General features: G+C 37.2%; 5 protein-coding genes, 1 long non-coding RNA gene, 2 other non-coding genes and 2 pseudogenes across 22 annotated transcripts; 6 read left to right on the top strand and 4 right to left on the bottom strand.

The window, feature by feature from the left end:
- Window positions 1-10,956: 10,956 nt before the first annotated feature.
- LOC148579811 (uncharacterized) lies at window positions 10,957-11,937 on the top strand. The gene is made up of 2 exons (XR_015881006.1): window positions 10,957-11,418; window positions 11,504-11,937. It is a non-coding gene; the product is annotated as an uncharacterized LOC148579811 (long non-coding RNA).
- A 39,382-nt stretch (window positions 11,938-51,319) lies between these two features.
- On the top strand, window positions 51,320-53,965 carry LOC148579809 (uncharacterized). The gene is made up of 3 exons (XM_088491069.1): window positions 51,320-52,459; window positions 52,937-53,438; window positions 53,619-53,965. The coding sequence occupies exons 1-3, from the start codon at window positions 51,320-51,322 to the stop codon at window positions 53,963-53,965; spliced, it is 1,989 nt and encodes a 662-aa protein (XP_088347195.1).
- On the bottom strand, window positions 51,942-52,047 carry LOC148579810 (small nucleolar RNA R71). The gene has a single exon (XR_015899053.1). It is a non-coding gene; the product is annotated as a small nucleolar RNA R71 (small nucleolar RNA).
- A 14,369-nt stretch (window positions 53,966-68,334) lies between the features above and the next one.
- LOC148579808 (small nucleolar RNA R71) lies at window positions 68,335-68,442 on the top strand. Its single transcript, XR_015894173.1, has one exon. It is a non-coding gene; the product is annotated as a small nucleolar RNA R71 (small nucleolar RNA).
- Window positions 68,443-78,231: 9,789 nt separating this feature from the next.
- LOC107622997 (pentatricopeptide repeat-containing protein At2g22070 pseudogene) lies at window positions 78,232-88,735 on the bottom strand (annotated as a pseudogene). 8 transcript variants are annotated; one of them, XR_015907098.1, is made up of 8 exons: window positions 88,289-88,731; window positions 87,640-87,783; window positions 87,174-87,233; window positions 82,890-83,104; window positions 79,747-82,350; window positions 79,152-79,380; window positions 78,976-79,081; window positions 78,232-78,861 (listed from the first exon to the last, which is right to left on the bottom strand). The product of XR_015907098.1 is annotated as a pentatricopeptide repeat-containing protein At2g22070 pseudogene, transcript variant X2 (transcript). The 8 variants fall into 8 exon arrangements; XR_015907097.1 differs by having other exon boundaries at window positions 78,976-79,380; XR_002356298.2 differs by lacking the exon at window positions 82,890-83,104 and having other exon boundaries at window positions 78,976-79,380.
- Window positions 88,736-90,518: 1,783 nt separating this feature from the next.
- Window positions 90,519-91,920, top strand: LOC148579807 (uncharacterized; annotated as a pseudogene).
- A 4,775-nt stretch (window positions 91,921-96,695) lies between these two features.
- Window positions 96,696-100,995, bottom strand: LOC107623586 (Leucine-rich repeat (LRR) family protein). 4 transcript variants are annotated; one of them, XR_002356302.2, is made up of 7 exons: window positions 100,473-100,995; window positions 100,103-100,333; window positions 99,869-100,015; window positions 99,594-99,736; window positions 99,382-99,496; window positions 97,093-97,240; window positions 96,696-97,000 (listed from the first exon to the last, which is right to left on the bottom strand). XR_002356302.2 is itself a non-coding variant. In XM_088507728.1 (7 exons), the coding sequence occupies exons 1-6, from the start codon at window positions 100,764-100,766 to the stop codon at window positions 97,160-97,162; spliced, it is 1,011 nt and encodes a 336-aa protein (XP_088363854.1). In that variant the 5' UTR covers window positions 100,767-100,948; the 3' UTR covers window positions 96,696-97,048; window positions 97,127-97,159. The 4 variants fall into 4 exon arrangements, 3 of the variants coding, with proteins under 3 accessions (XP_088363854.1, XP_088363857.1, XP_020969729.1); XM_088507728.1 differs by having other exon boundaries at window positions 96,696-97,048; window positions 97,127-97,240; window positions 100,473-100,948; XM_088507731.1 differs by having other exon boundaries at window positions 96,696-97,041; window positions 97,127-97,240; window positions 100,473-100,948.
- A 5,152-nt stretch (window positions 100,996-106,147) lies between these two features.
- Window positions 106,148-107,987, top strand: LOC107621750 (Tetratricopeptide repeat (TPR)-like superfamily protein). Its single transcript, XM_016323755.3, has one exon. The coding sequence runs from the start codon at window positions 106,305-106,307 to the stop codon at window positions 107,655-107,657; it is 1,353 nt and encodes a 450-aa protein (XP_016179241.1). The 5' UTR covers window positions 106,148-106,304; the 3' UTR covers window positions 107,658-107,987.
- LOC107622809 (coronatine-insensitive protein 1) lies at window positions 106,218-114,387 on the bottom strand. Of its 4 annotated transcripts, none has more exons than XM_021114067.2 (4): window positions 113,400-114,387; window positions 111,928-112,399; window positions 110,833-111,636; window positions 106,218-108,575 (listed from the first exon to the last, which is right to left on the bottom strand). In XM_021114067.2, exons 1-4 carry the CDS (start codon window positions 113,873-113,875, stop codon window positions 108,450-108,452), a joined length of 1,878 nt encoding a protein of 625 aa, XP_020969726.1. In that variant the 5' UTR covers window positions 113,876-114,387; the 3' UTR covers window positions 106,218-108,449. The 4 variants fall into 4 exon arrangements, with proteins under 4 accessions (XP_020969726.1, XP_016180335.2, XP_020969727.1 ...); XM_016324849.3 differs by lacking the exon at window positions 106,218-108,575 and adding an exon at window positions 109,568-109,934; XM_021114068.2 differs by lacking the exon at window positions 106,218-108,575 and adding an exon at window positions 109,568-109,913.
- A 6,606-nt stretch (window positions 114,388-120,993) lies between these two features.
- Window positions 120,994-123,490, top strand: LOC148579806 (uncharacterized). The gene is made up of 4 exons (XM_088491046.1): window positions 120,994-121,179; window positions 121,408-121,656; window positions 122,359-122,588; window positions 123,097-123,490. The coding sequence occupies exons 1-4, from the start codon at window positions 120,994-120,996 to the stop codon at window positions 123,488-123,490; spliced, it is 1,059 nt and encodes a 352-aa protein (XP_088347172.1).
- The last annotated feature ends 20,689 nt before the right edge of the window (window positions 123,491-144,179 follow it).

Below are 144,179 nucleotides of genomic sequence, written 5' to 3'. Positions count from 1 at the left end.
AATTCCAATTATTTGATCTATTGGGTCATCAGTAATTCTTTTGTCACAAATTGCTAAGCTTATTGGTGAATTAATTCCTTTCATATATGTAGATTTGATTAAGACTTGTATAGTACTAATATGAATCCATCCAATTTTAGATCTTTTTTGTTGATCCTTAATTTTCTCAATCTGTTTACCCAATTCTTCATCATTTATCAAAGCTATTTCAAGTTCTCCATTGGCGGATTTTATCTTTATAGGGGCTTCAAGTTGAATTTTTCCATAGTATATTATATTTTTTCTATTAAAAACTTCTTTTAAAAGATTTTGTTTATTAAAATTTTCATTTGATTTGAGATTTAATTCTGTTTTTAGAACAGCCTGTTTTTCATTATCTAATAAAGCAGTTAATCTATAGTAATCAGATTCTTCTGTTAATTCTAAACTTTCTAAATAATTTATAATTGAAAGACTAGGATGAAGATGTACCTTTCTGGAGGAAAACTTCCTTTATTTAGTATATTTTACATAAGGTGTTCTTATCTCCAGAGGGGAGATTGTAGATACTAACTCCAGAGGAGAGTTTAGAATTTTTTTTCCCTAAGGGAATTCTTCGTCAGATTACAGAATCGCCTCGGCCGCTTCCTCCTTGCTCTCCTAGCATATGAGTACTCTTAGCCTCCTGCTTTCTATTGTCTGATGCCTCTACAATTGCCTGAGCAACCTATTTATAATAGTTGGGTTTGATGGACAATTCCCATCCTTACCCTTCTTATGACGTCATTGCTTACGTCATTGTTTGTTATCTTGCACCAGCTACATTGTTAGTGCTTTATGACCTAAGTGCTTACGTCACTATGCAATAATGTTGAGAGATGCTTCAGATGCACTGTCCTCCTCTTTTATCATGTGACCCTCAGATGCGTTGTCTTCTTCCTTCATCATGTGGGTTGATTCTGTTTCATTATTGCTTTCTTCAGATATCTCTGAGGCACATAGCTGGCACTTGTGGTCTTCTCTGTCTTTTATCAAATAGCAGAGATTCCTCTTTATCCCTTCAGGGAGCTTTTCTAAAAGTCCAGATAAGTTGTAGAATGCTGATTCAAATTCTACCAAGAGTCTCATCTCTCTTTCTTCAATTTCATTTCTTTTACTGGACACAAGTAGAGTATTTCTACTTTTATAATTAATCCTTGTGTGAGATTCCTTCGTTATTTTTTGAGTTCTTTCAAAGACCCTTGCTAATGTGCTGGCTAGCCTTCCTTCATGACTGTAGATTGTTAAATCTTGAATCTGATCAATTGGTTGAAAATTTTCTGGGAAGACGGACATGAATATTACTTGGTGTGCTGGAACTAAGCATTCTTCTTCTTCATTAAAATTAGGTTGACTGTTTGTAAATTTTAGGGATATATCCCTTGGATTTACATTGTCAATCATATTTTTAAATCTCTTTACTGCATCAACGAATCCTGCAGGAAACTCACTAATAATTTTTAGATCATTAAAAATTAAAATTGTATCAATTAATCCATACTAGAAAAACTGATAGGTGTCAGATGGGGAAGCATCTGGAAATATAACCAGCTTTGTTAGCTGTTCTTTGGCAATAGGATAATATCCCAAAATTGCCCTTTTTTCTTCAGTCCAATTTAGGACTATGTTAAGAGTTTCTCTGAGATTTGATCTACAGACCCTTTTCTTTTCCTTAATTTCAGCCCTTGTAGGAATGTTTCTTATTATCCCTGTTCTCTGGGTTTGAATTGGAGCTTTATCTGCTCTTTTTAGGGTTTGCTCTGGATGGAGAGCTTCATATTCCCTGAAGGATTCCTTTGCCTCTTCCAGTGTTAAAAACCCTCCTTTATGAATTATCCTTGATTGATGTGTGAATGGTGCTGCTTTTTCCCAGGCATCATATACTCCTTTCATGGGGCCATTATAAATTACATAATATTTTTTATCTTGGGTGGATTTTTTAATAATTTCAGCAATTATTTTATTTTCTGAAATTTTTTCTTCACCTGATTTGTCCACCATGTTTAGCTGGCTGAACTCTGATGGTTTTACTTGTTGTGTTGATTTCATTGCTTCAATGGCCTTCTTGAGGGATTGGATCTGTGTCCTTATTTGCTGACAATGCTTGCATTTTTCGAGCTCTTGCTCATATTTTTGAATTTCTTGATCTAATGCGTTATAGACGAACTCCATTCTCTTGTTAATGTATCTGCAATAACATTTTTGTCACCCTTAATATATTCAATTTTTATTGGATATTGTAACAAAAATAATTGCCATCTTACCAATCGTCCATGATTATAATCAACTTTTAAATTATATCGTATGAAACCTGTTAGGTAACTTGAATCTGTCCTTAATGTAAATTCTCTGGGTAGTAAATCAATTTTCCATTTCTTAAGAGATTTAATTGCTGCTAGAGTTTCCTTTTCATGAGTGGTATATCTCTGTTCTGTTGGAATAAAAGTCCCTGAAGTATACCTACAAAGTAATTCCTTTGGGAAATATTTAGAATCTAGTGATTCTTTTTCTTGTTCTAAACCTTTTATAGTTTTCTTAGCTTTTAGACATCCTGACCAGGTTATGTCTGAAGCATCTGTTTCCACTATTAAGTAGTCGTTTTCTTCTGGAATATAAAGTTCTGGAAGTTTTTCACATAACTCTTTAACTCTTTGAATTTGCATACTATCTTTTTCTTCCCATTTCCATTCTTTTTTAGTACTTATTTTTGGAAATAAGCTTTTAGTGTATTCTGTTATATTCTTTAAAAATCCTTGATCAGAAATATAATTTATACACCCTAAAAATCTTTGTAACTGTTTTCTATCTTCTATTTTATTAGGAAATAAATTTATCTTTTCTAAAACATTTGGTTGAAGTTTTAGCTTTCCTTGAGTGGATAGAATTAATCCAAGAAACTCTATTTCTTGTTTTGCTATTCTTGCTTTCTTTTTGCTAAGAACTAATCCTTTTTCTTTACATCTTTCTAAAACTATTAGTAATTTTTGAAGATGATCTTCTTTATCCTGTTTTGTAAAAATTAGTATATCATCAATGTATACTAAAACAAATTCATTTAATTCTTTTAGATTTTCTTTCATAAATCTTTGATAAATACCTGGGGCTTGTTTTAATCCGAATGGTAATACATTCCATTTATAGAGCAACACACTTGTTGATTCTTTTGTTGGGCAAGTAAAAGCAGTTAATTTCTTTGTTTCTTCGTCTAAACGAAGTTGCCAATATCCTGATTTTGCATCAAGAGATGAAAACCAAGTTGCTCCTTTGATCTTTTCTAAAATAGAATCTTTTCTTGGAAGTTTATGAGTATCACCAATGGTTGCTTCATTTATTTTCTTATAATTAATTACCATTCTTCATTTTTCCCTTTTAATTTCATTATTGTTTTCGACATAAAAGGCTGGAGCCGCATGAGGACTTTTACTTATTCTTATAATTCCTTTTTCTAAAAGATCTTTACATTCTAATGAGAACTCTTCTCTATCTCTTGCAGAATAAGGAATTTTATTTGGAACATTTATCTCTTTTGTAGGAGCTTTTAATTTAATGCTTACTAATTCTTTATTTGTATTTTTAATATCTAAAGGATTTTCAGCACAAATTTTATCTAAAAGTTCTTCTATCTTTATTTCAAGATTATTTTTTGGAATATTTATCTGAAAGTATAAATTTAAATAACATGTTTCTAAAATAGAAAATATTTTAAATTTTAAGATCTTATCTATAGTAGTAGTTGGTATTTTTATACGTTTTGATTTTTGATTTATTGAAGAATCGTGTGGAGCTTTTAAAACTATATATGTTAATTCTTGAATGAATGGATGATATAGCTTTAAAAAGTTATTTCCTATGATAAAATCCATTCCAGAATCTAACATATATATAGATGGAATAATGAACCTATAATTTTGAATAAAAATTTCAGCCATCTCTGCTTTTTGGTCAATTTTATGTATTGATTTGTCAGCTATTCTAACTCTTAATGGTTTCTTTAATTTTTTCCAATCAAGTTTTATATTTGTACTAGCAAAGCATTGTGTTGCTCCAGTATCTATGAAAGCATTTATAAACTTTTCTGTTATTTTTATAGTAATAAATGTGGCATTATTACTCAGTCTCTGAGTCTGTTTCTGAGACATATTCAAAAATATAGTCTAAGTTATCATCGGATTCTTCTAATGGTTCCATGAAACAAGACTTAGCAATTTCTATTTGTTTGGTAAGATCCTTTTTATCCTTCTTTTTTGGACATTCATTTGCACAGTGTCCTTCTTCTTGGCAATACCAACACTTACAATTTTCTTTTTTATTTGGGCAATAGTCATTTTTTTGTCTTTTATTTTTATTGTTATCTGTAACACCCTAACTATCAAAGCTCACGCTTCCGGCTGCGCGACTCTGATATGTCGGACATTACGACGACACTTATCTTATTTAATACTAAAATATGAGCCTGTTTGAAACTTTAAACCGCAATACCGCTCCCAAAAATACCTTCGTTCGATAACGTACATCCAAGATACCATACATCTTACAAAAACTCATAAAGAGTACATCCATATATATACATAAAGATATATAAATAATATTAATAACATAATACAATACAATTCCTATCCCTCTTACAGATTATATCAAGATAAAGACGAGGGTACAATAAACCATAACTAAAACAATACAGAGCATCACAACAACAATTAAATAAGCTCTTCATAACTTCTGCGCCCATATCCTGAAAGGGGAAAAATGTAGGGGGGTGAGAACATCACCCTCGAAAGGGTTCTCAGTAGAGGGTTTTTGGGAATTACTGTAATAGGATACATGAAGATAACCGCACCAGTGATTGATAACCGTCTCATGCCTCTTTTCAAAAACAACAGTTTACAATGAAAGTAAAGTCGGAAATCTTTTCGGAAAGAGAACGGTTCAATTTTCAAAAAACTCAAAAGCCTTTCAAAACGGTTTATCTATGCGGAACCAAAATAGTCTTTCATAATTTATTCCAAACCAGAAACACAAAAGTGAAATCAACCATCGGTTCACCTCATTCCAACCACGGCCCTAGGCCCAAACAATCCAACCAGCAACCAATCACCACAGTCCAACAGAGTCCCAGTAGCAAACACAAATAGAAGGATGCAAGCACAAACAAACAGTTATTACAAGTAGAGCAGTTAGCAATTAATCACATAGGCAAACCAAGTATAATATGCACACCCAACCAATGTCACACAAATGCATATGATGCATGCCTGTCCCTAGTGGCTGATGATATCATCTGTCGGTTATAGAGCCAACCCGACAAGTCCTGGTAGCTAACCATTGGACTGTCCCTCTGTCGTGCATCCCCAACTCGAGTTATACTCATCATAAACTTGATCATAATCATGATCCATATCCATCACCCTCACTGGTGAATATTTACGGGGGCGAGCTCATCCGGGACTTTCACAGTGCCCGGCCACACTTACGACATAGGGTCAACAGAGTATCAAGTCTCAACCTGGAGCACGTGGTGGCTAGCCACTGCTACTACCCAGGGAAACTCGTATCTCAGATAGTGGAAGTGCAACATTTACATTTATCAATGATTCAGCATAAACATGCATTCAATCTCATCCATGGATCAACATCCATCTCAGCCATCCGGCTCACGGTTCAGTCCAGAACCAGCCAATACTCATATCATACACAGCCATTCCGGCTCACGGTTCAATCCAGAACCAACCAATATGTATAATCATACACAGCCATTCCGGCTCACAACAAAACAGCACTTCCACCATTCAACATCATTAAATTCATAAAGTCGGCATTTAAGCCATAAATCATTTTCTCAATTCATTTCACTTTGAAATCAAGTTTCAACTCTTTTCAGCCCTGGCTTTAGAAATCTCATTTCTCAAATCATCTCGGGCTCATAAGCCGAATTTACTCAAAGTGAGTTCCCTTTTTAAAACAAAGCCACTATCGGCATTCTCTTTCCAAAACTTCCAAAACCATGGCAAGTTAAGGATTTGTTTCACAGTATTCAAAATCATCCATCCAACGATGGGATTTTATAACAAAAGTTTTTCGGCAGAGTCCCAAGTCTTTAGGGAAGGTCATCTTACATCAATTCTTTAAAATTCATTGAAACTCTTAAAATCATAGATTCTCGGTTCAAGTAAATAAAACTGAATTTATTATGAAACTGAACCATACGAAATCACAAGTTCCAACCCGGTCCAAAAATCAACTCATTTGAAACGGAACCAGTTTATTTGAATCAAACCGCTTTCAGATTTCTTTTTGGAACCCATTTTTCCAACTCTTTTAAAATGCCTCAAACTTGATTACTCAATCAAAAATCTAGGTTCCTTTAAAATCACTAAAAAAAAAAACTCCTTTTTATATTGAAATCGATATTATAGCATCATTCTTTCCTTCAGTGATTCAAACGGTAAACATAGTTCAGTTCTAAATAAACCGAACTCGACGTATAAGGTTCATCAAATAAATTAAGCTGGAAAGCATAATTATCCTCTTAATAAATCAAATAATACAATTTCTCAAATCCAAATCTTTTAAATAACCTTTCAAACAAGACTTAGATTTTATAGAAATTTCGGCAGCACCTCCCCTAAAACTTGGACTTTTGCCACCCGGTTCGGGTCCCAACTAAACCGTTTTCTCATTCCTTTTCAACAGCTCAAACCAGAAATCAATTCAACAGCAAGCTAAATCCAACAGTTGCCTCAGTGGCATATCTCAAGGCAACCATTTCAAAATCAACTCAATATCAACCAATTTAACTCATTTCCAAATCTTTAAAGAATCGGTTCACTAACAAATCATTTATCAAAACCAAATTAATTAAAGTAACCCAGGCTGGATTTCAAGAGTATTCTATCTTTCACATCATCAAATAATTGACTCAATTCAAACCAATCCTCAACGGATTAAACTCATTTCAAATATTTAAAGAATCAACTCCAAACATTACATTTCACAAGCCACACAACAATTCAGCCAAGCCAACATCCATAATCGTTCGAGTCAATCAAATAATACATAAGGCAGATACAATCACTAATTACACCATATCTCACATCAGTACCCATATGTAATAATTCCAACAATAAACTGTAGTTTTTGGAAAGCGCCCCTACCTCAAAACGCAAATCCATAATCCAAACGCCTCACAGGGTCCTTTCCGCCTCAACCCGAAATCATTGGCAGCTTGAACCACAACGTTGCTCACTTTTGCAGTAACCACATCAACTCTAATCGCAACACGTAACAAACGAGATCAACCCTCATAACAACGAATGCTACAACACCTCAACGTTTAACAGGGCAGCGACTAAAGGGGCTACCGGAACGTAAACGCTTACCGCAAATAAGAAGTGATTGAACCATGAAGCGGCAGCCCTGGTAGTGATTCCGGCAACGGCAACTTGCAGCAACTCCTAGCACACAGCCGCATCACAACTCTCATGGTAAGGATGAACTTTAATGGAGAAGGAAACTGAAGACGAGTTAAAGCTTACCAAACGACACCGATTCCAGTGGCAGTTTCCAGTGGCAGCAGTGGTGGCGTTTCTCGGCGACCAGAGGCACAGCGGCCATGGCTGACGGCGATGCGAGCTCCATCACTAGTGATCGAGAAACACAGCAGAGGCGTTTACCCCACCCATGAGCTCTTCTCTCGGCGGGCAAGAGAAACAGAAGCGGAGCGCCACCGTGACTTTCTCTCGGAAGCTGGTGAGGACGACGACAGCCCTAATAGCAGCGACGGCGGGAGCGACTTCATCAGTAGCAACCAGGAGCGGCAACGGTATGGTGGTGACGCAGCAGAGACACGCGATGGTGACAGGCGGCAATGGCTTCCCCTGTCGTGCTCCCTCTGCCCTCGATCCCCTGTTCCTGCCCGATCTCTTTCTCCCTCTCTCTTTGTGCTCGCCGACGGTGGCACAAGTGGCGGCGACAAAACCCTTGTGGTGGTGGCGGCGGTTCAACAGGGACGAGCTTCTCCGGCTCGTGTGCAGCAGTGCCGTCGGGGAACACAGAAACAGCGGCGGCGCCAAGTCCTTCTCCCTCTCTTCCTCTTCTCCGCGGTCCCTTCCCTTGTTTCCCCCTTTCTGCCCGATCGCTTCCTCTGGCGGCACGGCTGGCAACGACGCCAGTGATGGCATCGACGGTGATCAGCTGGCGGCGACAACAACCCTCCTGGCCGGCGCACTCTCCTCTGTGGGTGTGTGTTTGCGTTTTAGGGGGAGAAAGGGGTTGGAGGCTTCTGCTGCAGCTCGAGTGTGTTGCTAGGCTGAGGGAGGATGAGGCTGCTGCCTCATTTGGGGGAATGGGCTGCGACGGCTAGGTTTGGGGAAGGCTTAGGGTTTTCTTTTTTCAAAAATTAGGGTTAGGGGCATTTTAGTAATTTTACATAAAATTGGGAATAATATAGTAATTGAAACCCCAAATTAAATCCAACACTATTTGTACATAGAAAATACTATTTGCTAATCAATTTCACAAATTATTTTCAATAAAATGCCCAAATCTAAAAATTAGAAATAGTATACTTAATTTCTTCATTTTCCAAAATAGCAGTAATAATATTTAAAATATTATTTATCTAATCCAAATCATATAAAATCCTTATTATTTTCATAACTATCAACCTTATACTTTAAATATAGAAAATAATCTAATAGTTATAAAATTGGATAATAATCATAACTTATCTCAAGTTCAATAAATCAAACTTGCCTTAATTGTCCTTAATAAAATAATCTCTGAAATTAAGGCTATAAATAACTATATGATTTGAGACTTGATCATAAAAAGACTTTTCAAAGATTCTGGGTCTTACATTATCTCTTTTTCTAAAATACCTCTTTTTTCTCCAGTTTGGATAGTATTTTTTTTTCCTAAATTGATATTTTCTTTTTCTTTGAAAATTTTTATTAAGACCATATTTTTGAGGTATCTCTTCATTATCCTGACAGCAAATTCTAATTATATTTGCAAATCTTTTTTGAGTCGCTTCTTGCATACAACGTTCTTTTATTTCCTCTCTTATTGCAGAGGTTACTCCACCAAAATTATTTTCAATTGTCCCTCTATTTATTTCTCTTATAAATCTTCCCATTATAAATTCATTAGCAGGATATGGAAGTTTTGTTATATACATACTAAGATAATGATTTTTATCTTCTTCTTTTAATTTGTAATAATGTATTCTATATTCACATATATATGACTCCACATTACATAAATCATATATCTGAATATTAGCTAAATGATTTTTTTCTTCTTGATATTCTTTATTATAGACTTCTTGTCTATGATCTATAATATTTTTTCCAAAAAATTCTTTATATAGAATCATCATTATATGTAATATCTTATCATAAGCTGTTGTTTTTGTTGCTAATTCTTCTATTATTTGGTTTTCTATTGATGTCATATAATCTCTTATAGTTCCTTTAGTATGAAATCCTATGTAATTCCAAATATCTCTTCCAGACAATTCACTAAGTTTTGGATTAGTAAAGGCTTCTAATAAGAAGGAATTTAACCAGTTTTTGAAAATTTCTTTTTCATTCTTTTTACAGTCTAAATCGAGCATTCTTTCTCCTTCCATTTCCTGGATTTTAGGAACATATTTTGATGGTATTTTTGTATATTTTGAATCTTTATTTATAAACCCCTTTTTAAAAGCATAATTATCAAAACCTGTTTCCCATTTAAATTGAGATTGATTATCCTTAGATGTTCCAGCTTCATTTTTTACTTGTATTGGAATTGCTGGTTCTTCGTCACTTGAATAATCTAGGATGTGTTCTTCATTTTCTATGTTTTCAAAATTTACTAATTCTTCTTCTATTTGAAATCCCTGTTCCATAATATTATTTTCTTGAGTCATTTTTAATTGTTTAAAAAGCATTGTAACTTCTTCTAATTTTTCTTCAATATTCATAATTTCAATGGTGGTTTTACTTTTAAATCTGTTATGTTGATTATATTTTGAAATTTTTCTTCTTTGGGATTCTCTTTTTCCTTATTTCTTTGAAATTTTATGGATACTAATATTTCTTCAAGCATATCTACTATAGAATTTAATTGTGGGTTAAAAGTATGATAAAGATGCGGGGAATCATTTCCATGGTAACATTTTTTAGAAATTCCGTGTGAAAAATAAGTTTTTTCAGGTTTTTGAAGTCCTTCAATAAAACTTATAGTAAAATCATTTTGTATTGATTTTAAGAATTCGGTATCATTACAGTTAACATTAGTTAAAATCATTAATTTTTGATCTATTAATTTTGATAATTTAATTATTTCTTCTCTTAAATCTTCTAATTTACTTTTTTCCATTAGGTGACGCTTTTCTTTGTGAAGAGTTACGGTTTCAAGTGAAAAATGTGGCTTTAGAATATGTGGATCAAAACTTGCTACGTAGGCATCTTTATCATAAAGTTATTTTTGGAAACTTTATATAAGTGGTGCCCTAGATATATACATAAACGTTAATACAGTCACATATTTGGTCTATGCATTGGCCCCTAATTTAAAAAAAAAATCATAGTTTCTTAAGGGGAATACGAAGAAGGTTTATCCTAAACTGTTGTTTTTGTTTTTGGAGCTTCCATGAGAAGGTTTATCTTAAACTGTTGTTTTTGTTTTTGGAGCTTCCATGAGAGGGATCACGTGAGGTTCAGTTTACTTAAAGAGGAATGCTAGGGAGCCAGCAATATTTGGGATTTATAGCCATCAAATAGCCATTAACGAGGCTTTTAATGGTGTGAGATTAATGTGAGATTTCATCCAATAGCTTACTCTTCTTTGATGGTTACATGCTGGCCAGAATCTGATAAAATTGCTGGCCCCCTAGACTTTTCCCTACTTAAATCCTCTATCTACTTCAATTATCACCAGATCTTACTAGAAGCTTTGAGAGTAAATTGTTAGTGCAGTTCCAGGAAAGTGCTACACACACAGCAATGGCACTGCGACCAGAAGGTGATTGTTATGTGGTGTTCAGGAGAAGGACGCTGGGAATATACTCCACCTAGGAAGCCGCTTCGGCTCATGTGGAGGGCTTCTCCTGAAATCTCCATCACCGGTACCGGAATTACGAAAAGGCATTGAACTTCCAAAGGGCTGCAACAGCCATTCCTGCTCGAGAGAGCGAATTACAGCTTCTTCCATCTCCAAACACGGCGGCAATCAGTGCGCATTTGATAAGTTCCTCATCTGGTACCACCTCTCGCCTTGACGACCCGCATCAACCTCCAATTGTGGAACAACGACGCAGAGAACTCTCACCGGCTAGTTGGTTCCATCAAGTGGTTCAAATCGGAACCCATGAATCCATGGCAACACAGACTAATTTGGAAGGGCACGGTGAACAAAGTAAATTGAAAAATTATATTTTTAAGTGAAACATCTTTCGTGAATTTGGTTTTTTAGTGGGCCTCTAATTTTGTGTTTGTCGCAGTTGGTACATCAATTCATCAGCTATAGGAGGTCGTGACGTCCTTGCAAGGCTATGTATCCCTAGCTTGAGATGGAGAAATGGGAGCTCACGATTCAGATAGGAGATATTATGTAACAATTGGCCAATATTTTTCAAGAGCCGAAGATCCCTAAATAAGCGGCAGTACTCTATGTTGAAGAAGACACTTTTGGGAGAGATCTACTTTTAGTTGTTAACATGGTTTGTTGTGGCTGTTTTGTTGTCTAATACAATTTGTGTCTGGTATTATTAGTTCGTAATGGGTCTCTCAGTTGTAGACTGTTCACACTAGGTTGTTGCAATTAGTTGTTGTTCTTTAACTTGGTTCGATCCTAGTTAAGCAATAAGTATCCCACAAAATATGTATCATTGAATGGTAACCTCCCCAATTAATGTAACTCGAAACCTTTCGTGTTCATGTGCTAGTAAAGTTTAAATTATTATTTTTGAATAATGTAACGATCAAATTCTAACTGATGACATGTTTATGAATATTTTTTAATTTTCATCTTGAAGATAACAAAATTTGAAATCTCTCTCCTTCCCTCCTATTTTGAACTGTGTGATGCCACTCACTTTAGGTGACCCTATGCCTTGTGAAAATATTTAACTTTTAGGAAGCATTTCAGGTGAGGGAGGTTATTGTGCTAGAAGTTCAGTACGCCATGCTTCTAAACCATTGAAATTTAATATAAAATATATGAAAGGATGAGCTAAAGAGAAAGAGGAATGATGTGATGCTGAATCAAATAAAGTGGGTGTATGGTAGTCAGGTAACTTATTTATCCGTTGTGGAGCGAGGTGTTTAAGATGTCCATAATGCCCAATACAGTGTGATGATGTGGATTGGCTTTTGTGATGGTCTCATGTAGCTGGCTTAGAATGAAATGGTGAGCCAAGCAAAAATAATGATGGACCTGTTGTGAAAGTTTGAGTGTTTATGATGGAAATTGGGCCCAGTATATATGCATTATATATCAACACTGTATATCAAATAAAGACAATTAAGTTAGGTTGGTCTAGTGGTTAGCTCACTAATCCGCTTAAATAAGTGTCGGAAATTCGAATCTCGCCTTGTGCATGCAGCAACTTATTGGCCAGCGACAAACCCTTAAATAGAACCCAGTACCGTGGCGGATTAATCCTTGGCCTGTCGGACTGGGAGATACCGTGGAAAAAAAAAAACTATATATTAAATGAATATAAGTAAATATATTAAAATATATTTATACTATTATAAAATAAAAAAATATTATATTTAATATTTTAAAAGTCAATTCCAAAATGAAATATATAGTCTTTGAATATTTAAAATTATACAATAGTAGAAGTGTAGAACACTAGATGAGGTTTTAATAAATAAATAAATATTATAATAAAGCTGCCATAACATTAAAATAATATAATAAATAATTTAAATATTAAACAATAAAATATTTTCGTTGCTAATCCCACGGCTAGCAAACAGTGAATTAGTGAATATTGTTGAAGGAATTGAAGTGGGACATTGAGCTTTATTTTTTTTATCATGGGCCGAGTCAAAAGACTCGAACCAGAAATAGTCCATAGTGATTAGCCAGTCTGCTTACACTGCCAAGCTTGGAAGAAGGTTGGGAATCCCACAGGTTCAGCTGTCCGATTAGCCTTAGCTCGCAAAATGTCCCCCTCCCCTGCCACCGGTCAAGCCTCTATACCACTTCGCCATGAACGTTGGCGCTATTATCGGTCCAATGCTCCGTTGACCTGCCGCACATATTTACACAACTCGTCCACCTCTTTACCAACCCCTCCATGTGGCTTGATCTTTATCAATCCAGATAACGACCCTCTCTCGATCCACATTACTCAGAAACACATCACGCACTAAAGCCGACCTGCATATACCCCCTGTAAAAGTAGCTCAACTCTGTTACTTTTATATTCTCCCTTCTTTTAGCTGCCCCTTATAGTCTTTTTCTTTCTTATCTCAAGGATACAATTGTCATTGCAAGCTTGAGTGTAGACAAATCTTTTCAAGCTACCGTTTCGTACATGGTATACCAATACTCCAATGAAGTACACTCGAGTAGTACCTGAAATGTATCCTAACTTTTATATTGAAGATGTCATTTAAATCCAAAATTTGCACCTCAAGCCTTCCTTTCTCTTTTGAACTGTGTGTTGCCACTCACTTTAGATAATCCGGAGCTTCTACATCTTTGTGAAAATATTTAACTTTTATATTGAAAATGCCATTGAAATCCAAAAAATTTGCACCTCAAGCCTTCTCTCGTCTTTTGAACTATGTGTTGTCATTCACTTTAGGTGACCCTAAGCTTCTGCATCTGTATTTAATTTTTATTTTGAAGACGTCATTTAAATCTAAATATGCACCATTATCCTTTCTTCTTCTTTTGAACTGTATGTTGCCACTCACTTTAGGGTACCTTAAGCTTCTGAGCGGAGAGACATGATGTAATCAATTTTGTTGTGGGCAAAGACAAAAGTTGTTGTAGTGGCATGGTAAAGTAAATCTATTAAATTTTATTTTCTTAATGACTTTTATATTTTGTTTTATTTTCCAGTCACAAAATGTGTATCCTTTAAGTAAGAAAGTAGATAGCATCAAGCCATCTTTAGGCATCCATAGGTGTTGCTGTAGGATTATCATTATTCATCCTACCTAATCAGGTCACTCTCCTTTACACTCAAAGGATGTAGGTAATCTTTTCCAAGAAAAAATCTTTTGAAGGTTGTAGAAGGTTTAGAGAAGGGGGTTGAATCTATGACCTTCTTTTCAGTTACAGTATTAACCCTTTTAAAACAAACTTGCTGTCTGAAACTGTTTGAACTAAGTAGCGAAAAATTTATGAGACAATTCCATTTTGTCTCATGAATATCATAAAACAGGACAGAGCAGAGAAGAGAAAAGCTAACACCACCATGTATCCTGGTTCGGTTGCCTTGTGCTATGCAACCTACGTCCAGTCTCCTCCACAACAATGGAGGAATTTCCATTATAGTCAAAGTATTACATACACCAATTCCACAGGATTAACACAATCCTTTCACTCTCAAGTTCTAACCTAACTTGACATTGGCTATGCTAATATCTAACTCTTCACTCTTAGTGCTCACCCAACTAAGAAAGGGGTACCTCACTGGTACTGGATACAAGACACAAACTTACCTAAAGAAATCTGAAAATAACTCTAGGCTTTTCTCTCAAGTGTATCACTCAGCCTCTTTCCACTCATGGCTTTTACTTGAGCTCTCTCATTATGCGTTTTCACTCAAAAAATTACAGAAAGATAAACATTGAAAAGTAAATTACAATCTGTAAAATATGAAGGAGATTGATGCTTCAACAGCCTCTTTGCTATGTGATAAACCATATTAGCAAGCCTCTGATTCAGTTCTTCATTCTGGCGAAATGCTCCTTTTACTAGGAAACACTGTCCAGTTAGATGAACTTCTTCAAAGAACACTTCTCAGAACAAAACCTCTATGCTCTGGTTATCTCTCCTTGCTTTCAAAATGAACAAAAATCTTCTTTTTATCTCCCTGCCTGTTGCTTGGTTGCTCTTCCTAGGTCAACTTCTTGAGCTTTGTGCTTCACCAACCCAGCCGTTCACTTTCTTCCATTTTTACTCAAATTAGGGACTTTTCTTCTGACCTTCTCTTATTGACCGAAATCCATAGGAAAGCAGAAAACAGATATCCTCAATGGTAAACCCAGATCTTAGCCATTGAGAAACTACTTGTTCCCCAAGACTCATTTGTGACCGTAGATACACAGCAGAGTTGAACAGAAATCAACTTTTCCATGAATACCATTTTTGGACTAGCAGAGAGTTGGGAAGAAGAGAAGAAAATGAGATGCATGTAGAAGGAAATGAAAATCACCTTTAGCTTCTGACTTTTTCTTGACACAGATTGATGTGGGTGATTAGACTTCACTCTTTCTTGCTTAATCTTTCTCTTTCTTGCTTCTTTGGTGATTAGCTTAGGGAAGAAGCTCTATCTCTCTCTCTCTCTCTCTATCTCTCTCTCTCTCACTTTTCTGATTTTTGACCAAAACACAAAAGTGAATGTTGCTTTTGGTGTGAGAGTAAATTGGAGGGATTTTCTTGCTGAAACCAAATCGGGCTTGGGTTGGTTATCACTCAAGTTCAGCCCGTTAGATTTCTTTGTCTCAGCTGGTTTCAATTGTTTGAATCCTTTTGGGCTTGTTTAATGATTTGTAGCCCACCAGATTTGTTTCTTATTTTCCATCCTCTTGGGCTACTGCAATGATGAATTTTGGCCTGCAACAATAAATAATCAACCTCATATAATCATAAACAATCAACACTAATTATTTACTTTGCCCAATAAAATCATGTTTGTCATCATTAATTAATTTAGTTAATTTCTTAACTTAACATCCTTCATTACCAATGTGTTGTCACTTCAAGAAGCTTTTATGGAGGGTCACTTCCTTAATATATTTATGAGGAAGCCAAATCTCATTATCAAGGGTTCTAATTTTTTTTGAGATAAAGCTGCTGATGAGCGGATATTTTATACGCTTTTTGGTGATATTTTCATGTAGTTTTTAGTATGTTTTAGTTACTTTTTATTATATTTTTATTAGTTTTTATGCAAAAATCACATTTCTAGACTTTACTATGAGTTTGTGTGTTTTTTTTGTAATTTCAGGTATTTTCTGGCTGAAATTGAGGGACCTAAGCAAAAATCTGATTCAGAGGCTGAGAAAGGACTGTAGATGTTGTTGGATTCTGACCTCCCTGCACTCAAAATAGATTTTCTGGAGTTATAGAAATCCAATTGACGCGCTCTCAATTGCGTTGGAAAGTAGACATCTTGGGCTTTCCAGAAATATATAATAGTCCATACTTGGCCCGAGTTTTGGTAGCGCAAACTGGTGTTTAAACGCCAGCTCCTTACCCTTTTCTGGCGTTAAACGCCAGAACTGGCATAAAAGTTGGAGTTAAATGCCCAAACTGGCACAAAAGCTGGAGTTCAACGCCAGGAATAGCCTATGCACGTGAAAGCTTCAGTGCTCAGCCCAAACACACACCAAGTGGGCCCCGGAAGTGGATTTCTGCACTATCTATCTTAGCTTACTCATTTTCTGTAAACCTAGGTTACTAGTTGAGTATAAAAACTACTTTTAGAGATTTATTTTGAACATCATGACATTTTCACATCTGAATTTTGTATCTTCTACGGCATGAGTCTCTAAACTCCATGGTTGGGGGTGAGGAGCTCTGCTGTGTCTCGATGGATTAATGCAATTACTACTGTTTCCCATTCAATCACGCTTATTTCTATTCTAAGATATTCACTCGCACTTCAACATGATAAATGTGATGATCCGTGACACTCATCACCATTCTCAACCTATGAATGCGTGCCTGACAACCACTTTCGTTCTACCTTAGATTGAGTGTGTATCTCTTTGGTTCCTGGTTCACGAGTTTGATTGCCTCTCCTGACAACAGAGCATTCAAATCTGTGAGATCAGAGTCTTCGTGGTATAAGCTAGAATCAATTGGCAGCATTCTTAAGATCCGGAAAGTCTAAACCTTGTCTGTGGTATTTCGAGTAGGATCCGGGAAGGGATGGCTGTGACGAGCTTCAAACTTAAAAATGTTGGGCGCAGTGACAGTGTGCAAAAGGATCAATGGATCTTATTCCAACACTAGTGAGAACCAACAGATGATTAGCCCTACGAAACCCGTAGCTGGACCATTTTCACTGAGAGGACGGATGGTAGCCATTGACAACGGTGATCCACCAACATACAGCTTGCCATGGAAGGAGCCTTACGTGCGTGAAGAAGAAGACAGTAGGAAAGCAGAGATTTAGAAGACAAAGCATCTCCAAAACCTCAACCCGTTCTGCATTACTGCATAATAAGTATTATTTAATCCATGTTCTTTTACTCATTCCAATTAAAACTGAGAATTATTATTGATATCCTGACTAAGAGTTACAAGATAACCATAGCTTGCTTCAAGCCGACAATCTCCGTGGGATCGACCCTTACTCACGTAAGGTATTACTTGGACGACCCAGTGCACTTGCTGGTTAGTTGTGCGGAATTGCAAAAGTGTGATTGTGATTTCGTGCACCAAGTTTTTGGCGCCTTTGCCGGGGATTGTTCGAGTTTGGACAACTGACGGTTTATTTTGTTGCTTAGATTAGGAAAAATTTCTTTTTTTGGTTTAGAGTCTTCTATTATTGTTTTTGGTTAAAATTTTAAAATCCTTATTTTATTTTTCTAAATTATTTTCGACAATTTTCAAAACCAATAACTTCATAATTTAGTCTTCTATTTGAGTTTAGTTTCATATTTTAAGTTTGGTGTCAATTGCATAAGTTTATTTTTCTTTCATTTTTTTCGAACTATTAGTGCTCAGAGTATAAAAATTTTTTAAGTTTGGTGTCCTTTGTGTTTCTATTTTCTAAAAATTTTTTTTCCAAAAGTTACTCTTAGTGTTCATCTTGATATTCAAAGTTTTCCTGTTTGTTTTCTTTGTTTTGATAAAAAAAATTCTAAGTTTGGTGTCTTTTTATTGTTTTTCTCTTTCCTCATTAAATTCAAAATCCCTTTCTATCCAAGGTTTTTCTAATCTTCTTAATTAAGTAATTATTTTAGTTTTCGAATTTATTTTTTTCCTTTTTCTCTTATTTTTTGAAATTTATATTTTAATTTCTAGTTATTTTATTTTATCTTATTCCTTTTTTTATTTATTCGGTTTGTTTTTAATTAAATAAAATAAAAATAAAAATATTTTTTACTTGCAATTCACATCAATTTCCTTTTATCCATCATGGACCTAAGTGGAAATGAACAGTCCAGAAGGACTCTGGGGTCATATGCTAACCCCATTACGGCTGCATATGGGAGTAGCATCTGTATAACTTCCATCAAAGCAAGCAGTTTTGAGCTAAATCCTCAGCTCATTATCATGGTGCAGCAAAATTGCCAGTATTCCGGTCTTCCATAGGAAGAACCTACTGAGTTTCTGGCACAGTTCTTACAAATTGTTGACACAGTACATGATAAAGAAGTGGATCAGAATGTCTACAGATTATTACTGTTTTCATTTGCTGTAAAAGATCAGCTAAGAGGTGGTTAAATAACCAACCCACAGCAAGTATAAGAACATGGAAACAGTTGTCAGACAAATTCCTGAATCAATATTTCCCTCCAAAAAGGATGACACAACTAAGGCTGGACATCCAAGGCTTTAAACAAGAGGACAGTGAATCTCTTTACAATGCCTGGGAGAGGTACAGGGGGATGCTAAGGAAATGCCCCTCTGAAATGTTTTCAGAGTGGGTGTAGTTAGACATCTTTTACTATGGGCTTACAGAAAAAGCACAAATATCTCTAGATCACTCAGCTGGTGGATCTATACACATGAGAAAGACAATTAAAGAGGCTCAAGAGCTCATTGATACAGTTGCTAGAAATCATCATTTGTACTTAAGCAGTGAGTCCTCCCTGAAAGAAGAGGCTAAAGCAGTATCCACTGAACTTAGTCCTCAAGAACAAGTTGCTAAACTCAATCAGCAATTGCTTATTATAACAAAATAATTCGTCGAATTCAAGGAGATGCTCCAAGACACTAAAAATGCTAACCAGAATATGGAAGCACAATTGGATCAGACAAGACAGCAGCTATCTAAACAGATAACAGAAGAATGCCAAGTTGTTCAATTAAGGAGTGGGAAGATATTAAATGTCTCAACTCAAGGCAACAGAAAGTCAAAAAAGGAATAACTGACAGAGGATGAGCAGACCAATGCCCAAAATCCCTCTGAGGACAATAAGAGCCCAGAGAGGAATAATTCTGGCATTAAAACGCCAGAAAAGGGTGAAAAACTGGCGTTAAGTGCCCAATCCATGTCCAGTTCTAGTGTTCAAATGCCAGAAAAGGATAGGAATCTGGTGTTAAATTCCCAATCCATGTCCAGTTCTGGCGTTCAAACGCCAGAAAAGGGTAGGAATCTGGCGTTAAACGCCCATCCATCTCCCTATCCTGGCGTTCAAACGCCAATGAGGGATCAGACACTTGCAAGTACTGATAATAACTCCCTCAAGAAGGCTTCTCAGCCTGCTTCTGTAGGAAATAAACCTGCAGCAACTAAGGTTGAAGAATATAAAGCCAAAATGCCTTATCCTCAGAAACTCCGCCAAGCAAAACAGGATAAACAATCTGCCCGCTTTGCAGACTATCTCAGGACTCTTGAAATAAAGATTTCGTTTGTAGAGGCACTTGAGCAAATACCCTCTTATGATAAGTTCATGAAAGAGATCTTAAGTCATAAGAAGGATTGGAGAGAAACTGAAAAAGTTTTTCTCACTGAAGAATGCAGTGTAGTCATTCTAACAAGCTTACCAGAGAAGCTTAAGGATCCCGGAAGCTTTATGATACCATGCACATTAGAGGGTACTTGTACCAAGACAGCTCTATGTGACCTTGGGGCAAGTATCAACCTAATCCCTGCATCCACTATTAGAAAGCTTGGCTTGACTGAAGAGGTCAAACCAACCCGGATATGTCTTCAACTTGCTGATGGCTCCATTAAATACCCATCAGGCATAATTGAGGACATGATTGTCAAGGTTGGGCCATTTGCCTTTCTCACTGACTTTGTAGTGCTGGAAATGGAGGAGCACAAGAGTACAACTCTCATTCTAGGAAGACCCTTCCTAGCAACTGCACGAACTCTCATTGATGTCCAAAAAGGGAAAGTGACCATGAGAGTCAATGAGGATGAGTTCAAGTTAAATGCTGTCAAAGCTATGCAGCATCCAGACACATCAAATGACTGCATGAGCGTTGATATTATTGACTCCTTGGTGGAAGAGATCAATATGACTGAGAGTCTCGAATCAGAGTTAGAGGACATCTTTAAATATGTTCAACCTGATCTGGAGGAACCAGAGGAAACAGAAAAGCCTCTGAAAACTCTTCAGGAAGAGGATAAGCCTCCTAAACCCAAGCTCAAACTACTACCACCATCCCTGAAATATGCATTTCTGGGAGAAGATGACACTTTTCCTGTGATTATAAGCTCTGCCTTAGAGCCACAGGAAGAGAAAGCACTACTTTAGGTGCTAAGGACACACAAGACAGCTCTTGGATGGTCCATAAGTGACCTTAAGTGAATCAGCCCAGCCAGATGCATACACAAGATCCTATTAGAGGATGATGCTAAGCCAGTGGTCCAACCACAAAGGCGGCTGAATCCAGCCATGAAGGAGGTGGTATAGAAAGAGGTCACTAAATTACTAGAGGCTAGGATTATTTATCCTATTTCTGATAGCCCTTGGGTGAGCCCTGTCCAAGTTGTACCCAAAAAGGGAGGCATGACAGTGGTTCACAATGAAAAGAATGAACTGGTTCCTACAAGAACAGTTATAGGGTGGCGTATGTGTATTGACTACAGAAGGCTCAATACAGCCACGAGAAAGGATTATTTTCCTTTACCATTCATAGACCAGATGCTAGAAAGACTAGCAGGTCATGACTATTACTGCTTTTTGGATGGCTATTCAGGCTATAACCAAATTGCAGTAGATCCTTAGGATCAAGAAAAAACAGCATTCACATGTCCATCTGGAGTATTTGCCTACAGAAGGATGCCTTTTGGTTTGTGCAATGCACCTGCAACCTTTCAGAGATGCATACTCTCTATTTTCTCTGATATGGTAGAAATTTTTCTGGAAGTCTTCATGGATGACTTCTCAGTATTTGGAGACTCATTCAGCTCCTGCCTTGATCATCTAGCACTTGTTCTGAAAAGGTGCCAAGAGACTAACCTGGTTTTAAACTGGAAAAAATGTCACTTTATGGTGACTGAAGGAATTGTTCTTGGGCATAAAATTTCGAACAAAGGAATAGAAGTGGATCAAGCTAAGTTTGAAGTAATTGAAAAATTACCACCTCCCACCAATGTTAAGGCAATCAGAAGCTTTCTGGGACATGCAGGATTCTACAGGAAGTTTATAAAGAATTTTTCAAGAATCGCAAAACCTCTGAGTAATCTGCTAGCTGCTGATACACCATTTGTCTTTGACACAGAGTGTTTGCAGGCCTTTGAGACTCTGAAGGCTAAGTTGGTCACAACACCTATCATTTCTGCACCAGACTGGATATTACCATTCGAATTAATGTGTGATGCCAGTGACCATGCTATTAGTGCAGTATTGGGACAAAGGCATAACAAGCTTCTGCACGTCATTTACTATGCTAGCCGTGTTCTAAATGACGCACAGAAGAATTACACAACCACAGAAAAAGAGCTGCTTGCAGTGGTTTATGCCATTGACAAGTTTAGATCCTATTTAGTAGGATCAAAAGTGATTTTGTACACTGACCATGCTGCTCTTAAATATCTACTCACAAAGCAGGATTCAAAACCCAAGCTCATAAGATGGATGTTGCTTCTGCAAGAGTTTGATATAGAAATAAGAGACAGAAAAGGGACAGAAAATCAGGTAGCTGATCACCTGTCCCAGATAGAACCAGCAGCAGGGGCGTCTCTTCCCCTCACTGAGATCTCTAAAATATTTCTGGATGAGCAACTCTTTGCCATTCAGAAAATACCATGGTTTGCAGACATTGCAAACTATAAGGCTGTGAGATTCATACCCAAAGAGTATAGTAGACAGCAAACGAAAAAATTAATTTCTGATGCAAAGTACTACTTGTGGGATGAACCATATCTCTTTAAGAGATGTGCAGATGGAATGATCCGCAGATGTGTGCTAGAGAAGAGGCACAGAAGATCCTATGGCATTTCCATGGATCACAATATAGAGGACATTTCAGAGGTGAGCGAATAACCACAAAAGTTCTACAATGTGGCTTCTACTGGCCTACCCTCTATAGAGACTCTCGAGAGTTTGTACGTAACTGTGACAGTTGCAAGAGAGCTGGTAATCTGCCTCATGGTTATGCCATACCTCAGCAAGGGATCTTAGAGATTGAGTTGTTTGATGTATGAGGTATTGACTTCATGGGGCCTTTCCCACCATCATACTCAAACACTTATATTCTGGTGGCAGTAGACTATGTATCTAAATGGGTAGAAGCAATTTCCACACCCACTAATGATACTAAGACAGTGATGAAGTTCCTCCAGAAGCATATCTTCAGCAGATTTGGTGTCCCTAGAATACTAATCAGTGATGGGGGGACTCATTTCTGCAATAAACAGTTTGACTCTGCTCTGATTCGATATGGAATTAACCACAAAGTGGCAACTCCATATCATCCACAGACAAATGGGCAGGCTGAAGTCTCAAATAGAGAACTAAAACGAATCCTGGAATGGACTGTAAGTACCCGTAGAAAGGATTGGGCACGGAGTCTGGATGATGCTCTATGGGCATACAGAACTGTATTCAAAACTCCTATAGGGACATCTCCATACCAGCTTGTGTATGGAAAATCCTATCACCTGCCAGTGGAACTAGAACACAAGGCCTACTAGGCAACCAGATTCCTAAACCTTGATACTAAGTTAGCTGGAGAGAAAAGATTGTTCCAGTTGAATGAGCTAGAGGAATTCAGACCCAATGCTTTCGAAAATGAAAAAATTTACAAGGAAAAAGCAAAAAGGTAGCATGATAAGAAACTGTCATCCAGAGTCTTTGAGTCGGGACAGAAGGTTCTGCTGTTTAACTCTAGGCTCAGATTATTCCCTGGGAAATTAAAATTCCGGTGGAGGGGACCATATGTGATTACAAGTGTGTCACCATATGGATATGTAGAGCTTCAGGATATTGACTCTGACAAAAAAGTTCATTGTTAATGGACAGAGAGTCAAACATTATCTTGAAAACAATGTTGAGCAAGAATGCTCAAAACTGAGACTAGACTAAAGCTCAGTAAAGGTCCAGCTAAAGACAATAAAGAAGCGCTTGCTCGGAGGAAACCCAATCATTAGCAAAGGTTCTTATTATTTAAATAATAATTATAGGAGTTTGATATCAATTATCTTTAAGGTTATTTGTCCAAATGCAGAAGTTTACAGAGTTACAGAAAGTTTCAAAGCACAAAGCAGAGAAAAAGATCTCACTGGTTCGCAAACGCCAGTAAGAGGTATTTTGGGCGTTAAACGCCAGAATGGGTATCATTCTGAGCGTTTAACGCCAGAGTTGCAGCATCCTGGGTGTTTAGAAAAACGTCCAGTGATAAAAGATTTCTGGCGTTTAATGCCAGCTAGGGTACCTGGCTGGGCGTTAAACGCCCACAATGGCCAACATATGGGTGTTAAATGCCAGAATGGATACCATTCTGGGCGTTTAACGCCAGAAAAGGCAGGGGGAGGAGATTTCGTTTCCACTTCAAATTTTTTCAAACTTTCATATTTTAATTCATAATTTTCTGCATAAACATGTTACAAATTTTCATCACTCATACTCAATCTTCAAAAATTTAATAATCTTCTAAATCCCTTTTCAATTTTCTTTCAAATCCTTTCCAAATCTTTTTCAAAAACTCATTTATCTTTTCAATTCCTTTCCAAATCTTTTCCAACTCATCATATCTTCTTTTAATTCTTAGATGCATCAACAAATTTTTAGATTAAACTTCTTTATATCTTTTTCATATCTTTTGAATTTTAAAATCTCATCTTTTTCATATCATGATTCAATTTTTACCAATCATATCTTTCTATCATATCTTTTTCAAAATTTTCGAAACCCCACCCCTCCACTTTTAAATACACGTTCGGCCACCCCCTCTCCTCCACAACTCGAATTTGACTCTCCTCCTATTCCTCTCCTTTCCTTTCTTTTGCTTGAGGACAAGAAAACCTCTAAGTTTGGTGTGTTTTTCTGTGATCACCAAGCTAAGACTCATTAAGATCATGGCTCCTAAGGGAAAACAAACCACTTCAAGAGGCAAGAAAGAGAATACTCCAAAGCCACTTTAGAATCAATAGAGGTTCTTAACCAAAGAACATGCAGATCATTACCATAAAATAATGGGTCTGGGGTCAGTGATCCTGGAAGTTAAATTCGATCTGAAAGAAGATGAATATCCGGAGATCCAAGAGCAGATTCGAAACAGAGGCTGGGAAATTCTAGCTAATCCTGAGACAAAGGTGAGAAGAAACATGGTTCAGGAATTCTATTCAAATCTGTGGCTGATAGATAAGCAGAGAATGACTGGAACTGCCTTCCATACCTTTCGAACTATGGTCAGAGGGAAGATTATTTACTTCCACCTTGACAAAATAAGAGAGGTCTTCAAACTGCCTCAACTACAAGATGATCCAGAATCCTTTAATAGGAGAATGGTGAGAGAAGATAAGCGTTTGGACCAAGTTCTAGAGAACATATGCCTCCCTGGAACTAAGTGGATAACCAACTCAAAAGGTGTCCCAAACCAACTCAAGAGAGGAGATCTCAAACCAGTTGCTAGGGGCTGATTGGACTTCATTGGGCATTCTATACTGCCCACTAGCAACCGCTCTGAGATCACTGTCAAAAGAGCAGTGATGATTCATTGCATTATGCTGGGAAACGAAGTGGAGATTCATCATCTGATTTCTTGTGAGATCTACACAATTGCAAATAAGAACTCCACTGAAGCCAAATTGTCTTACCCAAGCTTAATCTCTCTGCTATGTAAAGATGCTGGGGTAAAGATGGGAGTGGATGAGTTCATCCCAATCGAGCACCCAATCACCAAGAAGTCAATGGAAGGACAACAAGTGCAAGATAACTCCATCAAAAGGAGGGCGCAGGAGTTCCTCCCAGAAATCCTACAGATTGAAGGAGCATCCATCTCCCAAAATAAAGGTTGTTGAGTCCTAATCTTAATTCTGTGATAACTTTTATTATTAGAAACCTATCTTAAGAATTATATGAATATTAGTAATTAGGGTCTTTATTTTTAATTTTATTTTTATCTCCAAGTAAGCTATAATTTATTTTTCTCTTCATCATTAAACATGAATAAAATAGTAGATTCTTTGAGTAAAGATGCAATTATTTCAAGTTTTTAAGAGAAGAATTCAAAATTATTTATTTGTGGTGGCAATACTTTTTGTTTTCTGAATGAATGCTTGAACAGTGCATATTTTTTATAGTGAAGTTTATGAATGTTAAAATTGTTGGCTCTTGAAAGAATGATGAAAAAAGAGAAATATTATTGATAATCTAAAAAAATCATGAAATTGATTCTTGAAGCAAGAAAAAGCAGTGAAGAACAAAGCTTACGAAAAAAAAAACAAAAAAAAAGGCGAAAAAGAAAAAAATAAAAGAAAAAGAAAAAGCCAATAGCCCTTTAAACCAAAAGGCAAGGGTAAAAAGGATCCAAGGCTTTGAGCATTAATGGATAGGAGAGCCTAAAGGCATAAAATCCTGGCCTAAGCGGCTGAATCAAGCTGTCCCTAACCATGTGCTTGTGGCATGCAGGTCCAAGTGAAAAGCTTGAGACTGAGTGGTTAAAGTCGTGATCCAAAGCAAAAGAGTGTGCTTAAGAACTCTGGACACCTCTAACTGGGGACTTTAGCAAAGCTGAGTCACAATCTGAAAAGGTTCATCCAGTTATGTGTCTGTGGCATTTATGTATCCTGTAGTATTACTGGAAAACAAGATGCTTAGGGTCACAGCTAAGATTCATAAAGTAGCTGTGTTCAAGAATCAACATATTAAACTAGGAGAATCAATAACACTATCTGAATTCTGAGTTCCTATAGATGCCAATCATTCTGAACTTCAAAGGATAAAGTGAGATGCCAAAACTGTTCAGAAGCAAAAAGCTACTAGCCCCGCTCATCTTATTAGAATTTGAGCTTCACTTAAAACACTGGGATTCTATTGCAACTTGATCCTCTTTTTATCCTATTTTATTTGTCTAGTTGCTTGAGGACAAGCAACAGTTTAACTTTGGTGTTGTGATGAGCGAATATTTTATACGCTTTTTGGTGATATTTTCATGTAGTTTTTAGTATGTTTTAGTTACTTTTTATTATATTTTTATTATTTTTTTATGCAAAAATCACATTTCTGGACTTTACTATGAGTTTGTGTATTTTTCTGTAATTTCAGGTATTTTCTGGCTGAAGAATTGAGGGACCTGAGCAAAAATCTGATTCAGAGGCTGAGAAAGGACTGCAGATGCTGTTGGATTCTGACCTCCCTGCACTTGAAATAGATTTTATGGAGCTACAGAAATCCAATTGACACGCTCTCAATTGTGTTGGAAAGTAGACATCTTGGGATTTCCAGAAATATATAATAGTCCATACTTGGCCCGAGATTTGGAAGCGCAAACTGGCGTTTAAACGCCAGCTCCTTACCCTTTTCTGGCGTTAAACGCCAGAACTGGCATAAAAGTTGGAGTTAAACACTCAAACTGGCACAAAAGCTGGAGTTCAATGCCAGGAATAGCCTATTCACGTGAAAGCTTCAGTGCTCAGCCCAAACACACACCAAGTGGGTCTCGGAAGTGGATTTCTGCACTATCTATCTTAGCTTACTCATTTTCTGTAAACCTAGGTTGCTAGTTGAGTATAAAAACTACTTTTAGAGATTTATTTTGAACATCATGACATTTTCACATCTAAATTTTGTATCTTCAATGGCATGAGTCTTTAAACTCCATGGTTGGGGGTGAGGAGCTCTGCTGTGTCTTGATGGATTAATGCAATTACTACTATTTCCCATTCAATCACGCTTGTTTCTATTCTAAGATATTCACTCGCACTTCAACATGATGAATGTGATGATCCGTGACACTCATCACCATTCTCAACCTATGAACGCGTGCCTGACAACCACTTACGTTCTACCTTAGATTGAGTGTGTATCTCTTTGGTTCCTGGTTCACGAGTTTGATTGCCTCTCCTGACAACAGAGCATTCAAATCTGTGAGATCAGAGTCTTCGTGATATAAGCTAGAATCAATTGGTAGCATTCTTGAGATTCGGAAAGTCTAAACCTTGTCTGTGGTATTCCGAGTAGGATTCGGGAAGGGATGACTGGGACAAGCTTCAAACTCACAAATGTTGGGCGCAGTGATAGTGTGCAAAAGGATCAATGGATCTCATTCCAACACTAGTGAGAACCGACAAATGATTAGCCCTACGAAACCCGTAGCTGGACCATTTTCACTGAGAGAACGGATGGTAGCCATTGACAACGGTGATCCACCAACATACAGGCAGAGATTCAGAAGACAAAGCATCTCCAAAACCTCAACCTGTTCTCCATTACTGCATAACAAGTATTATTTAATCCATGTTCTTTTACTCATTCCAATTAAAACTGAGAATTATTATTGATATCCTGACTAAGAGTACAAGATAACCATAGCTTGCTTCAAGCCGACAATCTCCGTGGGATCGACCCTTACTCACGTAAGGTATTACTTGGACGACCCAGTGCACTTGCTGGTTAGTTGTGCGGAATTACAAAAGTGTGATTGTGATTTCGTGCACCAGCTGCCACAGAGATTGATTCATTCTGCTTATTCAGAACCCCCTTTCACCAAGATTCACAACAAAACCATTCTCAATAGATGAAGGGGAAGACCAAAGACAAAATGAGGAGGTATGCCAAACTTACTAAACCTGTATTTCCTAATGTTAAGTTTTTAATGGATTTATAAGACCAATGTTTTGTTACTGTAGGAGGGTTTGGTAGCAGCAGTACTATTAAAGCTGAACGGCACAATAAATGCTCTAAGTAAGAACGTTGTCAAGTTGGTGAAGGTATGTGTATGTCTTCCAAGTTCATGGTAGCTTTATATACCCACGTCTCGTTCAGTCTTCATTCCTATTTACCTCACTATCTCCTTGTCTTCTAAGGTTCATGATGAGCGAATAATTTATACCCTTTTTGGCATTGTTTTTAGATAGTTTTTAGTATGTTTTAGTTACTTTTTATTATATTTTTATTAGTTTTTATGCAAAAATCACATTTCTGGACTTTACTATGAGTTTGTGTGTTTTTCTGTAATTTCAGGTATTTTCTGGCTGAAATTGAGGGTCTTGAGCAAAAATCTTATTCAGAGGCTGAAAAAGGACTGCAGATGCTGTTGGATTCTGACCCTCCTGCACTCGAAGTGGATTTTCTGGAGCTACAGAAACCCAACTAGCACGCTCTCAATTGCGTTGAAAAGTAGACATCTTGGGATTTCCAGCAATATATAATAGTCCATACTTTGCCTGAGATTTGATGGACCAAGCTGGCATTAAACGCTAGCCAGAGACCCTTTTCTGGAGTAAAACGCCAGAACTGGCACCAAAACTGGAGTTAAACGCCCAAACTGACACCCAAGCTGGCGTTTAACTCCAAGAATGGCCTATGCACGTGAAAGCTTCAATGCTCAGCCCTAGCACACACGAAGTGGGTCCCGGATGTGGATTTCTACACTATCTACACTTAGTTACTCATTTTCTGAAAACCTAAGTTACTAGTTTAGTATAAAAACTACTTTTAGAGATTCATTTTGGAACTCATGACATTTTACATTTCATATTGTAACCTTGACGACATGAGTCTCTAAACCCCATAGATGGGGGTGAGGAGCTCTGCTGTGTTTCAATGGATTAATATAATTATTACTGTTTTCTATTCAATCACGCTTGATTCTATTCTAAGATACTCACTCGTACTTCAATATAGAGAATGTGATGATCCGTGACACTCATCATTATTCTCAATTCTATGAATGCGTGCCTGACAACCACTCCCGTTCTATCCGAGCTCAACGTAGTCATTGGGCGACAGCTTGAGTGCGTATCTCTTGGGTCTCTGATCGACGGACTGAGTCCGTGAGATTAGAACCTTCGTGGTAGAGGCTAGAACCAATTGGCAGCATTCCTGGGATCCGGAAAGTCTAAACCTTGTCTGTAGTATTCCGAGTAGGATCTAGGAGGGGATGACTGTGACGAGCTTCAAACATGCGAATGTTGGGCGCAGTGATAGTGCGCAAAAGGATAGAGAGATCCTATTCCGACGCTAGTGAGAACCGACAGATGATTAGCCGTGCGGTGGCTGTACCTGATATTTTTCATCCGAGACGATAAATCCGATAGTTGATTAGCCGTGCAGACATCGTACCTGGTATTTTTCATTCGAGAGGATCATACAGGTTGCCATTGAAGGAAGCCATGCGTGTTTGGAGAAGAAGACAGTAAGAAAGCAGAGATTCAGACGGCAGAGCATCTCCAGAACTTCAACCTGTTCATCATTACTGAATCACAAGTACCATTTATTTCATGTTATTTACTTTTCATAAACAAAAATCATTTTTATCATTATCTCCTGACTAAGAATTACAAGATAACCATAGCTTGCTTCAACCCAACAATCTCCGTGGGATCGACCCTTACTCACGTAAGGTATTACTTGGACGACCCAGTGCACTTGCTGGTTAGTTGTGCGGAGTTGTGAAAAGTGTGATCACAATTTTGTGCACCAGTTCACAAGAAGGAGTCTACTCAGGTTGACCTTTTTACTGCTGTCCTTCAAAAAAGCCTAAGTTTCATTGACGAATGTTTGAATATGTATGTCCGGAAGGGAGTGAAAAAGAGGCTGAAAACCATCGTTGCAAGGTCTGACGTGACGACTGCACAAGCAAAAACCAAATGGCACGTCAGGCGGAGAGCGGACATCGTTTGCGAAGGCCAACATGGTTGACTTAACTGGAGAGACATACACTCCACACAATATTCATTTTGGCAGCGAAACTGGTTCTAAGTTGCTTCCTACACTGATGGGCCACTGAAATGACAACACCATCATGTGCAGGCTCCACGCTCTACCAAGATCTGGGTATGGCATCTCAAGTGTCGTCCCAAACGAATAACACCATGGCTCGTTGTGGCTTATCACACAACATTTCTCCTCACATCCACAATACTGTAGCTACAAAGTCAGCATAAGTGTGCCTCCATGTTCAACAATTGCCTCGACATGAACTTGCACCTGCACGATTAAGTTTGTAATGTTTTGTGTTCGGAACTGACAAGGAGGTACCATGCTTCCTTATAAGTACCTAAAACTTGGTGAAGTCCCATTTCATATGAAAATATCGTCTAGGATGCGCAGAGCCCCACGGCAACCACTTATCCAGATGAGTGGCTCATGAGTGGCTCTTATTTAGGCATTCGTTCCCAACGGTAACTAACCTTTGCTGTGTTGTATTGTACTGTTAGGTTCTAGTTGCATCCAACAACTATATGTTCCCTACATACTAACTTTGTCATTTTGTCTTCACAGTTCATATGTGCAGGTTTCAAGATCACGTGACAAATGGGTTTCCCATTGGAAGTGGCCCAGGTAATAGCATATATCTTTGCTGAATCCACACACCTTGGTGAGAAACTATTCGTCGTGGGGATCGTGAGTTGGACAAGGAGTACATTTTTCTTGTCAGTGCTTCTAGAAAATGAACCATCTGGCTACATCTTGGAACTTCTTGCGTTAAAGACTACATGGACACAGGCACGGCTCCAACAATGTACAGTGTGGTCCCTATCCCTCCTGTTCTCAGTAATATTCCAGACCCTTGCATACACACAATTTTGCTCAAGTACACCGTTGTTGGTTAACTTGAATATTTAAAACGCACTATTTTTTGATGACCTGACATGTTGAGGTACACAGAAATTTGTACTCAGTGGGGACATTGACGATGAGCAACTAATGGATTACTTTCATGGGAAGTGGCTACCAAGGCCAAACGGACTAAAATACGTAAGCATTATTGCCAACACTAGATACGAAGAATGTCTTTCTCAAATTGATTTATGCAGAAACTAATCATGTTCTCCATCTCAGATCTATGTTCAAATGAAGGAGGTCATCCAGTCAGCTAAGGTGATTCACTATTATCTCATGGCTGTCGGCATTTTTAGTGGTCGCATTTGGATATTCAATAGCTTCTCAACATTTGAGACTCGCATCGGAAGGAAGTACGCTCTGAAATCCGTCGTATGCATGCAAAGATAATCCAACTTTTTTTTGTCAACTATACTCTTCTTTTTTCACACATTCACTCTTTCTCTTATTTCTGCTTCTATTTTCAGTTAAATCGTCAATTTTTCTTTTCTTCATTAAAATATAATTTTTTTATGTTTGGGTATGATGTAATTTTGTATGTAGATGTAGTGATTTCTGGGTTCTTTTATTTTTTCATGTCAGTTATGTTTCTTTATGCCTTATTTATTATGAAAATATATTCCTTATTTCTTATGCTGTTTATAAAACAAAAGGGTCCAAACAAAAAGAAAATTTTAAGGAAAAAAATTATTTTTATTTAATATAAACTGAAAGGGGTAACTGAATTTGAAGAACTAATGTAATGTGTAGGCTTGGGGTGAATTTAATTCAAATTCAGTTTGCTAAGTGTGCTAGTTACTGCCAATGGTTTTTTTTAGATAGAGTCAATGGTTTTTAATTATTTTTTATTGCTAAGTGTGTTAGGCCTATTTTTTTACACCATTGGGCCTATTTATTGAGTGAGCTAGTTGCATAGGCCTACAATCGAAAAGGGTAACTAAATTTGAAGAATTGATGTACTAAATTATTTTGGGATAAATTTAATTCACATTCAACTTGCTAAGTGTGCTGGGTTACTGCCAATATTTTTTTTTGTTTGGACCACTGGTTTTTAATTATATTCTATTGCTAAGTGTCTTGGACCTATTTACTTTTTTGGACACCATTGAGCCTATTTATTGAGTGAAGTAGTTGCATGGGCCTATGACCAAAACGTATCATGGTGCTAAAATTTAATAGATTTTTGACTGAGTAACTTTAATATTGGGCCTTTAAATCTAAATGTTTTCTTTTTCATTTACTACATCTTCATACAAATGTAATGTACACCCCTTAACGAAGACTATAGGACCTTTCATCTTATTTCTTGAACTTCCATGTCTTTTATCTATAATGTTTTATTTACAGGCTAGAGTTTTTGACAAGATATTTATCACTATGTTTCCAGACATGGACGTGTTAGGAAAGAAGCTACCGCTGTTTGGGTGGAATCCAGTCTTTGTTCTGGGAGTACCAAATCAGAACAACTAGTAAATTTATTACTAATGTGAATATTATATGTGTTAAACTCAAAGTACGCATAACCCATTGTATTTTCTGTTTGTACCCTCTAATTTGACATAGCTACAATGACAAATTGTGGATGATGTTGTGGTTTCAAATGGAACAAATGTTCACTATCAACCCTGCTGGCCAGAAGAAGGTAAATTCATAGCTTCTGATTTTATATTTACAGTAAATATTCCGAACTCGTATAAAATTCACTGATGAGGTCCATGTTAAGATATTGTTTCATGAAATTAAATAACATAGACCAATTATCAGACAAGATACGGATTGATACTGCCATGTGCATTGTGAACGAGCACTTCAATGAGCTGAGGGACAAAATCTAGGAGCGGGCTGAGGTCGATTGGAAGAGCCGTCAGGCCATGACAGCTACATTCCCATGACCAGCTACACCATAATCACAACACCCTTTGTGTCCACTTATTTCCTTTAAGTACTTTGCTTTAAAACATGTTTTAATTATGGTTAAAGTTATGTCTTGCTTGTGTCCTATATTTTGAACATCTTGCACCCATTTGCACCTTTTGTTAAAGCCACAGGATCAACCATCACTTTGAAGTGATCTCAACTCAACCTTTGACAAAACTCCACTTCTACGTTGAGGCTATCCAACTATGCTTTTTTGTACTTATTCATATATGTCAATTCGGCCATGTTGCAACTTAATGTATATTTGCTAAATATTTTACACCACATGCAGGGAAATACGATATTCATATGTACTTTGACTTTGTTTAATGTACTTCTATTATCATAATGATGCTTTAAATCTGTTGATGTCCAACGGTACCTCCTTTTTATTGGGTTTAATTTTTGATGGGCCTTTTTAATGTTTATGTGTAGTGTATCCCCAATTTTATGGGTCTACTATCATTACAAATTTTCCACGAATAATGCATATCACTTTACACTTCGACATGCACCATTTCTTTCACACAAGTACACAACATGTGTATGAAAAATAAGGAAATTTCACATAACAATTCCATATAATCGTGTACCATTTGTATTGTCAGTAATCGCTGGTAACTAAGTTTTGTAAAACAATTCCGATTATAGCCATACTCATTATGCTCATTGATGAGAGATTTTATGTTGGTATAGAATAGGGATGGCAACGGGTCCCCATGGGGGCGGGTAGCGGGGACTCCATATCCGCCGGGGACTTGGGTCTCCGCGGATATCCGCGGATTTTTATAAAAAGTAATAAAAATTGAAAAAAATGAAAAAAAGGTAGAAAATATTAAAAAAAAACAAAGATAATCTTCAATTGTCATTACAAACATAATTTTTATTGTCTTTAAAGATTTAAATAGCAATAACCAACAAACATAAACATTCAAACATATTTATAAAACAACCAAATATTCCATAAACAACTAAACATATCTATAAACAACCAAACAAAGTTAATCACATTGTAAAAACATAATTCTAAATCCTCCTTTCATTCTTAGTGAATTGTGAGTTGTTAGTGCGGCTAGGGTTTTCAGTTTCCCTCATAATATATATATATATATATATTAAGGGTATTATAGTCTTTTTACATATTTGGGGAATAAACAGGTCTCCACGGGGCGGGTACCTCTATCCCCGCCTGATGATCGGATTTTTGACGGTTTAGAATTTCACAAATGAATTCTCGTTGTAAAGTATAGTTTCTAAACCAAGCACTAATCCTTTCATACAAAAAGTTGTTTGTCACTAGTACAAACCCCTAAAATTTATAAACCGAAGTATTGGACCTCGGGTCGTTCTCCCTAGGAATTACAATAAAGTGTCTTGTTATTGGTTATGAGTTATTTTGGGGTTTTGGATAAGAAGCATGAAAAGTAAATGGCAATGAAAATAAACTAACAACTATAAAAGGCTCTTGGCAAGATGTGAGAACTAGAAGTCCTATCCTAGTTATCCTTCTCAATTGTGATGAGAATTGTTCATTGCTACCACTTAGTTAACCCTTACTAATTAAAGGAAAGTCAAGTGGATGAATTGACTTGAGCCACAAGTCATAGCCAACTCCCAAGGAAAGACTAGCTTTAGTGCACTCCAAACCAATTAGCAATCTCTCCAATTATCAATCAACAAAGGAATTAGATAACTCAAGTGTCACTAATTACTCTACCTAGGCCAAGAGGAACAAAATCTACACTAAAACTAAAAGAGGCATTTCAACAAACACATAGAGTGCAATAGAAGTAAACATTATTAACTGCAAGGATTAAAGGAATCTACAACTACAAAGGTAAGAGATCAACAATAGAAAAGCAAAGAAGAACAATTATTATGAATTACCTCTTATTGAATTGAAAGAAAATGGAATGAACAATACTAGATCTACAACAAAGTATAAGAACAACATAAAGGAAATTACAATCAAAGGAATAGAAGAAGATTGAAGGTAACTACAAGGAATTGAGATGTAGAAGTGGAAGAAAGCAAAGATTAAAAACCTAGATTCAAGAACTAAACCTAATCCTAATCCCAATTCTAGAAAGAAGTGAGAGCTTCTCTCTCTAAAACTCTAAACTAAAAGTGATTAGTTAGTTGGGAATGATGATGATCATTCTCCTTATGCCTTCCCCTTAATCCTTCATCCTTTTATTCCTTTCCCTTAGCAATTTGGCGCCAAAAATGGGTTCAGAAAACCTCTCAAATCGCCAGGCACGTGTTGCATTAATGAGGTCATGTGCCATCATCGGCGTGTGCGCGCATAGTACGCGTGCGCGTCCCTGGTCGCTTCTGCCATGTGCGCGCGAGCGCCTTGTGCGCGTGCGCGTGCATGGCTGACTTTGCTTCTTTGACTTTTTATGCTTCTCTCCACTTGTATGCTTCCTTCCTTGCTTCCTTTGATCCATGCCTAGCCTATTTCAATCCTGGAATTACTAGCAAACACCTCAAGGCATCTTATGGAATCAAAGAAGAACTAGAATTCATCAAAATAAGGCTTAAAAAGCATGTTTTTACACTTAAGCACAAATATGGGAGAGATAACAAAATCATGCTAATTCCTAGGCTAAATGTGACAAAGGTTATCAAAATACTCTAAATTCAATGCAAAACAAACCGTCAAATTGGGGTTTGTCAACCTCCCCACACTTAAGCCTTAGCATGTCCTCATGCTAAAATAAGAAGGAACTAAGGGTTATGACATTTATTGAATGCAACTAAACTATATGAGTCCTATCTAAATGCAACTATCTAAAGCAATTGGAAATGCTTAGTTCAAACAAATCAATTCCCAAGAGAGCATGTGTAAGCACAAGAGCTAAGTAATAAGGACTAAGTCCAAACCACAATTGTATTGAATTGTCAAAAGAGTTCAAACTTGCAAGATTATAGATAATATGGGTGAACACATGTGATTGAACTTTTGAACCCTCACCGGATGTGTATCCGCTCTATTCACTCAAGTGTTTAAGGGTTAATTCACTCAATTCTCTTCTAATCGTGCTTTCCAAAATTTGATTTTCTTCTAACAATCAACATTTATTCAATGCATGCATACATTCATCATGAGGTCTTTCATTTAGGTTGTAATGGGGTTAGGGTCAAGGTAGGATCATTTATGGTCAAGTGGGCTAGGATTTGAATCTTTGATTAGCATAGACTTTCCCACCTAACCTATTTAATGACCTATACAAATGCGAGCTATTCTAACTACCCATTCTTCACTTTTTCTTACATATTCATGCATTTTTTTATTTGATTCATAACACCTATGCATTGATTCCTTTTTATTGACTTCACTTTGGGGCATTTTGTCCCCTTTTATTATTTTTTTTTCTCTTTTTTTTTCTTTCATTTTATTTTTCTTTTCATCACTTTTTTTTTTCTTTCCTTTATATATATATTTTTTTTCTTTTTCTTCTTTCAAACTAAATACAAGAACATCAATGCATAAGGTCTCTACATTTGATCAATACATGAATATGTGCCCAATTCCTAAACATAAAAGTGTATTGCCCCTTTTTATCCCATCCAATGTTCCCAAGCCTCACCAACTTGAATAATACACACTCTCACTAGCCTAGGCTAATCAAAGATCCAAACAAGGACTTTTCATTGGTTTTCCGCCTTGGGCTTGTAATGAGCTAAAATAAGAATGAGTTGGTTAAGCATAGGCTCAAAATTGGCTAACAATGGAGAGTAAAAGGTTGGCTATTTGGGTAAGTGGCAAATGAAATAATGGCCTCAATCATATAAATGCACAAACACAAGAAATAAACGGATATATAGAATCAAGCAAATCAAGGATCACAATCATGGGAAGAGAACAAATTCACACAAGAATGGAAAATAAGTGGTTATAAAATGTAACCACATCAATAGGCTCAAGTCTCACAAGCTTGTGTTCTCAATTCAATACATGCTTCACAAGGTATGAAATTCAAGCAAGTTTCAAAAATTCTTTTTCAATCAATTGGGTTAATGCCCTATATTTAAACTCCTTGAAAAACCTCAATGTTTGACTAAGCATTGTTGTGATTGAAAAGTTCAAAAATTTTCTTAGTTCACTCTTTCCTTTTTCACTTAGAACCAATATATTATGCAAAAAGGGTGCCTAAGTTTCACTTAAAACATGATTTCTAATCACAACCGCAAACTAAAAACAAAGATAATCAAAATGTATAAAGAAGAATCCAACTAAAAGTACGGAATCTATCATCCAAAAGATCTAAAAATATCCAAAAGCATCAAAATATCTAAGATCCAAAATAAGCAATAAAAGTATCCAAAGCAAACTAGAAATGGCATCAAAATATATACAAAGATGTGCAAAATAGGATAACTAGGCTGAAAAGTTCACCGGTTCCCAGATAATGCTACCGGTGCCCTCCCCACACTTAAAATCAAGCATCGTCCTCGATGCTAAACCGGAGGATCAGTGGGAGGTACAACGATAGGCTCTGGCTCTGACTGTGGCTGTGGGACCGGCTGAGTCTCCTGTGTCTGAGGTGGCTCTGTAGTGTCAGGGGCATCCTGCTGAACCGGCGCCTCCGCGTCCTCTTCCTGATGATCCTGCTCATCGGAGGCCGGAGAATCGGGAAGCGGAGGTAACTCAGCGCCAAGGGAGATGAGCGCCTGATCCATCCGATCCAGTCGGCATCTGACATGAAGCCTCTCGCGCTCCAAGAACCGGAAGAGACGCTGGACCAGGAGATAGGTAGGCTCAGGTGCTGCTGGAGGGCCTGTAGATGGTGAAGGAGCTGCGGGTGTAGAAGATGATGGACCAGCTGCAGGGGAAGGTGGTGAAGGTGTCCCTATGACAGCTCTAGCCCGAGAGCGGCGTCTAGCAGGTGGCTTCTCGTGCACCCAAACACCCCAGGGGATAGTAACCTCCCTGTCATCTACATCAACTGGTGGTGGTCGCACATCATCATCTGACCACGGGACATCAGCTAAGGCTGCCATACTCGTGACCAATGTAGGAAATGGAAGTAGGCCACGAATATGCGCCCGCCACATGCACTGTCGGATAAGTCTAGGGAAGGAGACATCCTTCCCCTCCATAACACACCCGATCAGCAGAAGCATCTCCATGGGGACCTCAGAAAAGTGGGTGGTAGGCAGGACGTAGTGGGCGAAGATCATCTGCCAAGTCCTGGCCTCCCTAGTCAAATGAGTGAATAACATCCCCTTCGGCTTGGTGTTGCCTGTGTCCATAACCCATGAAGCATCCGGTATCCCAATCACACGCCGAAGCGCCTCATAATCAAAAGTCATGGTATGGATGGCTATCTCAGCCTGATGATGGGCACACAGGTCATGCGAAATGTGTCGGCAATGTAATGCCTCCCCAATGGCGGTCTCGGTGACCATAATCTCTCTACCCCGCACCTGAACTGAATCCAAGGTCGGACGGAAGAAGTTGCAGTAGAATTACTTTACCCAAGATATATTTATGTCACCCAAATCCCGGTCAACAAAGTCAATACCTAACTCAAGGATCCGACCGGTAATGCGCCGTCTCACATCATTAGGTAGGAGCAACTTCTTCTCAATATTTAGCTTCGTTGTTCGATATCGAGAGAACCGAAGCTCACAGTAGAGATTGGGGAATTTGTCAGGATTGGTAGAAGGCAACTGCTGATTCTCTTTATCCTCGTCATGCAATGGATTCTTAGCATAGTTCTTGTAGATGGAAGGAATGGAGGGGGTAGAGTGTTTTCTCTTCTTAGAGGCGGTGGCTATGGCTTTGCCTTTATCCGACATCCTGAAAAATATGATAGAATATATAAAACATTTAGCATGTAACAAAGAAGGCATGTTCAGGATACAATTATCAAAGAGCAATCATGATGTTGCACTGAATATGTAAAAGTGAACAAGTAAGCATAAGTGAATGAACCAAGACTGTACTCTTCATTAAAGGCAACATCTCATATTCAAAAGGCAATAATATCATCATATTTTTGAAAGAATTGTTAAAGAGGGTTAAAGGTGAGTGGAAGTGAAACGGTTAAGGGATTAGTAAGTTAGAAAAGTGGATTAGTGATATGATGATATATAGGCTCAATTGAACGAGAAGTTGCGGTTCATGTTCACAATGATTGTGCAAATCCGGGAAGTCAAAAAGGAAACAGAAATGTGCCCAAAACTGAAATAAAGATCAAGATGAAACTAATTTCCTTGAAAATCGGACAGCATTCCAGCTTAAAATTGGACGTTCCCGGATAGCAAAGCACAGCAGCAAACAGATACTATTTGGCAACACATATTGCATGGAATATCAACCCAAAACCAACATACCGTACCCAAGGAAGCAAGCAGCAGATATGCACATACGGAGCAATTATCAGGCCTAGAATCATCTATCCAGCCCTAGCTACCTAATAGCAATTATATCTATCTAACCTAACATACAAAATTCTAAGCCTAACTAACTAACATGCAATAGACTAACGAACAGAAACAGATGATAAAAAGGAAGACAGAAAGGTGTAAGTTGCGTAGGAACCTGGGGGCAGAAGGGAACTAAGAATGGAAAGGGAATTCGGGAGCAGGGGGCCACAGAATCAGAAATTGCGCCGCCGTCAACGGTGGCGGTTATGGCAGAGGAGCGGCGGCGAGAGTTGCTGCGGCGGCGGAGATGGAATGGGTGGGTGAGAGAGAGAGAGAGAGGTTGAGGCCGAGTTGCCGGCGGTGATGATGGCGCGGCGGCGGAGATGGTGGCGCGGTGACGGTGAGAAACTGAGGGGAAAAGGGACGGTGAGAGGGGTGAGAGGGAGAGGAGGTCAGAGGGAGAGAGAGGACGGGTGGGTGGTGGTGAGAAGGGAAAAGGAAGTGAATGGATGAGAGAGAGAGGATTTATGGTGAACGGTGGTGGTCGGCGGCCGTTACTGCTGCTGCGACGGCAGTTGGGGGAGAGAAGAAGAAGAAGATGGACGTTGGGGAAATGGGGTGCGCGACTGCGCAGTGTGCGTCGCGTGCTAGGGTTATCCCTATTTTTGAATCGGCGCGCGCGCGCAACTTGCGCGTCCGTGTCCATTGAGAGAACGTGGGTCCTACGCGTGCGCGTACAACGCGCTTAAGCGGGGGTGAGCAAAATAGGAAAGGACGCGTGCGCGTACCGTGTGCGCACGCGTGCATGGGGTTGGGCTAGGGGCTTAGAGTTGGCCCAACTCAGGCCTAACTCTCTGGAGAATGGCCTGGGAGTCGCGCCACTAGATTTGCGCGCACACGGCAAGTACGCGTCCGCGTGCATTGAAGGGAATGGAGAACCACGCGTGAGCGTACAGTGCGCGCTAACGTGGGGTGGCATATTAGGCAGGGGCGCGTGCGCATACCTTATGCGCACGCGTACATGAGATTGGGCCTGAGGCTTAGAATGGGCTTGAGGCACGCCCAACTCTCTGGTCCATGGCCTAGTTTGGTGGCACCACGCAAGGATGCGCGCGCGGCAAGTGCGCGTCCGCGTACATTGACGAGTTGTGAAATGGCGCGCTGGCGCGATGCATACGCTCGCGCAGATCGGGTTGGGCCTGGGGCCTAGAGCTAGCCCAGAAATGGCTTAACTCTCTGGGGTTTGGCTCAATCAATTGCAGCAAAAAAAATCGGCGCGGACGCGGCAGGTGCGCGTCCGCGTGGGTCAATGTTGGGCTCAAGGCACAATGTTTGCCCAAGGGAGGCCCAACTCTCTGGAGTGTGGCTCGTGGTGGTCAATGTTGTGTTTTTTTTTTTTTTTTTTTTCAGAAGAAAAAAACTTGCTGGGTGCTCCCCTTAGTGTTCACAACTCTTATTCACTCAACCATCATACAATTCACAAAAATGCAATTTTTGACATTATTCATCTACTACTAAACGCAACATGCATGTGACTAAGCTAACAAATTATGTGAAATATCTACCTACAATGGTAACTCAAATCACTTATTAGGCAAATTCAAAAGAGAATGGAAAGAGTTTACCATGGTGGGGTGTCTCCCACCTAGCACTTTTAGTTTAAGTCCTTAAGTTGGACATTTTGAGATGCTTATTGTCATGGTGGCTTATGTTTGTACTCATCCTTGAATCTCCAAGGATCTTTGCTCCTCAATTGGTTGACAGAATTTCCAACCCTTTTCATCAAGCTTGGGCAAAGTTCTACCCAGGATATGAGTCCCCATAGTTGGTCTTCACGTAGCGAACCGGGATCCCATATCTTGTCTTCACACCCATCCGTTAGTTGAATTTCATGGTTTTGTCGGATGAGCGGTTGACATAAAGGTGATTGACACAGAGAATTCTCTTTACTCCACCAATGCTTCCTCCTAGATCCATATAAAGCAATCCTTGTCCCAACATCATCCCTATACCTTGAGGCCTTGGCCTTGATAAGCTTAACACCTATTTTCCAACCACTACACAACTCGTTTTTACGTTTAATTCCACAAAGAGTTCTAAGTTGACCATTATTTTCAAGCAAACCATATTCAAGCGAGAAAGTAAAGCCTATGGATAAGAATTTTACCCACTTGAAAGTTGTATTGGATGGTAATTTGGGGAGAGAGGCTTCCCCACACTTAGACCATGCAAGGTCTACTTCCTTGTGCTCTTCTTTGTGTATTTCCACCTCTTTGCGAGCTTCCTTGATTCCAACCTTTTCCCTTTTATCACATAGCTTGGTGTTGTCTTCAAGAACTTTGATTTCTTGCCTAATGGGAGGTGATTCAATTTTGGATAGGAACTCATTGATGAATAAATCCATTTCTTGGTCAACCTCTTCATATTCTTCAATTTCGATATACACCATGCTAATGGTATCCTCTTGGTAGCTCTCTTTCTCATTGCTCACCAAGGGTATGGGAGGTTGTGCACACTCTTTTATACTTTCAACTCCATGTCCAATGGGAGAGGATTCCATTGTAGAGATCAATTCATCTATGATTGAATCCATTTCTTGATAAACCCCTTCCAAGTCTCCAACGATGATATGTCTTGGAGATTGTGCACCTTCTTCAACTTCAATATCAAGCTCCTTGGAAGAGTGCTCCATGAGACTACATTCCCTTGGACTTTCAACATCTCCTAAATCTTCAACCACCTCTTCCTTTTCTTCAATGATCATAGGCTCTTCCAATTGTTCCAACACAAAATTTGACTTCTCCTTTTTCACCAAATTTTCCAATCTCTCCTTCATGCTTTGCTCTTCTTTTGACTTTTCCCATGTGGTCGCGGAAGTACCTTGAATATTCAAGCATTGGTGGGCTAAAGTGTGCACCACCTTGGTCAAATTGGTCACGAATTCAAGTGTATCCCGTTTCATGGCCTCTTGTTCTTGAAGTAACAAAGTGAGAGAATCGTCTATTGGGGCTTGTGGTGGGTAGGAAGGTTCGTTGTTTTGGAGAGAGAGTTCATAATAGGAAGGTGGTTCTTTTTGGTAAGGTTGTGGAGATTGTGTGTATTGAGGTGGTTCTTGGTAGTGATCTTGATATGGTTGTGGTGATTTTAGAGGTTCTTGCTCATAATGGCCATAAAAATATGGTATGGATGATTGGTTATATGATGGATATGGATCATAGGGTGGTGCTTGGTGATGAGAGGCTTGTGAGAATGGTTGAGGGTCATGTTGAGGATGAGATTCATAGGCATATGGTGGCGGTGCTTGGAAGTCGCAAGATGATTCACCATAGCCATTGGATTGGTATGCATCATAGAATGGCTCTTCTTCATAGTGCATTGGTGGAGGTTGTTGCCAAGAGGATTGATCATAAGCATATGGCTCCTCCCACCTTTGGTTATCCCATCCTTGACACACATCTTCATTGTAGCTCCCCTCACCTACAACATAGTTGTAATCACACTCATAGCCAAAATGAGAATTCATGGTGAAAAGATAAAATAAAAACAAAAGCTAATAGAAAACAAAAGAAACAAAATTCTACAACTAGCAAATAAAGCAAAAAGCAAGATATTCACACTATTCACATATGTACAATAACCAATAACATAACACCATTGCACTCCCCGGCAACGGCGCCATTTTGATGATCGGATTTTTGACGGTTTAAAATTTCACAAATGAATTCTCGTTGTAAAGTATAGTTTCTAAACCAAGCACTAATCCTTTCATACAAAAAGTTGTTTGTCACTAGTACAAACCCCTAAAATTTATAAACCGAAGTATTGGACCTCGGATCGTTCTCCCTAGGAATTACAATAAAGTGTCTTGTTATTGGTTATGAGTTATTTTGGGGTTTTGGATAAGAAGCATGAAAAGTAAATGGCAATGAAAATAAACTAACAACTATAAAAGGCTTTTGGCAAGATGTGAGAACTAGAAGTCCTATCCTAGTTATCCTTCTCAATTGTGATGAGAATTGTTCATTGCTACCACTTAGTTAACCCTTACTAATTAAAGGAAAGTCAAGTGGATGAATTGACTTGAGCCACAAGTCATAGCCAACTCCCAAGGAAAGACTAGCTTTAGTGCACTCCAAACCAATTAGCAATCTCTCCAATTATCAATCAACAAAGGAATTAGATAACTCAAGTGTCACTAATTACTCTACCTAGGCCAAGAGGAACAAAATCTACACTAAAACTAAAAGAGGCATTTCAACAAATACATAGAGTGCAATAGAAGTAAACATTATTAACTGTAAGGATTAAAGGAATCTACAACTACAAAGGTAAGAGATCAACAATAGAAAAGCAAAGAAGAACAATTATTATGAATTACCTCTTATTGAATTGAAAGAAAATGGAATGAACAATACTAGATCTACAACAAAGTATAAGAACAACATAAAGGAAATTACAATCAAAGGAATAGAAGAAGATTGAAGGTAACTACAAGGAATTGAGATGTAGAAGTGGAAGAAAGCAAAGATTAAAAACCTAGATTCAAGAACTAAACCTAATCCTAATCCCAATTCTAGAGAGAAGTGAGAGCTTCTCTCTCTAAAACTCTAAACTAAAAGTGATTAGTTAGTTGGGAATGATGATGATTATTCTCCTTATGCCTTCCCCTTAATCCTTCATCCTTTTATTCCTTTCCCTTAGCAATTTGGCGCCAAAAATGGGTTCAGAAAACCTCTCAAATCGCCAGGCACGTGTTGCATTAATGAGGTCATGTGCCATCATCGGCGCGTGCGCGCATAGTACGCGTGCGCGTCCCTGGTCGCTTCTGCCATGTGCGCGCGAGCGCCTTGTGCGCGTGCGCGTGCATGGCTGACTTTGCTTCTTTGACTTTTTATGCTTCTCTCCACTTGTATGCTTCCTTCCTTGCTTCCTTTGATCCATGCCTAGCCTATTTCAATCCTGGAATTACTAGCAAACACCTCAAGGCATCTTATGGAATCAAAGAAGAACTAGAATTCATCAAAATAAGGCTTAAAAAGCATGTTTTTACACTTAAGCACAAATATGGGAGAGATAACAAAATCATGCTAATTCCTAGGCTAAATGTGACAAAAGTTATCAAAATACTCTAAATTCAATGCAAAACAAACCGTCAAGGAAGAGTACAAGTTAATGGATCTTGAAATTGAAGAAGCTTGCAAAGAGGTAGAAGTTATCAAGGAAGAGTACAAGTTAATGGATCTTGAAATCACCTTGCCAAAGTTGTTGGAGACCTCTCCCCAAAGCCATTACTATCCAATACAACATTCAAGTGGGTAAAATTCTTATCCTTGACCTTTACATTCCCATTTGAATATGGTTTACTTGAGACAGATGGTCAACTTAGAGCTCTTTGTGGTATTAAGAGTAAAAGGGAGATGGGTAGTGGTTGGCAACACCATCCTAGGTTCGTTATGGTTGGAAGCTCAAGGCTTGATTGCAAGGGTTGGCATAATTCTCAATTAATTGGGTCTAGGAGGATGCTTGGGTGCCTAAATGAGAATTCTAAGGCTGAACCACCCAGATGGAATCATCATGATCCACTTGAAGACGGGTGTAGAAACAAGATTTGGGATCCGGGAATATATGAGGATCAAATTTGGGAGCACAAAGCTTGTGAAGAACTCCATCAAAGCTTGAGAAATTTACTTGGTATTGATAGAGCTTATTGGAAGTCCAAGCATTGGTGGAAGTTTCAAGACGAGTTCAAGCACAAGCCACCATGACAAGGAGCTCACCAAATGTCCAACTTATGGACTTTAACTAAAAGTGCTAGGTGGGAGACAACCCACCATGATATGATCGTTCTTTCTTTTCTCTCCTTAGTTTTATTTTAGTGACTCTTCTCATTAGTATTGCATATAGTCTGCATTTTCATCTGCATAAAAAAAATGAACAGAAAGTTGCGTGGGAACAGTGTAGAAAGTGTGCCAATCGCACAAGTATCACCACACGTACGCGTCCCTCACGCGTACGCGTCATCTGAGAATTTGGCACTTCACGTGTACGCGTCAATGATGCACACACGTGACCTTGCGAATTTGACGTAAAAGGTGTATTGGCCGAAAGTTATGCTGGCTTGGTGCTGGAATTGTGCTAGAAGCACAAACCCACCCACGCGTATGCATCGTTAACGTGTGCGCGTCATTTTCCACTTTTGCACTTCCACGCGTGCGCGTGCTTGACGCGCACGCGTCATATGACATTTTGGGACATATCCCAAAATGAACAGAGGGTTGTGCAAGTGCCACAATGCCCTCGCACGAATAGCACAAACATGGTCACGCGTACGCGTGAACCTTCCAATGTTAGATTTGATTTTATATTTAATGCAACTTGAGGTATTTCAGATTTATGATTTTAATTTAGCTTTTTACATTCTTAGCTTGAATTGATTAATTGGTGACGCTTGAGTTATCAAACTCTTTTGTTGATTGACAATTGGAATTTGCTGGTTGATTTGGATCCCTCTAAAGCTAGTCTTTCCTTAGGAGTTGACTAGGACTTGAGGAATCAAATTAATTAGTCCACTTGACTTTCCTTTATTTAGTAAGGGTTAACTAAGTGAGAGTAATGAACAATTCTAATCACAATTGATAAGGGTAACTAGGATAGGATTTCCAGTTTTCATACCCTGCTAAGAATTTTATTAGTTATTATTTAAATTTCTTGCAATTTACTTTTCTTGTTAATTATTCAAAAATCCCAAAAAAGATAATCTTCCATAACCAATAATAAATCACACCTCCCTGCAATTTCTTGAGAGACGACCCGAGGTTTGAATACTTCGGTTATCAATTTTATTAGGGGTTTGTTACTTGTGACAACCAAATTTTTGTACGAAAGGATTCTTTGCTGGTTTAGAAACTATACTTGCAACGAGATCTTATTTGTGAATTTCTTTACTAGAAGAAAATCCGTTCGTCAGTATGCGTAAGGCACGCGTACACGTCGCCGCTCAAGCTCCAAAGCTCCATTTTTTCCATGCTCCTTCAATTTATGCATGCTTCCTTCCTCTCTTCTAAGCCATCCTTGCCCTATAACTCCGAAATCACTTAGCAAATAGATCACGGCATCGAATGGTAATAGAAGAGGATTAAAATGTGGCATATTTAGTGTAAAAGAAGCATGTTTTCAACTATGAAGTAAAATTGGGAAAGAAACACAAAACCATGAATTATGCATGAATAAGTGTGAAAGAATATTGATAAAACCCCCCAAAATCCATACAAGATAAACCCTAAAAATGGGGTTTATCTCTCATTTTAAATTGAATAGAACAAACTAAGTGCTTTTTATGATACATGAAAATAAGACAAATTTACTGCATCACATAACAAGTTAATAAAAAGGTCACTAATTTAATACAATGGCAAAAGTCTTATACTTGAGACACAAACACCAAATGCTTCTTCACAATTTCAGCTATTTCATCACCATTGACTATTTTAAAATGTAGCATATCAGTATCATCAATAACCCAAAGAATGTCATCATCTTCAGCCCAAGCTCCCACACTAAATGTACCAATGCAACGACCTAACAACCCAAATCCATATCTGAAGAAAGTTTTTAAAGACAACAGACAAGTAATCAGGTATAAGTTAATTTCTACCATTATTTATCCAGAGGAATTTATTTATTAAAAAATAAATAAACATATCTAGAAATGCTATCAAAACTCTATAAGACAATCATGGCATTACAAAAGGTACAAATATCAAATTTTGGGTGTTAATTACTATAGAAGCCTCAACATTCCAATGCAAAACTTAATCATTGTTAATTACTATATAAGCCTCAATATTCTATCACTTATTAGTTTTTTTTAAATACATAAAGCTCACATACATCTACAACAAAAGTCTTATACTTGAGAGACACACACCACAAAACTGCCCCTAAACACAAGCTAAAATAAAGGTTCAATATACCCACACAATAACTAATTCAAGTCAACTTAATTAAAGATTCCTTCATAGTACATATATATACCAAATTTTCAGAGAAAGGCATTATTAAGTAACTAAAGAAAGACATTGTTACATGGTCACACCTAATGGTGAATTACCTCTGGGAATTGAGCTTTAAGCAATCGAACCTACATCAAAGTAGTCGTCACTTTCTTCTTCTACAACCATATTTTCATAAGCAGGAACTACCTTAGAATCCTCCATGTTCTCCTCCAATTGTAATTTAGGACACTTTCGTGCATTATGCACAGCCTTTTCGCACTTCTGGCACCTCTTAACATAGCGGAACTTACCCCTTGTCGTGACAACTCTACGGCTGCATCCTTTGTATCTTGCTCGTAATGGATCTCGAACAAAAAGCCTACTTCTTTCTTCAACATTGCCTAACCTTTGGCGATATTTCTCCCTCAGGGATAGCCGCTCCTTGGCTAATATTTTTTTCATGTCGAAGTAATCCTCAAAGAACCGGCAAGACAAGTTCACCAATTCCCTGCAATCATCCAACATTGTCGCATGCATACTCATGTATGCTGCGTCAGGAATCTCCCCAACACGGATGTCATCGTTGCTCACACCTGCTTATTTTTCCCTCTTTGTCTAGCGATCAAGAATGAGACTTCTGGGGATAATAGTCATGTTCAAATATACCAACACCCCTACGTTGTGTACACAAGGAAGCCCAAACGGCTACATACGCTGACAAGAGAAACTGAATTCTTCGTCTTCCTCAGCCCATGCCACAACCCATGCTCTCTGCTTGTAGTACATCGCAACCTCAAACAATGTACAAGCACCAATCTTCTTGCTGGACACAAATCTGACATTGCTAGCTAGCATTAGTATTTCCAAAAACAATTTAAAAACCTCTTTCATATAAACTACCCTTGTGAACTGCTTAATGGCTTCAGTTTTTGTTTTTACTACAGGATCCCCATATGTAGACTTATAATCTGCCACCATTTGTCTTCTTATTATGAACTCAAGATAGTGTTGAAAGTGCTCCACAAATTCTCTCAAATTGTAACGCCTCGCACCTCGACATTGTCTTCAGTCTTGCAAAGAATTCCCCTGATATGCATATTAGACTACGAATGTTTTCTTGCATGCATGTCAGCTACCCATGGATGGTGCTCTAACCCAAACTTTGCCACACTATCCTTCCATATTCTCTCAAATTCATCAACCTCAAGATCTCCCATCAAGCATAAATAGAATTTTCAAATAAAATCAGACCGTCCAACCTTAGCAGTGTCATTCCTTAACGAATGCCAGCTGCATAACCTATGATGTACGCCAGGAAAAGTTGTACTAATTGCACTCTTCATTGCAAGATCCCCGTCCTTCATAACAGACTTCAGTGCTTTTCTTTTCAGTGCCTCAAGAAATGACCATAATAACCACACATAGCTATCTTCGCTTTCATTGTTCAAAATCGTGTAACCGAACACCATGGTCCTCGTATGATGATCCACCCCTGAGAATATTACCAACGGGCATCTAAATTTATGTTGCATCAAACCCCAGACATCCCCGAAGACACTGTAGTCATAATGACTTGCGCCGTCGCACCAAAAAAGATTTTGAAGCCTTTTCTCACTATCGAGCGAGTACTTCTAAAACATTCCATAATTATTACTCCTTAAACCAAACAAAACCTTCAATGTGTCCTTAGCATTTATCGCACCAGCCCGCTTTTGCTTCTCTATTGCATTATAGATATCTTTTATTTCAATCCCAACCGTCTCAAAACCGCCTGACTGATTGGCAAAAGCGCGGAATATTGTTGGCACTCACAACCCAACTTTCCTTATCGAGTTGATTTGGCTCAAATCACCTTTCTTGACTGATCCGTTTGACCACATCAGTCCCCAAAACCTCGCATCCATCATGGTATGATTGTGGTTATCACAAAATTTTTCAACATACCATTACCAACTAGTATCATTGATGAAACCATATTTGATGATGATTTTTGGTTGAAATTGAATGAATTTCATCATATAAACTTGCACTTATTCTATTAAATAGCATGCTTTTGAGCTTTCTTCCTAATTTGTGCTTGATTATGAAAACATGCTCTTTTGTGCCTAATTTGATTAATTTTATACGATTTTCCTTCCATGATGCCTTGATGTTGTTTGTGAGTGATTTCAGATGTATAAGGTACGAATGGCTAGGAGGAAATGGAATAGGAGCATGCAAAGAGGAGGAAGCATGAAGAATCAAAGGAGAAGAGCACAACGATGTGTGTGTACGCACAGACCTACGTGCGTACGCACAGACCTACATGCGTATGCACAGGAATCAAAGTAGAGCGAGGCGTGCGCGTGAGCTGCATCGTACGCGTCGCGCGACCATTCAGAGCATCGCCTAGTGTGCGTGCGCACAGCTACTTGTGCATACGCACAGATAGAGATTTTGGCAGAGTGTGCATGCACACATGTCTGTGCGTACGCATAGGTACCCGCACATGCCTTCATTAAAATTGCACGTGACTCGCGATTTTGGTGGATTGGAGGCCCATTTCTGAAGCCAATAGCTCATAATGAAGGGAAAAATAAAGACCATACCATAGCATAACATGAGGGTAGCTTAGGAGTAGTAGTAGGAAGCTTTAGAGTAGTTTTTCTCTAAGTTTTTCATCATCTCCATTAGGGTTTATATTAGAGTTTTACATTCAAGTGCCATTTTCATTTTTGATCTTGGATTTTGCTAGCTTCCATTGTAAGTATCTCTTTGTTACTACTCTTTATAGCTACATTGTTCACACTCTTTCTTGTAATTGAAGTCATAGTTCATATATACATTTACTTTTTGCAATTTCAATTTCTTGTTGATGAATTTGATGATTGATGATTGCTATATGCTTAATTGAGTTATTATTGTTGATTGAGCTCATTTATTGCATTTAGTCTCAAGCATTTTCTCATTTTTCCTATGTCTAGTGTTTTTGCCCACCAAGTATTTGACAAAATGTCAATTATGGTTATGGGCTAATTTTCTACATCTTGGCTTGGGAAAAATGAGCAATTGGATTTCTAGAGTTGGAATGTCCAACATTTAGTGGCAATTCTTGGATTGTTAATTGTTCTTGTTTCCACTAACGTTAATTTGTTGCTAAGGTAATTAGCAAACAATTTAGGATTTATGGGTTAAGAACACTTATGCTCATTTGACTTACTCTCCAATGTGAGGGTTAATCAAGTGAGATTAATCCATTCTAATTGTCATAGTTGTGGTTTCAACAAGGAAAGGACCCTTAGCTCATTCCAAGCTAAGATCCCATTTATGCTTTGAATCTTTCACACACATTTACATTAATCTGTTTCATACCTTACTTGTCTATATTACATAGTTAGTTTCTTTAATTCCTTCATTAGTTCATTTATTATAATTTTGAATGTTCTTTTATTTCTTTATATGTTCATCTCTTCATTGAAAACCCCTTGAGCATCACAACCGGAATTGTACACTCATTGGTCTCAAGTGTCCTTGGGAGACGACCCAGGAACTAAACACTCTCGGAATTGAATTGGTTTTGAATAGTGATATCTTTGAATTCAAACTTTGATGTTGGTTGATTATGGGTTTGGGACTATCCTTGAAACGCCAATTCTATTTTGAGGAAAATTTCTAACCCATTTTCGGTCATCGTCAAGTTTTTGGCGCCGTTGCCGGGGAATCACTTTAAGTGCAATGAGTGCTATAATTTTGGTTGTTGTAAATATGTGAATAATGTGAATACTTGATTTTCGTTTGTTACTTGGCACTAATTGTAGATAGCGCTTCTATCTAGCTAGTCTTAGTAGTTATTAATTATTAAGTTGGTTTTCGTTTATTTGCCTATTCTTGTTTTTCTTTTCTGTAATTGCATGCTTTCATTGCTTCTTCAGTTGAATGACACGGTTGCTTCCAGACCCGAGCTTGTTCCCTTTTGATCTAGAAATAGAAAGAACTTTAACTCATATTAGGCAAGCTTGGCGCCAGCTAGCATTTGTGAATAGTGAATCGGGCTCTCTTGAAGAGCACACCAATTCACTATCACTATCAACCCGTGACCATCATTCTTCAAATAATGAGGAAACCTTATATTCATCTGTGGGGAGTGCTGAAATCTCTTTGAGTGAATCAGGTGACAGCATCATGGCGGAGCCACCACATAGAATCATCTTAAGGGAAGCCGGAGCTCCTGATATCAACTTAAAACCGATACAAATTTGGTATCCGGATTTGGATCCAAACTTTGAGCTCAAGACTGGCATGATAAACTTACTCACCAAGTACAATGGACTACCTGGAGAAGACCCTCTTAAGCATCTAAAGGACTTTCAAGTTGTATGCTTCACTGCCAGGAGACATGGGTCGGATGAAGTAGCGGTAATGGTTTTCACTTTTTCTTTCTCTTTGGAGGGAAAAGCGAAAGAATGGTTTTATACTCAACCAGAAGATGTGATTTTCAATTGGGACTTGATGCGTAAGGAATTTCTGGAAAAGTTCTATCCACCTCAGAAAACAGATCGGATGCGAAAGGAAATCTCTTGCATTATGCAAAGAGATGGGGAGACTCTTTATGAGTACTGGGAGAGATTCAAAAAGTTGTTGGAAGCTTGCCCCCACCACCATATTGACAAGTTGGTGTTTATCAGTTACTTTTGTCAAGGGATGAACCCCCAAGACAAGCTTCTTTTAGATGCCTCAAGTGGAGGATCCCTCACCAAAAACAAGACCGCTGAGGAAGCTTGGAAAGTCATAGCGGACTTGGCAGAATCAACTCAATACTCAAGGGAAAGAAATCCACAACCAAAAGCTATAAGCGAAGTTTCTCCTTCCGGAGATGCCATTTTGACCAAGACCCTCGGTGAGATGACAATTTTGTTGAGACAAATCACCCAAGGACAGCAAATTCTCCAAGCTTTGCTATCTCCTCCACCTCAACCTCCAAGAATCGAAGGACCACCAAGATCATGTGGTATTTGTGCGTGTAACGGCCATTACACTGATGAGTGCCCTCAACTTCAAGAGGACACAACATTGTCAGTAGCCAATCCATACCCACAAAGGTCCAACTACAATCAAGGGGCTCCTCAACATGGAGGAAATCAAAACCAAGGATGGAGGGATAATTCTAATCAAAGGTAGAACCAAGCCTCTCAAGCTCAACCATACCCAAACGCGCAAGCCTACTATCATCAACATCCCCAAGGTCAACCACAATACCAACAACTCTACCAACAACCACCACACTCTCAACCTCAAGGGAGGTATCAACACCCGAATAGTAGATCTAACCCTCCTCAAGGCAATCAAGCCCCTTCTCCAAATCAACCTTACATGAATGACACACTTCAAGCCTTTATGCAAGAGCAACGGGAGTTTCACAAGAAGCAAGAAACATATATGGCTACTATTGCCGAAACTCTCTCCCGTTTGACTCTTTCTCCTCTGACTATACGAAATGCCCAGCAAGCCTCAACTTCTAGTGGTCTAACTTTTCAACCCTAACTAAATCCAAAGGGGAGCATCAATGCTATCACCCTTAGGAGTGGCACCAAGTTGGATGAAATTGGTGTTGTGCCTACAAATTTGAGCGAGGAAACCCAGAATGAAGAGATAGAGGATGATGTGGAAGTGATGAAAGATGAGGAGAAAAATATTGCAAGAGGTGAAGAGGAACCACTCAAGGTCAAGGAGCTAAAAAGGAAGAATCCTCTTGAAGAGCCTATGCCAATTCCCTTTCCAACTTTAGCTAAGAAGGCTAATAAGCAAGAAGAACTTGACCCCAACATGGTGAAAATTTTTAAGAATGTGGAAGTCACCGTCCCTCTCTTTCAAGCTATTCAACAAGTACCCAAGTATGCCAAGTTTCTCAAAGAAGTTTTCACACATAAGGACAAAATTGGCAAACTCAACAAAAGGCCGGTGGATGATTCTATCTCCTCTCTAATCTCGAAAAAGTACAATGATCCCGGTCCATATTTGGTTACTTGTGTGATGGGTGGGATGAAGTTCATGGATTGTATGTGCGACTTGGGGGCGTGCGTAAGCATTATGCCACTCCCCATTTATGAGAGATTGAGCTTGTCACCACTAAAGAGATCCGGGGCGAGATTTGTGTTGGCAGATAAGAGCATTGTATGAGTTGTAGGGATTGTGGAAAATGTCCTAGTTGACATCCGATGATTACTCTTCCCGATAGATTTTCACATCCTGGAGACCCCTCCCATTGACTCAGACAAGCCATCATCTATTCTCCTTGGATGGCCATTTTTGAAGACATCCCGGTTCAAGCTGGATGCATATTCGGGAGTCTACTCTTTTGAATCCGATGGCAAGGTGGTAAAATTTACTTTGGAGGAATCCAAGAAGCCCGTTCGCGAAGCCTATTCCATCTTTGGGTGCGATATAATTGAAGATCAAGTGATTAAGGTTAGCAAGGAGCAAGAAGAAGAGAATGTTGCCAAGAAGTCTAGTTCAATGGATCACACTCAATCCAAAATAGCCAAGGAGTTGGAGATTTTCCTCCTTGGAGAGGTTTCAAATTGATCATGAAGTCATGCAAGTCCAACTTAGACTCTAAACCAAAGTGCTTGGTGGGAGATACCCCACTGTGGTAACATTGTTCCAACTTTCCCTTTTGTTTATAGCTTTTTGATTTAGTTACTTTCTTTTGATATAATGATTAGCTTAGGATTGGTTTGATGTTTTGAGTTAGATAAGTTGAATTGCTTGTGGATCATGAATTTATGAATGTTTGTATGATTTGGGGTTGATGTGCTAAGGTTTGGTACCTTAGTTTGAAAAGAAATTTTTTTTGTGGAACAGGGCATCTATGCATACGCACGTTGCTGTGCGTGCGCACACAACGGCGATTTTCACTATCTGTGCACGCGCACAAGCCTATGCGCCCGCACACGCCTTATAGTGCCCTCTGCTCGCAGCGCCAGCACGGTCTGTGCGTGGGCGCTGCCCTATTTTCCATGATCTGTACGCGCGCACCACCTTGTGCGCACGCACGCTTACCTCTTATCGCGCTCTTTGTGCGGTCGCACAAGCCTGTGCGTCCGCACACCAATATGCAGCCCCTTTTGTGGGAGCGTTGGCATGGCTTGTGCGCGTGAATACACCTTGTCTTTGCTTCTGTGCGTGCGCACGGACCTGTGTGCGCATGCACACATGATTTTCTTCCTCAAGCAATTTCTTTTCGTAAAAAAAAAGGAGAGAGAACCCATCTGCGTGAGCGCATGACCTTGTGCGTCCGCACACTCTGATGCAGTCCCTCTGTTGGGAGCAATCGCACGCTTTGTGCGCTCGCATCCCTCTCTTTTTCGCGTCTTGTGGGTGCGCACCCGCTTGTGCGTATGCACAAACCCCTCTTTCTAGCGACCCCTGTGCGCGCGCTCACATCTATGCTCCCGCACACCCCTTTTCACACCCTCTGTTTGCAGCGATCGGATGCTGTGTGCGTTCGCACCCCTCTATTTTTCGCCTTCTGTTGCATCCGCACAGATCTTTGTGCGTATGCACGCGACTCGATTTGGGCGTTAACAGGGCAAATTCCCCTGTTGAGATAGCAGCTTCTTCACTTCTTCTCTCCATTGTTGCTACTCACTTCCCAGCTCCCTCAAGCGACTCTACCGCCACCATCAGCCACCACATTCACTCTCTCTCTCTCTCTCTCTCTCTCTCTCTCTCTCTCTCTCTCTCTCTCTCTCTCTCACATACTCTCTTTTACTTATCTTTTCTTTCATTCTTTCTTTTCTTTCTCTTTCTTTCTTCACCACCAGTGAATTTTCCTACTCCGGTGCATCTCCGGCGAAGCTAATCGCCGCAAGCTCGCAGTGGCTATAAGAAGTGCCATTGTTTCCCCCCCAATTGTTGCTTTTCTTCAACCTTCAATTTTCAGGTTCTTACTTTATTTTTATGTTGATTTTTGAAGTTGTTCTTATTTTCTTTTCATGTTGCTTAGATTAAGTTTATTGCTTTCTTTGTTTCTCTTTGTATTGCAAGTATTGATACTTGATTATTGGGTTGATTATGATTAAATATGAGCTTCATTGTGATAAGTTTGCACATTGCATACCATATGTTTGATAAAATGCCTCAATGAACATTTTGTTTGATTCATATGACATGGCCATCATATGCGTTCAACTTATCTCTTGTTAGGCATATTATATGAATTGTGCAACTTTAATTATGACTTTTGATGATAATCAAGTTGAATTTACCAATACATTTCCTTGTTCGTATGCTTTAAGTTCCAAACACCCACATCTTTCATGACTTGTGTATTTTGTTGATGGGTGATTTTGGTTGCAAATGCATTGTGCTTGGTGGAATTCAAATTTCATTGTTCATCTTGGAATTTGATTAAGTAATCACTTTACAAATGTTCAATCTTTGATGATGTCTTGATCAAACATCTTTTGGATTTAAATCAAGAACATTGTACATGTGATTACAACTTCTTGAGGATGAACAATTGACATTTCACTTTGAGTGAATGGTTATTGTTGTTGTACGACCTTTTCACTAATGACTTTCACACCGACAACCTCAGTGACCATTCCATTCAAAGAATTCATATGAATCATTTGGTGCTTGCTTGAAGTTGCTTTCATATCCATGCTTTAGATTTGCAACTTAAGCACTTAATTGTGAAGCATTGAGCTTTGATTGGTTAAGAGTGTGATTGCTGTTGTATCCGACCGGTGTGTGTATTCTAACTGCGCGCACCCTTGGAATATACACACTGTCTTTCTTGTAAATCACACTATTTTAAAAGCTTCTAATTAAGAATTTTTTTTTTAAAATTTTCTTGACTTTATTTGTGCTTCCTCGTTACTTTTATTTTATTGTTGCCCTATGATCTCGAAAATCTTTTGTTCTCATTTTTTTTAGGATGCGAAAGAAAGGTAAAGCCCCGGTCACTCCACCGGTTCTGCAACCTACAATCCGCCCACCTAGACCTTACTTCATGGATCGCCCGAGTGAAAGACCAAATGTCTTGGTTAACCAAAGAGCCGACTTTCGATATGAAAAATTTGAGACGAGGTCAATCCATTGGGAGAGGACGCTAAAGGTTCCAAGCAAATACAAGGCGGTCATCCATGAACGGATTGCCTCGCTTCATTGGGAATTTCCTGAGCAAGACCCAATTGAAGTTAATGAATCCATGGTGCGGAAATTCTATGCCAACTACCAAGCTTGGGAAGCGGAGTCAGTATTCTTCCGGGGAAAAAGGTTGGACACTTCCAACCGAGCTCTAGAAGCTATTCTGAAGATCCCCCACATTCTGCCTGAGAAAAATGATTATCTAAGAATCAAAGCGAATGTGTTCAAGGGGAGGATGCCTTTGGCTCCTATTCTTGAGAAAATTGGCCGTCCCGGTGCGTCTTAAGAGTTTAGCAAAGGGAGAAAATATGTTCCCACTAGTATTGCTTACTCCAATTTAAATGTCGAGGCTCGTACTTGGCATCAAATTATGGTGGACTACGTCATTCCTAGCACCCATGCTACCCATGTCAGATTCAAAACTGCTTTGCTACTTTGGGCTATTATGGAAGGAAAGAACATAGCCATTGTGCTTTTGATACGCACATCGATTTTGAAACTCGTTGAGAAGAAGAAGATCAACATTCCTTTTCCATCGATGGTGATGCGTTTAGCAATAGCAGTGGGGGTAGAGAGGCAACCGACGAACATTATGTTCGAGATTCTAAGAAGCAACAAGTTCATTCCGAGGGAAGAATTGGAAGGATCAACAAAGACAACACCCTCCAAGAGGAAGGCACCCACAGCATCACCATCAAGTCTACCAACTTCATCAACTCCTTTACCATTTCTCTGGTCTCTTCCGAATTTATTCCAAGATATCTTGCACGATATCCACCACATGGAGCAACTGGAGCACAAGCGTTTCGAGTGGATAGCGGCAAAGCTAGAAGGAAGAGACCCCGGCCCAACTCTTAAGGCTTCATCCAAGCTAGTTGGGAAGGAGCATGATGAAGGTGACCAACCCACGTCCGAGACCACCGGCTAAAGGTGGACCCCTGAAGTTATCTTTCTCCCAGATTATAAGCATGCACGGAGGACCGTGCAGAACTAAGTGTGGGGGAGGATCGACGACTTCGAGGGGGTAAAAAACTCTTTTATCAAAACACTTTGTAATACCTTTTTAGTTCTTTTCTTTATTTTTAGTAGCTTTATTTCTATTGCACCTTGTCTAGTTTGTTTGTATATATCTCTTTATTGTTTATAGTTATATGGTAGTTAATGTTTGCATGTTGCATGATAGAGTGAATAAGTTTGGTGAAACACCAAGAAATTTCCATGAAATCTTCTTAGGGCGAGCCATTGATTGAATTGAAGAAAAATTTTGTATTTTTCAACTTGCTTGGAGTATTCTGTTTATAGAGCATAGAAAAAAGAGCTAGAACAACATACCTTGTGAGATTTGAGCTCTAATGGATGGTTGCATTTTTCAACCATAATGTTTGTTCTTGTATGATTATACTCCTTTTTTATTGTGATCTTGGATTTGCATGATTCTTTATGTCCTGTATTTGTTGTTTGGATGCATTTAGCGTGATTGAGGCCATCTTTGATGTTTAACTCACCAACCTATATGGCCAACCCTTGCATTCACCTTTGTGAACCCCTTTTGAGCCTGTAATCCCCTTTTGTTCTGATGTTAAGTACATTATTCTCCCTTAAGCGAAAAACCATTGATGTCCCTGAATTACTCTTTGATTAGCTTGGGTGAATTAGTGTGTATATTCTAAGTGTGGGAGAAATTGTTGGGAAGCATTGGTCATAAAGGCATGGAACTCATTGTGAAAAATGGGCAATTGGATAATGTTCATGCATTCATTGTTTAAGTCATATGCATCTCTTGTGCTAACAAAGACAAGAAATAAAAAAAAACTTGTGCATAATAGAATATGAAATAAAAAAAAAGTTAAATAAGGATGCATATGCTTGTATTTTAGAAGGAAAATGCATGAGTAAGGTGAGATAGGAGAAAAAATGGGTAGATAGGTTGTATTGTTATGTGTGTATAGGTGATATAGGATTAGGTGGACACTTAAGCTAATCAAAGAACTAATTCTTTAAGTCCACTTAACCATATTTATCCTACATAAACCTTAGCCCCATTACAACCCTCCAAAGACCTCATGATATTTGTTCTTCATGCATCAAATACTAGTTGATTGTTAGATGACTTGCAAATCTTTGAAAAGCATGATTAAAGGAGAATTGAGTGATTAAGTCTTAAACACTGATCGAATTGAGTGAATACACATCCGGTGAGGGGTTCGATCGCTCAATTCTATGTTCTTAAATCTCATATTGTATCTTCTTGCAAGTTGTTTGATTGGATAGTTTTGAAAATTTCAATTCAACTCTTTGAACATTGATCTTAGTGCATGTACTCTTTGCATTGGCCCTAAAGCTTTCTTGTGATAGATTGGAACTTCATGGTTTGTTTTACCAACTTTCAGCATAGTACATATTAGTAAGTAGCCTCTAGGATAGTTGCATGTATTTAGGTAGTACATAGAATAAATTGTTGTCCCTTTCATCTATCTCCTTTGAGTGTGATTAGCATGAGGACATGCTAGTGTTTAAGTGTGGGGGAATTGATGAAACCATATTTGATGATGATTTTTGGTTGAAATTGAATGGATTTCATCATATAAACTTGCACTTATTCCCTTAAATAGCATGCTTTTGAGCTTTTCTCCTAATTTGTGCTTGATTATGAAAACATGCTCTTTTGTGCCTAATTTGATCAATTTTATCCCATTTGCCTTCCATTCGATGCCTTGATGTTGTTTGTGAGTGATTTCAGATGTATAAGGTAGAAATGGCTAGGAGGGAATGGAAAAAGAGCATGCAAAGAGGAGGAAGCATGAAAAATCAAAGGAGAAGAGCACAGCGATGTGTGCGTACGCACAGACCTGCGTGCGTACGCACAGGAATCAAAGCAGAGTGAGGCGTGCGCGTGAGCTGCATCGTATGTGTCACGCGACCATTCAAAGCATCGCCTAGTGTGCGTGCACACAGCTACTTGTGCGTACGCACAGATAGAGATTTTGGCAGAGTGTGCGTGCGCACACGTCTATGCGTACGCACAGGTACCCGCACATGCCTTCATTAAAATTACACGTGACTCACAATTTTGGTGGATTAGAGGCCCATTTCTGAAGCCAATAGATCATAATGAAGGGGAAAATGAAGACCATACCATAGCATAACATGAGGGTAGCTTAGGAGTAGTAGTAGGAAGCTTTAGAGTAGTTTTTCTCTAAGTTTTTCATCATCTCCATTAGGGTTTATATTAGGGTTTTACATTCAAGTGCCATTTCCATTTTTGATCTTGGATTTTGCTAGCTTCCATTGTGAGTATCTCTTTGTTACTACTCTTTATAGCTACATTGTTCACACTCTTTCTTGTAATTGAAGTCATAGTTCATATATACATTTACTTTTTGCAATTTCAATTTCTTGTTGATGAATTTGATGATTGATGATTTCTATATGCTTGATTGAGTTATTATTGTTGATTGAGATCATTTATTGCTTATAGTCTCAAGCATTTCTCATTTTTCCTATGTCTAGTGTTTTTGCCCACCAAGTGTTTGACAAAATGTCAATTATAGTTATGGGCTAATTTTCTACCTCTTGGCTTGGAAAAATGAGCAAGTGGGTTCCTATAGTTGGAATGTCCAACATTTAGTGTCAATTCTTGGATTGTTAATTGTTCTTGTTTCCACTAACGCTAATTTGTTGCTAAGGTAATTAGCAAGCAATTTAGGATTTGTGGGTTAAGAACACTTATGCTCATTTAACTTACTCTCCGATGTGAGGGTTAATCAAGTGAGATTAATCCATTCTAATTGTCATAGTTGTGGTTTCAACAAGGAAAAGAACCTTAGCTCATTCCAAGCTAAGATCCCATTTATGCTTTGAATCTTTCACACACATTTACATTAATCCTTTTCATACCTTACATGTCTATATTACATAGTTAGTTTCTTTAATTCCTTCATTAGTTCATTTATTACAATTTTGAATGTTCTTTTATTTCTTTAGATGTTCATCTCTTCATTGAAAATCCCTTGAGCATCACAACCGGAATTGTACACTTGTTGGTCTCAAATGTCCTTGGGAGATGACTCGGGATTTAAACACTCACGGAATTGAATTGGTTTTGAATAGTGACATCTTTGAATTCAAACTTTGATGTTGGTTGATTGTGGGTTTGGGACTATGCATGCAACGCCAATTCTATTTTAAGGAAAATTTCTAACCCATTTTCGGTCACGGATGAAAAATCAATTGCATCGAACAACCCAATTCCGTCAACAATCATCGCTGATTCTTCTACTTCTATCTCTACAGCTCCTTCTGACAACTTCATCGCTTTTGTTTCCTCCATAGGAATGGTATCACCACTCATCCCATCTTTTCCAACCTAACACACAACATTGGCCATGAGTTATACCAAGCTATGGACCAACACATTGTCACAACAACATACTTTGGACAATAACATATACTTGCGGTGCATGGACTCGGCAAAAATTAGAGGACACCTTATAGCTTTGTTCTACAAAGCCATTTGCATGAAAATGTTTAGATATAACAATAAATGAAACTTGGCATTATCAATCAATCACAATCAAAACCTAGCATTATTGCACTAATGATCCAAAAAATAATACCCAATGAAGCCTAACTCAAAACCCCCGTGATGGACAACAAATGAAACTTGTCATTGATCTTTTCTGCTTCCACAATGATATCACGCACATAAGTAAAGACCTCGTATATATAGCAGATCCATCTCCAGTTCATAAATAAAAACACAGCAATTTGAATACATCTTTTAATAATTTTAAATTCGTGTGTATAAGACATGGGGCAACAATAACAACATATGATGGAAGCTTAAGAAAGTTAAAACCTTAGTCATCATAATCATATAAATTAGAGACAGCGTACTGTGTGGAGAAGTAAAGAAAAATGAAGACAAATGTATTCGTTATTTAATTGATTAATTGATATGAGAGAAAAGTTTCAAAGCTAAACACATTTTATTAATTTTCTGTCAATTTCTCTTTTTTGTTTTTAATATTAATCTCAACAAATTAAAAATAGCAATTACATTACATACATAACAAATCAGACATTTAAACCCCAAAGCTTCCTACCTACAACGCACACCATAAACATTGCAACATAAAAATTGTCGTCCCTGCAGAACCACTGTCAAGGCACGATTCCCCCCTCCCAATTGAAACCATTTTTGGGAGTATACCTTCACCGTGGTTCCGGACACATTAGTGCTAATGTGACCCTAAACAACTAAAGATGATCGACACAATATACTTACGACGCTAGTTGCCCCATGTCATCCATTGTCTCCCTTGTAGTGAACCTCAACACGAATGGTGCACGAAATTGTGATTATCAACAATGGCGCCAAAGGTCTTGGAGCTCTTAAACGTGAATCACACTTTGTCACAATTTCGCACAACTAACCAGCAAGTGCACTGGGTCGTCCAAGTAATACCTTACGTGAGTAAGGGTCGATCCCACAGAGACTGTCGGCTTGAAGCAAGCTATGGTCACCTTGTAAATCTCAGTCAGGCGAATTCAGATGGTGATGGAGAATTGATAATTAAAAGATAAATAAAACATAAAATAAAGATAGAGATACTTATGTAATTCTTTGGTTGAAATTTCAGATAAGTGTATGAAGATGCTTTGTTCCCCCTGAACCTCTGCTTTCCTATTGCCTTCTTCCAATCATTTATACTCCTATCCATGGCAAGCTTTATGTTGGGCATCACCGTTGTCAATGGCTACTTCCCGTCCTCTCAGTGAAAACGTTCCAAATGCGCTGTCACCGCACGGCTAATCATCTGTCGGTTCTCGATCATGTCGGAATAGGATCCATTGATCCTTTTGCGTCTGTCACACGCCCCACAATCGCGAGTTTGAAGCTCGTCACAGTCATCCCTTCCCAGGTCCTACTCAGAATACCACAGACAATGTTTAGACGTTCCGGATCTCAGGGATGGCCGCCAATAATTCTAGCCTATACCACGAAGGTTCCAATCTTAAATTAGAAATCCAAGAGATACGCATTCAAGCCATTGCTAGTAGAACAGAGGTGGTTGTCAGGCACATGTTCATAGGTGAGAATGATGATGAGTGTCACAGATCATCACATTCATCAAGTTGAAGAACGAATGAATATCTTGGAGAAGAAATAGACTTGAGTTGAATAGAAAAATAATAGTACTTTGTATTAATTCATGAAGAACAGCAGAGCTCCACACCTTAATCTATGGTGTGTAGAAACTCCACCGTTGAAAATACATAAGAACAAGGTCTAGGCATGGCCGAATGGCCAGCCTCCAAACGTGTCTAAGATAGCATAAGACTTATCAAAGATCCCCCAAGTACAATAGTATAAGGTTCTATTTATAGAGAACTAGTAGCCTAGGGTTTACAGAAATCAGTAATTAATGCAGAAATCTTCTTCCGGGCCCACTTGGTGTGTGCTTAGACTGAGCATTGAAGCTTCCATATATAGAGACTTTTCTTGGAGTTAAACGCCAGCTTTTGTGCCAGTTTGGGCGTTTAACTCCAGCTTTTGTGCCAGTTTTGGAGTTAAACGCCAAAATTCTTGAGCTGACTTGGAACACCTATTTGGGCCATCAAATCTTGGGCAAAGTATGGACTATTATATATTTCTGGAAAGCCCAGGATGTCTAATTTCCAACGCAATTAAGAGCGTGCCAATTGGACTTTTGTAGTTCTAGAAAATCCACTTTGAGTGCAGGGAGGTCAGAATCCAATAGCATCTGCAGTCCTTTTTCAGCCTCTGAATCAGATTTTTGCTCAGGTCCCTCAATTTCAGCCAGAAAATACCTGAAATCACAGAAAAATACACAAACTCATAGTAAAGTCCAGAAGAGTGATTTTTATTTAAAAACTAATAAAAATATAATAAAAACTAATTAAAATATACTAAAAACATACTAAAAACAATGCCAAAAAGCGTATAAATTATCCGCTCATCACAACACCAAACTTAAATTGTTGCTTGTCCCCAAGAAACTGAAAATCAAATAGGATCAAAAGAAGAGAATATACAATGAATTCCAAAAACATCTATGAAGATCAGTATTAATTAGATGAGCGGGGCTTTTAGCTTTTTGCTTCTGAACAGTTTTGGCATCTCACTTTATTCCTTGAAGTTTAGAATGATTGGCGTCTATAGGAACTCAGAATCCAGATAGTGTTATTGATTCTCCTAGTTAAGTATGTTGATTCTTGAATACAACTACTTTATGAGTCTTAGTCGTGGCCCTAAGCACTTTGTTTTCCAGTATTACCACCGGATACATAAATGCCACAGACACATAACTGGGTGAACCTTTTCAGATTGTGACTCAGCTTTGCTAGAGTCCCCAATTAGAGGTGTCCAGGGTTCTTAAGCACACTCTTCTTTTTGCTTTGGACCTCGACTTTAACCGCTCAATCTCAAGTTTTCACTTGACACCTTCACGCCACAAGCACATGGTTAGGGACAGCTTGGTTTAGCCGCTTAGGCCAGGATTTTATTCCTGTGGGCCCTCCTATCCACTGATGCTCAAAGCCTTGGATCCTTTTTATCACCCTTGCCTTTTGGTTTAAAGGGGTATTGGCTTTTTCTGCTTGCTTTTCTTTTTTCTTTCTTTTTCTTTTCTTCTCTTTTTTTTCGCATATATCCTTTTTCTGCAAGCTTTTCACTGCTTTTTCTTGCTTCAAGAATCAATTTTATGATTTTTCAGATCATCAGATAACATTTCTCCTTTTCCCATCATTCTTTCAAGAGCCAACAATTTTAACATTCTTTAAACAACAAATTCAAAAAAATATGCACTGTTCAAGCATTCATTCAGAAAAACAATAGTATTGCCACTACATCAAAATAATTAAACTGTTTTAAAATTTGAAATTCATGCACTTCTTTTTCTTTTTCAATTAAAAACATTTTTCATTTAAGAAGGTTGATAGATTCGTTTTCATAGCTTTAAGGCATAGACACTAAGACACTAATGATCATGACAAAAACATGAATAAACATAAAGCATAAAAATTCGAAAAACAGAAAATAAAGAACAAGGAAGTTAAAGAACCGGTCCACCTTAGAGATGGCGGCTTGTTCTTCCTCTTGAAGATCTTATGGAGTGCTTGAGCTCCTCAATGTCTCTTCCTTGCCTTTGTTGCTCCTCTCTCATGGTTATTTGGTCTTCTCTAATTTCATGGAGGAGGATGGAATGCTCTTGGTGCTCCACCCTTAGTTGTCCCATGTTGGAACTTAATTCTCCTAGGGAAGTGTTGATTTGCTCCCAATAGTTTTGTGGAGGAAAATGCATCCCTTGAGGCATCTCAGGGATTTCATGATGAGGAGTTTCCTCATGCTCTTGGTGAGGTTCTCTCATTTGCTCCATCCTTTTCTTAGTGATGGGCTTGTCCTCATCAATGAGGATGTCTTCCTCTATGTCAATTCCAGCTGAATTGCAGAGGTGACAAATGAGATGATGGAAGGCTAACCTTGCCACAGTGGAGGACTTGTCCGCCACCTTGTAGAGTTCTTGGGATATAACCTCATGAACTTCTACTTCCTCTCTAATCATGATGCTATGAATCATGATAGCCCGGTCTATAGTAACTTCAGACCGGTTGCTAGTAGGAATGATTGAGCGTTGGATGAACTCCAACCATCCCCTAGCCACGGGCTTGAGGTCATGCCTTCTCAGTTGAACCGGCTTCCCTCTTGAATCTCTCTTCCATTGAGAGCCCTCTTCACAGATGTTTATGAGGACTTGGTCCAACCTTTGATCAAAGTTGACCCTTCTAGTGTATGGGTGTGCATCTCCTTGCATCATAGGCAAATTGAATGCCAACCTTACATTTTCCGGACTAAAGTCCAAGTATTTCCCTCGGACCATTGTAAGCCAATTCTTAGGGTCTGGGTTCACACTTTGATCATGGTTCTTGGTGATCCATGCATTGGCATAGAACTCTTGAACCATTAAGATTCCGACTTGTTGAATGGGGTTGATGAGAACTTCCCAACCTCTTCTTCGGATTTCATGTCGGATCTCCAGATATTCTCCCTTCTTGAGCTTAAAAGGGACCTCGGGGATCACCTTCTTCTTGGCCACAACTTCATAGAAGTGGTCTTGATGCACCCTTGAGAGGAATCTCTCCATCTCCCATGACTCGGAGGTGGAAGCTTTTGCCTTCCCTTTCCTCTTTCTAGAGGTTTCTCCGGCCTTTGGTGCATAAATGGTTATGGAAAAACAAAAAAGCTTTAGCTTTTACCACACCAAACTTAGAAGGTTGCTCGTCCTCGAGCAAAAGAAGAAAGAAGAGAGTAGAAGAAGAAGAAGTAGAGGAGATGGAGGGGGCTATGTGTGTCGGCCAAGGGGGATGGGTGGTGTGTATGTTGTGTGAAAATGAAGGAGTGAAGATGGGTTTATATAGGAAAGGAAAGGGGGTTTGGGTTCGGCCATATAGGGTGGGTTTGGGAGGGAAAGTGGTTTGAATTTGAATGGTGAGGTAGGTGGGGTTTTATGAAGGATGGATGTGAGTGGTGAAGAGAATGGTGGGATTTGATAGGTGAGGGTTTTTTGGGAAAGAGGTATTGAGGTGATTGGTGAATGGGTGAAGAAGAGAGAGAGAGAGAGGTGGGGTAGGTGGGGATCCTGTGGGGTCTACAGATCCTGAGGTGTCAAGGATTTCTCATCCCTGCATCATGTGGCATGTAAAACGCCCCTTTATGCCAATCCTGGCATTAAACGCCAGGCTGCTGTCCATTTCTGGCGTTTGACGCCAGCTTCTTGCCCATTCCTGGCGTTAAACGCCAGTCTGGTGCCCATTTCTGGCGTTAAACGCCCAGAATGGTGCCAGACTGGGCGTTTAACGCCCATTCTGCTACTCTTACTGGCGTTTAAACGCCAGTAAGTTTCTCCTCCAGGGTGTTCTGTTTTTCATTCTATTTTTCCTTCTGTTTTTGCTTTTTCAATTGTTTTTGTGACTTCACATGATCATCAACCTATAGAAAACATAAAATAACAAAAGAAAAGAGAAATTTAGCATAGATAAGTAAAAATTGGGTTGCCTCCCAACAAGCGCTTCTTTAATGTCAATAGCTTGACAGTAGGCTCTCATGGAGCCTCACAAATGTTTAGAGCAATGTTGGAACCTCCCAACACCAAACTTAAAGTTTGGTTGTGGCCTCCCAACACCAAACTTAGAGTTTGACTGTGGGGGCTCTGTTTGACTCTGTATTGAGAGAAGCTCTTCATGCTTCCTCTCCATGGTGACAGAGGGATATCCTTGAGCTTTAAACACAAGGGAGTCTTCATTCACTTGAATGATTAATTCTCTCTGTCAACATCAATCACAGCTTTTGCTGTGACTAGGAAGGGTCTGCCCAAGATGATGGATTCATCCATACACTTCCCAGTCTCTAGGATTATGAAGTCAGTAGGGATGTAGTGGCCTTCAACCTTTACCAAGACATCCTCTACAAGTCCATAAGCCTGTTTCTTTGAATTGTCTGCCATCTCCAGTGAGATTCTTGCAGCTTGTACCTCAATGATCCCTAGCTTCTCCATTACAGAGAGAGGCATAAGGTTTATACTTGATCCCAGGTCACACAGAGCCTTCTCAAAGGTCATGGTGCCTATGGTACAAGGTATTGAGAACTTTTCAGGATCTTGTCTCTTCAGAGGTAATCTCTGCCTAGTCAAGTCATCCAGTTCTTTGGTGAGCAATGGAGGTTCATCCTCCCAAGTCTCATTACCAAACAACTTGGCATTTAGCTTCATGATTGCTCCAAGGTACTTAGCAACTTGCTCTTCAGTAACATCTTCACCCTCTTCAGGGGAAGAATACTCATCAGAGCTCATGAATGGCAGAAGTAAATTCACTGGAATCTCTATGGTCTCAGTGTGAGCCTCAGATTCCCATGGTTCCTCTTTAGGGAACTCCATGGAGGTCAGTGGACGTCCATTGAGGTCTTCCTCAGTGGAGATCACTGCCTCTTCCTCCTCTCCAGGTTCGGCCGTGTGGGTTGTGGTTATGGCCTTGCACTCTCTTTTTGGATTCTCTTCTGTGTTGCTTGGGAGAGTGCTAGGAGGGAGTTCAGTAATTTTCTTACTCAGTTGACCCACTTTTGCCTCCAAATTTCTAATGGAGGACCTTGTTTCAGTCATGAAACTTTGAGTGGTTTTGATTAGATCAGAGACAATGGTTGCTAAGTCAGAGTGGCTCTGCTTAGAATTCTCTATTTGTTGCTGAGAAGATGATGGAAAAGGCTTGCTATTGCTAAACCTGTTTCTTCCACCATTATTGTTGTTGAAACCTTGTTGAGGCCTCTGTTGATCCTTCCATGAGAGATTTGGATGATTTCTCCATGAAGGGTTATAGGTGTTTCCATAGGGTTCTCCCCTGTAATTCACCTCTTCCATTGCTAGGTTCTCAGGATCATAAGCTTCTTCTTCAAAGGAAGCTTCCTTAGTACTGCCTGGTGCAGCTTGCATTCCAGACAGACTCTAAAAAATCATATTGACTTGTTGGGTCAATATTTTATTCTGAGCCAATATGGCATTCAGAGTATCAATCTCAAGAACTCCTTTCTTCTGAGCTATCCCATTATTCACAGGATTCCTTTCAGAGGTGTACATGAATTGGTTATTTGCAACTATTTCAATGAGTTCCTGAGCTTCTGCAAGCGTCTTCTTCAGATGAAGAGATCCTCCAGCAGAGCTATCCAATGACATCTTGGATAGTTCAGATAGACCATCATAGAAAATACCTATGATGCTCCATTCTGAAAGCATGTCAAAAGGGCATCTTCTGATTAATTGCTTGTATCTTTCCCAAGCTTCATAGAGGGATTCTCCTTCCTTCTGTCTGAAGATTTGGACTTCCACTCTAAGCTTGCTCAATTTTTGAGGTGGAAAGAACTTTGCCAAGAAGGCATTAACTAGCTTTTCCCAAGAGTTCAGGCTTTTTTTAGGTTGTGAATCCAACCATGTCCTAGCTCTGTCTCTTACAGCAAAAGGAAAAAGCCTAAGTCTGTAGACTTCAGGGTCAACCCCATTGGTTTTGACAGTGTCACAGATTTGCAAGAATTCAGCTAAGAACTGATGAGGATCTTCCTATGGAAGTCCATGAAACTTCCTATTCTGTTGCATTAGAGAAACTAATTGAGGCTTAAGCTCAAAGTTGTTTGCTCCAATGGCAGGGATTGAGATGCTTCTCCCATAGAAATCGGGAGTAGGTGCAGTAAAGTCACCAAGCACCTTCCTTGCATTGTTGGCATTGTTGTTTTTGGCTTCCATGGTTTCTTCTTCCTTGAAAAGCTCTGTTAGGCCCTCTAAAGAGAATTGTTCTTTAGCTTCTCTTAGCTTTCTCTTCAAGGTCCTTTCAGGTTCAGGATCAACTTGAACAAGTATGCCTTTATCTTTGTTCCTGCTCATATGAAAGAGAAGAGAACAAGAAAGTAGGGAATCCTCTATGTCACAGTATAGAGATTCCTGGAGGTGTCAGAGGAAAAGAAGAATAGAAGGAAGAGGTGGATAGAAGAGAATTCGAACATACAAAGAAGGAGGGAGTTCGAATTGTACCTTGAAGAGGAGTGTTAGTCCTTTAAATAGAAGGATGTGAGAAGAGGGGAAGAATTTTCGAAAATTAAAGTAAAATATTTTGAAATAATTAAAAGAAAATTTTGAAAATTTGATTGATGATTTTCGAAAACTAAGATTGGGAAAGAAATTAAGTGATTTTTGAAAAAGATTTTGAAATTAGAAATCAAAAAGATATGATTGAGAGTTAATTTTGAAAAAGATGTGATTGAGAAGATATGATTGAGAAGATATGATTGAAAATCAATTTAAAAAGAGAAAGTTTTAAAAGTAAAGTTGATTACTTGACTAACAAGAAATTAAAAGATATGATTCTTAAAATTTAAAATCTGATCATTTCTTAATAGGCAAGTAACAACTTGAAAATTTTGAAGTAAATCATTAATTTTTTAGCAAGGATTTCCGAAAATAGTAATAAATAAAAAAATGGAAAGAAATTGATTTTGAAGAGATATGATTGAAAAGATATAATTTGAAAAAGATTTGTTGAAAAATTATGAAGATTTGAAAAAAATCTAAATTAAAAACAAAATCTTCCCTCTAGTGTCATCCTGGCGTTAAACGCCCAGAATGGCATCCATTCTGGCGTTTAACGCCCACAATCCTACCTTTTTGGGCGTTAAATGCCCAGCCAGGTACCCTGGCTGGCGTTTAAACGCCAGTTTTCCTTCTTCACTGGGCGTTTTGAACGCCCAGCTTTTTCTGTTTGATTCCTCTGCTGACTGTTCTGAATCTTCAATTCTCTATATTATTGACTTGAAAAGACACAATTTTGAAAATATTTTTGGATTTTTAATGATGAGAAACAATAAAAATTTTAACTATAAACAATGCATGCAAGACACCAAACTTAAATATTTTCATATAAGAGACATTAACAGATTGAGAATGCATATGAGAAACAATAAAACACACAAAACAAGAGAATTTAAAGATCAGAGCAATGAAATCATCAAGAACAACTTGAAGATTAATGAAGAACATATTGCATGTTTTCGAAAAATGCAAGAAGAATGCAATTGACACCAAACTTAAAAATTGATACTAGACTCAAACAAGAAACATAAAATATTTTTTGGTTTTTTTTATGGTTTTATAAAATTTTTTTGTGATTTTCGAAACTTATATGGAAAAGAAAATAAAGAGATTCAAAACTTTTAATGAGAATTCCAGGAATCATGCAATGTTAGTCTAAAGCTTCAGTCTAAAAAGATTAGACATGTTTGGCCAAGCTTCAGCAGGACATTACATTCAGCAGCTAAATTGATGAGAATCAATCAGCTTTTGTGATGATAAGAACATCACCTTGAAACTCTAAATCCATTCTTAAAAATTCTGAAAAGTACCTAATCTAAGCAACAAGATGAACCGCCAGTTGTCCAAACTTGAACAATCCCCGGCAACGGCGCCAAAAACTTGGTGCACGAAATTGTGATTATCAACAATGGCGCCAAAAGACTTGGAGCTCTTAAACGTGAATCACACTTTGTCACAATTCCACACAACTAACCAGCAAGTGCACTGGGTCATCCAAGTAATACCTTACGTGAGTAAGGGTCGATCCCACGGAGACTGTCGGCTTGAAGCAAGCTATGGTCACCTTGTAAATCTCAGTCAGGCGAATTCAGATGGTGATGGAGAATTGATAATTAAAAGATAAATAAAACATAAAATAAAGATAGAGATACTTATGTAATTCTTTGGTTGGAATTTCAGATAAGCGTATGAAGATGCTTTGTTCCCCCTGAACCTCTGCTTTCATATTGCCTTCTTCCAATCATTCATACTCCTTTCCATAGCAAGCTTTATGTTGGGCATCACCGTTGTCAATGGCTACTTCCCGTCCTCTCAATGAAAACGTTCCAAATGCGCTGTCACCGCATGGCTAATCATCTGTCGGTTCTCGATCATGTCGGAATAGGATCCATTGATCCTTTTGCGTCTGTCACACGCCCCACAATCGTGAGTTTGAAGCTCGTCACAGTCATCCCTTCCCAGGTCCTACTCAGAATACCACAGACAAGGTTTAGACGTTCCGGATCTCAGGGATGGCCGCCAATAATTCTAGCCTATACCACGAAGGTTCCAATCTTAAATTAGAAACCCAAGAGATACGCATTCAAGCCATTGCTAGTAGAACAGAGGTGATTGTCAGGCACATGTTCATAGGTGAGAATGATGATGAATGTCACGGATCATCACATTCATCAAGTTGAAGAACGAATGAATATCTTGGAGAAGAAATAGACTTGAGTTGAATAGAAAAACAATAGTACTTTGTATTAATTCATGAAGAACAGCAGAGCTCCACACCTTAATCTATGTTGTGTAGAAACTCTACCGTTGAAAATACATAAGAACAAGGTCTAGGCATGGCCGAATGGCCAGCCTCCAAACGTGTCTAAGATAGCATAAGACTTATCAAAGATCCCCCAAGTACAATAGTATAAGGTTCTATTTATAGAGAACTAGTAGCCTAGGGTTTACAGAAATCAGTAATTAATGCAGAAATCTTCTTCCAGGTCCACTTGGTCTGTGCTTGGGCTGAGCATTGAAGCTTCCATGTGTAGAGACTTTTCTTGGAGTTAAACACCAGCTTTTGTGCTAGTTTGGGCGTTTAACTCCGGCTTTTGTGCCAGTTTTGGAGTTAAACGCCAGAATTCTTGAGCTGACTTGAAACGCCTGTTTGGGCCATCAAATCTTGGACGAAGTATAGACTATTATATATTGCTGAAAAGCCCAAGATGTCTACTTTCCAACGCAATTGAGAGCGCGCCAATTTGGCTTCTATAGCTCCAGAAAATCCACTTTGAGCGCAGGGAGGTCAGAATCCAATAGCATATGCAGTCCTTTTTCAGCCTCTGAATCAGATTTTTGGTCAGGTCCCTCAATTTCAGCCAGAAAATACCTGAAATCACAGAAAAACACACAAACTCATAGTAAAGTCCAGAAGAGTGATTTTTATTTAAAAACTAATAAAAATATAATAAAAACTAATTAAAATATACTAAAAACATACTAAAAATAATGCCAAAAAGCGTATAAATTATCCGCTCATCAACGAACAAGGCTCGATTTACACCTCTACTTCGGCGGCTTTCAACCCCTCGCTTTCCTTCGTTGTGCAACACCGTCTGCTTCTCAATGGTCCAAACGAAGCTTCCCCCTCCCCCAACCTAAGTTAACCCTACCTATTAATGAGCTTCTATTTAGAATGTTGATCCAATGAAATTGAGTTCATTAACTGTAAAAATTTTTGACTGATAAATAACTTAGTATTTTTATATCCAAATTGTCCAAATTGCTACAATTCCTTATTTGTGAATTGAACCCGGTGTTTCTGATTATTTTTATTTACTACTTGGTCCTTCAAGGTCCAAATTATACTTTTTTCTTTATCGAAAAAAACTCCTTCTAACAATAGCACAATACTACTATTACTAAATATACTACTACTACTACTAATCTGCTATTACAGTACTACTACTGCTGCTAATAATAGTAACACAGTTGCTAACAATATAAACAAAATTAAGGATTATAAATACTCAATAATAATAATAATAATAATAATAATTTAAAGACCAACAAAATTTATTTAGTATTTTTAGTCATAAATCCAATTATTTTAGTCTAATAATCTCTAACAATATATTTTTAATTCATATTTTTAAACATTGAGCTAACTGCTGCCTAAAAATAATAAATCCTCTTGGTTTTCTAGTATTTCTCTAATAATAATAAGAATTTTTTATAAACAAATAAAATAAATATAAAAAATGACATATTTAAAAGATAAGAATTAATATAATTTATTACGATTTGAATTATGTTACTTTATTTTTAATCTACAGTTTAATTTAGTCTCATTAAAAAATTAAAATTTTATTGTATTAATTTGAATTTATTTTTTAAGTTGACGTGAGTTGATACAACGTTAATCAATAAAATTTAATATTTAAATTTTCTCACAATTTCTACATTACCTAAAGCCACAATTTCTATTTATCAACACTACAATCTTATTAATTAGCACTACAATCTCTATCCTCTTCTTAAAAAATTTAAAATTTAAATGATAAGTACTCTTTTAGTCTCTAAAATTTGGGTCAAAATCAAAATCATTCCTAACCTTTTTTTATTCAAAATAGTCCTTAACATTAAATTATTTTTGAAATCATCCTGTTCCGGCCCAGCCTGCTAAGAACTTGGGTTCGATCACGAGCCACCAACCTGACGGTTCCTCTGACCCGAACCAAGAGGAGACCCGCGCGTCACCTCCTTTTCCCCCAGGAACTTGGACAGTTGGCCGAAGCTTCTAAGCGAGTGGGCTTGCTCACAAGGGCCCTACCCAAGTACAAAGTATAAAAGGGAGGGGACCTACCCCTTCCAGAGGTACGTCATTATTCCTACCTTAATTAATTGTCTTTGTACGGACACTGATTTAAACTTCGGAGTGTCCTTACAGGTGGCTCCCACCCCCCATCCAGTCGACGTCCTAACCAGACTCCATCGTCCAAGCTCGCGCTCAGGTCCCAACTCTAACTCACACCTGCTCCGCAACTGCTTTAACATGATTCGTGAAGAACCCGAGCAGACGAACATTGATGCCGTCTGTGGGAACTGAGGAGCGAGGATGGACGACTTTCTCCTTGGTGAAGGAGGAGGGGAGGAAGGGGGACCCCGCCTGAGAAGCAGGATAGGCTCCGCAGCCTCCTCTCATGAACCATCAGAACCGCGTTCCCGTCGAACCCCCCTCCAAATCTATCGAGAGACACCCATTCGGCGGAATTGGAGATAGCAACGCAAGGATCATGCAAGAACTCTGCCACCGAGTACAACATTTGGAAAGAGAGCTAGCGGCAAGGGACCGTTACCACCCTGAACACAGTAAGGACCCTCGCCCCAGCCTGTCCCGCACCCGATCCCCCTCCAGGAGATCGGAAGACCGAGGAGAAGTCCCAGGAGGGACAATAAGAGAAAGCGAACCGACGCTCGGTCTCGTTCTACCCGTAACAAGTCGAAAGGCCACGGGGAGACCAGGAGAGATAGACCGAGGAGATGACGTGACCCCATCATCATGGGTGCCACCCCTTTTCATCCCTCGATCCTCAAGGTCCAGCTGTCAAAGAACTTTGACAAGCCCACGAACATGAGGTATAATAGGACGAAGGACCCCTAGGAACATCTGACGGCCTTCGAAGCCAGGTTGTACTTGAAGGGAGTTGGCGATGCAGTCAGGTGCCGAGCTTTCCTGGTAACTCTGGAAGGCCCTGCGATACGTTTGTTCAATGCGCTCCCGCAGGAGTCCATCACCACCTTCGTGGATATCTCTCACAGCTTTTTGGCACAGTTCACTACCTGCATACCCAAGGCTAAGCACCCAATCAATCTGTTGGGGATTATCCAGTAGGCCGACGAGTTGACGAGAAAATTTCTCGACCGATTCAATGATGAATGTCTAGAGGTCGACGGCCTGACGAACTCTGTGGCGAGCCTGTGCCTGACGAACGGCCTATTGAACGAATACTTCAGGAAACACCTCACTACCAAGCCCATTTGGACCATGTAGGAAATCCAAAATGTAGCAAGAGAATACATCGATGAGGAGGGAGTCAAGAGGTGGCAGCCAATAAGCGGCAGCCACCCAACCCGCCTACACGTCAGCCCAGATCCACCGGGAGACCAAAGGAGACTCCCAAGGAAGGGACCTCGGGGAAACAGTTCAAGCTGTTTCCCCAGGTAGGCAAGTTCACTAACTATACCCCCCTCACAGCACCCATAGTAGGAGTCTACCAACAGATCGCGGACAAAGGCATCCTATCGAAGCCTTGTCAATTGAAAGACAGGGAAGGCAGAAATAAAAGCCTCTACTGTGATTATTACAAGGGCTTTAGCCACAAAACTCAGAACTGTTTGGACCTGAAGGATGCTCTTGAACAAGCCATTCGTGAGGGCAAGCTAACTGAGTTCTCATAGTTTATATGATAACCAAGGAGGAGAGAGCGAAAGTGATCTGATGAAGACCGTAGCTGAACAGTGAAGCTGAGGCAGGGCGCCCCCGAAGGCGCCGACAACGCTCCCACCGTAGTCATTAATGTCGTGATAGGGTGAGACACCCCCCAAATCAAAGTCGGCAGCAAAGCAGGACGCTAAAGTCCTTGTCGTTTCATCAGGAAACCCTAAAGCTCAGTCCAAAGAACCCCCCAAGATATCGTTTGGCCCAGAGGATCAATGGTGCCACGATCTCCCTGAAAACCCACCCATGGTGATTACAGCAATGATTAGGACTGGCCTAGTCAAATGGATTCTCGTTGATACCGGAGTTGATTCCAATATCATATTTAGAAACGTGTTTGACACCTTGGGGCTCAGAGAAACCGACCTCAAAACCCACCAACACGGGGATGTTGGTCTTAGTGATAACTACATAAAACCCAACGAATTAATCATACTACCAATCTGTGTGGGAACCGGGGAGAGCAAGAGGTCAGAAATGGCCGAGTTTGTTGTTTTAAGGGATTCCATGGCCTACAAGGTTATCCTGGGGAGGAAGATCATCAATGAATTCTTAGCTATCGTACACACAAAGTACCTGACAATGAAGTTTGTGTCAGACGACGAAACCGTTGGTACCATTAGAGGATATTTAGAAATGGAAGTCACTTGCGACAATGCCAGTCTCTCATTAAAGAAGAGGTCGAAAGAGGCATCCGGAGTGTTTCTGGCTGACTTAGACGCAAGGATAGATGACAAGCCGAGGCCAAAACCTCAGAGGGACCTAGAGAAGTTCAGAATAGGAAACACGGAGGATAAGTTCACCTTCGTGGACCAAAATCTCCCCCATGAGTTAAAGGAACCCCTCATGGAGGCCGTCAAAGCAAACAACAACTTGTTCGCCAGCCAGTACCTACTATTACATGGTTATGCCGTTCGGATTAAAGAATGCAGGAGCCACATATCAAAGGCTAATGAGTAATGTCTTCAAAGATCTTATCGGCAAGTTGGTGGAGGTCTACGTTGATGATGTGTTAGTAAAGATAGCCGAGCCACGCAACCTAGTTGCGGACCTAGAGGCTGTCTTCGGGTCGCTCTAGAAGCACAACATGAGGCTCAACCCGCTCAAGTGCGCATTTGCCATAGAAGCTGGGAAGTTCTTAGGATTCATGATCACGTAAAGAGTGGAAGCCAACTCAGATAAATGCGAGGCCGTCATGTGGATGACGAGCCCTGGTGGTGTTAAAGATATGCAAAGGTTGGCCGAAAGACTCACGGTTTTGTCTCACTTCCTCGGAGCTTCAGCTATAAAGGCCCTTCTTTATTTTAACTTAATGAAAAAAGGAATTGCTTTCGAATGGACTCTGGCTTGCGAGGAGGCTTTTAACCATTTCAAGAGGATTCTATCAAAATCCCCAGTCCTCAGGAAACCAAAAGAAGGGGAGACCTTATACCTCTATCTGTCCGTAACGGAGGAAGCCATGGCAGCCGTCCTCATTCGGGAAGAGGATAAGGCCCAACAACCGGTGTATTTCATTAGCAAGATTTTCGAAGGTGCGGAGCTAAGGTGCACCAAGTTGGAGAAAATGGCCTACGCTTTGTTAGTCTCATCTCGGAGATTAAGGCAGTACTTCCAGTGGCACCCGATCACTTTAAGAACCAACCAAGCGATCCTCCAAATCCTGCAAAAACCTGACTTGGCAGGATGCATGATGACCTAGGTGATAGAGTTATCTCAGTACGACATACAATACGAGCCCAAACATGTAATCAAGTCCCAGGCAATGGCGGACTTCCTGGTAGAAGTAACAGGGGACTCCTTTGAAAACTTGAAAATATGATGGAAGCTCCATGTGGATGAATCCTCCAACCAAGTGTTTGGGGGAGCAAGTATAATCCTTGAGAGCTCAGAGGATATAACATATGAGCAGTCAATAAAGTTCAAGTTTCCGATTTTTAACAACCAGGAAGAGTATGAAGCTTTGATAAGGGGCTTAACCTTAGCTAAAGAGGTCAGAGCATTGTAAATTTGAATCTAATATAATCTTAAAGAAAAAATAATAATCTAATACAAATTTGAATTAGACTGAATTAAAAAATAAATTTAAATTGATAACGTACGAATTATATTTTTTTTAATAAAATTAAAGTGATACGATCCAAACTAAATTTTAAAAAAATCAAAATCAAAACAATACCATCTAAATTGTAACATTATATCAATTTTTTATTTTTTAAATCGATTCAAACTGTACCGTAGAATATAAACTTATTGTTAGCACCGAAAACAAGATAATTATGAAAGTATCTCATTTACCTACCAACAAAATATGTTTAAAAAAAATTAGAGCCATTATTATTATTATTTATCCTTAAAGTTTGTCAAAAGTTTAAAAATACCCCAAAATTTTATTGTCTAAAAAATTTTCGATTTGTATCAAATATACCTCTAACAACTAAATTTTCAAAAGAATTAGGACTTCCAGCAATAATACATTACAACTATCTCTAATTTGCTTGTGTTGGGTTATTCTTATAAAATTGTTGCTAAATTGGTCCTAAATTTTTTGAAAAAATTAGCCGTTAAGGGATATATTTAATGCAAATCGAAAATTTATAGGACAAATTTGAAAGAAAATAAATCTTAGGAATATTTTTAGAACTTTTAGCAAATTTCAAAACAAAAAATATACTTTACCCTTATTATTATTAAGTAGTAATAGTAGTAGTATATTTTTTTTTAATCCATGGTATCCCCCAACCTAATAGACTAGAGACTAATCTGTCGCACATCTGAGCTCCATTTACGAGTATGCCGCTGGCTAATGAGTTGCTGCATGCACAGGGCAGAATTTAAACTCCCGGCACTTGTTTAAGCGGACGAGTAAGCTGACCACTCAACCAATCCAAATTAATTATAGTAGTAGTATATTTAGTAGTAGCATTGTTTATAAACACTGCACTAAAAATGCACCTGATATGGCCATTTCGTGGGCATTTGGCTTGAGACAAAATTTAAATTCATTTTGTGGAAGGAGACTGCGAAATGAAATTGTACAAATTTAAAAATCTTTTCAGCCGAACGTATTCTGATAATAAATCATTTTTTGTTATTTATTAAAAAAAGGAGAATAAATTGTCGAGTTCGTAGAACCCTAATACTACAACCTTATTACAAACAAGAACACAACAGAACCCTGATTTACCATACGAAGTAAGAACATAACCTTGTTAAAAAGACACTACTGTCTAGGAATTGCATTGAAAAGTCAAAAATGAGAACCCTGATACTACAAATACAGCAAAAATTTACAAGACAGAAAAAGTAAGGGGAAGTTTGAGGGGAAAAAAAGGTTTATGCACATATGGTGAATTCCAAAGGTATACTAACAATGGTATCCGAAAAATCATCTGTTTGTTCTTCAAGAGAGTAATATGCAAGAACATGAACTGGATGCTTCATGCTTCATTACTAGAAGGAATCAACTCAACAGCCAAAAGACCGCATCTAGAAGAAGAGACACCATGACCTTGCACCCAAAAGTACCTAAGCCAGGAACATCGCAGCAATGGCTAGGGCGCGCTCGGTAAAAGAGAAACTTTATTAAAGAAGCATTGTTATAAGTTAAACTCCGATCCAAAGGAACATACTAACATAATATTAGAGCTGATCGAATGTGTTGATCATTTATTTCTTCACTACACGAATTTTGTGCCCTGTAGTTTCATTAAGGGTACTGGTTAGTATAGGCCATGTAACTATGAGTGGCTAATATGGCATTTAATTATATAACAATATGTTAAGTATCTAAGGAAAGTGGGAAATCACACCTTAAAAGCTAGCTGATAAGGGAAAAGAATCACTCTCCTTGTATACAACATCAAACATCCCATACTACCCATGTGGGACTTTGAGCACTCCATAATACCCAAGTCCCTAACACAATATGATAGAATATGAGGTTTGAGTTTCAGAATTGAAACTGATGCATTAGTGTATTACTTACTCAACATTGGAACCATCTCGTAGTTGATTAGACCCATTGCAGGAGTTAAATGCCTGAAACACTTGGTAGGGGAGATCAAGAATCTAGATTTGTCAGTGAATTAAGGCATTGGTACTGCAGATGAACATTGAGGAGTTAAGGTTCAATAATGCTCAGGTCATCATCGGGTGTTGCATCTTCATCTCTGATAAAGTTATCGACAAATTATCCTTTCATTTTTCCTTTACCACTGCAAGAGGCAAAGGAAATATTCCCATATAGAACATGTTAGTAATTTACTTCAAGTATCTATGCAATGTAACAAAGTACAGGATGTTACCCTCTTGGCATATTCTGAAAAATTTGACACCGTAAAGGATGTTACAGGAAACCAATAACCAAATGGCTCATACATGAATAACAATATTCTCATAAATTGCATGATGTATGGTCACTATCAACTATAAAATATGAAAAATAATGAAGAATAAAGTTCTATATCAATAATGTCTAACAGCAACTGTAATTGAGCTACCTCGAAAGAAAAAAGCAGCAAAATTAACTTGATCTTTCACACTATGCTTTTGGTGTATCCATGAACATAATTCAAATTTACCTTAAGAGGCAAGCAATTAACACTGCCACAAGATTGAGTTACATGTAGACACAGTACATGTCACAAGGAACCTCTAGTCTGAATCGAGCAGGTTCTACATGTGACAAAGACCTCTAGTCTGGATCAAGTTATGGGGATTTGATAGTTTTCTTGACTCTCTTTCTTCAAGGTCCATTCTTGATTAATGGATTCAAAGAGTATACTTGCTTCCTAGCCCAACACATTGTGTCATCCCAAGAAATTTTCTAAAGGCATTCCCGTGCTATACAGCTGCTCCAATCTATTGAGTCCACGTTTACATATAGATTTAATTTTCCCTTCTATTGCCAGCACCATTCCTTTTCAAAACAATTAAAAATGCACAGGATATCATTATCTGGATTAAGACTTTACCAATGGTCCTTGCAAGAGCACTTCCCACCAAAGAAATGATGGAATTTGTTTGAATCTCTCAGAATGATTGTCCTTCCAATATGGACTGATGCAAATTTCATAAACACATGGCAGTCATCACAGACACGTATATTTTTTATGATCCTGATAGGTGCAATTCCATTGGGCTTTCTGATTAAAGCAAAAGCAAGAGCAAGTTTCTCACTGTGGTATGAGATGGATTTAAATTTTTCCTCCTGTCCCACATTATGCAGAACAATGTTTGTATCTGGATTATACCCAATTCGTTGCAATATTGAAATCAATCTATTCAATTCATCATAGATTTTTTCCACTGCTGGATGAGTACGATCTTCTGAAACAAATTTGTGGACTTCACTCTCAACCTCAACCAAACTATAAGCAGCAAACTTTTTTGCATTGTTTTTATTCATGAGAGATCGTACATCACCTACTTCTTCCCATCTCCCGCAAGCAGCGTATAAGTTGGAAAGCATGATATAAGGTCCTGCATTACGTGGATCCAACTTGAAGAGATGACCAGCTGCCAATTCTGCATTCTTGATATCACCCTTCTTTGCACAAATAGAGAGTAGAGTGGACCAAATCAGGTAATCTGGTTCATGAGGCATGCATTTGATCAAATCCACAGCTTTATCAACACTACTAGAGCGACCAATGAGAGTGACCATACATGCATAGTGATCCAATGTTGGTGTCATCCCATGTTCACTTATTGAATTAAAATATTCCTGTCCCTTTGCGACCATGTCAGCACTGATACAAGCAGATAATACGCCCACAAAACTAATGCTATCAGGTTTGATATTTTCCTGAAGCATCCTTTCATAAAGAGCCAGTGCTTCATGTGGTTGACCATTTTGTGCATAACCATGGATCATAGAATTCCAAGTAATCACATTCCGAATAGGCATTATCCAAAAAATGCTCCAAGCATCCAAAGTAACTCCACACTTGCAGTACATATCAACAAGAGCACTTGACACAAGCATGCTATGATCAACACCCATTACTATTACTTTTCCATGGACAACCTGACCATGACACAAAGAAGCTAGCTTGGCGCAGGAGCTGACCACACTTGAAATGGTGTAACTGTCAGGTCTAACGTCTCCACGCAGCATGTCGCCAAACAACATCAATGCATCCTCTTCTCTTCCATTATGTGCATAACCAACTATCATTGTTGTCCAACAAATCTCATCCTTTCTAGGTATTTCACTGAACATCCTCCTTGCATCATCCACATGTCCACACTGAAAGTAAGCATTGATAACAATTGATGCTGTAACTTGGTCAGGTTTCAAACCCAATAACTTCATCTTATTAAACAATCGAATGCACTCATCATGATGCCCCAATTTGACATATCCATAGATCATAAGATTCCAGGAAACAACATTCTTATGTGTCATTCGATCAAAGAACCACCGTGCCCTGTGAATATCACCACACTTTGCATAGACACCAGTGATAGCATTCCATACAAAAGTGTTATCCCCACAACCACTAATAACAACTCTCCCGTGAATCTGCTTACCAAGCTTCAAATCCAAGAGCGTAGAACATGCTTGCAATGCATTCACATAGGAGTACTGGGTGGGCTGAAACCCATCTTCTTGCATCCTCACTAAAATCTTCAATGCCTTGCCTGAATGCCCAGTAGTTGCAAAACACGCAATCAAGGTGTTATAAGAAACGGAATCACGAGAAGGCATTTGATCAAAGACAGTGCACAAATCCTCAACCAAACCCAACTTAGCATAAGCAGAAAGCAACGCATTCCAAGAATAAACATCTCTGTGGGTCATATTATCAAACAGGTCTTGTGCATTGGAGAGTTTGCCGCATTTGGCATACAAATGGAGGAGCTGGTTGTGGATGAAGGAGTCTTTGGGTTGGAAAAGGTGAAGTTGCATGTGAGACTGCAATCTCTTGGCTTGAACAAAGTCATTTGCTCGAACGCAGTGAAGGACATGGCGCGTATAGGAATCAGCAGTAGCAAGGCCCCGAGAATACAAAAAATCAATGGCTTGCCTAAGATTTTGTTTAGCCATTGAAGAAGAAAGTGCAATGCCCAACCTTTCAAAATGCGACTAGCTTCAAGATGCTGATGTCATTTTGGGGGTTGACTCCTTGAATGGCTTCCCAGTGCATGCTCCTATTGCTCCTGCATCAATGCCCTTCTTGCTGAAAAGTTTGAAAAAAAATCCAAAACGAATTCAAAGAGCAGTAGGTGCAATGATATCTGTCATGCTCAAAATTAACATGTTCTGGCTTTTGTTTGGACATATATGTGACATGTTATGTTCTCCAATCAAATACATGGCTGCCAATTGGCAATGAAAGCTATAGCATCTTAATAGGTTGCAATGCAGCAGCATTGGTTCATGTTGAAGGTATGTACAGTATTTTACAATGCATCAAGTATTTTACAATGCTAGCTTTATACTGCTGTTTATAAAAGACTAATAAAAAAATGGCTTCATTGTTTACTTTTACAGAAAGTAGTTCACACCTATGGTTGCATTACATTATAATTATATTACCTGCCACTTGCCAACATATCTCACCGACAAAACAAACCAACTTCAAAATTTGAAAACTCGAAACTAATAATTTATATGTTCATAATCATTATACTGACATGACTTAATTACTCAACAACTTTTAACTTTTAAAAACAAAATCAAACATGTATGTTTGCTTTAGGGAAAAAATGGCTTCACCCCCTTCATTTACTCTATCTCATTCTCCTTCATTGTGAACCCAAGGCCAGCTCCATTGGCTGTGACATCTTAGCTTCAGACTTGGCAACCTCCACAAGTACGTCGAAAGAAGCACATTGCCACCAAATGGCTCATTGGCTCGGCATCATCACTGGCTTTGAGGAGAAGAGGGAAAAGATGATGTAGAAACACGAAAGCTGGCCAGGTGAGCTTACCTGTGTTTCAAAGCAAAACCCCATTGAATGTTATGAACGTAAAGATTATCTCATATCTCTCTATCTATCCATATCCACATAAGGATTATCTATCTACCTTCGATCTTCTTTCTTTCTATCTAATATGTATCTATCTATCTAATTATCTATGCAAGGTAATGTTTACTTCCGCCGCAGGAAGAACAATTAGAGATAAAGTGTATGGCATCACGAAATGGTAGCCTAATTCCTTGCAATTCTTCACCAATAGACTACACTACCAACACTAAAAGTAAGCCTCACTTGGACTCTAATTTATTACAATTTTTATATTTATAGTATGTACATTTTTCAGTTCAAAACAAGGTGTTATACTTTAAGCCCTTTTGGTTCAGTTATTTATTCATAACAGTATAATGTTATGATCCTTTCAACTCCAAATTTATTTGTGGCATAGCAGTATTTTACTTTTCTATTTCACTTTAAATATAATACTCAAGAAAACTGTATATACATCAAAACAAAAATGTCTTCAACAAGTTCTAAGATGAGATGCATGAAAGAAACTAAATTGTGTAAGATAATAACATAAAGAATAGGACATCTGTGAACTCAACATTATTAAAGCAAGGAGAGTAATCCATCAACTAGAAAATAAAATAACAAAATGACGAAATTTAATTTTTATTAAATTTTAATATTGTATCATTTGAATAAGTTTTTTTTTGGATTAAAGTTTAATAAAAATAGATCCATATCGCACACTCTTTAAGAATTGTTTTCATTTTATACGTACAAATTATAAACATTTCAATTTTCCAAGAAATAACTAGCCAAAAAAGTATGTAAAGGAGAAGGGTGTTCATGGAATATAGAGGAATTTTATGACAATTACTAGAAAGAAACAAAAGCAATATTGCATGAAATATACAAAGGGGCATCAAAAAACCCTCCCCTTCCCTGCAACGGGTAAGGGGGACCCTGCATCCGAGGATCGTTAAAAAATTAAAGAAAAAATCGAAAAAAAAAAAAAAGATTAAAAAAAGATAATCCTCAAGGTAATATATGTTCTTTAATATTAAATCCAATCTTGCTGATTAAATTGTATTAAGAATCAGGGTAATATATGTTCTCTTTATCAATTATAACAACATTAGTACTGGTCTTTTTTAAAAGAACCAATTTAAAAAAGAAAATATAACACTTAAAATAAAGATATTAAAATAAGTCAAGGGAACACCAAAATCATATGAATTGCTGCAAGTTCTTCTTTAATATCTACATTGCATATACAAAACACACCTACACACATACGTATGTCACGAGAGGCACAAGTTAGTTGTTTACACAGCAGCTCACTAATTTTGTAATTTAAATTCAACAATGGCACAAGAGGTGCACACACTGAGCAATTTTATTTAATCATCCTTAACTCTATTTGAAAACAACAAACACAAGTAATAGTGCTTCTTCAGCAACAACACCCACAATCATCTCATCATCATCATCATCATCAATCACTAAAACTAATTAGCACCCTCAACAACATTCTCGCTATAATAATGGTTCCAATCTTCTTCATCAGCATTCCTTTGTCTTCAATTACCACACTCCATCAAGTTCAGAAGACACACACAAGAGGCACACACACATTGAATAAGATCACAGAAGACTTACCGGACGGAAGAGCGGCGAATGGCGAAGAGGCTGACGGACAAGCTGCGACTAAGACCGGCCAAGATGATGCTGCAGCGGCGATGAAGACCGGCCAAGATCTTGCTGGAGGCGGCGACGGAGACCGGACTAGAAGCGGCGACTAAGACCGGGCTGGAGGCGGCGACGAGAGAAAGCGACGACGATTCTGCCTCAGCCCTCAGACGCGGGAAGACGACGATTTTGCAGTGAGACCGTGAGAGTGAGAGACGGTGGCGGTAAGAGGGGAGGATTGTGGCGGTGGAGGGTGGCGGACGGCGGTGAGAGTAGAGCCGGAGAGGTGAGAATTTCTGAAATTGTGAGAGGATTTGAATTTTGGAACTGGAGAGAGTACAGGCAGGTGAGCTTCTCTATCTTTTTTTAGAGTTGTCTTTCTCAAGGTTCTGAAAACCGAACCGGTCATCGAACCGCTTTAATCACTGGTTCACTGGTTTAGTGGTCCAACCGGTCTAACATGGTCCAACCAAAAAAATCGGTTTATATTAAAATAATAAATAAATTATAAATAAACACTTTAAAACATAATTATAGTCTAGTATAAACTTTAAAATATCTTCAACCACAATCTTAAGATCTTTAGATAGTACAAACTTAAATATTTTAATGAATTGAAGCTTTTGCTTTCAAAGTTTGCTAAGAAAAACCAAAATTCTTTCTTCATCCTATAAATGTTTGCTTTGATAACATTAATCAATAAAGCAATTACATCCAAAAAATATCAAACCATTTCCAACTCTGGTTTAAATTTGTCCAAGCAACAAAGAAAAATAATGAAGGTTTCGTCACCAAAAAGAAAAAGAATGAAGGTTCCTCGAAGTAGCAGCTGTACAATCCACATCATTTAACACAAACTAGAAGTTCAGAAATCCTGTTCTTCCATAGCTGCAGGCTCAAAGCTATCGCCACCTAAATCTAACCTGCCACCTAACATATCACAAATTTCTAATCAAGAGGAGACTCAAACTTGCAGGCTCACAATAAAATTGTATTCACTTGAGGAGACTCAAAACAAATCAGAAAAGCAAAAGGATTTCACAATAACCCAAAGCTAAACTTGACATTTTAATGCTCCTTCATTGTGTTACTCAATAAATCATCAAAACAGCCACAATCCAAGCACATGTAAATCACAAAACTTGACCCTACACTTGTCTACTTTGCCATTGAACAGAGCTGGAAACACAAAACAAAGTTACAGGTAAATTCTAGTTTCTAACCCTGCCAACCCAAATTCCAGCACCTCTAAATTCTATTAAAAGCTCAGTTACTAATATGCAAGGTCAATTATTAGAGCGTGATCCTCAAAATCTTAGTAAAACAACACATAATTTCGATTCAGCAACATTAAACTAAGATAATCCATATTGATCAGCATCATGCCATAATTCATCTTTACTGACTGAGGTATTATTATCAGCAACACATTGACACACAAAACAGCAGCATAGAAGAACCAAAGCTAATCAATAATCACAACACATTCAATAATCAATAATCAGTAAATTAAAATAATAAAATCACAACACACAAAACAGCGGCATAGCAGAACCAAACAGAGAATAAATTTAACACATCAGAAATTACCAAAACACACAAAGAAATTAAAAGAAGAAAGCTACAAACCCTAAGATGGAAGACGTGGCGTGACTGAGTGTCGCGGACGACAAGGACCGCAGCGAGTAGGACGGCTGAGAAGTAGACAGCGGCGCAGCTGAGAAGCGGATGATGGCTTGACCGAGAGTTGGAGGAAATGGCGGCGCTTGCGATGATTCTTCCTCTATGTGAGCGCAATGGCGGCGTAAGAGAGCACCTTCGAAGATAGAAGCTTTGAACAGAGCACGAAAGAGGGAGACACCGAGACAAGGAGCACCTTCGAACGGGACAGTGGCTGCGGTGGAACAGAGCTAGCGCCAGCAGAACCGTGGCTGCGCGAAAGGGAGGGACTGAGCTCGCCGGCGTTGAGAGAAACGGCTAGCTCGTGGGTGATGGCAGGGACGAGGCAGGGTGTGCTGCTGCGCCGTTGGAGAGTTGGAGTGAGTTAGGGTTGGTAACGTAGGAATTGCGTGTTCGCGGTGCGGTTTGGTTCGGTTTTTGAGAGAAAGGTCATCCGATCCGATCGTCTAATTAAACTGCGGTTCGGTTTGTTCGGTTTTTTCAATCAATTCAAAAAAATACTACCATACTTGTCTGGTCTGACACAGCTAGCACTGAATGTTTGTTTAAATTGAAGTAATCCCAAATACAAGCCTAACATAATTTTTAACCAGGAAAAGAAAAGAAAGACGAAAGGGGAAAGCATTATTGATTACAGATGAGGGAAAAAGAAAGCAAAACATAACTACATAAGAAAAAAATATAAAAATAAATAAATAAGCACCTTTTTTTGTTCTACTCCTTTGATTTTGCACACCAATTCATATAGTTCCCTTATGTTCGCCTAAAATATATTAGAGAAACAGAAAAGCAATAATCAGAACTACGTTGGTCTAACATTTCAATTATCACATTATGCCAAGTTAGAACCAAAGTAGATGGCCTTGGAAAATATGCTAATAAGAAAGAATAGAAGAACTTTACATATAATAGCAAATCATGTTCTTTACTTGCAATAGGCTATCAAGTAATGTCAGAGTTCCAATGTCTTCCTCACATAAAAATACTCAACAGTATTTTTTCTTTTTGGATAAAAGATGAATATCATTGACATAGTAATGCCAATGTGTATTACATATGCTTTTAAAATTGAATAGGTGTCATACTTTAACGGATTCGATACTCATCTATACTTAGTGCAACATAACCGCAAAACCAACAAGACAACCCCATATGAAATCAATTGGTACCTTTTTGCTTAATTTTACAGTTAACACACTGTTATCTCTGGCATCAGTCAACTTCAAAATGAGTGGGTGAACCTCAACACTATTGCTTCTGTGCAGCACCCTGCGAGATCAACTTCCTCGGTAATGCTGGTCCACCTTTTAGACCTAGACCATGGTAAACAGAAATCTGTTACATATTCTACAAATCATGAAATATAACCTTAACTGCTCAAGTTCCAAGACTTCTCCATTCATATGTTACCTTCATGATGTCAATACTAAACCTATTAAAAGATAGCAGATACAATGACGGAGGTAATCTAATACTTCAAATCTGCTTCCATTTTCTCATTATTCAAATTTATCTTATCATACTGATTTCAATCTCTTCCTATCAGGATCCAGAACCTCCAAGACTTGATAAATCATACTAAATCACTTCAAAAGTAAATTTTTATTTTATATTATTTTTCCAGAAAAACTAATAATAATAATAATAAACCAGAAGCAGTTCCAGATAAAGTTTTCAGATATTATCACTTTATCATATAACAGATATTCAACAATACTAACAATACAAAGTACAAACCAAAGCATTTTCAGTAATTCAACAGAACAGCAATTGAAAATTAACAACAAACAGAACAGCAATTTCAGTCAAATTACATACCTGACTCAGTGGCTCGGGCTCCATCTCTGACCTGAATCGGTGACTGGGTGGGAGGTGTTGTGTTGTGGGTGGCCAGAAACGCTGCTGGGTGGTGGCGTGGTGCTCTGTCCGCTGGGTGGTCCTGGGTGAGTGGGTGGTGCTGTGCTACTGCTGGCCTGCTGGGTGCGACTGCACGAGGGTGGTGCTGGGCTGCTGGGCGCTGGCGGTGGCTGGGGCTTCGTGGTGCTCTCTCTGTCCGCGAGGAGGTCCTGGGAGCAGTGGGAGGAAAGATTCGGTGGCGCTGGGAGGAAGGCTTCGCGGCGCTGCGAGGTGGTGGGAGGAACGGTCTCGCCGGCGCTGAGGGTGTAGAGAGCGAGACTGTGAGAACTGAGAAGAGAGGGGCTTGGTTTCGTTTGGGGGTGGGGCGTGGGGGTTACTGGGTTAGAAGAAGTTAGGTCACGTTCATTTGGGGGTGGGGTGGGGGGCTTGGTTTTTTTACGTTTTTTACTTTACCAGTTCGGTTCAGTTCGGTTCCGTTGAAGTTTTTATTGTCAGAACTCAGAACCAAAAATCGAATCGAACCGCAATAAAAACAACAAAATATATTTTTTCAGTTTTTTTGGTTTCCATTTATTTGGTTTTCGATTTTTTCGATTCGGTTGATCGATTTAGTTCGGTCCGAATCGGTTTTAACACCTCTATTATAAATTATAATTTTTAAAAATAATGTTATTTTATTATTTAATATTTTTATTTTAATTATTAAAAATTTATCAAACATATTAAAAAATAAAAAATATTAAATTTTTTTTAATAATTTAGTGACACCAAAATAAACTCTATAAAAATAACGGCATTGCAAAAAAGGGTGATAGAATTAGAGTTTTCCTTTTTCAAAACTAATATATATATATAGAGAAGGGTGAATAGTCAAATTCATCTTTAAAAGATTACTTATTTTTTAAATTAGTTTTCAAATGATTTTTTAGTCATATTAGTCCTTGAAAGATTAAATGTAAGTTAAATTGGTCCTTCTGTTCGTTAGATGATGATGTGTCACATTAAGTGTCACGGGTCATGATTACGTGGTAGGTTAATACCATGTGTCAGCTGATCATTAGTTGACGTGTCAAGTCAGTGACACCTAGCACAGCACGTGTCATTTGACATATAGAGAATAAAAATAAAATGACTGAGAGTACTTAAAGAGAATACTAAAAAAAAATTATTGATTTATTCATATATTATTTTTATTTTTAATATAAAGTATATTTTTTCAATTTTTATATGTTATTTTTAATTTAATAAATAAATATTAATTTTTATTATAATAGTAAAAAATTATAACATTCTAAAATAAAATGCTAAAAAAATATTATATAAAAAATATAGTAAAAAGTATAAAAAGAATTAAATATACTTAAAAAGATAACATTATAATTTAATATCATGTTTTTTTAGTAATTATATATATAAAAATAATTTTAACTAATATTACCCAAACAACATTCATTTTATCAAAATCAATTTTGGTATAAAATTGCCAAACATAAATTATGTTGGCATAAACTCACTTCTACCCAAAGAACTTGTTTAAAATGCTAGGAATTAAAATTCAGTCAAGAGTTGAATTCTTTTTCTTACTTTGAAATAACTAAAAATGAATGATTTGAATTCTTTTAAGAATTTCAATTCTCTTTTTTCTTTCATTTGTAAATCAGATTAAAAGAGATCTAATTTCCAAATCTACTCACATTCTTCAAAATTGAATTCTACTCTATTAATGTATTAATATATCATACACACCTCATACTTGAAAATTTTCCACCCAACAAAACCACCTATTTACAAACAAATTCAACATCGAACTTAGAGCCATCTAACCATCTAACAAATTTAAAGACAAAATCAGAAGTTCACATTCTAACAAATTAGTCAAAATCAGAATAAATTCAAACAGATATATTAATTCAATATCAAGTTCTTTAACATAAGAACAATCAACTAACAAATATATCAAACTAACAATTAACCAACCGCAACAAAATTTCATGATAAAAAATAAATGTCATTACAGAGATTTTATATTAAAAATTATTAATCTTATGAGCTCGAATAAAGAATGTTAATAAAAAATATCAAATCTGGCTGTGGTATATATTTACTGCATAACATCAATTCAGAACCAAAATAAAGTTATTCAAAGCACATGATGACAACTCCGTACTCTGTACAATTTTGAAAATCGAAGATGAGCGCTGGAGTGAGCGGGGAAGAGACTTTGAGGGTGAAACACGGTGAGGCAGCCGATAATGCCGGCGGAAGAGATAAGGGGGAGAGTGGGGGAGGGATTGCATCAGGGAAAAAGGAGGATCATATTTCGGGAGGGGTTTCTAAGCCTTTGAAGGTTTCTTTCAGGGACAAAGTTGTGGGTTCCAAGATTGCTAAAGCTTTTTCACTTGTTGAAACTTTATCGGGAGATAACATTGCGGTAGTTTCTGGGAAGCAAGGAGATCTCTTGCCACCGAGTGTCACGTTTACCCAAGAAGCTAAGAATTGCTTGGCAGAACCTTATAAGGATGCTATAGTAATTAAGGTGCTAGGTAAACATTATAGCTACACTGCATTGTCTCATAAACTCCGAACGGTATGGAGGATTAAGGGAGGTTTTGGTTTATTGGACGTGGGATTTGACTACTTTCTTGTGAAGTTTGATGTAGCTGAGGAGCGAGAAAAAGTTCTCTTAGGAGGTCCATGGATGATCGAGGGAAATTATGTGGCTGTGAAGCCTTGGGATCAAGAGTTTAGATCAAGTGAAAACTGTTTTGGAGCAACTTTAGTGTGGATTAGAATTTCTGGATTACCAATCTGGTGCTACCAAGAAGATGCAATGCTCCGTGTTGCGGCTGCAGTTGGCATTCCCGTTAAGGTTGATTTGGCAACAAAATTAGCTGAAAGAGGACGATATGCTCGAGCATGTGTTCAGATAGATTTAGGATTGCCAGTGACTAAGAAGATTCTTGTTGAAGGTGTTGAATATGAGGTTGAATATGAAAGTCTTCACCTTATTTGTGGCTCCTGTCTCAAGTTTGGTCATGATATGAAGGTGTGCAAGACTGACAGCAATGCAGGAGGAGGAACTAATGCCAAGGTGATCAGCGATGTAGCAAAGCAGCCAGAAAGCTCAAATTCAAAAAATCCAGTACATGTAGAAAAGGCAAGTTTTTATTTTGGCAAGAATCTTGGAGATGAGACCCTAAAAGTTACTGTCCCGGATTTGGTGGAGAGTGATTTGCATGCTGTTCATGTAGACCATGCACAACATGAGGATTTGGAAGGTTGGACTCAAGTGATTAGGAAAGGAAAGTATAAAATGGGTCAAAAGCCTTCTCTTAGCACCCATCAGGTCCAACCAAAAGTAAAGAAGACTCCTAACAAGGCTACCAATACTTGGACAAGGCCTAATCACCAACGTACAACACATGCTACTGGATCCAAAGCAAAATTAAGCAGGGGCATCAATATTGGAAAACCGGTTAGTGTGGCTTCTTCGGGGACCCGGCACAATGTTCATCATCAGCAGCAAGGTGAGACAACAAATGGCACTGTGCGAAAGCGTCCTCGCCCAAACTCTTTGCAGAATTCACCAGTAGATAAGGATGGAGCATCGACGGCGGGTATGGTGCAAGTTTCGACGGAGAAAATTGGGCTGCAACTTGAGAGTCCATTAAAGGCAGGATCGTCGAAGACAGGGACATCATGTTGAGTCTCGGGTTTGTTATTGGAGCTCCCTTTTTGCTATGTTATGGATAGTTTCAATATCATAGCCTGGAATGTGAGGGGTGCGTCTAACAAGATGGCCCGTGTGCATTGCAAAAATTTGGTGAGAATATATAAACCATCTTTTTTCTTTCTCTTTGAGACTCATACCATGTTTAATAATTTGAAGAATTTTTGGGATAAGTTGGGTTTTCATTGTGTTGGTATTGAGGAAGCAGTAGGACACAGGGGTGGCATTTGGTTTCTATCTTCTATTGCTAATGCTTCTTGTGTGGTTATTGATCAAATTGACCAATGTATCACAGTGAAAGTGAGTGTGGGTAACTTAGTTTGGCTTTGTAGTGCAGTATATGGGAGTCCTCAATTCGAAAAAAGATGTATGCTTTGGGATCATTTGCGTTCTATTAATTCAGGCCATAATAGACCATGGATGGCAGTTGGTGATTTTAATGAGATTGTGGCACCAGATGAGAGTACAGGTGCTTATTTTTCTTCTCACAGAGCTAGTCTATTAGCTACTACTCTAGATGACTGTGAGCTCTTTGATCTTAAAGTGACTGGTAGGAGATATACTTGGTATAGAGCAGTTCAGGCTGGCAGGGACTTGGCTAAAAGGTTGGATAGAGCTATAGTTAATGAGGCGTGGATGACAATGTTTCCTGAGGGTTATTCTGAAATTCTTAGCAGGCTTCATTCTGATCATTGTCCTATTTTAGTTCGTTGTCATGGTAGCCCCAGAGTGAAAGGTTCACGTCCTTTTAGGTTCCAAGCTGCGTGGGCAACACATCCTTCTTATAAACATGTTATTAGTAAGGCTTGGAATCAAGAGTTTGGAGGCGTTACCGAAAGGCTTAAGATGGTTCAACAGGCTTCTTTGGACTTCAACTCAAAGATTTTTGGAAATATTTTTGTGCGAAAAAATAAGCTGGAATATCAGATTGATCAGATTCAACGGCGTTTAGAGGTTACCGATGTGTTATCTCTGAGAATTAAAGAAGCTGAACTGAGGGAAGATTACAATAGGCTTTTGTTGCAAGAGGAACTTTTTTGGTACCAAAAATCTAGAGAGCAGTGGGTCAAGTATGGGGATAGAAACACTAAATTCTTTCATCTTCAGACTTTGGTGCGTAGAAACCATAATAGAGTACATGGATTATATGTTAAAGATGGGTCTTGGTCTACTGATCCAGATATTCTCCAAGATGAAGCCCTCTCTTTTTACAAGAATCTCTTTGGTACAACGGAAGAGGTTGAGGTTGATTGTTTAGGGGATGTTCCGATGCCCACTCTAAGCACTGAGGCTTGTGCTAGGTTAATTGACCCTGTCTCTTTTGCGGAAGTCAAGTCAGCAGTATTCAGTATGAGCCCTTTTAAGGCTCCTGGTCCAGATGGCTTTTAAGCTTATTTTTTTAAAGAATATTGGGAGATAGTAGGCACTGAGATTTGGAATATTGTCCGGAGCGCTTTTTAGGGAGAGTTCTTAAATCCTAGCATCATGGAAACTCTGATTGTGCTTATTCCTAAAATTGATAACCCTACCTTTATGAAGGATTTCAGGCCTATTAGCTTGTGTAATGTTGTTTATAAAATTATCACCAAAGTATTGACTAACCGACTTCGGCCTTTTCTTCCAGATATTGTTAGTCCTTTACAAGGAGGTTTTATTCCAGGTCGTGGTGCTCCTGATAATATTATTGTGGCCCAAGAAATTCTGAATTTCATGAAGCACACAAAATCCAAGAAAGGTACTCTTGCTTTTAAAATTGATCTTGAAAAAGCTTATGATAGGGTGGATTGGAGGTTTTTGGAGAGTACTCTCATTGCTTTTGGTTTTCCTATCATCACTGTTAATTTGATTATGACTTGTGTCCGTGCATCATCTCTTTCTATTATGTGGAATGGGAATAGATTGGATAGTTTTGCTCCTAGAAGGGGGCTTAGACAGGGCGATCCAATGTCTCCTTACTTATTTGTGCTTTGTATGGAAAGACTTGCTTGCTATATATCTCATAAGGTGGTTGAGGGTGTGTGGAAACCAGTTTCTATCACTAGGGGTGGCCCAAAATTTTCTCATTTGATGTTTGCAGATGATCTCTTACTCTTCTGTCAGGCTACAAAGAGTCAGGTCCAAATGGTCATGCATTCTCTTAACATTTTTTGCAAGGCATCTGGCATGAAAGTGAATCTTGAAAAGTCTAAAGCTTTTTGTTCTAAAAATGTGACTGCTCGTAGAAGAGATATTTTTACTAATGTTTCTTCAATACGTTTTGCTTTGGACTTAGGAAGATATCTTGGAGTTAACCTTAATCATTCCCGTACCAGTAGGGCTTCTTTTCATTCGGTGATTGAAAAGGTGAGGGGAAGATTAGCTAATTGGAAAGGAAGGCTTCTAAATAAAGCAGGGAGACTTTGCTTGATCAATTCTGTTGCAGCATCCATTCCTGTTTATCATATGCAGGTATCTTTTTTTCCAAATTGGGTTTGCGATAAATTATCTTCTATGATGAGACAGTTCCTTTGGAAGGGTCAAGTTGATGGTAAAGGTCTTTCTCTTGTTAATTGGAGGACCGTGATCACTCCAAAAAAATTTGGTGGCCTGGGTGTTAGAGATCCTGCGTGTGTTAATATATCTTTACTTGGTAAATTGGTGTGGCAACTTTTTCATTGTCAGGACAAGCCTTGGGTTGCTCTATTGAGGGCGAAGTATCTGAGGAATGAGGGAGTTTTAGATGGCCCTGTCCCTTGCAATGCTTCTCATGTTTGGAAGAGTATCTCAAAGGCTTTTGGTGCTCTTAAGGATGCCTTCTCTTGGTGCGTTGGGTCACTTGATCAATCTTTTTGGTTTGACAATTGGAGTATTGAGGGCCCAATTGCTCAAGATGTCCCTTTTGTACATATATCTGACTCTGATTTAACTATTAGAGACGTTTGGAAAGATGGTCAATGGAATCTCCATGATATTTTCTCTACCATTCCAGAAGATGTCAAACAGCGTTTGAATGCTTATAATCCGGATTTGAATGCTGGAGAGAGTTCGGGTTGGTCGTGGGGTGTGGCATCTTCTAGACTTTACTCAGCTAGGAGTGGGTACAGTTGGCTAGCCAAAAGAAAGTTTGACTGGAATGAGCATGATAATTGGTTGTGGGTATGGCGACTGCATATTCCTGAGAAGTACAAGTTCTTGATTTGGCTCAGTCTTCATAATGCTATTCCTACGGCAGAGTTTCGTTTGGGTCGTGGTTTAGCTTTATCTAGCACCTGTCATCGGTGTCAGAATGGTTCTGAATCAATTCTTCATTGTCTTCGGGAGTGCCCTAGTGCCAAGGAGGTCTGGAACCTTTTAGGCCTGTATTCAAATAACTCGAATTTACATGATTGACTCTACAGAGGTGCAAGGAGTGAAAATGTTTTTCTTTTCTTTTCGACCATCTGGTGGATTTGGAGAAGCAGGAATCAGGACTTATTTAATATAGATGATTCATGGAGTGCTAGTAAAGTGGTGAGTTTGATTCGTAGTTCAGTAAGGGAGTTTCACACTATTTTTGCTATGCATCAATCTCTGTCTCCTCCTTCACTTTGTTTGCATTGGGTTCCACCTCCAGTTTATTCTGTTAAATTGAATTGTGATGCTAGTTGGTTTGCTCCTTCTGGCTATGCTGGTTTTGGTTGTATCATTCGCAATCCTGATGGATGTTGGTTGAAAGGTTGCACTGGGAAAGTCGAAGTGTGCAGTGTTCTTTTTGCTGAATTGTATGCAATTTGGAGAGGTTTACTTCTTGCTTGGGAGAGTGGATTTCGTGAGGTTATTTGTGAAACAGACTGTTTAGAAGCTCTTTTCTTGGTAAACCAAAGAATGCTTGGTAAGGATATTCCGGAATGGGATTTGGCAAAGCATATACAGGAGGTTATGAATTGGAATTGGAGAGTCTCTATTCTTTTAATTCAGAGGACTGCAAATAGTGTTGCAGATTGTATGGCTAAAGCAGCTGCTTCTGTCGCGGACATTCACTCGAATTGGAGCCAACCATGGAGTGAGCTTCAACATCTAATAGATTTAGATATGACCCTAGCCAATTAATTTGGTTTTGTATCTTTTTTTTTTCTTTCTTTTATATTTAGTCACCAAAAAAAAAAAGCACATGATGACAAGATTTTCATTTGGAGAGGTGGACGGTGATCCATTTAACAGAGTTTTGAACTCATGGAGATGCATGACATAAAGTTTCAGTAACTAGGATTGAACCTTTTCTTGAAGAACAAGATCAGTACTTGGAGATTATATAATCATCAGTACAAGAAAGAGCCAAAGGGCCTGTGGTTACTAAGGTATTGGAGGCTGCTTTTGAAGGGCCATTGTTAATTTCGTTAATGTTTCTGCTATGATAGAGGAAGACTTAAAAAATTTCTGGTTCAATGGTTCGGCAAGTCTCAGCTTCAAGCATTTCCCTCAACCTGTTCAAGATCTGGTCAATGGAATCAGTATAACCATTCAAGCTATTACGAGTTTTGCCGATGACACTTCGAAGTTCCTTAAAAGAATTAGAATTTGCCAACCAAAATCTAACTAGTCATAAATTAAACATGTAATAATTGTCTGCATATATGATATAATACTAGTATGCTGAATGGATACTACAGAAAACAAATATTTACTTGCTATGGATAATTTTCAATGAATCTGAAGACGATCATTAAATTACATCCTCCTGTTTATAAGGTGAGGTAGCTCGACATAACATTAACACAGCAAAAGAAAACGTTACTCAAAAAATTGTCTGCTACATAAACATGATAAAACAAAAGTGTTCCGCAAAACAAGAAACATATAACAAGCATATTCATTTTACTAGTAAGTAGTAAACAATGGTAATCCCACATAAACTTGTCCTATGACTGTTACGCATATGCTCTTCAGGTGGACACAGCCAAATCATCAATCTTTCAAACCAGGATCTGCATGCATGACAGAAAGGCATCAAAGATATCAACAAAATCTGCAATCTAAAAGGCAGCTATTAACCATTCATAGAATATATAAAACTTACAAATGAATGTGAAGCGACAAAGTTTAAATGCTACCAATTTCTGAAAAAGCTTAAAGCCAAGAAACTTCTAAGAGAATATTTCAGAATCAATTTGTTGGATGTTGGGGAAGATCTCCCTCAGGATGGCAGTATAGTTGGGTGTCTTAGCCTGCATGACAACGGAAGGATTAGTTCTTACATAAATAGTGATATACTTCATTTAACTGCGAAGGGGAAAAAAGGATAAATAGTGATAATAAGGAAAGCATTACTCAGAATCTACAATTGAGCTGGGGATGTGTGTATGTGCGTGTGGAAAAAGTAAAGAGATGATACATTATATTGGGAAAGGAAAAACCATATTCACATAGAACCTATGAAACACGGACACTGACAAGTGATATGGATATGCCATAGACATACGAATATATGACAATGTTTAGACTATGCGACATGTAGGGCTAGAAATGATCCGAGCTGAGTCAAGTCAAACCAAGCCAAGCTCGGCTGATGAAAATTAAGCTTGGCTAACGACTCGACTCATTCATAATCAATCAATTATATATATTGTATATCTATCAATTATAATTTATGTGCTCTATCAAAATCATATATAAAAGATGAATAACAAATTTGTTAGCAAAACACTAATATATAAATATGTTGCTTTCTTTTATCATAAATAATTTAATTAGACCTGTTATCCATTCGACCTACAATAAAATAAATAAAGATATTACAATTTAGATATGACATACATTAAAAACAATACACCTTCATATATTTAACAAACATGAATGTTATAGTTGTACGTGTGAAATTATATATTATCATTATAAATTAAAAGTATAAAATACATAATATATGTATTAATATAAATAATTATAACAAGTAATATATAGTTATAACTTTATATGCATATATAATCGAGCCAGTGAGTTGAGCTTACCCAAGCTCAAATTCGGCTCATTTAATATGAGCTCAAATTCAAGCTCAAACTCGGCCCACAAGCTCAGCTTCTTGAGCTGTTAACGAGTCGAATTCGAGCTAGCTTGACTCACTTTCAGTTCTAGCGACATGATATGCTATAATACAATATATGTAATTAATATAAATTTAAGAGAAAAACATAATTCTTAAACGAGAGGAGCAATGATAAAACTACCTAGGGCCAGTTTGGGTAAACAACTTAATTAAGTGCTTGTTTGGGCGCCATTATTTTGATAAAAAAAGATCTTTTTTCAATGAAAAAATATCTTTTTTTATTTTTTGGTGTGTTTGGCAAATTTCTAGTAGTAAAAGTAAAAACACTAGAAAAATCAGAAAAACATCTTTTTTGAGAAGTTGTAATTTACATCTTTTTTTAAAAGATCTTTTTTCCGTAAAAAAAAGATGTTTTTCATGTAATAAATAAACAAAAAAGTACTTTTATATTGTTATACCCAAACATAATAATTGATAAATAAAAAGATCTTTTTGTATGAGATACCCAAAACTAAAATTACTTTTACTTTTCTATAAGATCATTTAAAAAAAAAATAACTCGAAAAAAGATCTTTTCTTAGAAACTCACCCAAACAAACCCTAAGTTCTTTTGGAAAAAGAACTTAAAACATAAGGACTTATATTAAAAACAGCTTATAAATAAGTTATTTTGTATTGAGACCTGCTACACATACAAGTCTTTTTGACATACAAGTTTATACAAGTTAACCCTAATTCAATAAAATTCACTTTTATAATGCAAGGAAGAAGAGGAAGAGTTTTGAATTATATAGAACTTATCAATACACATACATAAAAAATTCTTAAACAATACAATATAAATGACTTGTATGGACTTGTATGCGTAAATGACTTGTATGTAGAGAATAATCCTTTTGTATTTGAAAAGTTATCATAGAAGTATTTATTTTAAAGATATGTAATAAATAGGAGTGATAAAATAGCTTTTGAGAATGAGAGAAGTTAAATTTTTTGACTTCTTCAAAAGCTCTTAAACAACTTTTCGAGAAGTTAAAAGTATATCTAAAAAACTGTACCAAACACCATTAATGTGACTTTTAATAAGTCAAAAGCCCAAAAAAAGTAGCTTATGTCATGAAGCTTTCCAAATGGACCCTAAATCTCAGTTATTCACTTGAATTTATATTTATATACGAGTAAGTATAACTATATAAAAATTCTAAAAATATAAATTTTAAAACATAATTCGAAGTTGTTGAAAGTATAGATAAGACAACTGTGACAAAAAAAAAAGGCAGACCCAATTTCCACCAAAACTTGTAAGGCTGAAATACTAAAACATACACATGGGTTATTTTCTAGGTAGAGAGTGGTAAGCTTTTCTTTTGAACCAGCAACAGCCCCAGCAATCCCTTCAAGCGAATCTATTTGGTTGTCATTCAGCCACAAATCTTCTAATCTGTATAGTAGATTAAATGGAGCAATAAAATTAAGAACATAAGGCTAGCAACTACCAAGGATTATATTGTGTAAAAAATGAAGGTGTATATACATACTTTGTGAGGTTCTGAATGTCATCCACAGAGGTTAGCTTATTTGATGATACATCTAAAACCCGAAGGTTGACCAGAGAAGACAAGCCTTCCATTTTAGTGATACCATTATGGCTCAGGTATAGTTCTTCTAACGCTACGCAACCCTAAATCCAAAACACGATCCAAAGATATTAACTTCAAATTAAAACAATGAGGAAAAGAAAACGTGTCATAAACAAGTTTCAGTTTGAGTAATGACTCTTCGCTAAACTAAACAATTTTGCTTGATGCAATACCTCGAATCCTGCCATCGAAGTGAGGCGATTGCTTTGCAAACTAAGCTTCTTGATGGATTTGAGACCACACAGGTTTACAACTTTGATCCGATTCCGGCCAAGCCACAGCTCCTGCAAATTCGTCAAGTTCTGCAGATTCTCCATCACCTGAACCAAAAATCGAAATCAAAATCAATCAATCAATCACAGCACAGTTCAAGTACATTCCACGAACCAACTAAGTAACTAACTAACCCGCAACTTGTTGGAACCGAGTTCAAGAATCTGCAAGTCAAGGAAGTGATCAATCTCTTCAATCTTAGGAACTTCATTTTTCGAGACATAGAGCTCCTTGAGGGTGTTGGAGACAGCGGACAAGCCATGAAGAGAGTTGATTTCGTTGAAGGAAACATCGAAAACCAAAAGGCTCTTAAATATCTTCATATCAGGAATCTTCCTCAATTGATTATCCCGCAGCACAAGCTCCTACGTATTGCACCACACCCGATTATTCCAATTCCACGTAAATTTACACGCCAAACTCAATTAGGTTAAGTTGACGCCCAATTTTACCCTAAATGGAGAGAGAGAGAGAGAGAGAGAGAGAGAGAGAGAGAGAGAGTACCTGGAGATCGGAGAGAGCGTTCCAGGAAGAAAGGGGCAAAACGGCGTCGTCTGTGATGAGATTCTGACGAAAAGAGAGCTTCTTGAGATGAGAGAGGTTCCCAATGCGAGGGTCCAACGAAGACAAACGATTCGCGGTGAGGTCCAACTCGGTCAGGTTAGGGGGTAACTCGACCGAGTCGAGGTCGTGCATCTGGCAGCTCGTGAGATCCAGCACCGTCGCTGAAGGATCCCCTTCCTCCCCATCCCTTCCGGCCGATGATGCTTCCACCTCCGACGATGTTTCCTCCGCCATTCTTTTCTCGGCCACGAATATTTTCAGCCCTCTTACTGCAGCTTACGATCAACTAAAACATTGTTTTTTTATTTATTTTTTTTGTCAAGAACATGGTTTTGTTTTTAATTGATGAACAGAAAAGAGGAAGTCAGCGTATTCGGCCGTTATGTCCAGCCCAATAATATTTTTTCCCAAGCCCTGAAACTGGCCTTTCGATAGTAAGCATACCTTTTACACAAACTGATTGGTAGAGCAATCAAAACAAACTGACTCGTCACTTGTAAAAATGGGCAGAGTATAAAATCACAACTCATTTAAAAGTTGATTAATTAAACTTAGTTTGTATAACTTGCGATTTAAACAAAAATAGATGAGCTTGTCTAATCCTTTTTTTTAGACATTTGCTACACATTCAAATTTTTTTCACAAGCAAGTCCAATTAAATTGATATAAATTTAATAAAAATCAGTTTTATTAGTGAAGTGTGAATACATATTCTAACTGACTAAATCCCAAAATGGTCCCTTAGATTGGGTTTCTGTACCAATTTTATTTCTAAATTTTCAATTACACTATTTTAGTCTTTAAGATTGAACTCCGGGCACCATAAAAGTCCCCAGGCCTATTTCCAACCTAAGTAAGCAAATCGGAGTGCTAATTTGGCAAGTAGCTACCACGGTGGATGTGGAAACGGCTATATGAAGTGGACATTTGGTGAATTTGCTCCAATATAGTCCCTACTCCCATTTATAAACCCTAAACTCAATGTGAACCCTATCTTCTTCATCTTCTTCTTCCACTTCTGTCTTCTTTCTTCTTCTTCTTCTTGTGACAAATGATGGGTGGTGCTAGTTACGCAGTAGGGAGTTCGAGCCGCTCCTCTTCAACCAGGAACTGGACAATAACATCAAGTGCAAAGTCTTTTTCCCAAATCAACATGGTTTGTAGGATGACCATGCACTTTGAATTTCTCATAACCATTATCACCAGCCCAAATTGGATGTCAGTTTTTAGACTCCTTCCTAACCTTCTCAAGCCTACTTTTGATAACTGGTGGTAGTATTCCCACATGATTTTCCAACTTCACCTTATTCTTAGGGTTTGTGCGCATTACAAACATTCTGATTTTCTCGAGCAGTGTGATGATTGTCTTTCCTCGTGCTTCCTTTATCTTTGAGTTAAATACTTCACATGCGTTATTGCAAATAAAGTCCAATTTCAGCTTGTGACTGAACTTTAACCTTGTCCATGAATCCCTTGACCATTTTTCTAGATATGTCCAGACATCCTCATTAAGCCTCTTAATCTTATCCATTAACTCCTTGAACTCCTGGTACGTAGTGGCCCGTGCACAATCCCACAACAATCTCCTTAGCTCCAAGTCTTTCCATTGTTTGTTGAAATTACACCACAAATGCCACACACAAAAACGGTGATGCACATTAGGCATTACCTCCCTCACGGCTGGAATCAGACCCTGCAACAGAAATTGAGATAACATAGCCATGTTGAGTGAGAACACATAATGATTCACCATAACAGTCCCTAACTTTTACCTCGTGCACCATAATAGACCCTGACTTTTAAAAAAATGCACCATAACAGTTCCTAACTTTCACACTGATTCACCATAATAGAACTTAACATTTATATCGTGCAAACAACATGGTCCCATTCCAATTTTACAGAATCAGTTCATACTCAACCCAAATAAAATTCACCAAATTGATTTCAAGAACAACTCATAAACGGTTGCTTATGCTATTATGCAGACTTCCTGATTTCAAGAATCAATAATCAATATATCATCATCATTAACCAATGTTAGTCACACACATACAAAATCAAATAAATAATCATTATTTCAATAATCATTAAGCTTTTTGGTGAACAAGCCACCAACATTCCTTCATCTTGTCATACCCAAGCTCTTTATGGTAATTCCTAATATAGAAAATATCTAATGTATCTTCATCAATATCAGCCAAATAACTTTTTTTATTAGGAGAATAAACCATCCTTCCTTCTTTATTTTTTACAAAGCTACCCCCATGATGGAACATAATGTCAATTAGATTTTTCATCTGCATCAGAAATAAAAATTGTACACATTAACTCAATGACCATGGTCATAACCCAAAAATCAACAGATTGCATTTCATGGATGGTAAAAAAAAAAAAAACTTTCCCTTGTTTCATTAGGTAAAAACAGAGCATGTTTAAAACCCATATCCTAACAGAACAATATATGAAACCTTAAACCTTTATCAACGATGAAAACACCCCACCACAAACAAACAGAAAGCCAACTAAACCCTTGAAAGTCAAACTATGATTATCGAAAAAGAAAAAATAAGGGCACTATGTACTCACCTCAATAACAACAACAATGGTGTTTCCTCAATAACGGCACTGTGAACTCCACGACGACACTAGCAGTCCCGCAAAACTGTTGAACTCGCAAACCCTAAACCACTACACTAAGCCTTCACCATTGTCAGAGGAAGAGGGAGTCTAAGTGTTTTGGTGTTGGAGAAAGGAAGGAGAAGATTGTGAGTGATCAAAACCCATATGGCTCTAACGTTTTGTTTTCTTCATTCATGTAAAACGGTGACGTTTTACTCTCCTTAGGCGCCAAAACCCTAAACGACACCGTATGGAACATCCACCGTGGCAGTCACTTGCCAGATCAGCATTCCGATTTGCTGACTCAGGCCGGAAATAGGTTTCGGGACTTTTATGGTGCCCGGAGTTCAATCTCGATGACCAAAATGGTACAATTGGAAACTCAGGGGTGAAATTGGTGCAGGGGCCCAATCTGAGGGACCATTTTGGGGATTTAGTCCACTCCAACTACATAAAATTTTTCGCGTTTCTCTCCTCCTCCTCTTTCTTCTACTACTTCTTCATGTTTCTTCTCTTTTTTCTTTGAATTCCTCTTTCTTTTTTGCGTTTTTTTTTTTTGAAAAGAAAGCTCAACACAAACAGTGGAGCGGAAAGAAGCTAACAAACAAGTAGCCTGTAAAAACATAGAAACAGAAACTTGTCCCTAGTGTTATCTCCAGCATTGCCATCAACAATAAAAGGGGTCCAAACTACACCATTCTCTATAACATACTACCGATTTATGGAACATCTCATCTGCACCTCCTTTCGCATTTCTTTTTCTTGGTTTTATTCTTCTCAAGAGAGTAAATCAAGAAAAAATTTGAGAAAATAAAATAAGAAAGAGAAGATGAAGAAAAAAAGATAAAAAAGAAGAAGAAAATGAAGCGAAAAATGAGGAGGAGAAATTCAAGTAAAACGAAACTAAATGAACCTAAATTAAAATAAGAAATGAACCGAAATTTCTTAAAGAATAAAAAATTTGGTCAATACTTAACCGCAACATCAAGTGAACCTCAGTTAATTCATAAATGAACCGAAATTAGTTTAGATTTGAACAAAAACTAACTAAACAACCACACATGAACAAGTTCAGCAAATTCAAGCGAAATGAAAACCAAATGAACTTAAATTAAACTAAAAAATGCACCGAAATTCTTTAAGGAATAAAAATTTGGTCAATACTTAACAGAAGCAGCAAATAAATCTCAATTAATTTACAAATGAACTGAAATTAGTTTAGATTTGAACAAAAATTAACTAAACAACTACACATAAACAAATTTAGCAAATTCAAGCGAAACAAAACCAAATGAACTTAAAGTAAACTAAGAAATGAATCAAAAATTTTGAAAGAATAAAAAATTTGGTCAATACTTAACAGCAGCATCAAGTAAACCTTAGTTAATTTATAAATGAACCGAAATTAGTTCAGATTCGAACAAAAACTAACTAAACAAATACATATGAACAAGCTCAGTAAATTCAAGCGAAACGAAACCAAATGAACCTAAATTAAACTAAGAAATGAACTTAAATTTCTTAAGGAATAAAAAATTTGGTCAATAGTTAACAGTAGTATCAAGTGAACTTCAATTAATTCACAAATGAACAAAAATTAGTTCTGTTCTTGTATGGATACCTGGAGGGACAGCTCGGTCTCTGGAAATTGACGCCGAGTTGTTATCTTCGGTGCCGACCTTTGAGATTTGTGGTAATCCGAGCTTTACTCCAAGAGGATGTCCAATCGCGTAGAGCTTTGAGCAAGAAACAGGGGGGGGGGAGTGTACATGCAAAGGCACTCCGAAGCTTAAGTCAGTATTGAGAATTCAATGTATCCTTTGAAGATAAAATATCATACCTTTATAGATGAGATAAAATAGTCGGTTACGTTTCTATTGATCATCTGAATTGAAGAGCAATTAATAGGTTTTAATAAGTGATAATGTCTGGTCGGACATTTTTATTCCAGGATGTAGTCCGTTGAGTCTGATTGTAACGTATAACGCCGAGTTATAACGTAAAGTGCCGAGTTATAGTGCATAATGCCGAGTTATTGTATATAATGCCGAATTATGACATCGGATTTGTAACGGCCGTATCAAGTTCAAATTTGAACAAAATAGTAAAAAAACTCAATCATCAATAAAAATATATTGGATTTATTTTTAGATTCAAATGAACCTTAAATAAACTGAGAAATAAACTGAAATTATTTAATAATGGCACTAAAAAAAATCGGAACCAATAAAGATCTTAGCAAAAAATATTGATGTTGTTGGTAATAACAATAACGAAAGAGAACGATAACGAAAAAGAAAAAGAAGAAGAAGAACTGACGTGCGTGAATTTAAAAGAAGAAGAAAAAGACGACGTAGTATCAAGAAAAAGAAGAAAAAGAAGAAGTGACAGCAATAAAATATACATGTGTAAATTTAAAATAATATGTTGAACTTGATTAGGATTATGACTTGAATGTAAGATTTTATTCTTTTTATATATATATATATAAATTCTCTCTTGATATATAAAATTATCTTCTGTTAATTATTTTTTTGATTCTAAATAATTATTCTAAAATTATATAAATATATGATATTTTTATTTATATGAGTATCAAATAAAAAGAGAATTTTTCACTAAAATAAAATAAAAAATAATTATTTTTTAAAATTTTATTTTTTAATTTTAATCTTTTAAATACGATTTTTTTTAGTTAGGGCGAGTTTATCACACTCCCAGCAAACTCTATATTTTTTATAATATTCGCTTAATCCCGACGAACTTGTTTTAAATAAAAAAAAATCGTATTAAAAAATTAAAGTTGAAAAATGAAATTTTGAAAAATAATTATTTATTTTATTTTATTTTAGTAAAAAATCCAATAAAAAGATTGTTAAAACCTTAAAATTATATAGTAATTTATTTTAAAACAAAATAAAAAAGTTTTAAAATATGGACCTAACTTATTTTTCTTATTTTGTGGTTGCGACAAGGCCGCTGTAACTAGACCGCCATTCATTTGACCCTTCTACTACTGGAAGCAGCTTTGGAACTGTGTAAGAATCCTGCGGTTTGTGCACCTTTGTGCACCACAGTTTAAAGAGGAAAAACAAAACTATACAAAACTACATATCTTATGATTTGGATTCAAACTTGGCTAATGCGGTAATGCCAAGGTTGTTCCATCTCAAAGGTTCCATTTTTGCTGTCATTTCTCGTTGTTTTTCTGCAACAACAAAAAACGAAAACAATGTTGTAGCATTGGTAGCTACCCAGCTATCTAATTGTAGTGGGATACGTCAACTGAACCAACTATATGCCCATGTATTAACAACCCACTTTCTCGAATCAAATCCTGCACCTTTTAATTGGAACAATATCATCAGGGCCTATGTTAGATTAGATGCTCCACGCAAGGCACTTCACATCCATGTTGCAATGCTTCGAGAAGGGGTTTTGCCCGATCATTATACCATGCCCATTGTTCTTAAGGCTGTGTGTCAGTGTTTCGCTGTTGAGCTTGGAAAGCAGCTGCATTCTGTTGCCGTGAAGCTTGGTTTGCAATCCAATGAGTATTGTGAAACAGGGTTCTTGGGTTTGTATTGTAAAGCTGGTGAATTTGGAAGTGCACGTAAGGTGTTTGATGAAAATCCTCAACCGAAGCTTGGTTCTTGGAATGCCATAATAGGTGGCCTTTCGCAGGCTGGGCTTGCCCAGGATGCAATAGACATGTTTATCAATATGAGGAGACATGGGTTTGTGCCGGACGGTGTCACCATGGTTAGCTTGACATCAGCTTGTGGGAGCATTGGTGACTTGAATTTGGCAATCCAGCTGCACAAATGTGTTTTCCAGGCTAAGAATTTGGAGAAGACGGATATTTTGTTGTTGAATTCGCTGATTGACATGTATGGAAAGTGTGGCCGGATGGACTTGGCATATAGAGTTTTTGCATCAATGGAGGATCGAAATGTTTCGTCATGGACATCCATGATTGTAGGATATGGGATGCATGGACATGTTAAGGAAGCACTAGATTGCTTCTGGTGTATGATAAAGGCAGGAGTAAATCCCAATTATGTGACTTTTATTGGACTACTCAGTGCTTGCGTGCATGGTGGGACAGTTCAAGAGGGAAGATACTATTTTGATATGATGAAGAATGTTTATGGAATAACACCCCAAATGCAACACTATGGATGCATGGTAGACCTGTTGGGTCGAGCAGGATTGCTTGATGAGGCTAGAAAAATGGTGGAGGAGATGCCTATGAAGCCAAATTCTATAGTATGGGGGTGTTTGATGGGTGCATGTGAAAAACATGGGAATGTGGATATGGCAGAATGGGTAACTAAGCATTTGCAAGAATTGGAACCTTGGAATGATGGTGCTTATGTGGTATTGTGCAATATCTATGCAAATCACGGATTGTGGAAGGAGGTGGAGAGAATAAGATCTTTCATGAAAGAAGGAAAGGTTGCTAAGGTTCCTGGTTATAGCCTCACAACAAATTCAAATTGAGGAGTCAACAATAAATTAATTTGGCATTGGGAATTTTTCAGTCACTTCAACTTTTGTTTTGTATGGTTCATGACTTGAAATTTTGCCCTTTCTTCTTATGATTATTTTTTTTTTTTAATTTCTGGCAATATGCTCGAAACCAAAGATAGTACCATAGCATTGACAAGTATTTGTTGTGTTAGGAGCTTAAGGCCAGGCGAAGAATGAATTTAGGATGGATAGCTTATTTAGGAAGGAGGGAAACTTTGTTATGTAATTTGTCTGTCGTTCATTACAGAATTGATAAGCTTTTTATTTTAAGAAGTCAGAAATTAAATTTTGGATTTGTAACTGAGGATTGAGAAAGATAGTGATTTGCCCAATCTGTAATGTGTGAAGAAAAAATACATTCACTTTATTATGGATAAAAAGAAAGGGAAAAGAGACTTTATTATGCAAGAAGCCAAGCTACCCAATAGCAGTGCTCACGAAGAATAAGAAATATCAAAGGTTGCTGATGATAAATTGAGAACCAACTGATGTTTGGATTTTAGGGTAAAAAATGGTCACTAGTCCGATTATCAATTTATCATCGATATGTAAGTGTAAAGATGAGAGTTTTGATGAAGAGTAAAGATTACTTTTTTTTTTTAAGTAAAAAAATACACATTCTTCTTTAAATTTAATAAATATCTTCATTCTTCACTTGATTCTATTCCACCAAAGAAAATTATGAAATACCCCACAAACGAAAAATGCAGAAATTATTTTTAATATGGTGATAAAGATGGTATTTTAGTTGAATGCTGATATTTAAAGTGTATTACAATACTGTAGAAATGCAAAAAAAATGTCCAACACCGTGTTGCCAGAATGATAACACGTGTCCAACACGCATCCTGTATATTGCAACACGCATCTTGTATGTTGACTCTCTACCTACAAAATCCACCCACATGTAATTACATCAAATAATTCTATTTTCAACAAAAACACCAATATTTTTTTCATATAAAAAAATTAACATCTATAAAAAAATACATTTCAAAAATTAAAAGCTCATGAGATTTGATTTCATCATTTTTTCTTGTGTGTTTTATAAGTCAAAAGTATTCAAAGAATTTAAACTCACTATCGTAGCCCTTTGTTGAGTACTTTAATTTCTATTTTATTTGTTTGTTTCCTTAGTATTCTATTATAATAAGATTTACGTTTAAGTTTAATGTGTTGAGTTTTTTTTTTTCAAAAGAAAACTTCTCATAGTTTAAATTAAAAAATTAGCTATTTTAATTAGAATATATTCTCTGACCCAAAAATAAAAAAGTAAAATATGATTTGAACTATGATTTGAATTTATTATAGACGTGATGTAAAAATAAGTGTCCTATGAGTGGTCTCTTTTCATTAGAAAATATTAACGTATTCAAAATTTCAATGATTTGAACTATGATTTGAATTTATTATAGACGTGATGTAAAAACTTCGTCGTTATATAATTGTTTCAATTGCCAAATTTCCGTAGAATTCTAGCTTTTTGTCTCATTTTTATTGGCCGGAATATTCTGTGTATCCAATCAAAATCCAAGATAGTCAACCAAATCATACATTGGTAACATACTAACATCTTGTATCCTATTTACTTCGGTACGACGATAAATTTATACGTACAGTACAATAAAAATATAGACAAATTAAAATACGACATATAAATTATGTTTTTCACGTCAATAATTAATTTTTTTTAAATACATATCATATCAATGATTTTATTAAATCACCCTTATACTTTAATAAAAATAAAAAGAAATTTTATTTAATTTTTATAAAAAAACTTAAATATTCTTTTTTTGTATTGGACAAAAACAACCCTAATTCTTTAATTTAATCAAAATTCAATTAACTTTAGTTTTATAATTTTAAATCTGAATCAATTTAAAAATCAAAACTAAAATACATTTCATTATTTATATACACTCAAAAATTACTTTGTTGATCATGAACCCTAATTTAATCTCTCCTACCCCTTAGTACCAAAAAGAAAAATATATCTAAAAAATTTTTGGTTTGTGTTGCACATCGCTCGTTTCGTTCATTCATTAATATTAATGTTTGTTATTCAGCGCGTCGCCTGCTTGTTGAGAAAAGTTTCCAGGAGCTTTAGCGCTGCATGTCAGCCCAAGCAAAACATTCAAGAACTGCATGCCAAATACACTTATTACTACTTTGACTTGTTTTTCTTTCTGCATTGATTTCATCATATCACTTTGTTTCCCTGTCCTATGCCATCAGCAAAGCAATCTTTTCAAGGTTAGTGAAGAAAAGTATCAATCCAGAATTAGAGCACTTGAGGCAAAAAAACACTTGAATTAAAATGCTCACTATTAGAAGTAGAGGCTATGGAAGCTAAAGCAGAAATAGTGCAGAAAACTAAAGCAATTTTTTAGATATATATTTTTTTTGGTATTAAGGGGTAAGAGAGATTAGATTAGGGTTCATGATCAACAAAGTAATTTTTGAATATATGAATAATGAAATGTATTTTGGTTTTGATTTTTAAATTGATTCAGATTTAAAATTATAAAACTAAAGTTAATTGAATTTTGATTAAATTAAAGAATTAGGGTTGTTTTTGTCCAATACAAAAAAAAAAATATTTAAGTCTTTTTATAAAAATTAAATAAAATTTATTTTTATTTTTATTAAAGTATAAGGGTGATTTAGTAAAATTATTGATATAATGTTTTTAAAAAAAGAAAAATTAATTATTGACGTGTAAAAATAATTCACATGTCGTGTTTTAATTTGTCCATGTGTTTTAATTTGTCCATATTTTTATTGTACTGATACGTATAAATTTATCGTCGAAGCAAACACCTTAGATTAAAGGTCTGATTAAGAGTTCAAATAGAAAAATTAGGTCTGATTAAGAGTTCAAATAGAAAAATTAACTCTCGCATCATCTTATTCACAAAATTGAGCATCATCAGCTAAGAGAGAACCGAATTACTGAGTTGGTAGAACAGTAGAACGGTAGAAGAGTTTCAAAATTACAAGTAAGAAGACAACCTTACTGTAAGACTATTGTCTAGGAACTGCAGTGAAAAAATGAAAACCCCTGATACTACAAATAGAGCAAGTTGTTACAAGCCAAACTTGGAAAGGGGAAAGATGAGTGAGAAAAGGTTTATGCACATACCGTGGATTCCAAAGGTACAACGCTATCCGGAAAATCATCTCTTTGCCCCGCAAGAGAGTAATATGCAAGAATGTGAGCCGGATGCTCAATGATTACTGGCATTTCCGGATTATTATTTACCGCCACGTGTCTAGAAGGAATCAACTCGATATTCCAAAAGGGGCGAGCCATAGCCAAAAGATCGCGTCCAGAAGGAGAGGCACCATAGCCTTGCACCCACAAGTACCTAAGAGAAGCCAGGCGCATTGCAGCAATGGCTAGTGCACGCTCACTAAAAAAGGAACAGCCTCTCATTTCGAGTTTCTGGAGATTCGGACAGCCCTTAGAGAATTCCAAAAGCCCTGCATCGGACTGTCCAACATAGCCAAGTAGCATCCATCTTACATTTTGGCTGTATTGCCCAATGTAGCCAAGACCCTGGTCAGTCAAGCCCCCGGGTCGGAGATAAAGAGCAAATCTTCTAAGCTTGTCACAACCCATAAGTAAAGTCCTTACTCCATTGTCAAGTGGCAAATCGGTTATTTCTGCTTCATGATCAAGCAGGACAAGGCGAAAATCACAAAGGTTTCTCAAGTGAGTTCCAATCTGTTCCAAACATGCATTTGTGATGTCAGATACATAAACAGCCAAATATTCGAGTTTTGGACATCCCTGTGCCAAAGCAGTTAATCCTCTATGGGAAACAACACCATCTTCATCTTCCATTCCTTGATCATCATCACCTCTATCAATCCTAAGCCTTTTTAACTTTGTACAACAGCGAGCAAGAACCTCCAATCCTCTATCTCCAATTACATTTCTTGACTGTTCATAAGCAAAGATATCAATTTTAAAGACCAAAGGAAATATTTTAAATGAATCTCTATTTGTTCAAAATAATGTATTGTCTTAAGCTCTAAACCGTATAAATTGATTTATCTTACAGTTTTCAAGTTTCCTTTGGTAGATGTGGCAATTTCAAATCAATATATGCAAACATAGTAATGATTGCTCGAGGAGCATACATATGTAATTATGCACGATACACATGTAAACATTCGAGAAGTAGACAGGTAAATTATGAGCTTTTCAAAGAACAAGCATTCTGGAATTTACCTCGAGGACTTCCAAATTGGGGCACTTTTCAATTAACTTGCAATGATCCTCTGTATCCAGCATTGCATACATGAGGTCCAACTTTTTTAGTATGGATGCATAAACAAACACCATTGGCAACTCATTGCTTTCAATATTTGTCAAACCCAATCGGCATAACCTGGCTGGTAATGTTACAGCATTGTACCTATCTGGTTCCTCAGTATAGGCACCTCCACAAAATTCTTCTAGAGAAGTAGCATAGCGAAAGAAGTTCACAAGATCCAAGATTTCGGAATCAGTAACTTTCACGGAGACTAAGTTGGGGCAATTTTTGGCTATAAGTTCAAGGTCCTGAATTCCTACAGCCGCAATTTCCGTCAAGTAAAAATTGAGTGACTCAAGAACCGTATTATTTGAAGCAAGCTCATGCAACCATTCACCATCTTTCTCAACAATTGTGCTTTCCTCCAAAAACAAGACTCTTAAATTCCTGCCAAATGCAAAATTTAAATTTAGAGATGCACTCAAATTCTGCAGGCATACATTTCAAATGATATCAGCCGAAAATTCTTTCAAAAATTGGTCAATAGATGTTTAGTTGATGGATATATGAAATTCATCCTACTTATTATCCCATCAATTATCAATCAATCAATTAAACTTTAAAAATGTTTTTGAAGGATTGAAGCTCTACCAGCATGAACAAGCTATTTCAGTTTAACGCTCCAATCACTAAATATTATGGAAGATTATCATACAAGTTACAAAAGAATTCACTTGACACCAGGACTAAAATGAAATTAGAGTTGCCATGTCTGCCACACAATGAATACACCTATAAACCATAATAGATAATGTAGAAAGCTGCATTAGATAGTTGAGGCACAACACTGGGTGCTGCTACTTTCATCATAGAAAATTCATGAAAAATCAGACAAGACTTGCGATCCCCAAAACACTTCCATCAATCGCACAGGTAGCGGCTATCAGTTACTTATTAGAATCATTAACCACTCCCCACCAGAATCCTCCAACTAAACAACCAAACAAAGTTACCCTAAACACACACTCACGTAGGAACAACATGAACATGCCAATTTGCCAATTAGTAATGATCTCAAGTCAACTCACTACTTTAAACATATTCATTCATCTAACAACCTTATAATTCACAACCAAAACTAACCAAGTTATATTATGCAAATAAGCAACATCAATATTGATTTTTTTTTTAATTAAAAATCATGATAATGATAAGCCTAGATTAATTAATATGATATATTATTGAATATTCATTACACATATCAAATCATCATCCTCAGAAATAAGTTATGTAAAACACTTTCTTTCTTTTCTTTTCTCTTCTTCTTCTTCTTCTTCTTCTTCTATTTTTTTCATTTTTTATTTTTTATTTTTTTACTTTTTTTGCGCTTAAACCTTGAAAATTATCATGCTACAGTAATATGCGAAACTGAAACGTGGAAGCATACCTGCAAAACCTGCCAACAAAGAAAAGGCCATCTGTGGAGAAACCAGAACACTTATCAAGCTTCAGAGCTTGAAGCACGTGACCACGTGACTTAGCAAGAACCTCAAGATCGGAGTCCTTAACAATCATGCGCCGGAAATGGAGGCTCCTGAGGCATCCAAAGTGCTGCGAGATCTCCGTCACCCAAGGCGTCACGTGACCGCCCCAATCCTCCGGTATGAGGTTGAACATCGCCGCCCTAGGCTTCCCCTTCAGCTTCAGAGACTCCAGGTGAGGGAACCGCCGCCTGAGGCGGTCCGGCGTGGTTGTGTAGCATAGCGCGATGGTGACGTGCTTACGTGTCATGGAATCGAGCTCGTACCACCGCCGACACACCTGAGACACGGCGTCGCGGTCTTTCGGGTCATCGATGTACGGAATCACGCAGTCCATCACCACGTCCACCTGGCGCGTCCTCCTCACGCTCCTGTCCTCCATCGAGATCGGTTCAGAGTCTCCAAAAATTGGAGAACTTTTTTATTATTTATTTTTCTTAAAAAAAAGAGAAGTCAGAAAGAAAAGACTATGGTGTCAGGGTGAGTGTGTTAGAAGAGGGTTGAAGTGTGAGGAGTGAGAATTGGATGTGTTTGGACATGGCGGGGACGGTTGATATTTCTGTGGTGAAAGGAATCGGACGGTGACGATTGATTTGAGTGTTTTGGATCGGAAGGGAAGCTAAAGAAAATGGTTACTAATTTAGAGGGTGAAGAGGGGGAAACGGAGAAAGGGTAGTGTTTTCTGGGTTAAGTGAATGTAAAGAGGGAAGGGGAAAGAGAAAGAGAAGAAATTTTGTTGTTGATGATGATGATGGTGATTTGATGAGTGTGTTTGTGCTTTGTGTTGGGAGAGAGTGGAAAATGGTGGGGTCAGTATGTGGTGGTGCTGATGGAGTGATGGTGGTGGTGGGGGACTCTAGCCAGGACGAAAGACAATCTGAAACGGCAAAAATTGTTCCCAAATTTATCCACTTATCTATTTATTTTCTGAATTTAACAAACTTTTTTTTTTGGTGACTTGAATTTAACTAACTTGTACATTAATTAACTTGTACATTTGAGTAAATATCCATAGTAGTCTCTGAGATTCACGCAATTACTCATAGTAATCCCTAAGATTCCGATTTTCCTATTGTAGTCCTCCAGATAGAGCTCCGAGCACTCAAACTAGTCCCTGGCCATATTTCAGGTGATGACTCATCACCGGAGCGTTGACGTGGCCTCGGATTGCCACGCTGGAGGGCTCCCAACGGCTAGCTGAGCTGGCTAAGTTCCAATTTTTACCCATATTAGTCCCCCTAATATATGTAACCCTAAATCCCCAAATTCTCATACACTTCCCCTCTTCATCTTGTTCACCTCTTCTTCTTCTTCTTCTATAACTTCTTCCTAAACACTGATGAAACATGATGTAGTAGCCCAAAAGAATACACACCATGCATCCAAGTACTTCCGAGTCTAAAAACACATGGATAAAACATGAGGATCAAAATTAATAAGATAGTAATCAATTAAATTATGCCGTTGTTGAACACTAGCTCAGTGGGTTTCAATGAAAATTTTTCAGTTTCACTTCTAAAGATGTAAATCAAAATTTAAAGCATTACAGCTAGGTGTTTCACTTCCAAAAATCTTGTCTCCATCAACCAACCAGAAAAAATAAGTTCCCATCCATACATCTTCAAAGTGCGAATATATGTCAAAAGTTCTCCTGTTCTACGAATTCTGTAAGAACCACAATTTTAGGATTGTAAATATGCACCAACAGCTTTGAAAAATATTAACCCATTTTTGTAATATGCTACAACTGGCTAGAAAATGGAAAACTGTTGATCCTGAATGCAGAAAAACAAGAACATGGAAATCTAACAACTGTAAAGAAGCAGGGAACAACTGGAAAAATATTGCATCATGTTTGTAACAAATATGAAAAGATTACATGCCAAAACTTTTAGAAACTCCAAAGGTTCATTTAGCAATTGAAAAAGAAATCAATGGATACCTTTCATTCTTCTCCTTCATTTGTTCAGTGGCAATTGCAATTAATTGTGATATCCATTTATTCACTACATCAATTCAAATATCATAGTTTTCAAAATAATAAGAAAACAAAAGCAGTGACAACAACGATAATTTAAATACATAAATTAAACCTTTTAAAAGAAGGAATTGAAGGTAAAGTATACATTTATGAAATGGAAACTGGCTTCTAGGTCTAGAACATTGTTAAATCAAAAGAAATATTAAGCAATCTTCCCTGAAGGTACGACCAAATACACATTCATTGATAACAAATTAGAACAGAGTTCCCGCTTAGGATTTAGAAAACAAACTCAGTTACTGATAATACTTATAATAAACAAGCCTTGTTGTCCGGAGAATATATCATAATCCCTTCTGAATTTTTTTTGAAGTCACCTCCATGATGAAACATAATGTCCAACTTCTCCTCTATCTGCAAGAAATTTAAAATGTTTACAATATACAAGGAGAATTTGAAAGCCTACTCATGCATTAAAAAGGAAAAATAATCACCACAAGAAAACATATTTTTCCAAACCTTCATACATCTCCCTGTGTCATCCCTGTTTTATTCAGGTATTACAGCAACCCCACAAACCCCAACCAAGATTCAAACCCTAGACACTACAATGACACCAAAACTCCAGAACCTCAACTACACTGACCAATGCTATCATCAACCAACATTGTATTCAAAATGCAGAGTAAAAAAAAATAAAGGTTACCTTGAGTCCGATCACAACGTCAGAACCTCGTGTTTGTGGTGAAGGAAGGGAAGGGAAGAGCGATAACAACTTCTGATCAGATGAATTCTTTTCTCAAATTTTTGTAAACCCAGCAAATACAACCCTAACGCTACGCCATTGATGGGGAGATGAAGAAGAAGTCACAGGGTGGAAGAAGAAGAGACGAAGTGTTTGTGTTGGGGGGAGAAAACTGTTTTTCATACTAAGTAACAACTATACGGTGTCGTTTTTGGCTTTCAAGGGCACCAAATCCAAAACGACGTTGTTTTGAACACGTTCCACGTGGCAATCCGAGGCCACGTCAGCACTCCGGTGATGAGTCATCACCTGAAATATGGCCAGGGACTAGTTTGAGTGCTCGGAGCTCTATCTGGAGGACTACAATAGGGAAATCGGGATCTTAGGGATTACTATGGGTAATTGCGTGAATCTCAGGGACTACTATGGGTATTTACTCTGTACATTTGAACTCATTCGTCCCATTAAACAAGGGTTAATTTAGTCACCAAAAAAACAAAGGTTAATTTGTAGAGCCCTCCATGAGTGGAGCTTGTTTACCTAATAGTGTATTTTTTTTTTTTTTTATTTTTTTGTCTTTATCAAGTCTTGACATTTGGTTAAAGAAAATGAAACTCATTGTTTGTAAATTTTTTTTAACAAAATACTATCTATACAACAAAAATTAATCACAAAATTATTTATAATATATATTTTATATTTTGATATATATTTTATATATATAGCTGATTATTTTTTACATATATCTAAGATAATTATTTTTTTAAGAATTTAGTTAATATATGCCCTAAAAATACATAACAAATTTATTATTAGTAAAAAACTTTAAATATTTTATTTAAAAAATAAAAAATAAATACATTATAAATTTAAATTTTTTATTAAAAATATTATTTGTATATTAAAATTAACTACTAAAATTAGTCATCAGTATATTTTTATATAAATATATGTGTGGTTTAATTTATTTTCAATATATATTTATATTTTAACATGTATTTTACACTTGTGACTCACTTTAGTGACTAATTTTAGTGTACACATAAAGTGATCGATTTTTTATATATTCAATAAAAACTTTCTTAATTTATAAATTTAATATATACTTTTAGGACACAAGATTTTAGGACACAAGATAGATAAAAAATTTTTAATATAATTATAAATGAAAGAATTATTTACGATAACATTTGTGTAAAAAAAAATATAAATCAGTACTGAATATCATTATTTTTTTAGGGTAAAACACATGCATAAATCAAACATATACTAATATTATACGAAAGTCGCAAAACAAATAACGTTACATGTATGTCTTCATTTATATATCTATATAAATTGAATTTATTGAATTCGATTTAGGTCCTCTACTACTAAATCAAATTAAACATAATTAGTAGTGTTTAATATATCTACATAAATCAAATATATTGAATTCGAATTAGCCATTATAGCGCTTTATTACTGCACATCACATCTATAGTAAATCCAATTAACTTAATTCAATTGTTTATTTATTCTATATTAATTTTAAAACATAAATATCAATAAAAAAAAACCCTCATTTGAATTCAAATAAAATAGCAAAAAAAAAAAAAATCAAAATGAATAAGAATAGAAATTCAATTTTTATATTTTAGTTCAAATTTCAGAAAATCTACATTTTTATAAACTTATGAATTTAAAACGATACAGTAAACAATTTCTAAAAAATTGTATAAATGTAGATAATACATGGAACAATAATACAATTAGGTTAGATATAAATGGAGAAAAGATTCAGACCTACGCGCTTTCTTTTCCTCTCTCTTCCTTATTTCGCACTTTACACACTTTTGGAATCCTAGTTTTCTCTGAACCATGAGCAACGAAACCTCCTCCATTAAGGTTAGGAGCTCTGTTTATTTTGATGGAATAACACTATTGTCATTCTATTTTGATTAATGTATTGATTTAAATTCAAAGATTACTTTCGTTATTCATTTTAGGAATTAGAGTATATTGCAAGATAACTCTTTTTCTACTTGAATTCTTGTTGAATCTTGAAGAAGTTAACTCACTTGAATAAAAGCTTGAAAGTAATTCCTCCTAATTCTCTAATTACTTGGACTTAACGTGATACGTGATATATAATCACTTTATCTCTGGGTATTTAGGGTTTATGTGGCTAATAAACTAAAATTGAACTTAACCCTTTAATCTAAATTAAGTGATCAAGGAGTTGACAGTTGATTATGTTAGAGGAGATTAAATCACTAAGGAATTAGGGTTTAATTAATTAAAGTTTGCCATGAATTGAATCTTGCATGATTAAAGTAGTTAGTAAGAATTATTAATTCGAAAAAAATAAATATCTCTGAACCTTTAACTGATTTTTCACATACTTTTCACAACCCGTTTACCGTTTGCTTTCGTAATTTCTCTGAGTACTGTTTAATGCATTTGACCCTAAAACATTCTTTTGTGATTGTCTGACTAAGTAAATTATTCAATCATTGTTGCTTGATCCATCAATCCTCGTGGGATCGACCTTCACTCACATGAGGTATTACTTGGTACGACCCAGTGCACTTGCCGTTAGTTTGTGGTTTTAGAATTTTGTACCAAGTTTTTGGCGCCGTTGCCCAGAATTGACTACAATTGACAACTACACGTTGTTTGATTGCATAGATCAGACGCTTTTGCTTTAATTTTATTTAACTTTCTCTTTTCATTTTCGAAAATTTAGTTTAATTTGTTTAAAATTTTTTCTTTAATTTTTGAAATTAAGTTTGGTGTTCCTTAGTTGTTTATTTTATTTTTTTATTTCTCTTCTTGATTATTTTCGAATTTTCTTGCTTCCATTTTTCTTATGAATTTTTGAAAATTTTAATTCAATTTATTTAGTTTATTTTGTTTTATTTCTTTTACTCAGGGTACCTCACGGGAAATTCTCTTCATTCTGACATAGATATTTTTAATTTTTTTTGTTTTTTGTTTGTTTATTTTGTTTGTTTACTGCAGGCTAGAGCTTAAAAAGATGCTGAGAATCTCAAGAATAATTTTGAGAAGGAATTTGAAGAGTCTACTATGGATCCAAACAATAACAACAATGTTATTAATCCTAATGCTCTCAATGCTCCTAATTTGCCTGAGCAACTTAGAAAGATATTTGGCTCATACACTGCTCCTAGCCCTACCTTTTATGGCAATAGCATTGTTGTACCTCCTATGGCTGCTAATAATTATGAGTTGAAGTCTCAGCTCATCACTTTAGTGCAACAAAATTGTCAGTTTTATGGACTCCCACAGAAAGACCCAAACTTATTCATCTCCAATTTTCTACAAATCTGTGATACGGTGAAGACCAATAGAGTTCATCCTAATGTCTATAGGTTGTTGCTCTTTCCGTTTGCTGTACGGGACAAAGCCAAACAGTGGCTTGACACACAACCCAAGGAGAGCTTGGATACATGGGACAAGTTGGTCAATCGATTTTTGACTAAATTCTTTTTACCTCAAAAGCTGACTAAACTGGGGACTGATGTTCAGACTTTCAGGCAGAGAGAGGGTAAATCTCTCTATGAAGCTTGGAAAAGGTACAAGCTGATGCTCAGAAAATGTCCTCATAACATGTTTTCAAACTTGATTCAGTTGTAGATTTTCTATGATGGAGTTATTGAGGCCGTCAAAATGTCTTTGGACAATTCTGCAGGCGAGTCTCTTCACATGAAAAAGACTCCTGAGGAAGCTCTTGATTTGATTGAGATAGTTGCTAACAACCAATATCTATATTCTTTTGAGAGGACCTCTGTGGGAAAACGAGTCATGGAATTGGATATTTTGGACACAATTCTTGCTCAGAACAAGGCTATATCTCAACAGATTAATGCTATTACTCAACACTTGAGTGGATTGCAAGTCTCAACAATTAATATATAAGATACTTCCTATGACATGAGTGGCAACTTTTCTCAAGGTGAGAGTTATGATTATGGCCAATTTCTCCTGAATAGGTTAATTACATAGGCAATTCCTCTAGACCCCTCAATAATGATCCATTCTCTAAAACTTATAATCCGGGGTGGAGGAATCACCCTAATTTTGGTTGGAGAAATCAACCACAGAGGCACAGAATTTTAGCAACAATTCTCAGGGCAATTTTAATCAGAACAACTCCAACAACTACCATTTTCAGCCCTCTCAACCACAACAAGCATCTTCCCATTCTCAGAAATCATCTGACTTAGAATCTATAGTTGCAAAACTTTCCAAGAGCACTCATAGTTTTATGCAGAAAACCAGAGCTTCACTCAAGAACTTGGAGATCCAAATGGGTCAGTTGAGTAAGCAAGCATCTGAGAGGCCTCCTAATACCTTACCCAGTGATATAGCGCGTAATCCAAGGGAAGAGTACAAGGCCATACATTTGAGAAGTGGTAGGGTAACAGGTTCAGAAGCAAAAGTTAGTGAGGATCCGGTTAAAAAAGAAACTCTGGAGGAGGCTAAGAGCCAAGAAGAACACTCCCCTCCAAGGCATCCGGATAACCCTTTTCTGGTTGATCTTTTGCAATATCCGGCAAAGCCTAAAGCACCTAAGTACAAGCCTAAGATGCCATATCCTCAGAGACTTTAGAAAGCCTCCAAAGACAAGCAGTTTTCCATATTTTTAGAGGTTTTCAAGAAGTTTCAGATCAACATTTCTTTTGCAGAGGCCCTTGAGCAAATGCCTCTTTATGCTAAGTTTATGAAGGAGTTGTTGACCAATAAGAGGAATTGGAAGGAGAGTGAAACCATGGTGCTTACAAAAGAATGTAGTGCTATTATTCAGAAGGATCTCTCTAAGAAGATGCAAGATCCTAGAAGCCTTTTTATTCCTTGTACCATTGGTGATATCACTATTCAGAGGACACTATATGATCTTGGAGCTAGCATCAATTTCATGCCACTTTTCTTGATGAAAAAGCTCCAAATTGATGAGGTAAAATCCACTAGCTCGTATTTCTCTTCAACTTGTTGACCTTTCAATTAAGTTTCCTTTGGGAGTTGTTGAGAATTTACTTGTGAAAGTAGGACCATTTATTTTTCTTACTGATTTTGTAATACTTGATATGGAAGAGGACAAAAATGCCTTTATTATTTTGGGGAGACCCTTTTTAGCTACATGAAGAGCCCTTATTGATGTGCAAAAGGGTGAATTGACTTTAAGGGTCAAGTGCTTGAGGCTCTGCAATATCCTAGTGATTCCAAGGGATGTATGAGAGTTGGTCTTATTGAGCTACTAATTCAAGAGGTTTTTGAATCTAAAGAGCTTGATGGTGTTTTGGAACCCTCTTCAGAGGATGGTTTACTTGAGATTGATGATTTACCACCTCAAGAGAGGGAACCTAATGCCATTAGCAAAGAGGAAGGGCTTCCAAAGCTTGATTTGAAGCCATTTCCTCCCTCTTTGAAGTATGTATTCCTAGGCAAGCATGATTTTTATCCAGTGATTATTAGCTCCTCTCTAAGGTATGAGGAAGAGAAATCATTGCTACAAGTGCTCAAGAGTTATAAAATAGCTCTTGGGTGGACTATTAGTGTGAAGGGGATTAGTCCGGCTAAGTGTATGCACAAGATCCTACTTGAAGAAGATACTAAACCAGTAGTGCAACCACAATGGTGGCTCAATCCAACCATGAAAGAAGTGGTCTAAAAAGAGGCTATAAAGCTTTGGGAAGTCAGGATAATTTATCCAATTTCTGACAGTCCATGGGTGAGTCCTGTGCAAGTGGTTCCCAAGAAAGGAGGGGTGACAATGGTCAAGAATGAGCTTATTCTCACAAGAACCATCACTGGGTGGCGTATGTGTATTGATTATAGGAGGCTCAATAGTGCAACAAGGAAGGATCACTTTCCCTTGCCTTTCATTGATTAGATGCTTGAGAGGTTAGCCAGACATGCATTCTATTATTTTCTAGATGGTTATTCTGGCTATAATCAGATTGCATTGGACCCTAAAGATAAAAAAAAGATGGCATTCACATGCCCTTTTGGTGTATTTGCTTACCGGAGGATGCCGTTTGGACTGTGTAATGTCCCAATAACTTTTCAGAGGTGCATGCTTTCCATATTTTCTGACATGGTTGAAAAGTTTATTGAGTACCTTCTAACCAAACAGGATGCTAAGCCAAGGTTGATTAGGTGGGTGCTCCTTCTTCAAGAGTTTGATATTGAGATTAGAGTCAGGAAAAGGTTAGAGAATCAAGTGGTTGACCATCTTTCTAGGATTAAGCCTGAGGAGGGAATGCAACAACCCACTCCTGTGACTAAGACCTTTTCAGATAAGCAAATCTTTATGATTCAGAGGGCTCCATGGTTTGCAGATATTGCAAATTACAAAGCCATGAGGTTCATCTCCAAGGAAACAGCAGGTTAAAAAGCTTTTAAATGATGCCAAGTACTTCTTGTGGGAAGAACCTTATCTTTTCAAGAGATTCTCAAATGGTATTATCCGGCGTTGTGTCTCATATGAGAAAACACAGCAGATTCTCTGGCATTGTCATGGTTCTGAGTATGGTGGCCACTTAGGTGGTAAGAGGATGGCTACTAAGGTCCTCTAGAGCGGTTTTTATTGACCGACTCTCTTTAGAGATGCTCGGGATTTTGTGAGGAACTACAACAAGTGCTAGAGAGCAGAGAATCTTCCCCACAACCATAAGATGCCACAGTAAGGAATACTAGTGATTGAGTTGTTTGATGTGTGGGGTATTGACTTCATGGGTCCTTTCCCACGCTCATACTCAAACACTTATATTTTGGTGACGGTTGATTATGTGTCCAAGTGGGTGGAAGCAGTGGCTTTACCCACTTATGATTCTAAAGTGGTACTGAACTTTCTTCAGAGATATATTTTTAGTCGATTTGGTGTCCCAATGATACTAATTAGTGATGGAGGAAGCCACTTCTGGAACAAACAGCTAGACTCACTTCTTCAGAGGTATGGAGTCTATCATAAAGTGAAAACCTCTTATCATCCTCAAACAAGTGGACAGGTTAAGGTCTCTAACAGAGAACTCAAAAAGATTCTGGAAAAGACCATTAGTACTTCAAGGAAGGATTGGGCTAGGAAGTTTGATGATGCTCTTTGGGCATATTGGACAGCATTCAAGACTCCTATTAGCATGTTCCCATATCAGTTGGTCTATGGTAAAGCCTGTCACTCGCCAGTGGAGTTAGAGCACAGAACATATTGGGCAACAAAGCTCCTGAACTTTGATGCTAAGGCTACAGGAGAAAAGGGGCTCCTTTAACTGAATGGGCTTGATGAATTCAGAAATTTAGCTTATGAGAACGCTAAGCTCTATAAAGAGAAGACAAAGATATGGCATGACAAGAAAATAGCCACTAGAGTATTTGAGCCAAGCCAGAAAGTCTTATTGTTCAACTCAAGGCTCAAGCTCTTACCTGGGAAGCTGAAGTCCCAGTGGTTAGGATCATTTGTGGTGACTAAAGTGTCTTAGTTTGGCCATGTGGAGCTCTAGGAAGAGAACTCTGATAGGAGAGTCACTATCAATGGTCAGAGACTGAAGAACTATCTTGGAGGCAAGGTTGATTGTCAGAGGTCCGCTCATCTGCTAACTTAGTAGAGCTGGCCTTAAGCTAGTGACGTTAAAGAAGCCCTTGTTGGGAGGCAACCCAACTATCTGTATCCTTAGTTTACAGTTATTTTGATTTTGGATTTTATTTATTTCATTATAGTTTTCTATACTTTTCCTACTTTTTATGTATGTTTTAGTCATGCAAAGTGTTAAAAAAGGAACATGTGGAATTAGAAGGGAAAACAACACACTCTGGAGAGAATTTGCTTCGGGTGCTGATAAACCCATATTTTATGATATATTTTGTGCTTAGTTTGAGTGATTTATTCAATCCTTCACCCACTTATTCATGTTAATTGCATGGTTTTACTTTCCCTTCCTTATTATGTGATGTATGTGAAAAACATGTTTCCTATGCTTTTAAATTAATTATTTTAATGACCTTTAATTCCATTCGATGCCGTGATTAGTGTGTTGAGTAGTTTCAGATCTTCTAAGGCAGGAATGACTTAAAGGATGGAAAGGAAACATACAAAAATGGAAGGAAAGTGCAAAACAGAGTTATGAAGAAACTGGCATCCACGCGATCGCATGGATGACGCGATCGCGTGCCAAGCGTGAATCAACAGCGACGCGGCCGCATGACTAACGCGACCGTGCGTCTTAAGCAGAACGCATATGGCGCGGTCGCATGACTGACACGACCGCGTGGCAAGAAAAAGCTCCGAACGACGCGACTGCGTGATCCACGCGGACGCGTGACAGAGGCCACGCACCAGAAATTACAGAAAACGCTCCCAGCGATTTCTGAAGCCCTTTTTGGCCCAAATCCAAGTCCAGAAGGCATAGACCAGAGGTTATGAAGTGAGGGAATACATCCATTCAGAGAGTCACCACTTTAGTTTAGTTTTCATGATTTAGATTTAGTTTTGAGAGAGGTTCTCTCCTCTCTCTCTTAGGATTATGATTTAGGACTTCTCTTAGTTTTAAGAGTGACTCTCAATCCCAGGTTTAATGCTCCTTTACTTTAAGCTTCCCTTTTACTTTTATTCATGCCATTATTTTAGTGGATTGACTACTTTTGCTATTTAATTTATGAATTTTTCCATGTTACAGATCACTATTTTGAATTAATGTTATTTGAGGTATTTCAGTTTATGATTGCTTTAGTTTATTTATTAGTTCCAATTATTCCCATCTGAGGATAGTTTTATTCCAGTAATTTTACTCTTTTCCCTTTTGGTCCTGGTTAAGAAATCAGTAACTCAGGAGTTATCTTAGCTCAATATAATTGATAACTGTTATCTTTGCTAATTGAACTGAACTTCAATAATCCCAATCTTTTCTTAGGAAATAAATAGGATTCGAAGGTCAAACTAATTAGTCCCTTGACTTTCCTTTGCTTTAGCAAAGGTTGACTAAGTGGAATTAAGATTCAACTTTCATTGTTGTTGATAAGGATAATTAAGTCTGGATTTCCAATTTCTCATACCTTTCCAAAAGTTTGCTTTACAGTATTTATTTATTTTAATTGCCATTTAAATTATTTGTCATATTTATTCCTTACTCTCAACCCCGATTTACAACCTTCAGATCCAATAATAAGAACATACTTCCCTGCAGTTCCTTGAGAAGACGACCCGAGGTTTGAATACTTCGGTTAACAATTTAAAAAGGGGTTTGTTACTTGTGACAACCAAAACGTTTGCACGAAAGGGATTTTTGTTGGTTTAGAGACTATATCTACAACGCGACTGTTTTTATGACATTCTTTACTGGCAAAAATCCCGATCGTCAAAATGGCCCTAGCGCTAAACGCTGGACCTGGCGTTTGGCGCTAGGGGGCACAATTTTGAGGGGAGCTTACTGAAGGTATGGTGCTAAACACCTCGACCTGGCGTTTAGCACCAGATCACACGTAATTCAAGGCAAGCCCTCTGTGGAGCTAGCGTTAAACACCAGGCTGGGCATTTAGCGTCGAGGAGCACGCAACCCAAGAATTAGCCACTGTCTTAGTAGCGCTAAATGCCATGCTGGGCGTTTTGCGCCAAGGAGGCTAAAATATGTGAAACCTTTTTTGTCCCAATGGTGCTAAACACGAGTTCCAGCGTTTAGTGCCAAGGCCTCATCCTAAAAAAAAAAGGTGAAACACGCTAGCGGCGCTAAACGCTAAGATCGGCGTTTAGTGCCAATAGCGCCTGCAGGTCTGACTCGAAGGGGGATTTAAATTTTGAAAATTGAAAAGCGTGGGCCCCACTCTACCGCACCACTCCCCATTCAGTTTCCCCACTTCCCCTATATCTCTCCCTTCATTAACCCTCTTTTTTTTTCACTGTTACATACATTCTCCTCCCCATATCATTTTATTCTATTCCCCATTTAACCATCTACCCCCCATTAAATTCCCGCCAATCCTCTTCCCTTATATTTTTCTTTTTTGCTCAGGGATGAGCAAAACTCTTAAGTTTGGTGTGGTTGCGCCGCTTTTCTTCTTCATTGATTTTCACTGATGGCACCCAAGACAGGAGAATCTTCCTCTAGGAAGAGGAAAGAGAAGGCCCCAGTGACCGGACCTTTTGACTCGACCCGGTTCAGCTCCAAGGTCTACGAGGACCATTTTCATGAGATCACTGGGCAGAAGAAGGTTATTCTGGAGGTCCGGTTTGATTTCAAGCTGGTCGAGTATCCAGAGATTCAGGCTGAGATCCGGAGGAGGGGCTGGGACACATAATCCAATCAAGCTACCGAGGTGGGCCAACTGATGGTCCAAGAGTTTTACACCAATGCTTGGGTCACATACAAGCATATGAAGGGCATAAATCCTAACCCTAAGAATTGGCGCACGATGGTTAGAGGTCGGATCCTTGAGTTTGGTCCACAGAGGGTGAGAGAGGTGGTCTGCTTGCCATAAACTAGAAAGGATCCTCATTCTTATACAGAGAGAATCAGCAATGAACAGAAGCCAGACCAGATACTTGTAGATATATGCCTTCCAGGAGCCTAGTGGAGGCTCAACTCTGAGGGCCAGCCTTACCAGTTGGAGTTTATTCAGCGCTCCATCATCTCGATGAGCAATCATTCTGAGGTTACCATAGACCGAGTAGCGATGATCCATTGTATCATGCTCGGAAACGAGGTGGAGGTGGAGCAGGTGATTCCACAGGAGATCTATAGCATTGCTTCCAATGCCTCTACCTACGCCAAGCTGGCATTGCCGTACCTTATCTATCTCCTCTGTGATGCTGCCAGAGTGCATATTGAGCATGATACACTTATCTCCATAGAGAGGCCCATCTCTAAGAAGACTATGGAGTATGCTTGGGAGTATGTTAGAGCCTCGAGGGAGGAGCCGGTTCCACCACCTCAGCCAGAGCAGCCAGTGATGCCTCAGAAAAAGTATTTCCCTTCACAGGAGTATTAACAGCAGCTAACCTCATCCATTGATCAACTGAGGGTGAGTCATGAGGGCCATACTGCCCTTCTTCAGCAGCTATTGGAGGAGCAGTAGAGTCAGTGTTAGGAGCTCTCACAGATGAGGCGCGACTTTGGGTTTCAGAGAGGATTCCCAGGAGCTCCATCAGAGGGAGGAGGCAGCCACCAAGACGACTGAGTTCATTGAGTTCTTTTATGTTATTTCCCTATTTTTGCTTTTATTTTATTATTTCATGTTTTTTGTTATATGTTTCCAATCCTTTGCATGAGTATTAGCAGTTTTAGTCTTTTTATTTCTAGTTAATTGTTTTAGTATTTTAATTTTAGTTGAAAAAGTTGTCTCATGCATCACCCATTAAGCCTGAATTCAAAAAAGAAAAAGAAATGATATAATACATGAGAATTTGAATTTATATTCTGAATTATCTTATTTATCTTGATGTGGTGGTATTTAACTGTGATTTTGAATACATGAAAAGAATAGTGCATATTTGATCTTAGAGTTAAGGTTGTTAATTCTTGAGGTACAGGAATTTAGAGAAGTATTATGAATTCTCTAAATTAAACAAGAAATTGATCCTTGAAGCAAAATAAACAGCAAGAAAAGAAGAAAGAAAATAAAAAGCAAGGCCCAAGACTCTGAGCATCAATGGCTAGGGAGGTTAAATTTGATGAAAAGCTCAAAAGAGTTGTTTTTCTAGCTGGTGCGATGATGAGCGGATAATTTATACGCTTTTTGGCATTGTTTTTAGTATGTTTTTAGTAGGATCTAGTTACTTTTAGGGATGTTTTCATTAGTTTTTATGTTAAATTCACATTTCTGGACTTTACTATGAGTTTGTGTGTTTTTCTGTGATTTCAGGTATTTTCTGGCTGAAATTGAGGGACTTGAGCAAAAATCAGATTCAGAGGTTGAAGAAGGACTGCTGATGCTGTTGGATTCTGACCTCCCTGCACTCAAAGTGGATTTTCTGGAGCTACAGAACTCAAAATGGCGCGCTTCCAATTGCGTTGGAAAGTAGACATCCAGGGCTTTCCAGCAATATATAATAGTCCATACTTTGGCCAAGAATAGACGACGTAAACTGGCGTTCAACGCAAGCTTTCTACCCAAATCTGGCGTCCAGCGCCAGAAAAGGAGCCAAAACCAGAGTTGAACGCCCAAACTGGCACTAAAGCTGGCGTTCAACTCCAAGGAGGACCTCTACACGTGTAACACTCAAAGCCCAGCCCAAGCACACACCAAGTGGGCCCCAGAAGTGGATTTATGCATCAATTACTTACTCATGTAAACCCTAGTAGCTAGTTTATTATAAATAGGACCTTTTACTATTGTATTTGGCATCCCGGATTGTATTTTGATCCTGTGATATCGTTTAGGGGGCTGGCCATCTCGGCCATGCCTGGACCTACACTTATGTATTTTCATACGGTAGAGTTTCTACACTCCATAGATTAAGGTGTGGAGCTCTGCTGTTCCTCAAAGATTAATGCAAAGTACTACTGTTTTCTATTCAATTCATCTTATTTCGCTTCTAAGATATCCATTCGCACCCAAGAACGTGATGAAGGTGATGATTATGTGTGACGCTCATCATCCTTCTCCCTTATGAACGCGTGCCTGACAAACACTTCTGTTCTACATGAATTAACTAGAATGAGTATCTCTTAGATCTCCTAACCAGAATCTTCGTGGCGTAAGCTAGAATGATGGCGGCATTCAAGAGAATCCGGAAAGTCTAAACCTTGTCTGTGGTATTCCGAGTAGGATTCAATGATTGAATGACTGTGACGAGCTCCGAACTCGCGATTGCAGGGCGTTAGTGACAGACGCAAAAGGATAGTAAATCCTATTCCAGCATGATCGAGAACCGACAGATGAATAGCCGTGCCGTGACAGGGTGCGTGAGCATATTATTCACTGAGAGGATAAGATGAAGCCATTGGCAAGGGTGATGCCTCCAGACGATTAGCCGTGCCGTGACAGGGCATTGGATCATTTTCCCGAGAGATGACCGAAAGTAGCCATTGACAGTGGTGATGTATCACATAAAGCCAGCCATGGAAAGGAGTGAGACTGATTGGATGAAGATAGCAGGAAAGCAGAGGTTCAGAGGAACGAAAAGCATCTCCATTCGCCTATCTGAAATTCCTACCAATGATTTACATAAGTATCTCTATCCCTATTTTATTATATAATATTCGAAAACACCATTATCACTTTACATCTGCCTGACTGAGATATACAAGGTGACCATAGCTTGATTCATACCAACAATCTCCGTGGGATTCGACCCTTACTCACGTAAGGTATTACTTGGACGACCCAGTGCACTTGCTGGTTAGTTGTATCGAAGTTGTGAACCATGGTATTGGCACCATGTTCTTGGCGCCATTGCCAGGGAAAGAAAGAGCTATGAATTTTACATAATTAAAGTGTAATCACGATTACGCGTACCAAGTTGCTCACGTTGCCAGGGATTGTTCGAGTCTGGACATCACAATTTCGTGCACCATGCGAGAATTTATGCCGATCGGAATTTCACGAAGTAATTCCATTGTAAATATAGTCCAAACCGACAATCGATCCTCGCAATCAAAGTTTAAATAAAGAATTGTCACAATTTAAATCAATTAACTGAGAGTTTGAATTCCCGGATCATCTCCCACGAAACTAGTGATCATGAGTGCACAAGTTTGTTTGTGAAAACGGGGGTTTCAATTATAGAGCATTGATTAAAGGAATTAAAAAACAATAAAAGTGCAATGAATAAACTAATGAATGAGTTAAAGAATAATTAATGCAAATGGGGAGAAACCAAGGTTGAAGCTAGTGGAAATGTAGTTCAAGGCATAAATGGAACCTTGGCTTGGGTTAAGTTAAGGAATTCTTTCCTTGTTATAACCACAACTATGGTAATTATAATGGATTAATCTCACCTAGTTAACCCTTAACATCGAAGAATAAGTCAAGTGAGCATAATTGTTCTCAATCCACAAATCCTAGCTAACTTACTAATTATCTTAGTAAAAAGCTAGCGTTAGTGGAAATAAGAACAACTAACAACCCAAGAATTACCACTAAATGTCGGACATTATGACTCTAGTATCCTATATACTCATTTTCCCAAGGCAAGGAGTGAAAATTTACTCCATGTTTAAAATTGACATTTCAACAAATACTTGGTAGGCATATTCACAAAAATAGCAAAATTTCAAAAATACTTAAAACTATAAATAATCAATGAACAAAATTAACAATGGCAGCTTAAACAAACATATAATAACTACGAAACATTAAATTCATCAACTAGAACTCAAAATTGCAAAAGTATATATATATATATATATATATATATATATATATATATATATATATATATATATATATATATAAAAGAAAGTGTAGCACAAATGTTGCAATTAAAGAGAAATTCAAGAAATACTTACAATAAAAGCAAGTTAAAATTCATGATCAAAATGAAAATTATAAGCTTGTAATATAAAACCTAATTAAATCCTAAGAAAGTTGAGAGAAAACCTAAGAAAAACTAAACTAAAATTTCCTAAAAATTATCTAAAAAGGCCTAAGTGGCTTATGTGTGTTCACCCCTTGCTTGCCCTTCCATATAAGCTTCAGGCTATGCAGAATTGGGCCTCCAAGCTTCCAAAATCGTGAGCCACGTGACTTTTTAATGAAGTCACGCATTGGGACTCGTGACATGCTATTTAAGTGAATAAATTTGTGTTTATATGATGAAATCCACTCAATTCAATCCAAAATTTATCATCAAATATGGATTCATCAATTTCTCTACACTTAAACAATAGCATGTCCTCATACTAGTCACAATAAAAAAAAGAAGGGTAAAAAAGCAAGCAACTTATTCAATGCACTACCTACATGCATGCAACTATACTAAATGCCAACTACTTATAGCTATACTATGGTTTCCAATTGAGTTTAGCAAAAACAAACAAATAAATTCTAATCAATTCAAAATAGATCATTAGGGTTAAAGCAAAGAAATAGTGCAATATGATCAAAATCCAAAGAGTTGATTCAAAATTTTTAAAATTAACGAGGCTACTTGCAAGAAAACACAAGATAAGAGGTGGAAACATAGGATTGAGCAATCGAACCCCTCACCAGATGTGTATATGCACTCTAGTTGCTCAAGTGTTTAAGGTCAATTTACTCAATTCTCCTCTAATCATGTTCTCCAAGTTTTATTTTTCATCTAACAATCAACAATTATTCAATGCATAAATACAATTATCACGAGGACTTTTCATAAGGTTGTAATGGGGTTAGGGTCAAAGTAAGGGTGTATATGGCTAAGTGAGATAGAATTTGAATCTTTAATCACTTAAGCTCTCACCTAACATATAACAACCTATGTAATTCCAACACAATACCTAGCTACCCATAATCTCACTTTTTCACATACTCATGCATTCTTTCCAATCACAACACATATGCATTGTTATTACTTTTCTTTGGGGCTAATATTCGTCCCCTCTTTATTGCTTTCAATTTCTTTTTTTTTTCTTTTTCCTTTCCTTCTTTTTAATTTTTTTTTCAAAATAAAATATATACAAAAATATCAATGCATATAGTTTAAATATTTAATGTATGAGTATGTACCCAATTTCTAAAATTTTAACAAAGCTACAAAATACACTTTTATCTCTACCAATGTTCCCAAACTTTCCCCACACTTGAATGATATGCACTCTCACTAGCCTAAGCTAATCAAAGATCCAAATTAAGGACATTAATTGTTTTTCACTTAAGGGTAATGATGTGCTAAAATAAAGAATAAAAGGAGATTAAAATAGGCTCAAATAGGCTCAAAATTGGCTAATCACTAGCCAATTTTCTTGTGGTGTGAATGTGTCAAGTAAAACTTAAGACAGAACACTTAGAGTCAAAGCCAAGTGTAAATAAAGAATATACCAAAGCTCTGAGCACCACTGACTGGGAAATTACAAAAAGAAAAAATCAAAACTAAAACAGTTCCCCAGTTAAGTGCTTGTGGTATTTTTGTGTCAAGTAAATCTTGAGACAAAACATTTAGAGTTTGATAGAGTTCGTGCAGAAAAAAAATGAGAAAATTCGACTCTGTTGAGCTGGCGCTAAACACTGCTACCTGGCGTTTAGCGCTAAACAGCTCGTGTTGCGTGCAAGCCTTCTGTTGAGTTGGTGCTAAACTCCACGACCCGACATTTAGCGCTAGGTGATTTGTAAAATGTTCCAGAGCCATACGCTAGTGGCGCTAAACATCGAGCCTGGCGTTTAGTGCCAGTAGCACGAATATGAATTTAGAGAAAGGGCTTCGTAGCTTTAGTTTTAGTTTTTATTTATTTATTTATTTATTTATTTTATATTCATTATTTTTAAAACAAAACATGATCATTTAGGGTTTAGATTTTATTATTTTATTTTATTTTATTTCCAAATCAATTAGGTTAGATATAAAAGGAGAAAAGATTCATCCCTTCGTGCTCTCTTCTCCTCTCTCTTCCTCATTCCACACTTTACACATTTGGAACCCTAGTTTTCTCTGAGTCATGAGCAACTAAACCTCCTTTGTGAAGGTTAGGAGCTCTGGTTATTTGGATGGAATAACACTATTGTTATTCTACTTTGATTAATGTATTGATTTCAATTCAAGGATTACTTTCGTTCTTCATTTTAGGAATTAGAGTATATTGGAAAATAAATCTTTTTCTACTTGAATTCTTGTTAAATCTTGAAAAAGTTAACTCACTTGAATAACAGCTTGAAAGTAATTCCTCATAATTCTCTAATAACTTGGACTTAACGTGATACGTAATATATAATCACCTTATCTCTGGGTATTTAGGGTTTGTGTGGCTAATAAACTAGAATTGAACTTAACCCTTTAATCTAAATTAAGTGATCAAGAAATTGGCGGTTGATTAGGTTAGAGGAGATTAAATCACTAAGGAATTAGGGTTTAATCAATTAAAGTTTGCCATGAATTGAATCTTGCATGATTAAAGTAGTTGGTAAGAATTGTTAATCCGGAAAAATAAATATCTCTGAATCCTTAACTAATTTCTCACATACTTTTCACAACCCGTTTACCATTTGCTTTCGTAATTTCTCTGAGTACTGTTTAATGCATTTGACCCTAGAACACTCTTTTGTGCTTGTTTGACTAAGTAAATCACTCAATCATTGTTGCTTGATCCATCAATCCTCTTGTGATCGACCCTCATTCACCTGATATATTACTTGGTACAACCTGTTGCACTTGCCAGTTAGTTTGTGGTTTTAGAATTCCGCACCAGCTGCGACAAATGATTGATATGTTTTGCTTGGTCCAACTTCATCGTTACTCTTAATTGTATGGCATACAAACATGCTTAACTGCCTGTATTGTTTAAGCATCTCTGCTTGATTTAGACAGCGTGGATGTGAATGATGCAAAACAACCTTTGAAATAGCCCAAACACCAACGTCCTTTAATATATGTATATAAATTCTTGTAAGACAATTTAATCCAGCTGAGGGATTTGCCTTCTGAGTTGGAGATATATTCAATTTTTATTTCTCCTCTCTATTACATGTAATCAATTGGTTTTTAATTTCTTTTTCCTTCTTATATGTGTTTTGAATTTTCATAGAAAAACTTGCAAGTTCAGAATAATTTTCGTAGAATTTTTCAACTTCTTCAAATGTGTTAAAAGTCTTCCCAACCTTTAGCACAAACTGTTAATCAGCATCACAGGAAAACTGAAAAAACACCAAAAATTATTCCTGATTAAACCAAAATGTCTTTCCAAATGCATCGAAAGTAGGAACAAAAACAGATTCAACGAAAGAAAAAATTCAAAAATTCTATATTACATTAAAATTCAAACCTTCACCTATGAACACCAATTTTCATAAACAGAAACGAAATTATTCAACTACAGGAGCATCAAATACTAACAAATTAAACTACATTAATGAGGTTCGAACCAAACCTCATTCACTTGATTCGTTTCAAAATAATAATCCAATTCGCCCTGATTTAACTGACAGTCTAAATTTGTATCATTTATTGTCTTCGAAAATAAAATACCTATTCAAACCTGATTTCACAATTTAATTTCAAAAAAAAAATTTGATCCAAATCTTCAAATCAGATCAAAGAGCATTGATCGTGAACGTGAACGAAGAGAACGCAGAGAAGAAAGGGAACATAGAGAAGGAAGAGAACACATAAAATACAGAAAAAAAAAGAACGCAGAGAATACTAAAAAATTTAAAAAATAAAAACGAAATCTCCATAAAAAAGACAGTTATATATAGTTGCGCGTGAAGTCAAAAGGTTGTTAGAAGTAGTAACGCCTGGAACGATATTAAATTATAACAATTGAACTTAATAATTTAAATGTAAAATTTTATTATAAAGAATAACTTAAACAAAAGTAAAAGTCATTGTAGAATTGTCCTAACTAAATTGATGCTTGTAGCTGTAATTTAAATAGATAACGTAGTAATATTCTAAATTCAAAAAGTCGAAAAAATAATAAAAGTGAATAAAAGTTATGATCTAATAATAGTTGTGAGTTAGGAATTTAAAATTTAAAAACAAAACACTTATTTAGGATACAAAAGAATAAGCAAAGGAAAAAGAAAATATTAATCAATCTTAATTCTTAAATGTACGACAGTAATGTAGAAGATGACATGATTATTGGATAAGCACGACCCACACGGAGCGTTTTCTTCTACTTTAAGAACATGCCGTTTCAGGAAAAACACTAAAGGCAGGCCAGTATTTTGGCTATGCAAGAAAAGAGAAAACCCTTACCAGCTGATTTAAGTCGTTTAACAAATTTTAAACAAAGAATTTCATGCACACACTAATTAGTTACATTTGGCGCTGCGTCCCCTACTAAACTCGACCCTCAACGTTAGCAATATCATAATCACAATATATAAAATGGGAATTTTGAAATCAATGATGGAGAATATATTTATTGTTTAGGAGGCATTTCTGAGTCACCTTTTGACATTAGTGAAGTCTACTTTATGTAAATTAAAGTTATTTTTAGATTCTGAAGGCTCTAAAGTATGATTATAGTTGCTCCATTTGCTTCATAGGGTCCACAAGAGGTCAGAGATCCTCAGGTAGCTAAATTATTGGAATTATTTTATTTATATTAGGGACTTTTGTTTTTTTTTGGACAAGATTTATATTAGGGACTTGTTAGACACTATACACCTAACAAATATACTTATATATGTAAATATAGTATATTTTATATAAGCAGATTTTAGTATAACTATGTTATAGTGGCTATAATGTAACTATTCTTAAAATTATAGTCATTTTTTAATAGTTTGATAGTATTCTTTTAAATAATATTTTTTAAAAAGTATTATTTAATAATAAAAGAATATTATTTTAATTTTAATAATATTTTTTAAAATATTATAGTCGCTGTAATATAATCATACTAAAATGATTCTTATATATAATATAAAATATAAAATCAATTATATTCTTTAAAAAATCTTAAAAATAAATAAATTATAATTTCTAAAAATATAAATATATTTTTTAACGATTTTATTTTTACTAAAAAAACTTTGACAAACATTAAAAATTAAAAAAAAATTTCAAGTTAATGACATCCAAAGATGCATTCATTCTTTAATACTATATTGTATATTATAGATAGGGTTAAAACTGAGATAAACTAAATGAGTTGAATTTGAGTTTAAAAAAATTTTACTCATTAACTCGTTAACTAATTCAATAATAATAATAATAATAATAATAATAATAATAATAATAATAATAATAATAATAGTCTATAACATGTCTATATACTGATATTTTGAAATATTGATGATATATACTATATGACCAAGTCAATTTAATAAATAAATTCAAGCAAACTTGATAACGAAGGACAACTAATGATAAATAAGAAGATAAAAATTGAAATAGCAAAAGATACATTAAAATTGAAATAGCAATAAAAGGGATAGATTGAAGTTGAATACAAAAAAAATTATTACTTTTTACCCAATTTTTTGACGTAACAAGAAAAAAACTCCTCAATGATGAGCGAAAAATAAAGTTGACGGATATCAGCAAGTGCACTAGATTGTTCAAGTAATACCATGGTTAATATTGTGTATATTTAAGTTAATTTTAATTTTTAATAATTAGATTTGTCATAACATAACCGATAAATAATGACTGTTGATACGAGTTGGATATGCTTTGAGTATAATATACATTTTATTATTTGTACAGAATAATATTAATTTTAATTTATATATTTATTATTATTAAGTATTAAAAATAATCAGTATTTGTATTATTAGCATTTTTTGACATTCTTCAACTTTAACTATGATTAGGCCCAAAAGCTGGTCCATCTCATTGGAAATAAATTTGAAACAAATGTAATCTAATTTTCTGACAAAAAAAAAATTGTAATCTAATCAGTTTCATCTGATAGTGCTATAAATTAATATAATCATGGGAGAATTAACTTTAGCGAGTTAATGATATGGTGTTTGATCATCACAGAAATACTTTTACATAGAATTATTAATCAATCATGTATGACTTCTCATAAAAATAATATATTCAACATAGATATTTTTTGTCAGGTAAAAGATAAAAAATTGACCAAAAAAATTCATTACAATGGGTATATTTATTTTAACAAATATTGTAAGACCCAAATTTTTTGAAGTTAGATTAAGAACTAGTTTTGATATATTTTAATGGGTCAAAGCTCAATTTTCAAAAATTATTTTATTAAAGGTAATTATTTTAACAAATTATTTTCACTGCTGCCACATCGTTGAGTCGCACACAGGAGGGAGGCCGAGAGAGAACGGCGCTAGGAGAGAGGAAGACGCGAGCCAACGTCGAGAGGAAGAAGACGCCGCCGAGCGTTGAGGTCATCGTCGCCGTTGTGGAGCTGTCCCGTTGCCGCTATCATTGAGCACGAATCGAAGAAAGGGAAGATGCGTGAGAAGAGGCACAGTTCTTGCGCCGTCGTGCTTCTGTCACTGAATCTCACCCCATCGTCACCGTTCGGTTGTCATCCCGAGTGTCATCGTAGTCGTTGTCGAGTTCAGGAGCCGCTGTTGCAATGGTGAAGGCCTAGGGAGAGAAAGGCGAACCAGGAGCTTATAGTGGAGAGAGAGGAGACGCCGCCGTGCTGTGCGAAGCCACCACCGCCATTGCGCGCTCCATCATCGCTCTAGAGATGCGGTTGCCAAGCCTCTGACTACCGGAGAACGACGGTATTGTCACCGAGATCCACTGCCGGTAAGGGTGTTCTTGCTTCTAGTTTCCATTATTTTGAATTCTTGGAACATTAGTGTCACTGCATGGTTGTTACAGCCACCATAATCAAGTTTCATATAGTTATCAGAACCATTCCTTACCAACACCACTGCTGCCAAACTGCCGAAGCTCTGTCGCCGTTCTTCTTGCCAGAAAAGTATCGACAGCATCATTGCCTTGTTTCCCTTGGTAAAAATGATTATTTGGCTCTTTTTTGTTTACTGCAATACTCTATTACTAATTCTATTCTAATTTTGCTTAATATCAATCTCACGTTAAATCCAAATTATGTCAGATATGAGTTGTTGCTACTGTATTTATTGTGGTTGCTTGAAAATTATCAAAGTTACTGCTTCATTCTTTTGTTGCAGTAAGTTAAACCTGTTCCGAAACTATCACTATTAGAATTCTTGTTAATGGTTATTAAGGATTTTGAGATTCTAATGTCTCAAGGTCAAAGTGCTATAACCGCAAATGGTGAATGTTTTTGTTGCTACCGCGGATCGATAGGAAAGGGATTTATTGCATTTTATTTGCGGCTAATCGAGGTAGAGAATTATTTTAAAATAGAAATATTTTGAGCTTGAATATCTGACAAGTTTAGTAGGTTAATGCAAATGAATGAACACCTGTGATGCAAATGATTTTTCTGTTGTGATTGAATATGTTGTGTTGTTAGTGATTAGTTGATTTTTAAATTTCTGGTAAAAATGATGGAATATGTTGATTTTGATTTTTAGATTGAAATTGATAATGATTGGTTCTAAATAATGGACTTGAAAATGTTAATTTGAAATGTTGATTTTGTTGGGTTGAGGTTGAATTGAGGTAATCCGCGAAGGGTGGTAAACTCTGATTTTTAGGGGAGGTTTTGCTAGAATTTTTGTAAGAATTTAAAGAGTTTTAAAAATTTGGTTTAATTGAAAAATGAGTTCTATGATTTCAATTTGTGAAAATGATTTATAATTTAACTTATCTAATTTTGAATAATGACGAAAAGAGGTTTATTTAATTAGTTAAAGTTTTAGAAAGGCAAATTACTTTATTAAACCACGAGTTTGGGTTTAGAAAGTGTGAGAAGAGATAGTGTTAATAGAGTTAGGTAATGGAGTTGAAGGAAAAAGATATACTTAGAGAATGATGCAGTAAGTTTTGATTTATAGGAATTTTGAGATAATGGTTGAGGAACTATGGGATTATTAAATTGAAATTGACGATTAGGAAAGTTTGGTTTGTCAATCTATAAAGTGATTAATTAAAGAAATGTAATTCGATGAGATTGAATGGATTATGCCGTGTTTGAGTTAGACTATTGTTGGCTTTAAATGATTATGTTCTAATTGAGTTAGTATATAACCTTGACCTCGAGTCTAGGGTGTCGCATTAGAGACCTTATACTCGCAAGCCATATATAGCGGCCCAAGTCCAACTCGATGCATGTTAAAGTGTGCAGAGTAGAGTTCTCGCGTTGAGTTATTAATGAGTATGATGAGAATTATGATTTAAGTTGAGACATGTGCGAGAGATTATGATTGATGATGATTATGTTATTGATGAATTGATTAGTAATGATTAAGAATGTTGTGTTTGTTCCGGTTGATTATATTTACGTGGGATGATGATTGTGATTAGTGATGATTATGATTATGCTAAATGATAAATTTGGTGATGATATTAACTGTTGTGATCTATTTCACTGTTTATGGTGGATTGGCTGAGTTGGCAAGATCTGGGTATTATCCCGCTTGTGTAATGAAATGAATTGATTGATATGATATGTGATTTAAAATATATGAGTCACGAGTCTCCTGGGTAGTGCAGTGGTTCGCCTCCATTTGCTCTAGGTTGAGATTTGTCGAACACTTATACCTTTCCGAATGATTCTCCCGATGCTATTGATAAATGATTATGAATATGAATATGAGTATGAGCTTGGGATGTGCACGCGCAGGGACTGTCCAGGGTTCTCTACCGGACATGTCAGGTTTGCCTGTATAACCGACAGATGAGCTCATTAGCCACAGGATAGACATGCATCATTTGCATTTGTGTGTATTGTTTGGGTGTGAATCTTGTATTTGGTTTGCCTAATTGAATAATTGCATCTATCTGCTATTTGATCTAATTGCTCTATCTGTACTCTCTATTTGTGTATTCTTTGTATTATTTTGTCTGTGTTTGAAAACTAAGAGATCTCTAATGTTGACGGTGGTGACGCTGAGGGTTATTCCTGATATGATGATGGAGGTTGAGGTAGATTGAACTTGGCATTGCCCTGATACTCTAGATTATGTACTGGATGGATAGGAGTGAGCGATGTAAGTTGGTTGGGCAGGAAGACCATAGGCACACCCTTAGTCTCTTCCCTTTTAATCGATTTACTATAAGGATTTGTAAACTAAAGAAAGATTCTTTACGACCTTTCGAAAGTAAGATTTCTTATAAAGCCTTTCCAAAGTGTATTTTAAAAAGAAACTGTTTTTATAATGGGATTCTTTCTATTTGCAAGTATTTCTTCACTTTGATGGTATTCCATTCCTTACTGAGAATCTGCGAGGACGGTGTTCTCCCCCTACAGATTTTCTTTTTCAGTGACAGGTTCAGGAAGCTTTGGTGCGAAGCCGTGACCGAACTACAGAGCTATATGTATTTGTATTTTTTGTTTTTTTTTAGTTGAGATTTTTTCCCTCGCCTTTTTGTCATTTTGAGTTTTAAAAGAGCATGACTTGTCTTCGAGAATTTTTGAATAAGTCTATATATTTAATACTATGAGAATATACTTATGTAATTAAGTGGTTTAAAATAAAGAATTTTCAATTTCTTAATTAAAATCCGGTTATATTTTTGCAAAAGCTCAATATTAAATAAATATAGTACTAAATTAAAGGAGTAGAGGTAGGTAGCGCTTGGACTTTTAGTGCGATTGATGGTGAGGATTTGTGCCGGTCTAGAAATTTCTCTTAATAAAAAAATCTCTTCATTTCAAGCATAGCCTAGACCGATGACTAACCCTCACAATCAAAGTTTAAATAAAGGTTGTCACAATACAAACCAAAATAACCGGGAGTTTTAAATCTCGGGTCGTTCTCTCTAGAAATTTTAATTAAGTGCTCAGTTATTGGCTATAAGGAAATGGGGTCGTGATGACAACTAATAAAAAATGTAAATGACAAGAAAGTAAAAGAAGCATGCAAGGAATTAAATGAAAAGCAAGTAAAGCAATAAAAATGGAATTCAAGTGGCAAAAAAGAACTCTTGGCAAGGGTTGAGATTTAAGGATTTCTATCCTAGTCGTTGACCACAAACATGGTAATTGTGAAGAATTACTCTCACCTAGTCAACCCTAACATTGAGGATAAGTCAAATAGGCATAATTGATCTCAATCTACAAATCCTAGCCAACTCACTAATTAACTTAGTGAACGACTAGCGTTAGTGGAAACCAAATCAACTAACAATCCTAGTCACAATTAAGAATGGACACCAATAACTCAAGGTCACCAAAGTCCTTAATTTCAAGCCAAGAGTGTGAAAAACTACACTAAAACTAAGCCAAGTATTTTATCAAACACTTGTTGTACATAGAAAAAAAGACATATTAAATTGCAATAATAATAAAATCTAAAGCTACTAAATATAAGATAACAATAATAACAACTCAATTAAACAACAATTAACATAAGAACATCAATTTGCATTAAATGGAAAATAAAATCAACAAGAGTCAATAAGATCAAAAGTAACAAAATAAAGGAAATAACAAGCAAAACTAAGAGAGCAAGGATGTAATAACAACAAATTGTAAGGAATACTAAATCAAGACAAATATCAAAACCTAAATCTAAGAGAAATTTAACTATCTACCCTAAATTCTAGATAGAAGAGAGAGCTTCTCTCTGTCTAAAATGACCTAAAATATGTTCTAAACTAAACCTAATTGCTCCTCCTTGTTCCTCTTGATTTAAGTTTGACATAGCTTTAGAAACGAGTTAGATTAGGCTCTGAAAGCCCAGAAATCGATGCCCCTATTTTGCATTTAATGAAGTCACGTGTCAGGACTTATGCGTACGCACACTATCCGAATCTTGTCTCATGCGTACGCATGCATGACCGTGTGTACACATGATTGCACAAACTTCTAAACGTGCGTACGCACGCATCGTTGTGCGTACGTACAACCCTGAAAAGCTCCAAACTCTATTTCTTCATGAATTCTCCACTTTTTCATGCTTTTTCTCACTTTTTCAATCCATATTTGCCTTGTAATCCTGAAATCACTCAACAAATACATTAAGGCATCGAATGGGATTAAAGTGAATAAAAATTAGCAATTATAAGGCCTAAAAAATATATTTTTACTTTCAAGCACAATTTAGGAAGAAATCATGAAACTATGCTATTTCAAGGAATAAATGCGAAAAAAGTCAATAAAATCTACTCAATTAAAGCAAATAAATACTATGAAATGTTGATTCATCACATCTCCACACTTAAACAATAGAAGAAGGATACAAGAAAGGGGTACCAATATTTATTCAATACAGGTAAGCTACCTATATGCAATCTATCTAAATGCATGTAACTACTTGGTTAAAATAAATCAATTTCCAAGAATACCTATATAAACATAAGGGCTAAAGCAAGCACAACTAAGTCAAATCCACAATTGAATTGAGTCCTAGAAAATAGTTTATAAACTTGCAAGATGAGAAATAGTTATTGGTGGAAACATAGAATTGAGCAATCGAACCCCTCACTAGATATGTATATGCTCTAATCGCTCAAGTGTATAGGGTTGATTCACTCAATTCTCCTTTAATCATGCTTTCTAAAATTTATTTTCATCTCCAATCAATAATTATTCAATGCATGCATAAAAATATCATGAGGACTTTTCATGGGTTATAACGGGGCTAGGGTCAAGCTAAGGATGCATATGGTCAAGTGAGCTTGAAATTTGAATCATTGATTAACTTAAACTTTTCACCTAACCTATGACAACCTATTTAGTTCTACTACAAAACTAGCTACCAATTATTCACTTTTTACACACATGCATTCCTTTTTTAATCACAACACATATGCATTGTTGTTATTACTTTACTTTGGGGTTAATATTTGTCCCCTTTTTATTTTTTTTTCTTTCTTCTCTTTTTTTTTTCAAAATAAAATATATACAAAAGTATCAATACATATGGTTTAAACATCTAATGTATGAGTATGTACCCAATTTCCAAGATTTTTCAACAAAGCTACAAGATACACTTTTATCTCAACTAATGTTCCCAAACTTCTCCACACTTAAACAATACACACTCTCACTAGTCTAAACTAATCGAAGATCTAAATTAAGAATATTTATTATTTTTCACTTAGGGGTAGTGATATGCTAAAATAAAGAACAAAAGGGGATTAAAATAGGCTCAAAATTGGTTAACAAAGATGGATAAAAGGGTAAGGCTATTTAGGTAAGTGAGCTATTTGAAATAAAGGCCTCAATCATATAAATGCATTCATACACAGAATAATAGACATAAAGAATCAAACAAATTAAGGATTATAATCATAGAAAGAGAATAACGCACACAAGAATGAAAATAGTGGTTAATATGATGTAATCACACAATTAGGCTCAAAACTCACATGATTGTGTGTTCTTAGCTTAAAAACCATGTTCCACAATATATAATTCAAGCAAATTTCAATGCAAAATATTTTAACTCAAATCAATTTGGGATGTCAATGTCCTATATAGGAATGGTCTTGGAAATTTTCATTATTTTGACTAAGCTTATTATTTATATGAAAGAAAATGCAATAAACTAAGAAAAATATAATTAAAGCTCTAAAATAGATACAAATTAAGAAAAAATAAAATATGAAAGTGTTTGGGATTAGAATTTTTCACGTAAGATTGTCGATCGGTCGGACGACCTCCCCACACTTAAAGGTTTGCACCGTTTTCGGTGCATTCAGAGATAAGCAAGGGGGTACGGCGACTATACGGATTGCCACCTTCAGCTGGTGGGTCAACCAGCTGCTGCATATTCTTTCTTCTACTTCTCTTATTGCTAATGATGAGTTACCCGTAAAAGATAGAAAATAGGATAGTAAGATGAGTAAATTGAAAAGCAAGGAAGCATAGATTGTTGGAATGAGGTAAGAATCAATAAAATAAAGTGAGTAATCAGTGCGTGTCATGGATAAAAACAAGTGTGTGAAATCTAAGTTGCGCGCGGTTTAGAATACACACACTAGCATTAAAAACTATGTCACCATTACACAAAAGAAGTATGCATTTTACTCATTCTAGTGTGCTTGAGATACTTTAAAAGAAACTTGTAGGTTAAGATAAATAAACAAGTAATAAAGGAGCATAAAAGTATTCAAGCAAGAATCAAGCAATTGTGAAAGGATAATGGATGAAAATTGGTTGTTGTGCAAGAGAATTCAATAAACCAAATGAAATATAGAACTCACACATCAAGCAATGACACACTTTAAAGTTTTTTTACATCACCTAATTGACATGAAGTGGGAAACATGGTTGCTATGTAACTTAGGAAAAGAGAGATATAAGTGAAATCAATCACAGAGCAAGCATGGTCCACATAGCTTAAAAAGCTAAA

This window comes from Arachis ipaensis, chromosome B10 (assembly GCF_059453495.1).
Source record: "Arachis ipaensis isolate K30076 ecotype BB chromosome B10, ASM5945349v1, whole genome shotgun sequence".
NCBI classification, from domain to species: Eukaryota; Viridiplantae; Streptophyta; class Magnoliopsida; order Fabales; family Fabaceae; genus Arachis; species Arachis ipaensis.
The sequence above is the reverse complement of the archived record's forward strand: the minus strand, read 5'-3'. Positions and strand labels throughout refer to the sequence as shown.

Bases quoted from the DNA above. Each gene is read 5' to 3' on its own strand.
- LOC148579806 (XM_088491046.1), top strand. From the start codon at position 120,994: ATGGTGCTTACAAAAGAATGTAGTGCTATTATTCAGAAGGATCTCTCT. The intron at 121,657-122,358 runs GTATTCCTAGGC...CTAACCAAACAG, and splicing joins TTCCTCCCTCTTTGAAGTAT to GATGCTAAGCCAAGGTTGAT. The intron at 122,589-123,096 runs GTTCATCTCCAA...ATATATTTTTAG, and splicing joins GCAAATTACAAAGCCATGAG to TCGATTTGGTGTCCCAATGA.
- LOC107621750 (XM_016323755.3), top strand. From the start codon at position 106,305: ATGCCAAGGTTGTTCCATCTCAAAGGTTCCATTTTTGCTGTCATTTCT.
- LOC107623586 (XM_088507728.1), bottom strand. From the start codon at position 100,766: ATGGCGGAGGAAACATCGTCGGAGGTGGAAGCATCATCGGCCGGAAGG. The intron at 100,016-100,102 runs GTTAGTTAGTTA...TTTTTGGTTCAG, and splicing joins TCGGTTCCAACAAGTTGCGG to GTGATGGAGAATCTGCAGAA. The intron at 99,497-99,593 runs GTATGTATATAC...TCTACTATACAG, and splicing joins GACATTCAGAACCTCACAAA to ATTAGAAGATTTGTGGCTGA.
- LOC148579809 (XM_088491069.1), top strand. From the start codon at position 51,320: ATGACACGGTTGCTTCCAGACCCGAGCTTGTTCCCTTTTGATCTAGAA. The intron at 52,460-52,936 runs GTAGCCAATCCA...CTAAATCCAAAG, and splicing joins AAGAGGACACAACATTGTCA to GGGAGCATCAATGCTATCAC. The intron at 53,439-53,618 runs GTATGTGCGACT...TCTTCCCGATAG, and splicing joins TGGGATGAAGTTCATGGATT to ATTTTCACATCCTGGAGACC.
- LOC107622809 (XM_021114067.2), bottom strand. From the start codon at position 113,875: ATGGAGGACAGGAGCGTGAGGAGGACGCGCCAGGTGGACGTGGTGATG. The intron at 111,637-111,927 runs GTAAATTCCAGA...GCTTATGAACAG, and splicing joins CCAATTTGGAAGTCCTCGAG to TCAAGAAATGTAATTGGAGA. The intron at 108,576-110,832 runs GTATGTGCATAA...TGGATTTTGTAG, and splicing joins TTGTACCTTTGGAATCCACG to GTAGAGAGTCAACATACAAG.